This window comes from Haemaphysalis longicornis, unplaced genomic scaffold, assembly GCF_048455015.1.
Source record: "Haemaphysalis longicornis isolate Haplotype H1 unplaced genomic scaffold, Haemaphysalis longicornis Haplotype H1 scaffold_1, whole genome shotgun sequence".
NCBI lineage: Eukaryota > Metazoa > Arthropoda > Arachnida > Ixodida > Ixodidae > Haemaphysalis > Haemaphysalis longicornis.
The window spans coordinates 357,584,620-357,728,379 of record NW_027526203.1 but is presented as its reverse complement, the minus strand read 5'-3'; the positions used below and the strand labels follow the sequence as shown (position 1 = coordinate 357,728,379).

At 46.3% G+C, this 143,760-nt stretch overlaps 5 protein-coding genes across 5 annotated transcripts; 1 reads left to right on the top strand and 4 right to left on the bottom strand.

Annotated features, from left to right (window-relative positions):
* Positions 1 to 706: 706 nt before the first annotated feature.
* Positions 707 to 25,883, bottom strand: LOC144154973 (outer mitochondrial transmembrane helix translocase-like). Its single transcript, XM_077686132.1, has 9 exons — positions 25,683 to 25,883; positions 25,345 to 25,386; positions 19,542 to 19,719; positions 16,886 to 16,954; positions 16,045 to 16,133; positions 15,028 to 15,267; positions 7,516 to 7,566; positions 5,982 to 6,118; positions 707 to 3,769 (listed from the first exon to the last, which is right to left on the bottom strand). Exons 1-9 carry the CDS (start codon positions 25,866 to 25,868, stop codon positions 3,565 to 3,567), a joined length of 1,197 nt encoding a protein of 398 aa, XP_077542258.1. The 5' UTR covers positions 25,869 to 25,883; the 3' UTR covers positions 707 to 3,564.
* Positions 25,884 to 35,382: 9,499 nt separating this feature from the next.
* Positions 35,383 to 38,433, bottom strand: LOC144154972 (putative ATP-dependent RNA helicase DDX5). The gene is made up of 2 exons (XM_077686131.1): positions 37,301 to 38,433; positions 35,383 to 36,482 (listed from the first exon to the last, which is right to left on the bottom strand). The coding sequence occupies exons 1-2, from the start codon at positions 38,270 to 38,272 to the stop codon at positions 35,889 to 35,891; spliced, it is 1,566 nt and encodes a 521-aa protein (XP_077542257.1). The 5' UTR covers positions 38,273 to 38,433; the 3' UTR covers positions 35,383 to 35,888.
* Positions 38,434 to 38,658: 225 nt separating this feature from the next.
* Positions 38,659 to 41,892, top strand: Pcna (Proliferating cell nuclear antigen). The gene is made up of 6 exons (XM_077686130.1): positions 38,659 to 39,017; positions 39,100 to 39,197; positions 39,817 to 39,884; positions 40,591 to 40,735; positions 41,359 to 41,532; positions 41,798 to 41,892. Exons 1-6 carry the CDS (start codon positions 38,797 to 38,799, stop codon positions 41,875 to 41,877), a joined length of 786 nt encoding a protein of 261 aa, XP_077542256.1. The 5' UTR covers positions 38,659 to 38,796; the 3' UTR covers positions 41,878 to 41,892.
* Positions 41,893 to 45,243: 3,351 nt separating this feature from the next.
* On the bottom strand, positions 45,244 to 66,855 carry Cds (CDP-diacylglycerol synthase). The gene is made up of 11 exons (XM_077686129.1): positions 66,576 to 66,855; positions 65,981 to 66,114; positions 65,764 to 65,860; positions 64,373 to 64,549; positions 63,497 to 63,616; positions 63,325 to 63,407; positions 56,954 to 57,110; positions 55,985 to 56,137; positions 49,415 to 49,546; positions 48,191 to 48,294; positions 45,244 to 48,099 (listed from the first exon to the last, which is right to left on the bottom strand). Exons 1-11 carry the CDS (start codon positions 66,624 to 66,626, stop codon positions 47,982 to 47,984), a joined length of 1,326 nt encoding a protein of 441 aa, XP_077542255.1. The 5' UTR covers positions 66,627 to 66,855; the 3' UTR covers positions 45,244 to 47,981.
* A 15,231-nt stretch (positions 66,856 to 82,086) lies between these two features.
* LOC144170862 (uncharacterized) lies at positions 82,087 to 141,175 on the bottom strand. The gene is made up of 4 exons (XM_077700887.1): positions 141,051 to 141,175; positions 86,212 to 88,106; positions 82,920 to 83,267; positions 82,087 to 82,536 (listed from the first exon to the last, which is right to left on the bottom strand). The coding sequence occupies exons 1-4, from the start codon at positions 141,066 to 141,068 to the stop codon at positions 82,344 to 82,346; spliced, it is 2,454 nt and encodes an 817-aa protein (XP_077557013.1). The 5' UTR covers positions 141,069 to 141,175; the 3' UTR covers positions 82,087 to 82,343.
* Between the last annotated feature and the right edge of the window lie 2,585 nt (positions 141,176 to 143,760).

Sequence of the window (143,760 nt, the reverse complement as noted above, 5' to 3'; positions counted from 1 at the left end):
CACAATATTTCACGACATGATTGCTATCAATCGCAACTCAGTCAAATACAAGCCAGGTCGGAAAAAACACCGTGTGTTGACAGTGATCCTCCAGCAGTATCGTTACGCCATTAGCTAAGGCAGACGGTAACCTGGTTAACAAAAATACTATGCTTTTGCCGTGGGCGACAGCTCCAGTCAACATACTAACTCTTGTTTTATAAATCTGCTCTGCATACGTCACTGTCGACGTCACAAAACACGATGCGGCGGGAGAGTTGAAATTTCGGCTGAAACTGTTCAATTTCTCAGTGAATAAAGCATTGTTTGCTGCCAGACAAGCGCTGGGGGCACTATAAAATACAAAATATTTCTAATAAAACAAACTCGTATTTTGTCTTCATGGCCCCTTTAAAACTGTCTGATGCACATGGTTCTTCATCATGTGTAAAAACAATCTGGCCAAAGTAGATTTGCATCTGCACCATCTCGGTACCAAAATGATGTCCTACCACTGTCCTATCAGGGAATTCAAAAGAATGGTGAAGGAACTTTTGCTGGCCAAGGCATGCCCTAGAGTATGTGTGCACACTAGCTGTGAGATGGCACACGTCTTCGTAAGGGGAATGATCAATAACCTAGAAATGGCCATCAAACGTTCAGAGCAGGAATCAACTCAAGGGGACTACCAGAACATTGATGGAAGCAATGGTCGAACCCAGTCACATAGCCGACACTATTGGCATTGTTGCGAGATTACACGTCAAGACAAGTTGGCTCAAGCAGCCAGACATGGATAATTGATAACAGAAGTGGCTTTTGACAAAGTATCAGCATTGGTTACAAGATGGCATTTCCTTGCAAGGGGCTTGTCAAGCTAGAAATGGCCCTCACATCTTCTGAAGCTTCTGGCCATAACAACCAAAGAGGGATCAACTGAAGACCAAGTATGCACAAGTTCATTCAGCTTGAGCTTTACACACTCTGCACCTCCCAGTCTTTGCCTGCATGATAAAGGTTGCTTCAAAATTCACTCTACATAGTATTCGGCCTCCCTTGGCTTCTGTTCCCACCCATTCAGTAACCACACTGCTGCAGTTGTTGTCCACCTGTACACAATTCATGTAAAATACCCTGCCACTAAGCTGTCTTAATTTAAGCAAGAATACTTACCTAGTAAAAAGCATTCCCGTTTTTTGTCACAAAGACTAGGGTTGCACAAGCCAGCAGAATGTTTTCTTTCAAAAGAGACCCACGTACCTGTCAGAGACCCAGGTCTTTAAGCCTATTTCGATACATATTAACCTATGCACTCGAAATTTTTCGCCTGTGTTATACTGTCGATAACAAACACTCCGTCAGGTTTTGTCTGTAATATCAGTTTGAAGTTGTCTTACTTTGTATATATTTGTGTTGAGTAAGGACCAGAGAGGTCATTGCAAAATTGACATATGTAATTACTAATATTTTGGTCAAATGAAGTATGGAATATTTTGTAATGCTGCCAACAAGTGTTATATTCCCATAATTTTATTGCAGTCTCCAATCGATAAGCTTTTGAATGCACTAAGAACAAGACAAATCTTGCCATTACATGACAACATACTTTGGGCAACAGTTAGTCCTGTGACAAGAACGCTACCTTGAGAAAACAAGCAGTTTAGAAATGAGGTAAAAATACTCACTTAGAGGGATTTGGAGTGCAACAGCTCAGTAAATATTCATGGAAAGAACATAGTATTTTGCATGTATTTTGGTTAAAACTCGTAGATCACAAATAATAGTACATAATATTAATTTCTGATTTTTGTCCTTTTTTTTTCACTATAAAAACTAGGGTCTCCTCTCCTTTGTCTCCTGCAGTCCAAACGGTCAATAAAAAAAAAGGAAATTCAGAAAAGGGATCTGAACATCAACACGATAAACAAAAGCTGTGTGTAGCTACACTCAGCCCCCATAAAAAAAAAGCCAGTGGACAATGCTGCGGCACCAGTGGGGCAATGTACAGCATCCACATGTCAGCATCCAAGTAACAATCACACAAATTTAAAAAAGATTGCTGTAATGTTAATGCCAATTTTTACAAAACAGCAATGCACACATTGTAAGGAAGAAGACACAAACGAAAGAGCAACAACTCATTTTGCTGAGCCTGCATTTGAACTATTGCAATAAGAGGTTCTTAGGGAAGTAATTTGGACAAGTAATGAATTACTTAATGGTAATTATTTTATTGTTTATTGAACTGAACTTACTGTTACTGCTATCAGCTACTGCTTTTCAGTATCATGTGCGATACTTGTCATATGTTGGAGTGTTTTTAGATGAGCACAAAGTTGTTCCTAACCACACTCTGTCTGCATAAACTTGCCACTGTAATTTGTCAGCACCACATGAAGGACTTTGTATTGCAGTTATGTTTTTTTCCAAATGTGCACACGATACATAAAGCAAAATTTTAATCTCATGCTAAGTGTTCCTCACGGTAGCACAAAATATTCAGTCAAGACAAAACAACCCTCGCTTAAAAAATGTGGGCGCAAACCAGGCACTTTAAAATTCTGTACATTGTTACTTAGCTATGAGGAAACAAGACGCTCTAGTCACACTTGCGCTGCGGCACAGCTTCTGCGCAGCCTATACGCAAAGATGAGAAAGATTCGAAGGACAGAGACAGTGGTCATAGAAGAGGAAGTAGAAGAAGGAATATGCAAACTAAATACATAAGATTAATGAACTATATCTTTAGTCCTTTTATACACAGCCAAACTTGAACTTGCACTGTAATGCAAAAGCAGTACACAAATATGTTATAGTAGCTCTTTTTTTGCGGTACACCAAACATAACATTCTCCATCATTATATGACAGATATATATATATATATATATATATATACATATATATATATACTCAATGAAAGACGACATCACAAGCGTACACTGTCTGTACCATTATCCAGGTGAACACTATCACAAAAAGTAAACTCTGATTACTACGGTCTGAAGCAAACACACACAAGGTTGTACATGTTGCGAAACTTTCTAAATGGCCACTGTACCGTGTGCCACCCTATCAGCACGCCCTCCAGGTGTGTTCACCCCCGGCCAGACTGACACAACAGCTGCAACATTTCGCTATGCCTTGACTAAAGTTGTTCTATTATTCTTAGTTGATTATTTTAAATACAGAAAATGAAACAATACAGAAAAGAAGCATTCTCAATTTCCAGTGATTTCAAACCTGGTCGGTATAATTAGGCTGCCCCTCTTTGACAAAGCCCCCCTCTACACCAAGTGCCATTTGAAAGCACTCCTTCCCAAGCTAAGGCCAGATTTCAGTGCCAAGCATGCTCAACAAGCACATGAGCTCGTTTTCATTGCGAACAATGGCTCCCACAGAGTAGAAACATGCAACAGTTCAGTGCAAACTTGGCCTCGCAAATGCTGTGGAGATGACCTCAGGGAGTTCTCAATATTGCTAGCAACAACGGAGCCGTCAATGACGTACGACTTACTACCGCCAAAGACACGTGACGGTGAACACAAGAGTCCCCTTCCCACCAGCTGTACAGAAGGCACGAGGCCTAGTCTAACTCCAGCGGAATGTTGTGCCGCTGGTGGGCAAGCACTTTTGAGCTCTTCATCTTGGCCAAGGCATTGGTAAAGTCCTCCATGCATATGGGCCGCAGTGCATCATGGAAGCTTTCGTCGTCGTCCGAGCCTTCCTTCGCACCAGGCTGGCGTGCGTCGTGGAATGTCTCCTCATCGTCCGACAGTTCTCGGTGCCCCCTGTCGCATAGAAATCACAAAGGTGGGATGGTAAACGCAGCTTTTGTTTGCTGGTTAGACCACACGACTGGAAAGATCATCATTACCTGATAACTGTTTCAACACAGGCTTATCTTGCTTTACTTATCAGGAAAATTTGAGCTAATACCTATATGCAAGCCAAAAGTCTCAATTTAGAGACTGGGGAGGCATCTGAAGGACCTGTGCTACCTACGCCCTTTCCACTCCTTCCGGCCACACTCAGCCAAATATCACAAATCAATACAAACAAAAAAGAGTGTAATGGGTAAAATTTGTGCACCAAGGATCATCTTCCAAGCTGACCTGGACAGGCCACGCACCCCTTTCCACCACCTGTGCATTTCTGTGCCCACTGTATACAGTGGGCTCCATACGTCACGAGCTAACACAGTGAAGTACCTCGGAACAACCTTGGGCAATGAGTATATTTTAAATTAGAGGCTTATTTAATTAAGGACTTTCAAGAAATGAGTTACTCTAAAAAGAACAGAAGAGTAAAATGCACGTTGGTCCTTTCTTGGCCACAAAAATGTGGCGCTCAGGTGTCACCAGTCTATAGTTTCACTCGTTATTTCATGAAGAATGAGAAAAAAATTTGCACAAATGTTCTTTGTTAGTTACTAGATTGGAAACGAGAATAGCCTACTACTGCAATCGTAGGAAAAAACTATGATTTTAGCTTCACCTGCTCTCGAGAATGCCCAGTTTCTGACCCCACAGTTTTAACCAAACTACAAAAATAACCAAAAAAGAAAAAGATTAATTTCCCTTTACGCTATTCAGATAGCAGCCCTGGTGTCTTAAAATTCAACTTCTCTGCTTTTAAAAATACTAATATTACGTAGCTATAGACAAAACAACCTGGATAACGTGCATACACTACAATGCAGTTTCTCAATACATATACACTAGTTGTGAAACTCCCACAGGCCCCATGTATCAAAAACCAGTTGGCGGTTGGCACCGTGCGCTAGGAGCAAACCCAGGCAAGTTGACTAGCCTGCCATCTGTCGACAGTTGAAGTACTTACTACTCAAGTCCTTGCAGCTGCTGCCATCAGTCATAAAGGAAAAATTGCGAAAACATAATTACACACAACCTAATCTAATGCTCCAAATTAAAAAAATAAGCTGAAGTAAATGTTTAGAATAAAGTCAGTTTTTGACCCCTAGGTGCTGCGCGAATAACTTTCCCTTCACTTCAACGAAGCAGGGATGCTCACATGGCCCAGATTCTGAAGTGGAGTTGTGGAGTTTTGAAACTGGTGTGTACTGAAAAACTGACGGCAACGTATGTTAACGGCCCCTGTAAGTTATGACGGCCTTGTAAGTTAATTTAGGTCAAGAACAGTAACGTTAATCCAGTAGAAGGCGCTTCAACCCAAAGACCAAGAGCCTCCCGAATTTCTTCACTTAAACTGCATGCAATGCACCAGGTCTAATGCCTGTGCTATACGACAACTTTAAATTGACAACTGAACGCTCGCCCACAAGTTCGCCCTATGTATTTACAATAGGGCACTCAATAGACAATTGGTTCGAAGGCCTTCGGAAGGCCTTTGAAGTTGCCATGTAGCACAGGTATAACATGGCTAATGGACGTTTTCCCAATACCGGTCCTTTTAGCAGCCGCCACAGTGAACTAAAAAGCGGCAGTCGGGCACGCCTCCCTCCGTCCTCCTCCTGAAAAAAGTCTTGCTGTCAAAAAACTCACGCATGAAACGTTCTCGTCGCTCAATTCCTCCCGCACCCACCCGTCACCCGTACCTTTCACATTAATGCCGTGGAAACAGGTGCACATACCCAAGACTGATTTGCAGTGGGCGAAGTGCCTTTTCCTTTGTGCTTCTTTTCTCGCCTTTGCTGTTCCCTCCCTGGAAGCCATGTGCTTGCAACATGGTCAGCCTCAAACATGTTTGCCCCTTTCCTTTGTAAAAGCTTTTTTTGTGTGTGCACGTACTAACGCGCACAAGCTGTCGAACAAGAGGGAATAAAAATTTGAGAAAGCATAGCCGCTCCCTAAGCATCAAGCTGAGGATGTGCCGGTCTGTTTATATTTCCCGGGGCGACTGCCAAGAATGGTGGACCAGCAGTGCGCACATGCACAGGTCGCTACTGGAAAACACTCCACTCAGAATTATCCTAACACTTGCACAGCATGCAAAATGACACGTGGTGGTAGACACACTTACCCTGCAGGGCGCTTCTCATTTCGCAGCAGATCCCGGACCCGGTAGAGAGCAGCGTTGCGGCACAGCTCTCTCAAATCGCTGCCCGAAAACCCTTCAGTCACACGTGCAATCTGCCCAATGTTCACATCCTTGCTCACCTACAAAACAGAGAACACGTTCAAGCCAAGTTGGAGTTCGTTCCACATAGCAGGGTCCACATAAAATAAAAAACTGTGCAATTTGTTTCCTCCCTTTTTGTGGTCGTCTCAAATTGTGCAGTTTTTTACTTCACGTTGAAGATGCACCAACCTGCCCACTAACAGGTTCTTCTAAACACATAGCAGGGGCGGAAGTGGGCTTGAGCCTTCCAGAGCAGCCTAGCGAGCAGATATAATGTGGTTTTATAGCAGCTCTGGAGCATCAAAAGACGAGTATTGGAGCAGATCTCGAGTCAAACATAATTTATTTGCGATTTTTTATTTTTCGCAAAAAAAAAAAAAGATCTTTCTCCGCAATCGATCAATACTGAGCCGACCACTTTCCAATGAATTCCCATAATTAAAATATACCAGCTGAAACAGCAATAACTAAGCGAAAACTAGACAGAAGCTTCAACTAGACTTCAGACAAACGAAAAACAAATGTTCGTGATATTTCAACACATCACAGTTATAAGAAACAACCCAGAGAAGACCAGAGATAGGCAAAATGGTCCCTTGTGCACTTCGGCTGTGAAAAGTTTGACTTCATTCTACATCAAAAAAAAACTCGAAACAAATGGAAGAGAAAAACTAAGAAAGAAAGAAATTGGGTGAAAAAGAAATTATGAGGAAACCAGAAATAGCTTGACGCATTGCATAACTAAACCAGAGAAATTAAAAATAAATACTGACAGCGCAGCATGCTGTGCGGTGACACTGCATTTAGGGGCAAAGTTGGTCCATTGCCCGTACCCGAAGTCCACTCCCAAGTCCCGTAATACCGCGCCACCACTTTGAGACCAGGAAATTGTGACAAGTGACTAAGCAGGGAGTCCTTTGGAGCACGCCATGTAGTGAATGACAGCTGAACAAACGCGTCTCCACTGCTCCCTGCGCACTGGGACTAGCATTGCACATCATCTCACAGCTGCCTCACCGCTTGGAAGCAGTTTCGGTGCAATATTGCCTTCTGGAGCAGGATGGGACAGGAAAAGTGAATTGGTGCAGCGTGGCGCAATGGGCCACCTCCACCCCTGACATAGATGTACCACAGTGGGATGCTTTAGCAATGCAAAGATCAGAAAGTAGTGCTGGAAGATATACTCAGCCCTATAATGTTAGCATGAGGTGTGACTGTCTTCAGTCGACATCCCATCATTTTTCATAACGGAATGTTATATAAACGAGGTGCCAAGAAGAAATATGTAAAAATGACCCCCCCCCCCCCCAACCTTTTCTTGCTGCTAGAAACCGATTCCTGACAGTGTCCGCGACAGAACTGCTGGGCAGAATATCGATATATTATTTTAACTTGTGGCAGCGCTAAATTTTCAACCGACTTTCAAGCAACTTACCCCTTCTGTCTCCAGGACCAGTTTAATAATCCCAGCTCGCTGCTGCTGGTTCTGGAAAAAAAAAAAAAAAAACATGAAAAAATAATCAGCCTTAATGCTTTAACACATTAGCTATTCACCAATAGAACTGTACATTCAACTAAGGTCAGACAAATGACTTTTATTCGGTGGAGTTCCCCCCACTCTTTGGCTTCTGAAGGCCAAGAGCTGTATACTACCTGAGCCAATGCCTGGCTTGACAAAGTAGCCGCAGCCTGGAAGAATCGCTAAGTAATATTGCAACATCAATATCCACATTTTAAATGCCACAATATTAAAATATAAGGCAATATGACCAAGACTTACTAAATCTAAAAGCAGTTCCTTGCACATCATTTGGTCTGTTTATGATAACATGGCTGTCATACTACTTGACTGAATGCTAATGCATGTCCGTTACAGAAGGAATTGTGCACCTATAAGCCCTCAAAACAAGATGCTTATGGTTTACAGCAAAGACGCTATGCTGCATCAGCCTTGCAAACATTATTTTGCACCGGAAATGGACACCACCAATCTGAAGGACAGGGTGTCTAGCAAATTGCCTAATTCAATTTCCCTGGCTTTTCCATGACAATTTTAAATGAAATTGCCTGACCTATACAACAGGCGCCATTCTGTGGAAATGGTCCGTGCAGCACATAAAAAGCGTAGGAAAACACATTCTATCATTGGGAAAAACACATTTGTTGCAAGTGCCCTAACTCTCAAAATGCACTTTGATTAACTCCAGTTTGTTTGTTCAGTTTGAGGTTTGCTTGCCTTCAGTTACGGCTTCAGAGTTTATTTCATCTTGCGGGATAGAAGCTTCAAGTTGCGCTTCAGCGAGCACCTTTTGCTTTTTTTTATTGTCCTGGCTCGACATGCAACGTGAACCGCACGGTGCGTTTTTGCACGCGATTCAGGCGCGTTGGCGTTGCTCGTGCAATTTTTTGACGCCTGCGTCGACGATTCGCGCACGCGGCAGCGAATTCTGCCTCGCTCAGAAAATGACGCGCGTCGCGCGCGGCAGTGGGAGGAGCCTGACGACTTGCGCTAATGGGGAGCCGTGCACCTCATGGCGGCAGTTTCGAAGCTCTCGAGACAGCCGGCTGGCTGCGCCAGAGATGTTTAGGCTTACCACCCCGGCAGGTATTGCATGGGCGCTTTCACTAGTGGCGCGGATGATGTTTTATAGTACCATTTTTCGCCCACATTATAGGCTCCTTAACCTTACAAGCAAATTCGTGCGTGTCTTGTGCGGCATTCTAGAGAGCACTTAGAAGCGGTCGCTCGAACCAACGCCGCCTGTATAAACATTGCCTAACGCGTGAGTGAAAAATGGCCAAACAGCCACTCTCCTGTTGCTCTCTCCTACCCTTCCCCACTCCGTAGCTTTCCAGCGTGCTTTCGTGTCCGCCAGACAGCGCCGCTTCTCGGAAACTATGCATAATAGTGGAAAGTTTGTTTAGCGTTCCCAAGGCGGCGCTCCTACGCCTTCTTATTTTTCACCATGCCTGTCTGTCTTGGTCTGTCACTGATAAAACTTCCTTTGTCACGAAGCAAAATCCCTTGCGCTGCCGCAGGCTGATGCCGGCTTTGCGCGCTTATCTACTCGGATCACAGGCCCTGAAATTTTCTGAGTGGGGCATCCCACCTCTATCCACTCCGCATTTAGGTATTGTTTTGACCCCGCTGTTCGCACTCTGCATCGGTACGCACTTCTAAAATTGAGGACTGTACTGTAGAAGCGCCCGGACAGCGTGGCGGGATCCCAGCTGCTTATCCTTTTGTTTCCTATAATTTTCTGAGGTTTACAAGCACGTGATATTATTGGAAAGTAATCGTAGAAGTGAGCACTTGAACAAAAAACGTGCACAAAATTTTTTCTTCTATAAATACTCCAGAAAGAAAAATATCAGTAAAATAATGGCTGCCCCATCCGAAAATATCGTTTTTCTGTTAGCTATATGTCTACCCGACAATCAGTACGTTCTTACACTATTTCAGTACGCCTCCGTCTTTATCTTTGGAAAAATGCAGCAAGTATGAAGTGAGCGACACATTGAATGAGATACCCAGTGCGCCACAGAGCTAACGCCCCATCGCGGCTAAGATGTAAGCGAAACGGCCCTTGAAGCCCGACAGGCAAGCTGACAGACACACGTCGTAGAAGTGGGTGCAGCGTTCGCGACTCGCGAGCAGTGACGTAAGATGAGATGTCCGCCGGCACGCGCCACATAGCGGATCAGTGCCTGAACTAAGCGTCCCGACCCTTCCCATTGAAAAGCGCGCGACGCGTCAGGCAATGTTAATACAGGCGGCATTGCTCGAACTCCCGTCACCACTTCGCGATCGAAGCCGCCGCCATGTTGCCGCCGCCGGCAGCACCACGCGCAGCGTACAGGTAGAGTGTACTAGAACGAGTTGAGTGGGACGAACGGAGCGCTCCACCTGAAGCGGCGGCTGTAGATTGAATAGAGGGCGCAGCGGGCGAAGTGGATTCTTGCCGACTGCGCTCGCCAAGGCGCGCGGCATCGCGCGGGCCACGCTTTTACGCGTTTCGCCCAATTTTTATGTTAACAGGAACGCCAAAGCGACAGCAGGTTAGAAAAAAAGAACACGTTAGAATAAATTAAAAGGAACTTTTAGAGGCTTTGCGGCAGAAGCGTGCCCTGTTTTTTTTTTCAACGAAGTACTTCCAACGCAAAAAATAGAACGACAGACGAACGGAGGTGATAGGGACAAGCGTTGGAGTACCAGTTTCCACTACTTTTTTTCCGTGTTCACCCTTAACTCTCTCGACGTAAAATGCAATAAATAGAAAAAACATGGGCAGTGCTACATGAACTTTTGCTACATCTGTTTAATGACACTGGGGCATTTCATTGCAGCGCCAATGAAGCAATTGCTTCATTGGCGCTGCAATGAAAATGTAAAATGTAAAATGAAAATATGAATGAATGTAAATGAATATCATTTATGTAAATGTAAATCATTTATGTGAATGTAAATGAATATCATGAATGAATTAATGAATATCAATGTAAAATGAAAATATGGCCAGATTCCTCGATTTAAATCGAGGAATCTGGCCATATTTTCATTTTACACAAGCTTTCCAGCATGTTCTTTACGAAATAATGATTTTTAGAACGTTTCGGTCTTAACCCAATTCGATAAAAGCATATATGTTGCTGAAGTGTGCATGCCAGTTATTCAGACGGGAATGCCGCATCATGATGCAGCATCATGCACTGCTGGGCCCGGGCTGGCCCGAAAACGGTTTATCGGCGGGCCTGGACTTAATGCCACAGGCCTGGGACGAGCTCGGGCTTGAATTTGTGGGCCTGGCTATTAATATTTCCGATGTGAATTGTAGAAAAAAGCATTAGAAGGGATGTTATGAGTTTATTTCAACGCTCCTCTTGACGTTGTTCTATGCACTGTTCCAAAAACGTGTTTTGTAGGTCTGATAGTTCCTGTTCATGTACTGCATCAACATTTTACATGTTGGGACATAACATACCGAAGGTACGATTACAAGGGAATGCATGTAGCACGGAAGGGATTAATTTGGACAACCTGGAACTCGATCTATGTCTACTGTGCATGGTTTTTACATGCCGCACCCAATGAAATGCGGCAGCCGTGGCCGCGAATCGAACTCGCGGGCTAGGGAAACAAAACCGCTGAGCAACCACTACAGACAAAACATTTCAATGCACTTACTCGTGGAATAAAACGTGGCGCCAAAAATTTCACCATACCAACGTGTGTCCGAGACAACCATAATGTTACGGTGCCAAGAATCTGGTCATCAAATGTGATGGTGTCAGATCTGATTTAATTACGAATACTAGCTATCATTACCCCGATGTGACACGAACTGAAGACAGTGGAAGAAAAAGTACATGTGTGCGCTATTTAACTCCGGATTTTCACCTTCAATCCATGACGTGCACTGTACAGACTAGATGCTCTGTCTGGTTGCCGCTGCGAAGACACTCAACCAACTGTAATAAATTTTATTCAGCGTCTAAGGCCGGGCTTGGTCACGCCCATGCGGGCCATTCTTAGGCCCAAAAATAAATTACCAGCCGCGGGCCTGGGATTAAGACGACGGGCCGGGGCTGGGCTCACTTATGAATGCCCGGAATAAGTGTTATGGCCCCGGGTCGGGCTCAGACCGGGCCTTAAAAACAGGCCCGTGCAGGGGTGCCATTTCTATTAAGCATATTGCGTTCTTCGATTTGACTGTACGGCCGTGAACAATGCGCAGCTTTTTGCATACTCCTCGAAATTTTGACTACATGCATACTCCTCGAAAATTTGACTACATGATCTCCCCGAACACCGCGAATAGACGCGCTATTTTACAGATATACTGCAAATATGCCATTCAGACCAACCCTGGTATTTTATTAGAGCAATTAACGCTCTTATATTCACGGGCTTTGAGTAAATATAAAGCCCCTGCAGTGTACCATAATTAATTATAGTTGTGGTTGCAGATAAAACGAATTATTGTGAGGACTGCTTTGGCGGAATTAAAGGTCGAAAGCACGAGATTGCTAGCAAATGTCGAAAATGTCAAGATTCGATAAACACAAGCCCTTTTCCCCCAAACATTGGCACTAGAACGAGACCAACAATTTTGATCATCAACAGCGGTATCCCGCGATACAGAAGAACCACGTCGCGTCAGCAGAACAAGCACCAGCTGGTCAAAATGTTTGTTCATGACAATTTGATGCTATGCCACTTGGAAACTATTGCAATCTGTCATGACCCCTGCGAGGGGCGCATCCTCGCTTAATACTTCTACGTCGGGCGTCATCCAAGGCACACCACGGGTGATTCTCACTTCTTTACCATCGATAACGTGCGTGCAGTCACGCTGTATGTAGCAGTACTCGAAGTGCAGCTCACACACCACGCAGTTTTGTTTCTTAGGTTGATCCGCGAGCTTCATGTCTCGGAACGCAAATGTGTGATAGGACATCCCAGCATCCCAGAGGCATCCCAGAGCACAAAAGTGGCGAGGGCTATAGGCATGCCGAGGACGGTGAAATTAAACACTAAAGGCTCGTCACTCTACAACACTTAACAGAGAAAGATAAACAGCAGAAGCGGTTCCGCAAAGTTCTGAAACATATGACTGAAAACGACTGCGGGACCTCCGTTCTGCGGTCGCCCTGTGCCGCCGCTCACAGTTCGCACCGGCACAACCCAATCCACTGCGACCGCAGTGCCGCCCCGCCAACTTTCCACAAACTGCGCTTCGCAGCGAAGCAGGCGCGGAGCCGGCAGCTCGTCCCACTCAACTCTTTTAGTACACTCTTAGTACGGGTAGTGTGGGCGGTTCTGCGGCAGCGTCAGCGCGCCTGTGACGTGCGCGCCGCGTTTTCGCTAGCAGAAAACGCCCCATGCGGTTCACGCTAAACCATGTCATGTTCCTTTTTGATTATGCAACTCTGGCTCCTGATGTCACAAGAAAGAAGTTCTTGCAAGATTAGCTCCCAAAAAGCGCTGCCGTTTAAAATTCGCCGAAAAAAAAAAGCGCCTTGTGCGTGCGATTTGTGCACCACAATATCGCCCTCTGCGCAAGTGCACCCAGCAACCTAAGCCAGCTGCGAGCTGCATGAACCGCACGGCGAGTTTCTGCCCGCGATTCGTGCGCGGTATTTTCACGGCCGCGTCGACGATTTCGTGCCTGCGGTGGCTCCTTTCCTGCACAAGCAAGTGCGTTTGTGCCTTAAGTAGCATTTTAAAAAGCAGTTAAAAGCGGTTAAAAGCGGTCGTTCGAGCTACCGCACTACTCCGTGGCCGGTGCTACCGCCATGTTGCCGGCGCCTGCCGCTCGGCACGCACCGTGCAGGTGGTTTCCGCGGCGGCGTCAGCGCGCCTCAGGCGTGCACGGCGCGTTTTCGCTTGCAAAAAAAAACCAGAAAAGTTTCATGCGGTTCACGCTTTCGTCGCGTGCGAACATGTTGCGTTTGGTAAATTCTCGGCCTTTAACACTGGTTTACCCTATTCTAAAACTGTGTGAGCAGGCCCCGAAGTGGTTTTCCCTGACTGGTACTACTTGATTGAAAAATTCCCTGACAATTTCCTGACTTTTCCCTGTGGGTCCAAATTCCCTGACTTTTCCCGGTTTTCCCGGTCACTAGACACCCTGGAAGGAGCACCTTCTCAGTTTGCATATTGCAAGACACTGAAGGGCCTAGTACAAAACCAAAGATCAAAGATAGCCAGAGTGCCCTTCAACGAGCACTGACACAAGCCTGTTTGCCAGGCTCACAGATTCCTTAATTTTTATATGCCCCCTGGTTCTTAAAGTTTTCAAATGCAGACACACAGCAAGCAATGCCAAGTCAGCATGCAGGCCAATGACTGCCTACCGAGATGCTTGCCCGCTATGCTTCCAGCATTTTCTGATGCTACCTAAAAAAACCCTGCATAGAGACAGTGGACAAAGCCTGCGTTGATTATGGCTCCATGACAGCCAAATCTGATTTCCAGGTTCCAGACGTAATAGGCAAGCAGCCTGCAAACTGTTAAGCTCAGATAGGCAATTTTACAGTGAAAGAACAATTGGATTTAAGTATTTTTTTTAATCCTGAGCACCTACGCTTCTTAGATAAATAGTCCACACTATAGGATAGCTAAGATGCCATGCTTATGCCACATCACCAAGAGAGGCAGGTGCTGAAAAATTCTCGGCACTGACTCACTCTATTTTTTGCTTCTACTTTTTCAGAGTGAAACCAAGGTTTACTCATGTGGATAAGGCTAGGAATGTTAAAAAACAAAACAGGAACAGCCAAGATTTTTAACAAAGATTTTTTAGGTGCACATCAGATATCTTTGAGATGCAAATGAAAAACCTATTCACACAAGGTGCGTCATGAAAACCTAGCCTGATGATAACAATGACTGCAAGCGGTCAAAGCTGGCTTCCTTCTGCATCATTTTGTGGGCTCAGTTGAATGGGCTGCACTTAAAGGGACCATGAAACACATTTCTTTAATTCAAAAGATTGCCACGTCAGAATAACAACCATGCCAATGTTAACGCAAATTTCAAGCAATCAAGATAGACGAACAGAAAACAGACAAAAATCTAGCGACGGCTCACTAGCCACTTCCTTGCACTGCCCCTTCAACCGTCGCAAGAAATAGACACTTTGTGCGAGTGGAGGCCACTGACAATAAAAATGATTGCGCAATTTTTGTGGTCCCTCTTGTTCTGTTTGATCCAACTACCAAATCAAAGCACCACAAATTGATAACTGTTCTCAACACCTCCTCAATGTCGTCCTTGCTGACCGAGAGTAGCGGGAAACTCAAAGCTTCTTAGTAGTTGTGCCTTTTTCTTTTCCACAACACCCTTCAGGGTCAGAATGGAGTCTGGAGTCAAGTGAGATATCCAAGGCCCAATTCTCTCTAATAAAACCAGGACATGTGCCATCTCCATGATGACAAGACTCACAGGCAGGCCCACGTGAAACATGGCGGGCATGCGGCGCAGGATGGCCTTGTCCACGTCGTGCGGCCGGTTGGTGGCCCCCATGACGACCACCTGGCAGTCGGGGTCCGTGATGAGGCCGTCCCAGAGGCACATGAACTGTGCCTTCATCATGGCCGTCGCCTCGTGGTCCTGGCTGTCCCGGGAACGCAAGAACGAGTCAATCTCATCGATGAAGATGATGCACGGCTGGATCTTGACCGCCTGCAAGCAGCCGGGTGGAGGGGCCGGGCAAACGCGTCAGTGCCCACCTTCATAAGCAATGCTTCACATAAACGATGCAGTGACCCCCCAACAAGTACAGCAAAGGGCTGGCATTTTCCCAGCAACACTGTGTGTAAGGAAAAACAAATGGTCAATGTGTCACATGTGTTAGAGCAGCAAGAACCACGCTCATTCCTGCGTTAGTTGGTGTGTTTAACGTGCTTCGTTGTATATAAACATTTTTTCTGGCTAGGCCACAGTGTGTGCGAGTGTGAAAGCCACACTAGAGGCCACCCGCTACAAAGGGAACAGCCCCATCCATCAATCCAAATGCTGTGCACCAAGCATGCTAAAAATCTTGAAAATGAATAAGGGAGGGAGGGAGGGAGGGAGAGGGAGAGAGAGAGAGAGAGAGAGAGAGAGAGAGAGAGAGAGAGAGAGAGAGAGAGAGAGAGAGAGAGAGAGAGAGAGAGAGAGAGAGAGAGAGAGAGAGAGAGAGAGAGAGAGAGAGAGAGAGAGAGAGAGAGAGAGAGAGTAGCAGTGAAAACTTTTTTTCTACATTTGTGTAAACTTCTGTCAAGTGTCGCGGCTTCTTTAATGCCTGCTTGCACTTTTCATGCTTTGCTTCACCTTCGCTACCTCCACCTTCTTTTGGCCTCACTCTGATCTTTGGCCTTTAGGGTAACAATAATAGGCGAAATGATAACGGGCTCATGGAATAAACTCCGTGAACACAATACAGGAAGCTTCATAGGAGTAGGCAGCAGGCTAACTCACCAGCGTAAAGACGGCACTGGCAAGCTTCTGCGATTCTCCATACCACTTGTCAGTCAGTGCTGCAACTTCCAGGTTAATGAAGCGAGCACCTGCAAGGCAAGGGTTGCAACTGTCACGAGCGAGTAACAAATTCCCACACAAGCAGCACCACCAACAAAACCAGCCTGAGAAGTTATATTTCCGCAATCCCGCTTGAGCCCCGGACTTATCTTAGGCCAGTAGTGAAAGCCCACAGCTCTTCATGTCATATTTCAGCCTGCCAGGACGCATGTACACCCTTTGTGCAAATTTTCTACGCCAATCCTAAGCCTTCTTCACCACAAAGAATTCAAAGAATAAGCTTCGCCTTTAAATGTGACAAAAATATTTTATGACAGTAAGAAAGAAAGGTGTTTTCTCTAGCTTTCTGGCATAAAGCGTTAACAGCCTTGCTCAGGACGTAAGCTTGTACATTAAATTTTTTGCGGCCTGCGCGTTTCCGGCTTGGCCTAGAAAATTTTGACAAAGACTGTACATACACTACTTGGGATGAGCTGATAAAAGCCAAGCTTCCATGCATTCATGTAAACCGTAGCAACTTACCATGCAGTTTCATCTAATGCATGCATCTGCACTATGTGGTACATGTAGCTTCAGCTTGCTACAAATCAAGGACAGGTTCAGCCAAACAGTATGTAGCAACTTCTGTTCATCCTTACTACCCACTGAACAACGTGTTCCCAAAGCCAATAAGCTGTGCTGGTTAAGGTGCTATTTTGTTACATCCTACCCAGCAGCACTTCGGCGAGAATCCACTGTAATAACTTTCTTGATAGAACAAGTAAAAAAAATAATTACCTACCAGCTTCTCGTGCCGTTGCCTTGGCAATCATTGTTTTTCCACAGCCAGGTGGACCATGAAGAAGTACTCCTGTAGGTACGAGAAAACGTTAGTTCAACACTTGCTGCAGAAAAAGGCAACACATGAATCCAAAAACTCTAGCATCATGAACAAAGCCGGTTTTAAAGTTGCAGCAGTAAACGAAAAACATTTCAATAACAAATTGGTGCCTCCAAATGTGAAGGTGCTAGTAAACATTACTTATCAAGCATAGCAAAAGAAAGACCACAAAAGCTTGCAAAAAAAGAAAAAAGGAGTTGCATGAGTGCCAAGCACTAATGGCCCTTCTAGGGAGCTAGTTCATGGCCTATAGTGCAGTCCTTTAAGACTAAAACGCCCCTATCATGTCTACAGTCGCTTTTTTAAGTAGCATCAACCTTTGAAGTGACACGGTCGCCTAGTTCCGCTTCTGCCTGCAGATAATTGCAGGCATTTCTCATAATGCAACCACCCCTTTTTTCTGCCCCCACCCCAATCGGCACTGCTGACATTTCTATATTTGTCTGTAAGTCTGCCGAGATGCCACACACGTGAGCTGCCCTTTGCAGCTAGAGTAGATATGGTAACATGAACTTTCACTTCTGCATAGTTGTGCACTTTTCTGCCGTCCGTACCATTATTTCATTATCCTACCTTCATTAGTAATTATCAACACTGAACAATACGCCTCGAGCTCGGCCTGTAGGGGCGCCACTGAAATCCCCCTAGCGGCCCGTTTCGAAAGCAGGCGCCGGAGTCGGCGTCCCGCTCCCCAGTGCCGCCGCTGCTTTTGCGGCACGTTCACGACTGAGATTTACCATTTGTGCACGTTTGAAATTCATGTTTGTGTGGAGCAGTCACTCTGTTCGCAAATGGGGTGTGTTTACGAGAGTGTAAATGTTTCCGACGCGATCTTAGTGTGGTATTTTCGGTCTTTATAGCGCCAGGTGTGTGTCACAGGCCAGCGTCGCGGAACCGGCGTATGATGGAGCCGATTGTAGTTACACTGACCTGAATTTACTAGCCGTGTCTCCGTAACCACCGGTTCCTCGGATGTTCATGCTATGGCTATACACTACGATGTAAATCGGTTTTGTGCGCTTACATAATCAGCGGAGCACTCATACCTGCTAGCACACCAGTTACGTTTACCGATATTATACCTCAGATATTGATCATCACCATTTACAAGCCAGTCTGTTTTAATTTTGGGAATATTCAACAAAAGTACGATGGACAATGCATAATTATGCTCGGGATCAGCACACGACAGAGTCGTCTTGTCGTGAGGCGCGCGCCCGCAGACCTTCATTTGCTACATATATCCTCTGCGAGCAGCGCGGAGACGGGCTTACAATATAATCCGCGTCCGCGACTAAATGCTTCTTCGAAATATCGTCATATGGCACAGGGAGCCTGCAGAATAAACCAGAAACTGAAATCAGAGGGCCTTATCACATACCACACACATTTCATAGCTTGTTGAACAGCCTACCCTGTATACTTCCAAAAATGCGTCCGCCGTACGATCAGCTCTTCGTTGAAGTAGAAAAACAACAGGCAAGTGAACGCGAGATTTATGTGTGGGATTACTAAAACGTTCAGTGCTTGATGCCGCTCCGCATTTGTACAAAGCGTCCCCCTCCCCCCCCCACCGATTTCACGCGAAATAGCAGTGCATTTCGCGTATAGTTGGTCTAGTGAAACCTACCTGGCTTAAGTTTAGACGAACGTCTTTAGCATGCCAGAAGCTGCACTGTTTTTTTTTTTCATTTCCGTTAGAGCTATTATGTTTCTAAATTCCGCATTGGCACAGCATTTATTTTTCTGTGGTTTCATTTCCTTGGTTCTTGCTATATGGCGTGTGTGGGCACATATTTAACGACGCACAGGCTTGGACTATACTTTACATTTTCGCATGGTTTATATTCTTATAAAAGGCATAAGTTATTGTCCGGGATTGGGTAATCACATCCCCGAAACATATTTTTCTGCGGCGTATATATGCGAAACGAAGCCGCATTCGTTGTCCACGCTGCAAAATAAAGCCAACCTCTCATTGCACCAGTATCAGGTCTAAACAAGGCGTCAGTAGAATTCATTTGTGCCTGATGTTTTGGAGGTGACATGGGTGATATGTTGCTGCCGTCGCCGACGCCCGGAAGAGCGGCGACGAAGCGCGCAGAACCGCGTCCCCGGGTAGCTCTTGCAGGCGATCGCGTACTCTACGAAGACGCAGCTGCAAACGTACTCTTTGCCTATAGTCGTCACCATAAGTTTTTTTAGGGCGCGGAAAGGCGAAAAGATGCGAAATTGAACCAAAACACTGCACGAGCCCCTATCAGTCACGCAGCGCAAATCCCGTCAACGCCGCGGAGAAGCGGCGGCAGGCGGCACAGCGATCGCGAAGCTCGAGGCGTATAGTCTTCCTTTTTAAGCTTACCCCCAGGCAGGTCATATTGATGCCCTCATCAAAGGCCAACTGCACTCAAATTTCACTTCGGCCATGCTTATTTTGAACATACAGTACGTACCACCAAACCAACTGCGGCATGACTGGGAGCCCCGTGAAATGCCTTGTTTATCAGTTTTTGACCCAGAACGTGATGATACAAAAAGGTGGGAAGCCAGCACACACCCTTTGGTGGCTGGATTAGCTGTGAGCCGGTAAACAGGTGCCGCTTCTGAATGGGGAGGATGACCGTCTCCCGCAGCTCCTGTGTGATCTCCTCCAGGCCAGCAATGCTGTCCCAGGATACATTGATGTCTCGGGGGTCAATCAGCTGGGCTGCTATCGACAGCTCATACTCCGTCAACTGAAATTGCAGGTATATATATATATATACAAAAAAAAAAAAAAATTGGCACAACTCTAATTGGTGTCGGGGCACCCCAACCACCACCAGCAGTAGCATGTAAAATAGGAGAATGAAGAAAAGTTTTCATGCAACTTCTCTGAAAAGACACAAAACAACACAAAGGACCAATACTTGGCCCTATGCAGGGTCAACAAAGGCTGGATAACTTTTCCTTTCAACCTTTGTGTGTGTCAACTTTTTCTTTGTGTGTGTGTGTGTGTGTGTGTTAAGCAAAAGCTGCTTACCAATGCCCGACAAGCTCCCCCAATTCCGTCCCGTCATTTACTATTTGTGACGTCACAGGTTGTAGAGTGGAAAAATGTACATGGTGGTAATACTTTCAAACTTTTGGCATTTTCTGCATTATTAGGCAACTGCTGCTGCAGATTTATTTGCATTGTCTGCAATGTAATCTACCGATACATACAGATCAACTTGTTTTCATCATTTAGGTTACCCTTCTGCACCGCCGCGGTGGCTCAGTGGCTAAGGCGTTGCGCTGCTGAGCACGAGGACGCGGGTTCGATTCCCGGACACGGCGGCCGCTTTTCTGATGGCGGCGAAAGGCAAAAACACCCTAGTGTGCGAGATTTCGGTGACCGTTAAAGATCCTCAGGTGGTCAAAATTAATCCGGAGCCCTCCACTACGACGCGCCTCATCGGCTGCATTGCGTCGGCGCATTAAACCCTACAATCAATCAATCAACCATACCACGGGCATACGTCAAAAAAAAAAAAAAAAAAAAAAAAAAAAAAAAAAAAACAAGCATTGGACTGCGTGCCAGGCAGCCTGCAGCTAGTGAAACTGATTATCAAAGAGGTCCACAGTTTTACCGCAAACCTGATTCAAGGCTTCAAGTCTTATACAAAATATACCAGAATCATGCAATTTTGTCACCATTTTATGCCATAATTTACACATAACTAAAATGACAGTGCGCCAAACTCAGGAAAAATATGGTGCCACTTGGCCACGACACACTTTTGCCAATAAAACCTACAAAATGATGAAAAACATAATTTCACCCTTTATAAGACCCGAGAGGGTACATTATTGGCTCTTGAAAAGGGCACTTCACTGGACAACATAACCAAATCAGTAATCACTGCCCTGCCTTTTACTTGGAAAAGCAAAATGCAATCCCAGCCTTCTCCCCACTGTAGCTATCATAAAAAAATCAAACTGGACACATGAATTTTCCCTGACATGGAGTAATCCCAGCATTCTCTGCACTATGGCTATCACAAAAAAATGAAACTGGACACATGAATTTTACATAACATGGAGCAGTCCTAAGATGAGCTTGTAATACCAATTGGGCAACAGTTTTTTAGTTCACTTCCATCCCCAACAGAATGCCTGTTTCTAAGCATGGAACAGCAATAGAAAATCTGAGCACCGACACCATTACTCTTTCCCGAATCTGTCGTCGTACTTTGCACTTTTTGTACCCCATATTGCTCTATGACGTTATCACGTTATCACCTCCCTTTCATCGTAAGGTATTTTTTATGGGCATCCAATAGCACTGTGCTCTATTCAGCCAGATTACAAAGTATTTTATACTGCTTTACCAAACGTAGCTTCCTGTTGAATCCTTACTGCTGTGGTATTATTAGCTTCATTGTTAAAAACCATGAACCCTGATTTCTGCAGGCTAAAATTTAGGCCCAGATATGTCGCTTCTTCACCACAGATGTCGGTCAGTTTTCTTAAGCCGTCTAGCCACACCATGTTATCCGCAAACATCAGTCGCAAAATCCGATGCTCCACCAGCTTTCCACTGCTTTGGTAATGCAAGTCAAAGCCAATTTTACTCTCTTCGAAGCCCCTGTCGTCTTTCAATGTGAGGCGTGGACAGCTATGGCAAAGATAAGGAACATATCCCTGTTTGAACCTTTCTAAATGTAGGTATTCAGACTGTACCTCCGCACCCATCCACACATGTAATTTGCGCCTTACCTTCAATCGTTGCCTTGAGCAGCTGTACAAACTCTTGCTCCACAATATGCCATAGCAATTCTCTACGCTGTCATTAGAAACACTACCTATGGTGGTCTGCTCTGGAATGCTTAGGATTAACTTTAGCACCCCTACTGAGGAGCACTGTTCCTTCCCAGCCACTTCTTTGGCATCTGTCTCCTGTAAGTGGTAGCTGTGGGAGCAGGCCACTATCTATAAGTACAACCAAAACAAAATAAACATTTCTGTGACTTGAGCCTCCCTTGTAGGAATACCTGGCCAACATACTTATCATTTAGATGTTGGTCACTGTAGCAGGTATTGACATAGGGGGCATCAAAGAAAGCAACTACCTGGCATATGAACCAATTTCAGACTTTTTTTGTTTTTGCTACAGGACTCAAAATTTGCTTGATGCTAACCAATACTGTGGTGCAGTTTCCGTTTCCATGCAAAAACTTTGACAACACTTTTGCAGTGCCCTGCGCATAGTCAGAAAATGGAAGAAAATTGCAGCCGCCGGAAACGGCAGGTGATTTTACCTGCCGTTTCCGGCGGCTGCAATAAAATACATTTCTCGTTTCATTGCCACAGTAAAATACATTTTTTTTTTCTTTTTAAGTGCACACCTTCCAGTTCATTTCCAGGATAGTTAATGGTGGGCATATAACTCGCAAAAAAAGAAAAAAATGTACGTGTGTACAGTGTTCGATCTCGTGGAATCAGCCTGTGCGTTTGCACCATCAGGTGCAGTGGTTTACTCTTTTTTCATTTTGTTGTAGCAAAAGCATACTCCTGTGACAACATGTGTTGCTTTGCACCACCATCTAAAACCTCCAATTTCTTCTATACCTTAGTGGAATGCCAGTTTCCAAACAATTTCTCATTAATACTTCAAACCAAGAAGCGCACGCACAAAACACATACCAGAAAAAATTTCCACAGAAAGATTGAGACACAAGTAGGATGAACAGCCAAGAAGACTTCGAAAGTATTGCAGGCTTTCCTCTTTAAGTGCGTAAGTGGACTTAAATGCCCAGAGGAATTTTTGCGCACAATACACCTTCGCGAATAGTGGCACAAAATTTGAAGCTTGATCAGCTAGGAATGAACTAATTAGTTAGGTGCATTCATAACTTCAAAGCTATACAAAATAGCTATGAACTCATTTCTGTTTTTACTTTGTCATAGTCAACTGAGCGTGTGCACCAAGTTTGGTTAGATTCAGTGCATAAATCGCTCATTGCCGTCTTAATTGCGGTGGCTGAAACCAGAAGGGAGAAAGCTTTATTTAGTGACACTGTTGTGAAGAGGTCAGCTCATGAGAAGTACAGATAGAGTTGATGTAACAAAAAGAAAAAAAAAAAAGAAAGAAAGTGGGGAAGGAGGGGAGGAAACTCTGCATTCAAGTAGAGCCATGTATCACAAAAAATGTTCACAATTTGAGAGAGCTGTTCACTTCAAAATGCTTGCACTTTCAGAAAGCCCCACACATATAACTGTACTACTGGTGGTTGATACCACACCGACTTGCAATATGAAATTAAAGAAATAAACAATCCCACGCTGAAAGTGCACTTTACATGATTGAGCTAATGTATGCTTCGAATCCCCTAACAACCCGCCAACTTTTTGCGACACAGCCGAACTGCTTTCTTCTGATATGCTTACAGTGTGTGGCATATACCCGCCCTAAAAGGTTGTCAAAGCCTCAACATAAATTCTGTACAGTTCACTGCACAAACGAGGCTAGGTTGAAACGAGAAAGGAACATGACGAGTGTTCGTCTTGTTGCATTCTTGTTTCCACAGCTCATTGGTTCAGTAAAATGAAATCACGAGGCAACCAGGCCACACGACAGCTTCACTCTGACATAGCTTTTGCAATTAAAATTCAGGGGCAAAGAAGCCTAGCACACAAAAAATGGACGCTGCAGTGGCTCACACCTACCGCTCTGGTGGTGCCCAGACACTGGTTTTGGCCAGTTCCAAATGAGCACTAACAAGTCTAACAAGAAAATGGGATCTCCATTTTCAAGCTTGCAATGTAAAAAAAGAACTGTAACTTCACAATGATCAATAGCTTCTTCTGATATCTGCACAAGACGTGTTAGCTCTACTACCTATAGTCCATGCATAAGTGTTCCCACACTTTCAAACTTTGGGGGTTTAGCATGCCACAGCTACACCAGGGCGATGAGGTACACCATAGTGGAAGGCTCCGGATTAATTTTGACCACCTGGGGATCTTTAACGTGCGCTGAAACCTCCACACATGGGCGTTTTTGCTTTTCGCCTCCATCAGAGAAGCAGCCACTGCGCCCGAGATTGAACCCGTGCCCTTGGGTTCAACAGCACGCGTTAGCCACTGAGCCACCGCGGCGGGTTAAGTGTTCCCACACTTACGCAAGCTAATTGGCCTTAGCAACAGCTTGGCCGCAAACATTACAAAGCACCCCTAAAAATGATCAGGAAGATGGGCACCAGTGAGGCAGGCAATGACGTGCACAGCAAGAAAAGGAATGCGTGGGGCAAGTTCAAGAACAGCTAGGCTTACCTTCAAAGTTCGCCATCACCATTGTCTCATCAACCAGATGACAACCGGTGTGCTTCACTGAGTTTTTCCTCCACAAGAGAACTAGCCATTGGCCTACTCATTTTTTTTTTTTTTTTTGAGATGTATATTTCATTGAGAATTTCACTGATTAGGTCTATTTATATCCCTTCTTGAGTTAGCTGCATTTGAGCGTGCAGCATTTGTTTGCACGATTCCGTATTGTTAGTGTTTATGTGTTCGCAATCATTTTAGTTTCGATTTCTTTTTCATGAAGCAAAACTTGTGCATTCACTAACATTTTGCAACCCCTTTTTGCTGGCCACCTTATTACCGATGCTCTTGCGTTTTCCCCCTTCAATTCAGCACAAAATCTGTTGTTTTGTTTTTCACAACTGCCCCTCTGCCTGGACTCTATAAACCATCCCTCCAACTTTTACGTATGTGCCAGCACAAAGGGGTGCCTATGCCTCAAAGCTCTACGAACATAACCGTGCCATGGTCATATGTACAATAACGATGCTGCCAATCTTGAATTGCTGCTTTCACTTAGATGGCTGCGAGATTGTTAATTTGGCAGCCGAATCAAGTGCTTTCGGCAAACCACCAATTGTTAGTGAAAATAAACATAAATACTACCAACATCTTGTACGCAACCACAGAATGTTCATTCTAAGTTCATTCCGCCCCACACATTCCTCGGGATGTCAACTCAAAATTTACTAGAACAGTGGTCGGACCTTCAAATGCACCCGCACCTGCACTCGTAGTTTCTGTAACGATTGGCCTTTCTCATGCGCAAAAGTTCTGGTTACCACTACCGGGAAGGAGTCGAGACTAAAAGCCAGCGCGAGTTCTTTGGGAGGAGGCCATCCAGTTACCGACTTGCATGGCTGTTTCACAAGACTACATGCCAAAAGCACACAGCGCCATGTTCTTTTTTTTTTTTTCCTAAGCAGTAATTACATCATGAAATGCAATATTTCGTCGTGTCGTATAAGTGGGTATCCTAAAGTACGAATTACACATTTCCAGGGCACGTCAGTTCTGGTTCGAAGAACACTTACGTTCACGTTCTGTATGCCGATCTTTTTTAGTATCCTATCTGCCTGAAAGAAAACATGGAAAAAAGTCAAGATAAAGGGTAATCAGCAATTAAAATCTGTTTTTCCTCAAGGCTCAACTACAAGGGCGCGACCTTAGAAAACGAATAGAAAGGTTTGAATGAACAGTACAAAACTTCGAATGAATCCTATTAGACGGTGCCTAGAACACACACTACTTCTATATTTGGAAACTCGTGACACACTTTCCTTAGAGTACAGCAACCTTACTCCTCGCTAAACGCTCTTCCTCTACTACACCAAGGATTGCATGACATCATGCGATGCAACTTTTTTCTTACCCTTTTCTTGGACTCAATCTTCTGTTTGCGGGTTGGGTCTATAGCATTGACCATCCATTTTATGCCAAAGTACGTTAGTGCACCGAAAAGAGACAAACGGAAAACTAGTCCCGTAATTTCACCGCGCGTGAGAGGCATCCGTATGCTTTCGCTCGCCATCTTCGGAAAAGACATGGCCTGGCTCATGGGTTGACTGCAGTCGACTGGCGCATGAGAGCGACAACGGAGTGAAACTCACTTAAAAAATATAGCACTTTTACTATATTGTAGTTTTCATAATGTTAACCAACTTTTTACAAACTTAAAAATTATTTAAATAAAGTTGATTAAAATTGAGCAGCGCGTAGCGCCCCACTTGGCGCTACAACCATAGAGAAATAAAAAATTCTTTCTCTATGCTACAACTATCTACAACTACACAACTACAGCCATAGACTACGGCGTGCGTCTGGTGCTAGGGCCGATTGTTCGGATGAGGCTGACTATTTTTTTAAGTGCGAATGCACTTCTTAAGCGAGCCTGAAGCGTCCGCCGCCGTCCGCATTCCGCCGCCGTCCGCATAGCAACAGCTGCGGGTGCGCGCGCTCCTCGTCTTCCTTGGCAACGGGGGGAGATGGGCGCGCGCTGCCTGGCCGCTGACATGGCACATACCCACGTGGGGGATTGGCCAGGAATCTCCTCGTCTTCCTTGGCAACGGGGGGAGATGCGCGCGCGCTGCCAGGCCGCTGACATGGCACATACCCACATGGGGGATTGGCCAAAGGAGGAAATTTCAAAGCTGAGATCCGCTCTAGCAATCAAGTACAACGACAACACAAATAGGTGTCTGTGCATGGCACATACCCACGTGGGGGATTGGCCAGGAATCGGGCGTGAGAATGGCTAATGCACCCGCTTAAAGGAGTACTGACACGAAATTTCAAAGCTGAGATCCGCTCTAGCAATCAAGTACAACGACAACACAAATAGGTGTCTGTGAATAAATGCATCTTTCTTTCTTTGTAGTTGTGTGTGTGTGTGTGATCTCTCTTTCACGAACATTACAGTTGTGTGCCTGTGTGTAATCTCTCGACTACTCATTAAGATCACGATATCCACCGTAATCGCGCAATCAACAACCGTGCATTCGCACTTACACACTCTCCCCCTCGGGGAAGTGCGAGGGAATTTTTTTCTTTGTACCATACCATAACCTCCATGTACCGTACTGACGTTCCTTTTCCACATTCCAGCTCGCTGTAGGCTGTACCATTCCTAGCTCAGTGCCACCAAGAAATGGCAGGCCCTTCCCAGCCGCGGGTATTCAAGCGATTCAAGCAGGGGTGGACCTACCCCCGCCAGATGAGAGCTGGGATGCTGACCACGAAAACTCAGAAAACCGGTGGCAGTCAACAAGAGCTCTGGTTCACCATCACAGCAGCCATACCATGCGGAGCTCGCAAAGCCTCCGCAACCTACAACAATGATCCACTACCTCCTGGCACAGAGAAGAAGTAGTAGTTAGTAACGTGATGTAACAATTTAGATCGAGAACAGTCTCTTCCAGGCTTTAACTGATTACTATCAATGCATCGCACAACAAGTAGTGTACGAATCTCTCAACTCGTCAAAACTTGCTTTCGTCACCCTAGCTTGTGTGCACACCGAACAGTGGGTCTAGTGGTATTAACCAAGATGCCCCTTTTTTACCCAAACTCTGGAGAGATAGCCCCCAGGTAACCTATTCAGTGATACTATGTTGACCTAGAAGCAAGAGAACCTTGTAGTTGATGGCACCGATATACATCGCAATCCCATCAGGAAACAAACTGACAAGCTGCTGCTGGCATCCATCCAACAGTTTTCGGTGTGTTGTCAAAGTAGACAATTTTAAAGCAAACATGACTAAAACAAAGTAGATAAAGCTTTACTATAAAGAAAAACATCTTACCCAGGCCTTGTTTTTTTCATATGATAATATGCCCTTTGGCATAAATTAACATAATTCTACAGATACAGGCTGGCTCTCATCTTGTGGGGGAAGGCAAGAACGGAGACGTGGTGGGGTCTCCTGAGCCATCGCTGGAGATGTAGACCTGTCTTCCAGGATGTAGGCCTATGCCTCGAAGGTGTCAAGTTACCACTTCTTTAGTGATTGGCACGTTCATGATTTGCTCAAGACTTTTAAGCACAAAAAAATTTGGACAAAGGACGTGAAGGACAGGTCCAAATTCATTTGCGCTTAATTTAAAACGGTTCTTCGTCCGAATTTTTCCCCGCTAAAAGTCTTGATCATGGAGTACCAGCTAGCTGATACTTACACGTTGTTAGGTGATTTGCGTCAGCTTATTTGTCAGCAATGTAGTTGCTGAAACGCCATGGTGGCCATGCTTGAGTCACCGTAGGAGAGAGGGCCACTCCAGAACAAAGTCTACGCAAGAAGACCTCCTCCCAGTGAGCAAGTCTTGTGGGCAGGCCTCCTTGCACTGTGTTCTACACCGTGGAAAGAGGGAATGTGGGGTGTGACGCAGACCTTCCTTTTGTTGGAGAAATTCCACTGCACCACAGTGCAGAGGGGTAACTCTAACAGTGGCCCCCTAACAGTTTAACCCCATTTTTTACCTCACTTTTTTGGTGCCCACTTGAACCACAGTAAACTTTCTATTTTCTTTACTATGCCTAGAGATACCTGGGACACAAAGTTTCATACACGCATGTTAGTATGAAACTCTATAGCGTGCAAATCCCAGGATAATGCTAAAGCCAAGTACAGAGTCTCTTGGATACTTTGTAATCTCTATAGTGCCAGGGCCTTTGGCACTATCAAGGGTATTAAGAGGATGAAATTAAGGTATCTCAAACAGCCAACTGAACCCAAATCCCATTTCCACAGGGGTAAAGATTGGGGATACTGCTATCAGGGGCCAAATTTACAAAGACATTTTGAAGCATTGCGAGGAACGCTGCCTTTTGAGGTAGCATATCCTAAATCGATACCAAAATTGTGTGAATTAATCTTTAGGTCTTTTGGCATGTGGGAACATTGCCTCGGGAGCAGTGGTGTTTCTGGGCATTTGTGAAGAAGTCTTTGCACATAGAACAACTATAAATCACTTCGCAAAAAGTGCACGTTCTTCACGTCATAGTAGTTCAATTGGCAATTCATAACTGCCCTAAGCTGAATTTTTACTTTGTTATCATTTTTTTTTTGTCATTTAAAATGGTGTATGCCTAGATCCACAGCAGAATTTGTCCCTACGTGCACACATCACGACACTTTGTTACCGCTACCATCATACTGGTAAAATAAAAACCCTCACTACCACCATGGTCATCAAATTCAAATAATGTTGTTTTTGCGCTGAAGCTACACCTGGGCTATATAATGCAAATAGCGCAAAGACGACGGACTTAGAAAAGGTGGGAGGAACCTGGGCGATGAGGCACGCTATAGTGGAGGGCTCCGGATTAATTTTGACCACCTGGGGATCTTTAACACGCGCTAAAATCTCGAATGATCATAATCATCCTCTTAGACATCTTTACATAATTGTTGCTAACTTGGTTCATGACTAGTAAAAATAAAGCACCACTAACAGACAAAAAGAAGGAGAATGACATTGGAAAACGTAGCACCATATATGTTGTTCGATGTTTCTTTTTTGTTGCCTCCTTTGCTGTTGCCACTGGGTTGAGTTCATGAAGGAATGAAACAGTTGGGCTTGGAGGAAAGGCCTTCCTCAACCAAGGCAGCCCAGGCAGTGTAGTGTAGTACTGCCACCTCTACGTGTACAAGATGCCCGCACAGTCGACCAGAGTGATAATGAGTACAGCTGACAGATTATTTTCCCAATTGATTACTCTACATGCACGCACACACACAAGTTTGCAAAGCATGTGCTTGAGAATATGTCATGTTGTGTCTTGATTTCTTGGTCATTTCTTATTGTTATTCTACGCACACCTATTACTCCCTGGTCCTGCCTTCCTTCTAGGATGTTAGCACCGGCCTCGTGGAGTTCTCTTAACAGCAGAGCTGTTTAGGCCGAGCACTATCCGTCCGTCGCACCAAAAAACCTCAAAGCCTCAAGAAAAAAATGTGGTTAGAAAGGACCCGGGAATCGAACCCGGGACCTTTACACCACGCCGATGTTACTTTGTCTAGTTTCGGTTCTATTATTGCGCTCCTAATGATAGGCCTGGGAAACACTCCTACTCTCATTTTTTTCTCTCTCCGCTTCTCCCCGTCACGACTGGTGGCGCGCATGCGTGAAAACGATCACCGCTGCTGCCGCTGCTACGTGGCGAGGTTGATGCGAGTCTCATGTAGTGGGAGATTTCTCGTGTGTGCTCTCTCATACATTATGTTGCTTAAAAAGGGACACCAAGAACACCTGGACGAATCGTAACAATAAGTCTTTTTGAGTGCTGTTAGCGAAAGGCGAGAACCTCATTCACATGCCGTGAAGCTAAGCTGAAGGACAGGACTTCTGTCGTGCGTGTGCTGTGCTTGATGACAGACGACCTTGTCCGAGTTGTAATGCGCATTAATGTTTCTTGTCGCCTGTCGCGTTTGCCCACGTAACACGAATAAAGTGTTGAAGTGATAAGTGCCGGCTGCGCGCTGGTAGCAGCAGAGCTGGCACGATGGAGGCGCCAGAGCGGCGGTTGGCGGGCAGGAATCGGGGGGTGACAGAATCAAACCAGCATGAGAGGGCGAGTGCCACCTTTTCCCCACGTAAGCTGCGCCTCCTCACAATGTTGCCATGACAATTATAACGCCTTCAAGGCCAAGATGGTGGCGGCGTTGCTATGACAATAACAACGCAATACCGCATTTATTCTAATATAAGGCGAGGTTTTTTTCCAAAATCCGTAGTCTTAAAGTCATACCTTGCCTTATAATCGAAGCTCAGAAATATACTTTTTTTTCTTTTTTGACTCTCAACTGCACCCTGGCCTTATAATCGAATAAATATGGTAATGTTTCCCAAGGCTCACCAGGGGAGAGTATGGCGCTAGTTGTGTAATTAGCCCAGACGCTGGATTGAAGGCTATGAGGCCGCCTCCTGTTTACATTTTGAAACCAGCAGCCTAAGCACTGGCCACCCCATAAGACCAAGGGGCACGGGGTTAGCAGCAGCAGGGAACAATAACATGTGCAGAAAGAAAAAAAGGTTGTGTTGGCATGCAGTGCGCAACACCTACAAAAAAAGAAGGCCACATAGCATTTTGCAAGTATTAGAGCCAAATGGGTTAATTTTGAAGCGGAAAAAAATAAACCTAAAAACAAATTTATGCACCCACAGCATAGCCGGGTCTCCGACGAAGAAAGAGGGGCTGCCAGCTCTGTTGTTTCTCCAGCCTTGCACCACTAGTGCAAGCTGCATCAATTTTTGTAGCGTGAGCTACAGTGGCCACGGTTGAGCAGCTTCGCGTGGCTCCTGGAGAGCCATGCCGCGCATGCGCGAGGAGCAGTGACGTCGCACGGTGCACAGAATGTTGCTCACTGCCTGGCGTCTCTCAATCACCCCACCCGCCCAGTGTCTTCGCCAACCGCCGTTCCGCACGTGGCAGCCCGGTCCACTTGATGATCATGCGAGGGGTGGCCGGGTGTGGAAGCGATGGCTCGTGCGTCACAGCAACACCGGCATGCGCCTGTGGAACCAGCTTAGCTCTGGGGCGATAGGTGACGCTGCGCCGGAGCCGCTTGATAAATGTACACGTGTCACATAATGCGTATACCGTGCGTGTGTCATTGAAGCAGCAGTAAGCATGATAATCAAGCTAATCCTAGACAACCTGGAAAGCTAATAACCAGCTGAACCTTAGTTCACGCTACGTATATCCTGGCATAGCCGAGCCAAGCCACTGCTAATTTTTCTGAAATGTCACCAAGAATGGTGCCTAGTGCGTGATGTGAAATTAGCCCCAGCAAGGTTTGCGATTTCATTTCGTCAAAGCAGGTTCTCACTGTGGTTTTTCCGCATGACCTCTATGAAGAGATCGATCCCCAAAGGGTATCTTTTTGCCGTTGTAGTCTCTTCTGACAATGCTCTCAATGCACTTTGCAACGAGGAAGGAACAGTGACTGAATGGCAAGTAGAAATTTTTCATCACTTGAATGTACAACTAGGAATTTTTAAGTTGTTGGAAGCTAGTTCGACTACCTTTGCTCTTAAAATGGTAACGATGCAGCCTTTTCCTTACTCTTACAGTTAGTTTTTTTTACAGTCACAGTTAGTTTTTTAGGATACATATTTGGTTGCAGCTTCCTCTGGGGCTGCCCTGCTTCAGATAGAAACTGCTCCTTGTCCCCAACCCCTATGCTCTTCTTCCCGTAAAACATCACACAAGCAGAGAGAACTCAAAATAGGGGTTCAGTGCACCGAAGAAGCACTGGTCTATGAGAAGTAGTGTACGTAGTGGAGGGAAGGCAAAACAATTTTTTTTTTGACAACCTGGAATTGTTTCACCATGCCAAACATTTTTTTTTTTGCACCTTCATCAAGCAGCCAAAAGGAACTGGTTAGAGTTCTAGCTACTGATTCCATGCCTACAAAACAAAAAACAAACAAAAAAGCCCTCAAAAACATAGTTCATGTCAAAATGCCTATGTTATTTGAAGTTAAGGGGGGACGCGGCTTTCAACTTCAAAAAAATGACCAAAACATCGTTTTTTTGAAACCCACATATTCGGCTTCTATGTTTCCTATTCTGTGCGCCTGCAAAGTTTTTACGCTGAAAAGCGTCGCAAAGTGGCATAAAAAAATACTTTTGTCAGGCGCGGTGACAAACTATCAGCGCAAAAGGGCGAAAAAACGGCAATTTTCAGAGCGCTCTATCTCCGCAACGGTGCCACCGGGCGCGGCCATTTTGATATGGTTAGATCGGCCGAGCGATCGTCTTTCCGGTTCCGCTCGTCTCTTGTATCTTCGTTCATTCACAAACGCACAAACGGCAGAAAAGAAACGACGCACAAACGAAACTAGAAATAGATGCTGAAGCGTTATTGGTCCTCCGGTCGGGGCGCAGAACAACGACCCTCCTGATTGGATGTCGCGGGCGCAACGCAAGATGGCGGCCGCCTGAGCTGCGTAGCGAGCGGATGGAGTTCATTTTCGCCGCTTCGCTCGGCCGAGTTTCTGTTCAATCTGTGGTATTCAACACGCACGTTATCGCGATGGGAATGCCAGAGGTAACGAGCCAGATTACGGGAAGTTGTGTGGCTCGAAAGGCGGAGGTCATCGAACGCTTCGTGGTGCGCGTGACTCTACCGTCGCCAGACCTTGGAGGGTGACGCGGTGTGCGTGCTTGCGGTAGCGGTTCGTGAAGTGAACTTTTCGTCGGATTTGTGATGTTTACACGCTTAGTTATTGCTGTGTTTTGACTGTGGGCTCGCTAGCCTTGAGAAAGAAACGGTCGACGCGTCAAACGCTGCGGCGCGCACGGCATAGCCGACGCGCATTGGAGCATCACATGACTGGGCAACCGGTTACGATTGAACGCCAGTAGTTGTAATTAATGCCTGCGACGTTAGATTTAATCTTAAAAGCGACCTGACCAGCCATATCAGGGATAATCAAAGTACGATATGTCGCGGTAAGCGTGCGCTGCGATGCGCGCGAGCCATATCGCCTTTCTTGCGCTACGTTTTTTTTCCTGTGCACTTGTAATTTTCATGCAAACAGGTTTGAGTTAGTAATACAGGAATAAAAATATGCTCTCTGCGTTAAAAATGTACGTTACTGTGGCAGCATTTAACAGTGATTTTTTTAGGGAAATGATTGATACCATTGCTTAGGGCATACTGGCTGTGCTGCGAGAAATATTGGATGCCTTGAATGTCAAAAGTAGTAAAAAAATATGCTCTTGCATTGAAGTTGGGAGTTATGGAGAATACTCTACCAAGCTTCAAAGTAGCTCATTTTCATCCTTGTGGTATGCAAACTTTTGGCAATGAACACCTGCACGTATGAGTACTAAGTTGCTGTGCCAGGCAAGATAAAACATAAAAAAAGCCAAAAATGTTCAAATTTAAGTAAAAAAAATGCTTAACTTGTTGCCATGGTGACAACACTGCAAAAGGAGGTTGTCCACTGCGATACAGCCAACCAGCTAACCTACTTTGCATTGAAAGCCCATTGAAACCCATCTTCCCCTCCGTTTGGTTTGCAAAGGGGGTATGTACTCTTCACGGAGGAGCTGAAAATGATGTTTTCTGGAAAGAGAAAGGCTGTAAAAAGCACTCCAATTTCAAGGCAAGGCCTTCCAGAAGCCCTATGTTCAAAAGGACATGAAAGGCTGCAACCGTGGCGACTTTTGATAAGTGAAACCTATGTTGCAACTTCGGAAGCCGTTTTCTCAAAACAGTTTTTTTTGCCACCTATGTCGCTTGTACCAGGGATTTCTTCATGACCACTGGGTCTATTTTGATTCCGTTTCTTGCATTACATTCCTTGATGAACAGTTCAGGTCGTGACACTTTTGGATTTCCAGATTTGTTTTTTGTGACTTTTTTATTCAAATAGTCGTTCACAGTCGACATGCCTGTTGCACATTAACCTCTAAAAAAATGAAAACTAAAAAATATTGTTTTGTAAAAAAAAAATTCTAAAACTGTCACGACCTCGCCCATTCATTTGGGAATGCAAAGCACTTCGAACAAGTTTTCTATCGTGTTTTATAAGTCGCTCAAGCTCGGTACAAGCGGAACAGAAAGAAAATTTAATAAATAAAAAAGTTATCAAAATATTATCTTCAAATTTTTATGGTGTTATCACAGAAGCATTTCCAGTTGCTGTGCCAATTTTCATCAAAATCCACTCATAAATAAAAAAGTTGATTTTGAAAGCCACGTCCCCCCTTAAACAAAACTTTTTAAGTATGTTGTTACTGGTTTTTTACAACCAGCAGCTACATTTTTATGAAAGCAGAATGGGAAGTGCCTGGTAAGTCAGGTAGCTGACTGCAGAACACACCAGAGTCATTGGCAGCAGCACAGCTGCCAGCAACTGTTTTATTTTATGCATGTATTTTCGAATGGGTCAGTAAAAATGTTTGCAAAGACTGTACATTTGAAAAGAAAAAAGGTAGCTCTTTGTAATTTTATAAAGTAGGGGTGTGGGCCAGTTTGTCTGCCATCTTTAATAGATAACAAAAATGGAAGACCCACTGGCCCAAACAATCACCTTCTTTTCTATGTACAGATCACCAGACTCCTTTCAAAATGTGCTGCTGAAGGCACCAATCTGATGTGAAAATCAATTGTTATATTGTGGCCCCAGAATAAATCTTTGAACACCCTGCTGAAATTCTTCACCACGCGACAATGCTGGTCAAACGAACATCGCTGAAATGGGACACCAAAGTGAGATGGGACGAGGCATTAATCTCACTTTTGCATCCCATCCTTGTTCTCTTCATTTAACAAAAAGACAGAGTGATGTTTCAGCTCACCAGTAGCAGAATCTGTCGGCCTCATCTGTACTACTAGCACACTGTGCTGCATATCTATAGGCTGCACAGGTGACCGAACACGGTTCAGGGCCCTGCCTGCCATGTCAGCACAGTGAGTTTTGGGATTAGGCAGGAGCAAAAGTAAAGTACCAGACTGGTTCTGATTACAGCAGTCAGCACTGAACGGTTCAAACTGGTTTTAACACTTTTCACCTTAGTGTCGGAACTATGGTGTAAGAAATCCCCCCCCCCCCCCCCCCCTTTCCTAAGAACTGTGGCAACACCAGCCAGTTTGCTTTGATTGTATGGGCAATACAACAACATGCTGTAACATAGGAATGCAAATGTTTTAATTTGTGCCTAACACGGTAGGCCACTACCAGAAGTCAGATGCCTGGAAACCAACTGTGGAGAGCTTGAAGGCATACAGGGCACACATCTACCCGGCTATTTTTTGACAAGCATTTGTGCAGTTGTAACAAATATGAGTTTTGCTCACCACATGAGGAAATTTTATAAGGAAAACTAACTTGGCAGAACCTTAAACAATGACATGAAGGAGCCTTATAACTTACAGAGAAGTAAAGAATGTCAGAATGTCATTTTACATCTTGGTACGGTTGGAGGCCATCAACAATAACCAAGAAGCCAATGCATCAGACCCTGCTCGTTAAAGTGACATATATGCTTGCTACTAAGTTTTAACAAAATCCCTACGCTAACCTATCTACACCATGCTAGACTCGGTGGCGCTCTACAATGGCACGTCACCCCCAACCCCGCGTCTCAGCCAGCTCGTAATCTTCGTGGTGCCGCCGGGGCCGCTTCCAGGTTTGCTGCTTTGCCCGCTTGGCACGCCTCTGCACGTCCTGTCTTGTAACGTGCAAGTTGACCAGCTGCTGCAATTCCTGCGGCACTTCCTGGCCAGCCTCCTGCAGCACCGCGATCAGCTGCTTGCTCTGAGCAGCATTGTCCGGTGTGAAGAACGTGATGGCAGTGCCTTCGCGGTCACTGCGACCCGTGCGGCCGATGCGATGCACATAGCTCTCCGAGGTGTCCGGGTAGTCGTAGTTGACGACGTACTTGATGTCGCTGACATCGAGGCCCCGTGCTGCTACGTCGGTAGCCACTAGAATGGGTGTGGCACCACTACGAAAGCGGTCCAGGGCAATGTCCCGCTTGCTCTGCGACAGGTCGCCGTGCGTGGCCACAGCCCGGAACCCCTGCTTCTGGAGCGTCTGTAGAAGGTGTACCACGCGGGTCTTTCGGGCAGCAAAGATCAGGGTGCGCTGGTCGCTGTCCGCCATGATGTCCCGCAGAATGCCCAGCAACTTGCGCTCCTTCTCAAACTCGTCGCAGATCTGCAAGCAGGCACGAGAGCATCCTTAAACATCTTGAAGGCTGAACCAGGTGCTATCTACAAATGCCCCACAACATGCCACACTGCCATGCCGAAACAACCACGCTGAAGAGCTAGTTGGTGGTAATGCATCAACGAAACTTGACAGCACATAGGCAATGATATAGAAGGGAACAGCACCTTTCATGCAAAAGCTTTCTCTCTCTGACTAGAATCGTTTGTGCAAAGTAAGTGCTGGTGCCCCTTCCTTTCATGTCAGTGTATGTAACTTACACTTAAGTTTCACTGATGGATCAGTGTGTAATCTGCAATAAAACGTCTGAAAGTGAATACGATTCTAACCAGTGCAAGGCGGCATCACAAATTTCTGGCATACAGAAGGCACTTTTCATGGTTTGAAAAATGTTTTTAAGCAGTGGATATTTGGGCCAGATTCAGAAATAAAAAGCAGCAATGATGCAGAAAAACAGCAAGCCTTTCATCAAAGAGTGAACCTGCCACGATGGCTTAGTGGCAGTGGCATTGTGCTGCGGTGGAGGACAAGGTCACAGGTTTGATTCCCAGTCACAGAGGTAGTTTTTTCTCTAATCATGAAGTTTTAACAACCACGCATGCAAAACCACTGCAATTTGAGATGCCAGAGCATGCGGGCCATGTCAAAAAGAGCCTTAACAAGCTAGCAAGCTTTAAGTGGAGTCCTAATGCTGTCTTACGCAAGTGCAAGGTAAGCATAAACCTCGTTTGCTTCAAGAATTCCAATAAAATAAGTGCCTCAAAAAAAAGAAAAATGGCCGTAACCCGGCTCGGTACGCCACTCACATGGATGACCTGCTTGATGTTGTGGTTGGCGCAGAGGTCTGTCGAGCCAACGGTGACCTGCGTGTGGTCGGGAAGGAGAAAGTCGCTGGCTAGCGAGCGCACCTCGTTGGGCCATGTGGCGCTCCACATGACCGTCTGCCGGTCCGGCCGGATCTGCTCGATGATCTTGCGAATCTGCGGCTCGAAGCCCATGTCCAGCATGCGGTCCGCTTCGTCGAGAACCAGAAAGGTGCAGCGCCTTAGGTTTACGGCGCCGGTTTCAAGTATGTCCAGTAGGCGACCTGGCGTCGCCACGCACATGTGCACACCCCTCCGGAGCCGCTCGATCTGCGGGCCCTTGGAAACGCCACCGTACACAGGGGTGCCGCTCAAACCGAACGCCCCTTCGCACCACTCATACGCCACTTGCGAGATTTGCTGCACGAGCTCGCGAGTAGGCGCTAGCACCACAGATATTGGACCCTCACCGGCACCGCGAGGCCTCGGCTGATGTGACATGTGAATTGCCGACGGGAGCACGTAGGCCAGAGTTTTACCGGAACCCGTCTGCGCGATTCCAACCAGATCGCGGCCGCTCATCACGATCGGCCACGCTTGCGCCTGTATGGGCGACGGCTGTGTAAAGTTCTTGCGTTCGAACAGGGCGCTGCATTCTGGAGGAAAGTTGCACTCACTCAGCGTCAGCACAGGTTTCGGGACTTGGTCCTGGCCGTGACCCTGCACGGTGATGCCGTGTTCCGCGCGAAACGCATTAACATCATCTTCGTTTCGCGACGCTGTGGTTTCACTCTCGACATAAAAGTTCTTCTCGAAGGGCTCCAATTTAAGGTTTTCAAATCGCGGGGCAACCAGCGTTCGTCCAAGAGTGTTACCTGCTCGCCAAGAGGCATCGCGCTCCCGGGGCCATGCGTTGTACGACGTCTTTCCTCTCGAAGCGAATGGGATGCATTGCCGCACCAGTTTACTGAACATTGTGCTGAGTTTTGGTCTTCACAGTAAGCGTTACAACCCTAATATCATTACGACCTAAAAAAGATTGCAATTCAACAAAATCAACGCAGATTCCGAGTAACTTCAATGAACTATGTTCGCCATGTGCTGCTACGGCTTGGATGTGGATGGGACTGGCTTTCGTTGCGATTCAATGAGCCCAACGTTCACTGATCCAACTGATTCAACTGTTTAAAACAGAAAATATAAATATACTATTTAGCTGGCATGGTAAAAGTTTTTGTAGATGTTTTATTAGTTTTTATTGCGAATGACTTTTCAAAATGTTTCTTTTTTTATTATTTTTGCAGGACTGTGCAGCGACCAATGAGCTTGCAGGGATTTGGCGCGCTCAGACCTCAGACTTGCCTTTCCCGCCAGTCTTGCCCACACCGCCGGACCGCTGCTTCGAGCGCACGCAAAGTTCGGAGGCTCCGGAACTGCCCGAACCTGGTCAGGACGGTGTTACCCATTTAGTTTGAATTTGTTGCAGACTACTTAGCACAATGTTTGAGGCTCGGCTTGTCCACGGCGCTCTGCTCAAGAAGGTCCTCGAAGCCGTCAAAGATTTGATCAACGAGGCGACATGGGACTGCTCGGCAACGGGCATCAGTCTTCAGGCCATGGACAACTGTCACGTCAGTTTGGTCTCGCTTAGCTTGCGGAGTGATGGCTTCGACAAATTTCGATGCGATCGCAACCTCTCCATGGGCATGAACTTAGCAAGGTATGATAGCCCGCCTTTCCGGCGACTTCTATTTGAGAGTGCCCCTTACCGACCCCTGAATCCTTTGTCTCCATATTTGCAGTGTGACCAAGATTCTCCGATGTGCTGCAAACGACGACATCATCACAATTAAAGCGCAGGACGATGCGGACTCTGTAACGTTCGTCTTCGAGGCGCCAAGTGAGCATCTTATTATTAACCGTTTTTGGTGACCGCTCTCTTAACCGGCGCGTGCAAAAGCGCGCCAAAAGAGCGTGCCGCCTTGTTCAGTTGGGGATTCGCGCTTATCGGCCCGTATTGGGCGTAGCTTTCAATTTTGATGTTGCTGTGAACTTTTTGGTTCCACTAAATGTTTAAACTACGTATTTTCTTCCCCTGCTGCAAGAAAATACTGGCCAGCTTGTGGATGGGACTCTCGTACTCGCAAACCTTGTTAAACTCTGCGTTTGTTGGGCGCTACCAGTCGTGGTTTTTATGGAATTAGCGTTTTAAAGTTTACGCACGCAAGTAAATTTGGTGTTTCCCCTTGTGTACACCATTCTCGCCTGACCGCGTAATTCAGTTGCCACTGAGCCGATTTAACTTGTCAGTCATTTGGGAATGCAACATCGCATATTTTTTAGGGGCATTATATTCATTCGGTAATGAACTTCATGTCATCTTCACAGCGCAAAAAAAAGGAAGGCGGGAAAGGTGAACCTTAACGATCCCGGTTTTCCATGTTACCACAGCTCATGTCGTAGTAGCTTGAGCTAGGTGTCTTGGTGCTTGTAAATGCAGCCAGCTATATCTTTTACAGATCAAGAAAAGGTGTCCGATTATGAAATGAAGCTCATGAACATTGATACCGAACACTTGGGCATTCCGGTAAGTTATCTGGCAATGCGTGGAGTACCGTAGCGTGCTTGTAATGTCTTGACGGATAGGGAACAAGTCAATAAACGGCAGCATGCAGAGGCCCTACGTACTTTTAAATTTCCGTTTGCTCTGCGCTCATGGCTATGCATCCTTCTGTCTTTCACATTGCTGTTCTTAATTGGGCAGAGTTGCACAGGGTTCATGCGGGTTCTTTGAAACCCATGCATTTCAAAAACTTTTTCAAGACCTTGAGAGTGCTGGAATTTTTACAGGCTGTTGAAAAAATTTGAATGTTATATATTCCCCATTAATCATTCAACCTGAGGCTGCGTGAGGACTGAGTATTGCTTGGCTGATCTTCGTTAGCAAATGAAAGTTTGAAATTTGTAACACTAAAAGTGTCTATTGTGTAACTCTAACACAGAGTTCTGATAAATTGTCGAAGAAGTAAATGTCGCTTGAGCCATTGTTTGAACAAGGGAGGAAAATTCCTCGTTGAAACATTGGCTGCAACAACTTTGGCATTATTTTTATATATATATACATTTCCCATCATTGCAAGCCTCCATGTTCCCCCGAACATCAGTCTTGTTTAGATTTCCAACAGACAATGTGGTCCTTGAAAATGCACACACACCATTGAAACTTCTTGAGAACCCTTGGAGTAGTACCTAGGTTCTTGTGCTCCACAAGCTGCATTTTGTTTATTTTGCAGGAGACTGACTACAGCGTTGTTGTCAAAATGCCTTCTGGAGAGTTCCAGCGCATCTGTCGTGATCTCAGCCAGATTGGGGACTCTGTCCAGATTACTTGTGCTAAGGATGGCGTTCGGTTTTCTGTCAGCGGTGACCTGGGAACAGGTAACTGTTAGACAAATTTACCTCGTGCTGTGATATTTGTAGGGATATGTCATGTAGGCATAAGAGAGGGCCTGCTCTCTTCTGGCTACTTGGATAAAGGCATCATGCAGACAAGTTTTGTTTGTTCAAGACTGCATTATTTTTTATAATGTTGTCAACTTTAACGCAAACTTCCAACAACTATGCCAGATATTAAGGGCAATGGATAAAGCAGTGGCAACTCACCAGCCACTGTCCTTAGACATTACAGAATCTTGTTTGTACAATTGGTGGCTGCTGACCAAAGCCATTGAAGAGCAAACATGACTGATTGTGGTGGAGCTTCAGGTACTGTTTGATAGTATCATTGAATGGCATTGTACTTTTTTTTTTTCAACTCCACCAAGGTTGTATTTCGTCTTTGTGGCCCCTTCAAGAGCTTACATTTGTTGTGAGCAACTTTTTAGCACTTGCACCTTTGAGCAGAATTTGATCTCGTGCCTTTGGCATGCTTTTCATTACAGTGGGATTTCACTGTTTATTGCAAAGCAAGAAAGTGATTGTCGCGCGTTTCCATGTGTCAGACCCTTGGAGGCCGCTGCCCAAGGGTCGAGCGCTGAGGTTTGCTCTTTGCCATGATTCAGGCAATGTGAAGCTGTCGCAGACTGCCAATGTGGACAAGGAGGAAGAGGCGGTGATCATTGAAATGCAGGAGGCTGTCTCTCTCACCTTTGCACTGCGCTACCTCAACTCTTTCACAAAGGCTACGCCTCTGTCGGCGCAAGTGCAGCTGTCCATGTCAGCCGACGTGCCTTTGGGTGAGCTGCTGCTTGGCGCTTGTGTTTTTCTTTCTTTTTTTTTTTTTTTTTAAAGATTTACACAGGCTGTTTTGATCTGCAAACATGTTATGTAGTAGCCTAGAGTAGCATGCTGAACTTATTGATGATAACTACCTAAGGGTACATCACTGCACACTGTGAGGTGCATTTTTTCATTGCTGTCAAGTGCCTATGCTGTACGCAGTGGGATATTGCAGCGTGTAGGCTTTTCACGTTGGTATTAAGTCCCCTTTTCTGCTTGCAGTGGTGGAGTATAAAATTGAAGACATGGGCTACGTCCGCTACTACCTGGCACCAAAGATTGAAGACTCCGAGGAGAACTGAGCATTCTCTCTTTTTTTTTTTTTTTTTTTTTTCTTCGTGTTCCTCCCAGCACCTATTTTAAACACAATTTCCCAACGAGGAGACCTTTCTCTGGGATTCACAATTGTAATGTAAGCTTTTTCCGGATGTAATAAAGTTGCACTCAGTGCGTGTACAGTTTTCAAAATTGCACTCTATCTGCACATGCTTGCGGGTGCACCACTTTGAGATCACACTACTTGTACTGGACTGTGGCACATTGCATCCACTTTCATCCATGCTGTAGTTAGTATATGCATAAGGCACTTTGCCTGTATATGGTTCTACTTGTGGCATCCATCATTTTGTGTGGGCACATTTGAGATGGCCAACTGGAACTTCTGGAATGCAACTCAAAATCAACATTAGTAGTCCTATACATTTCTTTCACGATCAGTTGGTGCCTAGCCCCTACAAAATGGCTGCTTCCCTTCTGGTACAGTTGCTAGGGTTACTTTTGCTTGCCCATTAGGGACATGTCATGAGGCAATTTTGTCAAATGCAGTGTGCTTGCAAGTTGGGAATTTTTTAGTGTGCCTAAATACTAAATCTTGCCTTCTGTGGTTTGTAGAAATGAAATGGACCTTGTAACTGATAAAGAGCTGCAGTGTACCGTTTGGTAGTATCACTTGATACGTCTGCATAAAAGGAAATACTCCATTTTGGAATAGCGGGGTGGTGGGATTATGACGCAAGTAGATGTGTCTGCTTTTTTTGGACTAGTCTGGTCTGTCTGTCCCTTGAATCAGCCGCCTGACCAAAAAGTAGAGGAATTCTTGAATGAGATTTATGTAGGCAAAATGTTGCTGAACTACCAAATCTCGTGGCAGTGCTCATACTTGTCAACACTGCTGAGTAAAAACAAAGGCATATTTGCTTTGTTCTTTTAATTGAAAATAGGTGGCTGCTTGAATTTGTGATAGCATATAAAAACATGCCTTAAAAGATGTTCTGACCCAGGAACAAAAAGTGCTCATGTACAACACTAGCCTGGCAGTGGAATGTGGCAAAATTGAATTGACTTGAGCAAACCTCCACCGTGTTTGTTGCGGAGGAGAGTGAAAGGTAAGCGAGAAAGCGAAGACTGGCATTTATCTGCCAAAGGTGGCAGACTACTATTGTCTTTTGAAGACATTTGCAGCAAAGTGAGCAGATATGCAGCCAATTTTTTGTTTCTGCTCTTTGTACTAGCTCGAAAAAGCCCAGCCAAGTGTTGTGCATTGTCAATAGTTTCATGCTAGTACATTAATATAAAACTGGTGACAGCTTCGATGTCCTACAGCCGCTTTTCCCTCGCAGTTACTGCTGAGATGCCCACAGAGAAATAAAACACAGTAACGTTACAAAAGAACGCCCACCCAAAGTACGCAGATGTTATTAACCCTTTCGGCCCTGATCACATAAAAGTTTCTCTCGCACATAGAGAACAAAACCAAAACTGATAGTTTTTTGGGGTAAGCTAGTGAGAAACTCAATGTTTTTGGGGAATTGTCCTTCAATGATGCCTATTGCGATATATATCAGTTTCATTTTATTGGAGCTACTCACTACAAAAAAAAAAGTGACGGTGAAGTTGAAATTATGACAGGCTGAAAAAAATGGCGGTCTCAGTCTTATTCCCAAGCTTGTAAATCTAGAAATACGTGCACTACGAAGCTGATTTTTATTTGTAGGTTTATGTAGTCACAACGGTTAGGAAAATGCAAAAGTTATGTCATTGCTATACATAAAATTTTTAATTGCCAGATGTCCTAATTAATTCCCTCATTAATAACTTATTACTTTTACTTCCAGCTTTATTTTTCATTTGTGGGCTTATGGGACCCTAAAATATAGGAAAACACTGTTTTGCTTGAAATAAAAAAATCGGGGCTGAAAGGGAAAATACGGGATGAGCGAAGTTTCAGGCAACAAAACGTTGGTTTCAGGTAAGGTGTGAAAAACCACAAAAAGGTGGCCGCACCACCAACCAAAACTGCGGAGATAACAAAAATACGAAATAGGTGAACTTTCGAGTCAAGTGCAAAAAGGACAAACATGTAACTGCACCAACACACGAATAGAGCATTCGCACTTATTTTGTTCATTAATCGGCGCGAAAGCCATCAATTTTAGGGGGTGGGCGATCTTTGGGGTCTTATTTCACACCTCAAGGGGGGTGGGCGATGTTTCGGGGGAGGGCGTTCTCTTGGAACTTAACGGTAAGTCAATTGTATGTTTTTTCTCTACAGGACACCATTACCTGATCCCCTTCCACACCAAATCAATGAGTGAAGGTAGGTATTTCGGAAACCAGAGATTTAGTACAAAAACCTATTTTCCTGGGTTTGGATAAATTCCTATGCGCAGTAGAACTATAGAACCAGTACACTTCATGGTAGTGTAATGTTTAATGTTTGTCTGCGTGGTTGGCGATGGCATGTCAGCTAGACTGCGCCAGCGGCAATGGCTACCCCTGTACACTGCAACGCGGCTGGCGCAGCATAGCCATGCATTGCTATGCGTAGCCTGATCGTAGCAAGCGCACCCTCCGACTGGCGCAAGCACGAGATTTTGCAACTAATGTCACACAAGCGTGCGCGCGTACGTTACGTCGGTGTATAAATGTGCTTTTAGAACTACGTGTTGTGGTTGCGAGGGTGGGTGTGGGCAACAGCGCATTTGGGGGGAAAAAAAGGGGGCGTGGGGAGATGTCTACATTCTGGTATTCCCCTTAGGGACATTTGCACATTTCCGAATGTGGTTCAACTATAGAAATACGTTATTCAGATGCATTCAAGAACAGCTGTATTGAACTGCAATCATGCAAGAAAATCGTGGGCCAAAAAATTTTTTTTTCCTGGCGAAATGTAATCCTTGCCACATTAAAGTGATGCAACTCTTACTCTTACTCCTTTTTTTAAGTAACTGCAGCATGAAGCTGCAAGGATGTCACGCCTGTTCACGACACAATAATAAACGGGCTGATTCGCTCCGAGCTGTGACAGTGTAGGTTATGCAAGCAGAACACTGCAGTCAATTGTTGCTTCAGAGAACACGTTTTCGTGTTCCTGAGTTTTCTTGCTCTACAGTCCATTTTACCAGTCTGAGGCATGTCTTGCTGCTTGAAAATTCTCTTCCAGACTGCTACAAGACCAATTTTTGTTGCTCCAAACTGACTCGGGGCCACCGTTCAATCCAGTACCACAAAGGCCATCAGTGCATTCAGTAACTTCTTTCCAGTCAAGCTTTTATTACTCTGCAGGTATCGTTACTGGTTTTGTTGCAATGCAGCTAGCCTTTATTGCAACCAATCTTTTGCCCCCTGTAACCTTGAAGCAGTTGAAATGTCATGTAGGGGACCACATGAAGTTGGGTTGATCTGTTTATTGCACTCTTTGATCCTCAGCAGTGCAGGAATACTTCACAACCAAGACAAAGGTTCTGTCAACGCTAAGGAACAGTGCATCAACAACATGGCAACAAGAACGGTTGTGATAGACACATGAAAACACCCAACATTTCATGTGCACCTCCAGCTGCCTGGAACAGCAACACGAACTCCTGAAATATAGGGATATACAGAACAAGCACCACATTGCACTAGTATACGGGCATTTATACAATGTCCCAAGTAACTTAAAAACTTGGAGTCGTGGATGAAAGCATGATATTTGGTTGGTAATGCTTGGTGCAACCAAGCAGTATTTGAACTTTTTGATCAATGCAAATTACTTGGCTTTACGGACAAGTGGCACCTGAGAAGCTTTATAAACTTGTGCAACATTGAAATCAACACCCAATGCAGGCAGAGCTTAAGTTGAAAAAGTGCCAGAGCAGGTGCTACCAGTTCTGTATACTTACCAATTGCACATCCCTAGGTGCCTAGCCTCACTCTGAAATGACCCCTTTAAAGTTTCCAGGCTTTCTTTTGTAGCATGAAGATGCAGAGTCAGGTGTTTTATTTTACAATCACATTGTTCTGAACAACAATGCCCTGCTTTCTTCAGTCGCTGCAATTCACCTCAATACTACTCGGGGCCCAAATGCCATCAAATACAATGCTTCCATTCACAGGTCATTCTGTACAACAGTCCACGTCGTGTGGTGCATCTGTGCGTGTATGTATGCATCGTGCAGCGCTGGAACGCCACCCCAGCAGGCTCCCTCATCTTGTCAAGGGTAGTGAACCCTGGATGAACCTGGCCTCTGTTTTGCTGGCAGCGCTCCATTTGGCCTTTGGGATAATGATACATTCAAAAACACGCAACCACAGGTGGCTTTAACAATGGAAGTGTTCAACGTTTTTGGTATACTTCTCTGCACGCGAGCAAACTAAAGATATCAAAAACGTTGTCTATCCTGTTTATGGTACTACTTGGTCACGCCAACAAGAAACTCGACCATTTCACACACACATCCAGTGAACTCGAGCACGAATGATTTCGTGTTTAGCCATAAATTTAAATTAACCGACATGGCAGTCGATGCAGACAGTCAGGTAGCTATCACACCAATCAGAACACGTGACTGACTGAGAAAGACAAGTATTAGTAGTACACCAGCAATACACTGTCACATTTTCAGAGTATAGCAGACAAAATGGAACCTTGCACTGACTGAGAGTAAACTTTTTGCTTAATTTTAGCAGTCTATGTTTTAAATTACTGCCTCCAGGATTAAATTACTATGCCAGGGTGTACCGACATGCAAATGGAGCAGGAATGCACTCCTCAGGTCATCAGCAAGTGCAGTAAGTAGTGCACAAACGTTGATTTTGCTGCTGTTACAACAGCTCACGCAAGGGTGCAATTTCTTTCAGTCCTTGGTTGCCAATATGCACTGTGCTGGTAACTAGGAATGTGCACCACCGCAGCAGCTAACCAGCTGAAAAAACAAGCATTTGAGTTCACCTCCACCTACTTCCAGGCGTGCCTACAGCAAAGAAAGCAACATGGAATGCAGCAAACATGAACCCTTGGCACATTTAGCAAAACAAAAACAAATATTGGCTCTGGGAAGAAACATGCAGTAGCATGCCCTTCTCAGAGCTTGTGTACCTTTGTTGAAGTAGCCAACACCCAAATACACAGATGTCTCAAAATAGCCACAGATCACATAATCAGACAACACAAACAAACCCCTGCAAGTTTCGGCAACTCCACTTGTACATTTATTTTTAATGTCGCATTTTTTTATCACAAAGCTGTCTTTCTTGAGTTTGTGCACTGCAACCAGAGCAAACACTTCCAGACATCAAAATGACAAATGTTGGTGATTAATATTTAACCACAATTACATGGCTCAGAAGCCAGTGAAAATGTCTGATGCATTTTTAAACTGTGTAATATTAATTACAGCCACATAAATAAAAAAAATTGTTGCAAGATTTGAGAAATTAATTATCCAGCCATGTGCAAAATGCAACACGAACCCTCATAACGCCTGCTGCAGTAAGTGCGACTGCACGCCACAATGTCATTGTCAATGCAAGACATCCCCGTCTCTGACCGACTGTCTGTAAAAACACTTGCAAAATTCCGAGTGTGATGTAATCTCAAGGTTTGCAGCAAAACTAAACAGCTAAAACAAGAACACAACACAATTCGACAAGGTACAGCAGCTTGATACATGTGCAGCACATACTGGCACAATATGAATAGGTAAGTGCACATAAAGAAATAACCGGAATGCGTGATGCCCAGCCTCAAGCGACACCAATCAAGCTAACCAGCCGGGTAGCATTTGTGCCAACATGCATGGCAGACCATGCTCACACGGGAATGGTTTGCCTAGAACGCATGGTGCCAAAAAACAGTTGCAACAAAACAATTAAAACGGGAAAGCTTTTAAATGCCTGACCGGACTAAAATCAGTTTTTTTTTTTTGGTCCATGATTTCTTTTGCAACTTGGCCGGCGTACAGTCCTCGCACACTGTTGAGTGTTTGCGACTTTTTCCCCAATCCCCAATACAAGAATACGCTGTAAAGCTCTAGTAAAGATGGGAAAAGGGGACAATGAACCTTAAGTATACATAACAAGGTAATGAAGTGACTAGGAGTGGGTGGGGAGGTTGGCGACTGTGGCCGCCAGCAGCACGCTCCCTTTAGGAGGGGAGCAGGCCACGTGCTAGAAGCGCGTCTCGCAGGCTGCTGAATATTTGCAGCTGTGCCTCGGGCTTCATCAGGTAGATCTGCTGCAGTATCTTCTGCTGATTGGGAGCCCTGCAACATGCCAAAAACACTGTCAGAGCCCCCACCCAGGCTTGCCTGCCTTCCAGCACGTGTACTGCCAGGGCACAAACTGCCAGCATACCTGATAAAACTATGGTAGTACACATTGACGAAGGACGCCATCAAGATTTGGCAGTCAAAACGATCCATGATGCCTCCATGGCCAGGAATGATGTCTCCGAAGTCCTTCACAGGAATACAGAATTCAGGTTAACCCACTAAGAGGTGCTTAATGCGTGACACAAGGCAATGGCAACACACTGCGCGGACACAAGAAAGCCATATCAGGCTGCACAGTGCAATGGGAACAAGAGCTGCATTCTAAGGCAGCGCAGAGCCTAAACATATTAATGGGCCAACAGCTGTTCTAGCCCATTGGTCAAATACTTTGCTATTGCACGTTCACTTCAACTCAAATGTAAGCATTTGAAAGTACTGAATTGTTCCGCACTGCAAGAACTTTCTGCTGGGGGTGGCTTGCTGAGAACTGAGAACCAGCCAATGGCGGCCGAGAACTGAGCCCGCAACGTCGTGCCGAGTAGTGCAATGCCTCAGTCATTCAGCCATTGTGGCAGGTGTATGCACAATAATTTCAAGGGGATGTTCAGACTATAGGTAATACAATTATGCACTTGTACAAGGAAGTAGCTGTGATATGCCCAGCATGTGAGTGGCTGCACTTGGCAGCAATACATATGATGTTTGCACAGATGTTCAGTGAGCTACACGATTGATATTCTGGATGGGGGTAAGGGCAAAGAACGATGACTGGTCTGATGCAGTAAACGTCACCGAATTAAGCACCTGTTTTCTTGACTGTAAGTGCTGCTTGGGAAGTAAATACAGTATGGTACTTGCACGGCACAGTTGAAACTCATACTTGCAATCTAGTTTTAATACCAGATTAGAAATTGTAAGCCTACATGTTTAAAAGTAAACTCGGGAGAAGTCACTAAGAACCAGTCGGGCTTGTTGGTTCATGTGAATTGTTTACAGCGCAGACACACGACGGACGAAGAACGTTACACCACAACAGGTTGTTGAAAGTCAGCGCTTTTTGTGTAACCTTCTTTGTTCTTTGAGTGTCTGCGCTGTAAACATTTGAGAATTAGTCAGTTCTCACAATACTTGACCGGGGAACACGGTAGGCAATAACACTGATATTAAAGCTATTTGAATCGAAATTATTGTACTCCAATCACTATTTACTTCAAATTAAGTTGGAACCTAGCAAATCAGTGAAGCCATAGAGCAAAGTATATCCTCTGCTATCTACACAAAGTGCCTGGTTCACAGTTGGCCATACCTTGATCTTGAATGCCCTTTTGAAGCCACTGGCGAAGAATCCCCCAAAGGGTCCGATAAAAGAGCTGAACAGTGAGAAGCTCAGTGAATGAAGCACGAAGGGATACAAGGTGATAGTAGTCTTCAGGTGCAGCTGGAAAAAATAAAAATTCAATAGTGTCAAGCAAGGGTGCTCGTGTTCCATTTGCACAGTACTGAACACCTCCCACTTTCCAAAAAAAAAAAAGCAGCTCCTTTGGAATGCTTAACTACTAGAGCAATCTAACTATAATGATGTCACAGCTGAATCTTACAAAACCACACCTGTCAACTGTACTTGTAGGACCACAAACATAGTAAAATTGAAGAAGTGTCAATGCTCAAAATCTGTCCGTCTCCATTAAACAGCAGCCACTGACATTCAATTCTACTTGAAATGACAGCAATATTTCTGCAAAACATACTGGTAATTTACTTTGTGCAGTTATAGAACGAAACAGCCATAAAACTGCAAGTGTGCAGTTGGCGGCTGATTTTTTAAACGTTCTTAACTATACCAATGTTTTCACGGGACTGCTGCTTTCTCCCTAGTGTCAGTGAACATTGGTAAATAAAATTATATGCAACAAAAATGCACTGTTCAACTCTGTTCTTTGTTGCTTCTTCGAAAGTGTAGGAATAATGTGCCACTCATAGGCTGCCAATCTTAAAGGAGTACTGACGCCAAATTTTTGCTCTTTGGTTTTTATGCTGTAAACAATACCTCTTCAACCAATTAATCAAACCTGAGGAAAAAGCGGTCAGCAGCCAGCACAAAATAATTACACCGCATTCTCCTCAACCAGTTTCAGTTTCAGTCGCCGCCAGCACAGGTGGACGTCCTGAGCCATGCTGGAAAGCATTACATCACAATGTTGTGGCGTAGGTTGTAACTGCAGGTTGTGACTTCAATCAAAAACTTGTGACGTCACACGCATTTTATGCATCGTCTGCTGTGTCTCACATGGCCTGCATTGGTGGCAATCACGCCGGGAGACATTTGAAAAGCAATTTGTGTAATTAGACGTTATTTATAGGGTTTAATCTGTAATTGGGACCAATTGGCCTTCCATTGGTTTTTTAAAAACCCAGCATTAATTTTTTTTTCCACTTTGCCAAAGCTGTTTCCAGACCCCGCCGCAAAATGAAATCACTGACAACAGCAGTGCAGAAAAGCATTTCCAGTTCCGGAAAAAGCTACACAACGTCACCCAAAACCGGCTGGTTCCAAGGGCATGGAAAGCCGCTTTTGCCAGTGCTGGCAATCCGAGGTAGCTCATGGCCAGGCCAATTAAAATTAATTTTTGGAATGCTACCGGCTATGCCTTGTAATCACCTAATGCAAGGCAGCCTTCATGGACAGGTGGCTCGGCTAACTGCTGCCGGCTACCCGCTACAATTGCAGACTTTAGTAGCTGAGAATGTTCTAAAACAGGTGAAGGATGAACGACACAGGCAAGATGCTCCAAAAGAGAGAGATAATAGAAAAATCACTACTATCCCATACATTCACACGCTTTCGCATAATCTGAAGAAGATTGGAAAACGCGCTAACGTCAATGTCCTATTTTCTGCTCCTAAGAAGCTATCCAAGCTTTGTTACAAAGTTAATGAAGGCCTTGTCAAGCCTGTTACGTGTAGCACCAGACATCGCACGCCGTTCGTGGCCTGCTCGGATGGTGTTGTTTATTCGATACCGCTGAACAAGTGCAAGAAAAAGTACATCGGACAGGCAGGAAGATGTGTCAATGAGAGATCGCGCGAGCATCGCAATAACATGGAAAAGGGAGATAACGGACATTTGGGCGCACACTGTAAAGATTGTGGTTGTTATCCTGACCTCAGAAAATGTTCCATAATTTATAAAGGTAACAATCAAATGACACGGGAGATCGTTGAAGCGTACGAGATATATTCTAACAAAGACATGTGCGTCAGCTACCCTTCGGTGTTGTTAACAAAAAAATTGTCTTTTTATCTGGTGACAGCACGTGAACTGCAGTGACGGCTTGGAATTTCTGTGTTTCTTTCATCTTCCCTCATTCTCTCATTTGCTGCAACAGAATTCTGTATTTAAGTAATTTTGTGCAATAAACATCTGTTGTTAGTCTGCGCTGTGTGCTGTCTGCGCTGTGTGCTGTCTACGCCTCGTCCTCGTCCCTTTGCGCTGTTCCGAGAATGCATAAAACAGCCAGGAACCCGGTACCGCTGTTCAAAACAAACCATAGGAAATGCAAAAGTATCGAAGCTGTAAATTGTGCTACGGACAAAAAAAAGAGTGCAGCAAAAAGAAAAAAAAAGAAAACTTTTTTGCGATGCATGTGTGGCCAACCTATGTTTCTCAAGTTCAAGGAACTGCTTTCCCCAGTGGCACGAAACCCACTAGGGCTAACTTTTTTTGTAAGTCAAGAAAGTTTACAGTTAGGCGTTTTAAATTTACAGGAGTTTTGCACTGCTAGTATGTGTACAACAAGTACATCTTCAATTTTTTGTGTTTTTTCTGTGTGGTGCAAACGCTGACATTTTCGCTTATTTTTTTGTGTTTGCCAGAAAATTTTTCTTTCCACATATTCATCATGCTTGAAACAATTACCATTGCAAAGGACATTAACCCTTTTACACTTCAATACCATACTACATGCTACATATTTTTTGCGACCAGGAGAAAATTATTTGCTAGTCTTCCCAAAATCCCTTTCTTGTGAGCAGGAAAGTGTTAAGGGCACATGGCACTGCGCAGCATTCGTAAGCCATCCAAAGTGTGATACAGGGGGATTAAATCACTCGATTACACAGAGCGGTGAAACCTGCTCTGTCTGATGGTCTAAAGTGACACGAAGCAACACAATAAGGGTCCCAAGCTATGCAAAGAGGCATGATGACGTTTAAAGCAACTGGACACAGTGTGGGCTTTGTGGTGTTACATTAGGGGAGTTCGATAAGACAGAGCGGCTCCAATCTATCGCTGAATGCTTCCTACAAGACTGTGTAGGGGTCCATTTTTTCTCATCTACATTTAATGAATGCACCTGTAATTTGTTCAAGAATTTCCAAAATTCTTGCTTCCAATTGCTTGCACACGGGTGCCGTGTGATTAAAAACCCTCCCTCACTTACACTGGGCCGCTATAGTGCATGGTATTATCACCTCCGACACTTCTTACTCGGCTGACACCAGTGTCCGACCTTCAAATGGAGGCAGCAAGCTTATCACAAAGATTTAACTCCACATATAAAAAAGCTTTAGCTAAACAAATATGGTAATAGATTTATAAATAAAAAGCTTGAAGTCACAGTAAGGGTCTTTCTTGTTCTGACGTGTTTACTCTAATTAAATTTTTTAACATAACAGTGTTCTTACGGGCTGTTATCATGACTGCATTGTAAAATCTAGCTTGAGAGAGAGGTTTTATTGGTGAGGATGATACGTCTGCACAGGCAATAACAAGACAGAAACAAGTGCAAAAAAGGCAAGGTGCAATGCCGATATTGCGGTGGCAAGATGAGTGGGCCAAGACTTACCCTGCAAAACGCACCCCTAGATATACATAGAGATCCTGAAGTAAAGGGGGACTATTATATGCGCTATTACGGTACATCTTAATACTACGGTACATGTTGATGTTGGGAAGAAGCAAACAGTTCATTCAGGGTATCAAAAATCACTGCTTATCATGGTGCAAAATCTGCAAAAGCATGCACTGAAGCAGAATGTGCTGCCCCATTAGTCAAGTCGTCCATACGTGTGTGAGCATGTTCTTTTGCTTACTTCCACAAAAGTTATTTTCTTCAACTACCGTATAAACCGGTATATAGGTCGAGTTTTTTTCCAAAAAAATCCGCACAAAAGTCACCCCTCGTCTTATATAGCAGTCATTGGGAGAATGTAAATTTTTGTCTGGCAACAATGTGCAAGTGTAGTCCGTCGCCATCACCCTTTACGTCGGACTGGTCTCTCGCACTATCAGGCCTTTATTTGCATTTCGCTTTTTTCTAGTTTTTCGTCTTTTACTCGTCTTGTGTGTGTGCATGCGTGAATTTCTGTACGTGTCTGCTCTGGGATGAGTAGCGGAAGTCGACGCCAGTTCACCGCTGCATTTAAGCTGAAGGCGATTGAGTCGCCGAGCAGAATGGGAATATGGCGGCGCAACGCCAGTTTGGCGTTTCGGAGAAAAGTGTGCGGTACTGGCGCAGCCAGAAAGCTAAGCTGCGCGCATGCAACCCCCAGGAACAGATCGTTCCGTGGACGTCAAGCGGTGCACCCCGAGCTGGAGAACAAAGTGGCGGACTTCGTTCGTGAACTTCGCCCACGATTGCTGCCGGTTACAGCGGAGGCCATCTGCGGACTGGCTCCGCGAACTGTACAATGAGTGGATAGCCGGCGACAATGAAAAGACATCTACGGGCTGGCTACGAAGACCATCTCTCGCGACCGTGTCAAACTGGGTGTCCTCTCGGCAGTCGCTGCCCAACGACATGGTTGCACGAGCATTTAGGAAGTGCTCCATCAGCAACGCGCTCGACGGCACTGAAGAAGACAGTGAGAAGCAGTCATCCTGGGACGACTCTGACAGCTCGGACGAGTGACTTCGGCAGGCATAGCGAGTGGCAGTGACGGACGAGCGTCGAAAATAAATATAGACATTGTGTGTGCACTTCTGTGCCGAATTATTTTTTTTGTCAACTTTTCCCACCTAAAGGTAGGGGGTCGACCTATATTCCCGTTTATACGGCAATACCTGTGCTACACAGCTGTTTTGAAGGCCTTCAAAATTCACTGTCTATCGAATGGTGCATTGTCTATATACAGGGGGCACTCGTGAGTAAGTAGTCAACTCTCAATTGGGAAGTTTGCGTGTAGCAGAGGAATAAAATTTATTATTCCCGGAGCCAGTCTCTGATTTTTCCAGACTCACCAGATTCACTGAATATTACCGGCTCTCCCCGTCTGTAGACACCACATTTTTCTTTTTTCAATACACTTCTTATTAAACCCTTGGCAGCAAGGCTCACAAGAAAACAGATGTGGAGGAGCTGGCTCCACTGAAGAGTGAGTGTTTTGTAGTGCCTTGGCGAACTTTGTAAAGGATCTGTGGACTGCCATTCAGTAAAGCTGCCATAAAGGTTTTCTAAAAGACGTAAAGACATTAAACCTCATTCTCAGAACACCGTGCATGTCCTGCGTGTATTATGAAATAAAGTGTTCATTTCTATGAACTAGTGCCATAGAAAGGTGCTTACTAAGATTTTTGAAATGTCACACATCATGCACTCTTAAAAAGCCAAACATGTCAGTGTGCAAAAAAAAAAGACTCTACAGACCTGCCCACACATTTACAACTGCACAGTGTCCACATGGCAGCGCATCTCACATGCGTTAACATCTGCTCACAGCTTATGTAGCTCGCATCACTCTGGCCCAGGCTATCTAACCGAGGTTGTGAGAGATGTGTAGCAAAGGCTTGACAGACGCCGATTTGGCTTGGCCCCACATATTAACCCGACTTCCACACTTTCACCATTACCATATTTTCCGGCGTATAACTACCCTCTGGACGGAAAATTGGTTGTATAAATGGCACATTTGTATAAGACACACAACCATAAGTGCTCAATTCTAACTTGTACTTTCTTCTGTTTTCTCAAACACATCTGAAAATCGCATGCACACTAGAAGAAACAAGTATCAGCTGAAGCTTTGCTAGTGATTTTTTATCATTATCGACATAGCAGGGCAACCACAGTAGTACATTTGCTCGAGCAAAGCCTCAAAAATAGCACAGCAGACTGGACAATGCCCACACCCAAACAAACATGCGCCTGAAGTTTAAAGTCCCTTCTGCATGGTATTCCACACTACTGCAACGCCAACACAGACAAATAAAAAAAGGTGCACGGGAAGCAATTCTCTTTGCAGTGGGTACGGGCGTGTTGTCTGTGAAGCACAAAGATGACATGCGGACTGTGTGAGGGGCTCCATAGTGCCTATCGGGTGCTTTATGTGCTCATCAAATATTTTTAAAATTATTTGATGAAGGCTTCCCTGCTTTGTCCAAGGCTTTATTTAGTGACACTGCTTTACCTTGATAGAAGAAAAGTGATAAGCTGTGAGGCACCACACAGTTCTTGGTGTTGTTATAACTGTCTTTATGGCCCACTTAATTGCTGTAAATATGGCAGCGGTTTTCATCAAGTGCCCATGTCTGTACATGAAAAATTCCTCTTTAAATTCACATACAAGTCATGTAAGACACCGACAAAATTTTTGAGAAAAAGAGAAAAAGCCACAACTTACACACTGAAAAAGAAAAAGAGAACGGAACGGTAAAATGCAGGAGTATGTGTGGGGGCTGGGCCACGGAGCACTGATCACTACTGTCAAAACTGTGAGCAGCTTCCTCTCACGTCCATGACAAATACTTCCCCAACTCAAGGAAACACTGGCAGTGAATTCTGGTACTTACCTTGTAACCGGGTACAGAGTAACCGGTGGGAGAAGCAAACAAAAGGCATAACAATGGATAAAGATAGAACCATAATAATAGTCAACCAACCAGATTGCATACGGCCGCAATCCATCCAGGAAATCCGTACTCTGTTGGTTGGAACAGCGGGGATGGCTCGCAGTCCATAGACATGCGCTCCAACTCTTCAGAGTACTCGATAGGGCAGACGAAGTATTTGAACTGGCACAGGTACTGCGAAATCTGTGACGCACAACACACAGGGCCATGTCAGGGAAGGCAGCAGAACATGCACAAGAAACAAACAAACCTAAGTTGATAGATGATACAACTGTAGCAGCACAGTTATCCAATTGTTAAGCCATCGTTTATGTACGAATTATTCACTGACCACAGCACGGGGTCCCAAAAAGCAGGAACAGTCAAAGAAAATAAATTTGGTTTCTCAAGTTGCACTGCTAAGCTGTTCATTCCTTAACATGTGATTTTATATTCGCAGCGTAACCACCATTTTATGAAGAATTTTATCTTGTTTTTGCATCCCATGTCACCCCATGCTGCAATTCTAAGAAGAAAAATTAATGCAATAATAGTTGGAGTTGAAAAAAATATGAATGCCAAAATCAAAATACCTGCAACAAACTGCAGGCGGGAAAGACTGATCCTGCTGCCAGTGCAGCTTGCTTTCTTATCTCCCCCACTGGCAACGAAACGTTAATAGACACTTGATAAAAGATGCACGAAGGCCCATTTCAATGCTCATATCTGGATATTCCTGACTTTACTGACATGGAGGTGACACGATGCAAATGGAATGGCTTGCTATGAGGCAGTCGCCTTCGAAAATCTCATCAAGCCTTTTTACAACAGGAAAGACTTGCCGGGAAGCTAGGCAACTTTCCTAAAACCCTGTCATGCTTTTATGCAACACCCCTGTGGGCAAAAAGACACCACATAAATGTTCCCCCTAGCACACAATGTTCCCCCCAGCACCCAATATACACGTTCAAACCCACCGCTCATCAATTTCCCTCGTCATTTGCTTAGGGGCCTACTCACGCAAGCACCAAAGATGACAGTCGCAATGCCTCCTCCAATGAAGCCCTCCCAGGTCTTTTTTGGCGACAGCTTGATCAGTGGAGTCCGACCAAAGAAGAAGCCAAACATGTAGGCCATGACGTCATTGCAGACAATCATCGACACCGGAGCTATAAACCTGTAAAAGCCACACAGAAAGCTACCTTGAATGAACTGCAGCAGATGTCACATTAAGTGGAGAGAGCAAAAAATAGTTTTACACAAATGTAATTTACAGGTGAGCTAAGCTACAAAGCTAGAACAGTGGACATCAAACAAGAGCCTGTCAGTAAGGGACACCTAATGGGTGTCGCAGGTGGTGGGGAGTGCCATGGTGGATATACCTACAGGGGCTGACATATTCCCACAACATCTTTCCATGCCCAAGAGCCACACATATGCTAGTTTTGTCTTTGGGGAGGGAGGGCTTTTGCACAGAGCCTTAAAGCAGCGCAAGGAATCCGAGATAATACTGTACAGAAAAACAAGTTGCACCATCCATCCAGTCCACCCATATTAACAGTTACAGTCCACTCATTAACTATACACTGCCCATAACAACGAATGACGCCAGAACTTTCCACCTCCCCGTATGCTGCATGGTGAAATAAACAGCAACAATTATGACAATTCAACCTGACAGTATCAACCAACTTAAATATACTATACAAAGGTAAATAAGAAAGATGTTGCACCATCATTGGGGGCTTATGTGCACAATGCATGTTTTCATTTATGAAGAAGGCCTTGTCTTTGAGCACTCATTTTTTGTGTGTATCTTGCATCTTTCCACCATTAGGAAACAAAAAAAGCTCTTTTCCCAATGGCTACACTAGACTGACAAAAGAATCCACCTTGCTGCCCTTCTTTCCTGTGGCCAGCTCACTTACACAGTCTGCCTGTCTTTTCAGCACCTTCCAGACAAGGAGAAAGCGGTCGTGCGGGTGCTTTCTAGCAAAGCACCTGCACTACACCACTGCAGGCAGATGAACCACATCGTTTAGGCTCTTGTCAATCACTGAGGTTAAAATTGCCACCACTGAATGATTAAACTGCCATTTACTTTCCAAGGAAGCAAAGATGGGAAGGTTAGATTATCTGACAGCCAATCTAGATAGCATTAGCCTTTCCTGTGCACTGCTTAGTTTGATGGAGCCTGACAGTAATGTTTAAGGTTTGCTAAATGCTCGGTAAAAAGCTAGCAAGTACATCAAAAATACCCCCCCCCCCCCCCCCCCCCCTCCACACACACACCTTTTTTTTGCCAAACCCAGCTGCAACACTTACAAGTTTATGGGAATTCGGCGTCCGCTGCCATTGCACGATCGCTCGGTTGATACAGTCGCGCAGCGACTTCCCCCCCTCTTCCCTAAGGGCCAACTCACCTGTGCGGCACTGCATTAGGCCAAGCCAAACCTTTCACATTCCTGCCGAGGTGTAGGCGCCAGCCGCTCCGCCCTGGTCCGTGGTTAACCTCACCTCATTGGCCCATTTTGAACGGGACCTGAACATCCTCTCGCCGGGATGCTCAACGCGCCCTACGCGGGGATCGGATCAGGAGACGATCTTTAGGATGCCTAAGGTATGCGACACTTTTTCTACTGTCCGGCTGCACATCTGTTGCGCCAGTGACAGCTCGCAAGCTCTTCTGGCTGCCGGCCTGTGCCTTGGGTTGCTCCTTTTGTCCTGAGGCTTACAATAGGCCGTACCTAACACTTGACGATCACGCTGTGTGGTATGCGCCTGTGAGCGAATGGACTGCGTTTCCCTCGCTGCTGCGAGCCAATCTGGCCAGCGCGGCGATGTGCGCGCACAATGGTGCGCTGTGCCCCTGATTTTGCCCTGACCAAAGAGACCACTGGTTCTGCACAGCGACAACGCACACACTTGCACGGTGCACCTTACTGCCCCTTTTACCTAAAGAAACTACGTACCTGTAACCAATGCAAACGGGAGGTTGGCGTAGAATAAACATCTTCCCTCCGTACCCTGGGCATGTTCTTTTGTCGCCCCTCCTCCACCTGCCCAAAAGAGGCTGTGCTGAGTTGGTGCGGCGTGGCGTTTCAGTCTCGTGAGCGTGCTCAACTAGCTCGAACGCACGGTGGTTCCTCGCAGTTTGTATGATTGCATGCCTCATGTAATGCATTGGTTATGCATATTGTGAGGTAGAGACCACAAAACTCCCATGCATTACAAAGTATAGCATGCACGAACACTACGAGGAACCACCATGGGTTCGAGCTAGTTGAGCACACTCAACATAACTGAAATGCCGCCACGCCAACTAAACATCGCCTCCATTGGGCATGTGGAGTAGGGGCGACAAAGTGAATATGCCCAGGGTACGGAGAGAAGACGTTTAATGCACGCCAACCTCCCGATTACACTTCATACTTGCCCTTTAGGGGATAGGGGCGATAAGGCGCAACGCGCAAGTGTGTGAGTCATCGCCGTGCTGGCTCACAGCAGCGAGGGAGGTGTGGTTCGTTTGCCCACAGAGGTGTACCGCACGGTGTGATCGCCAAATGCTAGGTATGGCCTACTGTAAGTGTCAGGACAAAAGGAGCAACCTAAGGCACATGCCGGCAGCCGGAAGAGCTTGCGGGCTTTCGCCGGCGCAACAGATGTGCTGCCGGACAGTAGAGAAAGCGTCACATACTTTAGGCGACCTGGAGAGCGTCTGCCAATCCAATCCCCGTGCAGGGCACGCATCGCACGTCCAGGCAAGAGGGGGTTTGGGTTCAGTTCAAAATGGGCCAATGAGGTGAGGTTAACCACAAACCCGGGCGGAGCAGCAGTCGTGCTGACAGTGCTTTATCGCGCAACAGCAGCTGGCGCCTACACCTCAGTAGGAATTTGAAAGCTTTGGCTTGGCCCAACACAGTGGCGCATGGGCAAGCTGGCCCTTAGGGAAAAGGGGGAAATCGCCACGTGACTTCCCCCATGGCAGCGGATGCTGGGACTCCCACAAGTTTTAACAATGACCCTTTGTTGAAATTTTAATGTTGTTATCAATTGGTTAGAACAACATCTTTCAGCAAGGCCAACTTCTTGTGTTGATGACAGGGTATGACAAAAAAAAATAATAAAAACACGGAGGGTGAGGGGCAAGAGGGGTCTTTGCAGACCCCTCTTAAGAAGCGCTGGTCTAAAGGAAAAAAAGCATTAGATGATAAACATTTCGTAAAGTTAATCTTTAACAACACCAACGTGTGTTCCATGTCCCACACTGGTAGGATAGCTGCAAAATTACACTTATTGATCCTGACAAGTCTGATTACAAAAGGCCGTGAGCTTCGACATTTGAGAGTTCAAGTATTCAACTTTTAATAAGATTCAGTCAATAATCCAGGTCAGGTACAGAAGAATATCCACTGAACAGTATTAAGTGCTCAAATTTATAACATTCATCAGTGGTGCATTACTATTACAAATGTGAGCAAGAAGTTGTTTACACTATGAAACAGTCAAATTGCTGTGTGCATACAAATATGAAGCCGGAAGGGGATTCATGGTAAAAAAAAAAGTGTCACATTGTCTGTAATAGCTGGTTTTCTTCCGTCTCTTGCGAACTTCACTTACTGCAGAATGCAACTAAAACGTCAGTACTAAGCATGTGCAAACAGTGATCTTTGCCTTCGAAATGAATACGAAGCAAATAACGATTTGCTTCGAATAATTTCAAAATAAATTCACACAGTTGTGTAAAAAAGTACCCGGCGGCAGTTATGATCCCTGCAATGAAAACTCTATTGGCCATTTATTTTCATTGCAACCCGCTCAATATTTGATGAACTTCATTGATAAATGCAAAGCCATACTAATGCTGAATTCGAATGGCAGATCAGGAGCGGTCGCTGAGCTCCGCCACAGAGCTCGCTGTTCCCTCGAACAGCAGGTACTCTAAAACTTCCTTTGGAACGCACGCGTTCCCGCCGGAGCAAATGCCGAAGAATGACGGGACCAGAAATTTCCCAGTAGCCTTTGCATTGGGCCCTTCCAAAAATGACTGCTTCCCTGCAAGCATTTTCTTCTTGTAGGGTCTCAGCTAAAGTCCTTTAATTGGCTTTTTTGCTGAAAAAGAGACTTTTGTAGCCTCGACGGCATCCAATGGCGCCCGTGATGAAAAGTTTCGTCAGCCTTGTCATAGGCAGGCGAAAAAAAAAAAATGCCGAAGGCACGTTTATATGCCATGTCCACCCAGTCACAGTTGAAACTGGGCTCCTCGCCACTTGATTCTAAGTTTCAGATGTCGCACTCGCTAGCAAGCATGAACACGACACGGCGTGCAGCATCTATTTCCCCGTTGTGACTGCGGCCGTTGCGCGTATTTTCCAAAGCGGGCGCCATGGCAATTCAAAAAGGGGAGTAGAGCGGAAGCAGACGGCGACGACGTCATGAGAGAAGACAAGGCCCCCTGCAAGTTCCGGCCGATTCCACCGATTTCGGGGGAGCAACTTTTCTTGCTCCACGGAGCGATCTCGACTGCGACAGTGTTCTCGATCTGCCATTGGAACTTGTTCGCTCCAGATGGAAGAAAAAAGTTGCTCCGAAAGTGCTCCGGATATTCCATTGGAATTCAACATAAAACCCCAGTTTGGTGCTCGAGAATCGCTTTGCCTTTGATGAACAGAGCAGCATTATCCAACAACTGATGCATAGCACCACCACTGCTGTGTTCAAAGAGCCGCCACTACAGACCTGCCAACAACACGCAACTACACGCAAATGCACCAAGCCTGAGCACTGGAGAGAAAGTTCAGAGTGCCTGTTGCTATGTAGCATGCCAAACGAGATAGTTTTTCTATAGTGGTTCCATGACTTGCAAGCCAAAACCATTTTCCCTCCCTCCCTCTCACCCCTTCAAACTGCAACTGTTTTGTGCCATTCTTCATCACTAGGCATGGGTGTTGCGTGTATCACGATTAAGCATGCCACTCATTTGTCACGTGCCGTAGTGGGGAGGCCTTTCATTGCTGCTGAGAAAGCAGTGAGGTCCCCCCCCTCCTTCCCCTACAGGTGGTCTTTTCCATTATCAGTCCCAGACCGTCCCACGGACTGCCCAGAACGTGATCCCGTGCTGGATTTTCTAATGTATTCCTACGGAGCCTCCAGTCCGAGCGCAGTCTTGGTCTGCCCTACGGACTATCCAGGACGAGTAAATCGAGGATGCCCATTACTGAACAATGCGAACTGACACATTTTGTGACCACTTTTCAACTGTCCTTTTTGATGGCTACACAAAACACTGCTGTGCAGACACCAGCTTGCAAAGCTACCGAGGGAAAATGACCATTGCATACTCCCCATCACCGCGCTATGGCAAGTGCAGCTACTGTGCATCAAGCTGTTTACCGGTTACATGTTTATGTGTGACTTCTCATCCAAGCAATTTGCTCTTCTGACTACTTTCACCTGCACATATTTTTACGCTGTCCTTTAAGCATTTGGTTCTCTTCTGTAACTTCACTGTCATGCAGTGCGCCGAAGCAACAGGGGTGTGCACGCCTTGCATTAAAGCTAACTTTTTGCATCCTTACCAAGGCTTAACCAAAAAAGAAACGTGGAAGGGGGCTACTGAAATTTCTTCATGGCCCTTTTGGTATTCACTACCCACACCTAAGAATCACAGCTACAGAAACCTCAGAAGTACCAAAAATACAAGCAATGATATCAACCAACCATGTTCCTGACAGAAGCAAATAAATCGTTATGACCCACTAGTTACAGCACACATTACGCTTTTTAGATTACAACAGCTCTGTAAGTAATCCCCATGTGCCTCAGATCTATGAAACCTCAATGAGGTCAAATCTCAACAAACGGCATTGTATGCCATCAGAACAGCTGAACTTATTCACAGCCCCCCCAGCCCAATCATGAATGACTCCTTCAAAGAAAACAAGTGTTGATTACATGATCTATACCAGGGCACTGAACATGCCTCATTAAGCTCTCAACAAAGTGTCAAATGCTCTGCAGCAAAGCCAACTTTGTTAGTCACTACCACTGTTTGACAGGAATGACGGACACGGTGGCTAGCAAGGCTTTCACTCTGCAATAAGGGCGTTGCATGACCTTGAACACCTTCACGTGCAACAAAATGTAAGAGTTTGATGCCAAAAATGCATAAGGCGTTCCAAACAGGTGCACGGGTGCAGTGGCACCATGTGTGTGCCATTCTCATCCTGGTTACTTTGGATATTCTTTTGAATATTCTGTGTCACGGCTCTGCACATATTAATATATAAAGCCTAACCAAGTGACTGGCTTCTCACTTCTGCAGAAGTCTGCACAGTCAGAAGTCACCCGTACTTTTTCAATTTTCCAAATTATGCCAGACAGATACTCACCAAATCAGGCCTTCAAACATGTTCTGTATGAGAAGGTACGACTGGGTCACGATGAGGACAAGTGTCACGTGTGTCCAAGCAAACTTTGGGGAGAAAAAGAGACACGAGAATCCTCAAGCCACTGCAGCCATGGTACACGCTAAATCTCGCCACTGCAAATGTCAGTACTCACCAGTGAGAATTGACGCATATAGTATTTCTTTACAAGGCTCAGGACGAACCAGATAAAGCCCAACAGGTAGAGGCAAAAGGAAATGAACCGGTGGTAGCGTACAAGTGGCTTCAACGAGTCCTACAAGAAGGTCAGTCAAAATGTTACACATCAAATATCAAAATTACACACCATTTGGCACTCATTAGGCCAGATTTTGAAAGACCTTAAAACACCTTATTTATGACACACAACTATTATTTGAGAATTTCTATCACTGTCAATAAACATTATTTGCAAGTTGCTAGAAACAAAGTATTTGGCAAGAAAACAAGAAAAAAGTGTAGAGGCCAGTCTCACTTTTTTCTTATATGTAGCAGTATGTGCTTCACAACTACTAGATGTCATACCGCACTAGCTAGGAGCTGTGCCAACATCTGCGCTAGCTCCTTGATCAAATTTATAATTGCTGTGATTTAAAACAACACAATGATATCATGGCAAAACTAGACATTTACTGGTTTGTTTCTATCATTAACGTGCTGAATATTAACTGCAGAGCAACTGACAGGAATATCTAGGTACAGATTCCACGCAATTTTCTCTATCTCTCGCTCGTCCTCCCTCCCTCCCTCCAATGATTCCAAAGACGTCCTTATTTGACAGAATTACATACATTGTTTTTCAATCAGCAGCTTTCATGGCTAGTGGTATAGCACTTCTCAAGTGCTTGTGACTGCTTGAACACCATAGAATATTTCGCACCTGTCGGTATTGGCATTTAAAGCAAAAGTGACCCTCAAGGTTGTCTTTGGCCCAAACAATGTTATACCACATCATGTGTTACACTTCAAGAGTGCAATCCCAACTACGAAAGCTGCACAACCAGCCACGTACCGTTCGGCTGATGAGGACGCCGAAGTAGTCCACCAGACTTTCTCCATACAGAAAGTAGTTTGTTGTCAGGAGGAAATACCAGGACAGAGACCGAAACCACGGAAGCCCGTGAACGCGGTAGACAGCATAGCCAATGGCAATAATCTCCTGGAAGCACTTCACTTGGATCAATAGGGTCTGCGGAAAATAAGACACACCTTCAGTCGGACACAAAACTTGCAGCAAGCAGGCTATTTAGCTAAACTGGTCGCACGTCTTGCAACTATGCTAGAAATTTAGCGAAGCTGCGAGATGTGCGTTGTCGGCTACACTACTATGGGAATATTGTAATAATACTAAGGCAATAGGTGGCACTCCACTGCACACACACAGACAATAATTTCCTCTGCACGCAACAAATGCCCATTCACAGTCACAAGGCTGTGACTAATGTGTACAACATAAAGCTGTTTAATTAAAACTAGCTTCTGACACGAGAACCATTTGTAAGTGGTGATATGTGATTATAACTGCAGAAAAGTTTCAAATTACCATGGCTAATAAAATGGCTCAGGTCATTCTTTTTTTTTTTCAGCTTTTACCTATGCCAGTTTCCAACTGAAGTGATGACAATAGGTTATTTTATATGACGGCGTCACACAACTGATTATTTGTCTGTGGTGCTGGAAGGTGGTAAAATGCTCACAAGTAGCCAAGCATTTATTTTTGTGATCTTCCTGAAAGATCTGATATTACTTTATAGAGGTGCACATCCAAATTATGAAGAACAACCTAAATATGCACTGAGCTTCAACATCATGGCACACGAGTGCAGAACTTTTGAACATGCTTAGCGCAGAAAATGCTTTACCTTTGTGGCATTGCAAGCTTTTAAATACCAAAAAAAAAAGAACAAGCTGATCTGAACAATACTACTGTAAGATTTACAAAGCTGAGATGAGCCACACATCAGTAAGTGCAAACCTGAACACACATATTTCAAGATTGTTTCTGTATAAAATATTTATATGACTTATTTATAATAATGCAGTGTGGAACTGAATATCACTGACAAAACTGCACATACCAAAAGATACCAAATTGATGCCTTCATATTCATATTTTCCTGTTCACATTATACTTTTTACTGGCACTACAGGACTAAAATTGGGGGGGGGGGGGGGGGGGGTAGGAATCAATTCATTTCTACAAAAAACTGAACGCAAACAGTAAGGATACCATGGTAATTTCACTAGAGCAAAGTCAAGAATGTTTAATTGCTAAAATGAACTACTGTTTAACTTAACACAAACGTAAACAAAGGCAGGCCCTGGCAGCTGTGCAGGACCTAGGGCCGGGTAATTTGGTCTGTGCAGAAACTAAGCAGCAAATATACAAGACGGTGGTCTTACTAGAATCATTAGAGCCAGAGGTCCCATCCAAATGACAAATGCAAATACAGACACCATGACCAGGGTGAAGATTCCTCGGACAACCCAGTTTTTCCATCTAGGCAACAATGAAAAAAACCACTGTCAGCTGTGGTCAACAAAGTCACAAAGGTAGAAACATTAGGGCATAAACACACCTGCAATGGCGTATTTGAAAGCGTTATTTGAGAGCACGAACCTTTTCGAGAGGCCGCTCAAGTAATTGTCCAAAACAGGTGTTGTTTCGTCGGTTGCTTGAGGCAGGTCTCTCGTCAGATTGTCCACTTGGTTCTCCTCTGGCAGTTTTTCGTCATCCGAGTCGACCGCATGTTCCTGCCGAGGCGGTATCAGTACAGGTCACTTGCCACAGAACGCAACGTCAGCTTTTGCTAATAGCCAGGCGAGCTGCACAGGCACTTGCACTGTTTATTGAGTCGAGATGGCTGCCGACTCGTCCCCGCTGGGGCATCCTGAGTTAGGGTTGTCTAAGCACTGCTCGCGCGATCAAAAGACTGGGCGACAGATTCAAAAAGTGCGCGGATCATTTCATGAGAAACTCAAACTGCTTTGACGAGTCGCTCTTTCTAGTGCGAAATATATCAGCACAAAGCGCAGATGTTTCGAGGAAACAGCCGTGCAGCGAGCTTTAAGGAAGCTGACAACATTCACGCAGTAGCAGGGAAGAAAAAAAGGTGCACACAAAAGAAAGCAAGCGAGAACGCGAACTCAGCGACCGAATGCTCAATGGCCGAAGGATCGCGCTCAGGGAGCCCAGACGCATAGACAACGCTCACCTTCTGATCTTTCTGCTCAGAATCCGTAGTTCTCTTCCTGAGCTCGGACATGGCTGGCTGCGTACGCGACACTTGCTTCGTTGTAGCCTGTTGCTACACGCTGCTCAAACCCTCAGAATTAAACTTCCCTGGGACCTGCGAAGGCAACACGCAGCGTACCGAGCCACCGCCGCCGTAGCTCACTGTTTGTTTGCATCGATCCGTTTTACCGCAATGATTCCACAGCCGGGGCCAGGGTGCCAGGACGCATGCTCAGCTCTCGAGCAGCTGAGGCTGGGAGAAAACGTAGTTCCGGTAAATGTCGCCAGTTGCAGCGATTGCTGCCTGCGCCTGCGTCACTTTCTCTGTTTACGTTGTTTTTGGCGCTATATTCAAACCTGTAAATGGTCTTGACTGCGTAAAAGTCATGCGATAAAAACGCAGCAGCAATATCTCGTTGTTCTAAACTCTCGTGGGTTAGTTTCTTGGGCACAAGTTGGCAAGGAACTCACTGCCGAGTGTTCCAACGGTATTTTAAACAGTCTAAAACGCTCTGTTGTTACAAAACTGGTCGCTGGTTCGCGCTCAAATTTGACACAGAGATCGTGTCTTACGGCCTAATTTGACTAAAATCCCTATCTGACTACTCTACAAAACCGATTAAAATCAGTTTTCGCGTACTGGAAAAGGTAACAAGTTACATGAGCTTATATTCCAGCAGTGGACACATTACGTGCGGCACGGGTATTAGGTAAAGTCCCTTTTGAAGGGACTTTAGTATTAGGAAAGTAGGGGCAATGACGATGATCACCACCACAGAGTACCTCGAAATTAACACTGTCAATCCTACGTTCAGGGGCGGATCCAGGATTGTACTGAAAGGGGGGTCATCTTCTATCAGTGATTATTATTATTATTATTATTATTATTATTATTATTATTATTATTATTATTATTATTATTATTATTATTATTATTATTATTATTATTATTATTATTATTATTATTAGAAGGAAGAGGAGTAGCCTTTTTATTCACCGAAATTTTGGAAAAGCAAAAATACAAGAAACAACCAATCATCAATTAGACTTTTTCTACGACCTGAGGGGTCATCTTGGGAGTATAAACTCAAAAATTAAAGGCGGGGTCAGGACATCCTGACCTGCCAGTGCCTACATTGCGTGTCATGCCGCCCCTCCTCCCGACCCCACCTCTCCCCCAAAATGTCAGCGTGTATCCGTTTCCGCAGTCGTCGCCGGATAGGCTTTTTTACAAGTCCGCGTACAGCAAAGAGAAGAAAAAGAAGGAAAGACGATCTGGCAGGGTTTTCCAACATGTGAATAGAATACTGGTTTATATTCTATTGTGAAACAGACAGGTAAGGACTGTGCCATATTTAATACTATATACACTATACCATAAAATACAATCATTCGAAATATCGAAGAATAAAATTAAATTTGTGTTTCACGCACCGACACCGTAGTAGATGGCTATAGATTAATTTGGACCAGCTAAAAATCTTTAATGTATGCCTAATCTTTTTTTCGCCGACATCCGAAAAATTATCGCCGCAGCGAGACTTTCTTTTTTTTTTTTTTTTTACATGCCCTATGCACATGTGTACAATGTGCGGAACGAGGACGCGCAAACGCGCTCCCAATGGGAGTCTGAGATGGGCATAGGTCGGCGTACTCACTCGTGAGTACACTCATTTGTACTCATTTGTACTCAAACTCACGAGTGAGTACGATGATGAGTGATCACACACCCAGAAAAAAACAGTGAGTATGATGACGAGTGAGTACAGGGGTAAGTCCACTACTCATGAGTAAAGTACTCATGAGTACACTACTCATGAGTATGAGTACTCATGAGTACAGTATTCATGAGTATGAGTACTCATGAGTTTGAGTACTAATGAATATCAGTACTCATGAGTACACATGTAGTACTCATGAGTACACAGCACTCGTGAGTACACAGCACTCATGAGTACAATACTCGTGATTACTGTTTTTGCGAGTGCTTGCACTCTTGAGTATATGCACTCCTGAGTACAGTAGTGCAAACAGTAGTGCAAACAAGAAAACTGACGACAAAAGCTGCCACCCGAAGACACACAGAAAAACGCAGTTTACGGCCACGGCTGCACCGACAACCCCCGAGCTCCCCTGAGCCCGACCCGGCCTGAGAACAAGAGGAGACGCCAGACGCAACGCGAGTGCTTACGTTCCGTTTCGCTTTGTCACATGTACTTGCCTTCGCGCAGTAAGTCGCTCAACGACAGTGCACCGCGTCAGACGTTTTCTTCCTCTGTCCTGATTTATATGTAACCTGTGTTTTTTTAATCAATTAAACAATTTATTTTTTCTACTTAGTCTTTCATTCGAGCTACGACCTAGCTAACAGTGCAGATTAGTTGATTATTCGTGAGTAATACAAATTGAGTACTCATGAGTACAGATTGAGTACTCATGAGTGCAGAATGAGTAGTACTCATGAGTGCAGAATGAGTAGTACTCATGAGTGAAAAATGAGTAGTACTCATGAGTAGTACTCACGAGCAGTAGTACTCATTGAGTACTCATGAGTACAGATTGAGTACTCATGAGTACAGAGTGAGTACTCATGAGTACAGATTGAGTACGAATACTCGTGAGGACAAATGAGTTTGAGTACAAGTGAGTACGATTACAAATGAGTATTTGATGAGTGAGTACGAGTGATTTTGTGAACGGACGAAGTTTTTGAGTCTGAGTTTGATTGAGTAGAGCGTGAATGAAAAAAATTGTGATTGAGTTTGAGTGAGTTCTTTCTGTTTTGCCGACCTATGGAGATGGGTAAGTATACAAACTGCAGAGCAGAGAGACACGTCGCTGATTCTCAGAGAGGAGCGGGATCCCTGTCCTTCTCAACAGGGATTACTGCGTGCGTCATCTACTCCAGCTCATGATACGTCAGTAAGCCACCTTAACGTCACTGAAGAGCGTATGGCGGAGGAGTGGTGCGTGCGTATGCATTAGAGTTGTTTTACACGCATTCCACCAAAGCACCCTTGCTAAAAGAAACGTGCTATGGCTAACATAGCGAATGGGTTGTAAAATAATGGCTACCAGGGAAAGGTGTAATACTAATGGCTTCGACACATAGTGCACTACGTGTCGAATCCATCGGTATTACACGCGCGTGGGCAGTCTTCCCACGGGCGTCTAGGAGGGAGTGGCTAGAGTTGTGAACGCCTCCCACATTTTCTCAGGGGAAAATTTTACATTCTCTGAAGTGAAAATCATTGGCTTCATTATTCGTACCTAAAGCAAAGAACTGCCTCCGATACCGAGAAATACGTGCGCCCTAGCATCCGTAGTTAAGACGCTTTCGAGCATTTATCTTAGTTTATTTTCCAATATTTTGAATGTTCTGGCATTTCATAACATTATCAGTGTTGCAATGTAACCCTGAATAGAACGCTGCACTGTCTCATCCTCATCATCATCGTGGTCGTCGTCGTCGTCCCTCCATCTACAGTTCATTTCAGAAGCTGCGTGCAGCACTGTGGATGCTACATTGTTGTCAACAGTCCGCCCACTGAGGGCGCCTAACTCACCTATAAGGAAAGGGACGCCTGGGCCTTGCGGTTCCACCTGCTCAGATGGGAGACGGAAATGTCCTTTCAGGGCCCCGTGGCGTGCTGAGTGAGCGGACTGTTGGCAACAATGTAGCCTCCGCAGTACTGCAGTGCTATAGTTGATGGCCTTCCCCTTCTCCTAGACCTGTCTCTCGGTAGCCACTCCGTTATCCTGGTGGTCCACCCGTTGCCCCTTCTTCACACTACATGATCAGCCCGAGCCCATTTCTCTGTCTATGATATCTATGATATCTTCTACTCGAGTTTTATCCCTCATCCAGGAGGCTCATTTCCTGTCCCTGAGGGATACCCCTATCCTTCGTTCCATGGTCATTGGGCCGACCAAGTTTGCTTTCCAGTAGTTAATTTAGTATAAAGCACCAAGTTTTCGCTCCATATACGTCAGTGTAGACATGCTGAGTTGCAGCCTAACAACGGCAATCACACAGTCAGCAGCAGCTGTGGGAGAAGCATCCTGTCAGAAGAAAACTTGCCAACTACCGCTGAAAACGAATGAACTTATTGCGAAACGTAAGAGCATGAAACTGGCGAGTACGGTGCACCAAATTGAATTAGCCGAGCTGTCAAAATTGATTAACAGAAGTAAAACTAACTACATTTGTGCGTGTACAACATGCCAACGATCGAGGAAGCTCTGGAGAGCGGAGGAACCCTATAAGCAACTAAGAATAAGCCAACTATTGGGAGAGACAGGTTGTACGCCCTCAGAGACGAACAGGGTTACTTTACGCACAACATGGACGGGGTAATAAAAGTAGCGAAACTATTCTACACCAGACTTTACGCCGGTGACATTAGACCAGAGGGAACTACTGAGCCTATAAGCGTAGCTAGCGAGGTCACACTAGTAACTAAAGAGGAAATAGAAAAGGCCCTCAAGGGTACGAAGAGAGCTAAGGCTGCAGGTGACGGCGGCATAACCGCGGCGACGAACCGGGGAGGGGGGAGACATTGTACTACAAAAGCTCAAAAGGACGTAGAATGGGGCTAGTTGGTGATGCTTCATACTGAGTTGCGCTAAGTATACAGACGCTCGTCCCAGTCCTGTTAGCGTCCTATTCGTCTGCATACTTAGCGCAATTCAGTATGAAACTACAAAAGCTGCACTATTTGCAATTGACAAAAAAAAAAAATGCCGCACTTTTCAATTCACCCGAAAATTAGGGTATACATGAAAACTTCCAGGTTGGAAACATACCTGCGCTCAATTTCACAAGCCGAATAAACACACGGTAATTCCGTCGCAGTCTTCTGAACTCACGTCTCGGCTGAGTAGCCACCAGGACGACGCCGAGGCCCGCGTCGCGGTGGGTAAAAACGTCGTTCTGCCGGCTTAAATGAAGTTTGTTCAATCCAATACAATCTGTACTAACGAGCAACAAGTTGCATTCTTCAAGTGGCAGAAGGAGGCGCCGCTAATCAATTGAGCGCCGCTCGGCGTGAGCAGCATGGGAAATCCACACCCTTTTGGGTTACCTTTTGCTTAGCAAGGCTTGAGCTTAGCAAAGCTTGGGCTATATAGTAGCTGTACATTTATGAGCTAAATAAATCTCAACTTTGCAAGCTGTGCTAAGTTAGAAATGTTTAGGAAAGCGGGAAAATAGAGTGGTACGGGCAGTCGTCGCCAATGTGTCCTTTCGGTGGAGCAAGAATATTTCAGCCTAAAAAGAATGCAGGAATTAACAGCGCTCACCCACACAGTTTGCATTCACACGAGGCAAGGAGAAATAAGCATCTTTACTTGAGCAGGTAAAAGGTGCTAGAGTCGTTACCCGTGTATACACGTTGGCCTCCTCTGTCCAGCGTTCGCTTTAGCTGCCGTTTTCGCCCCCAGGGCGGGATCTGCTGCAGGGCTGGAGCGAGCCAGCCAGCCCTCCCACTGCTCAGGTGTTTACTTGCGGATGGGAGAGGAGGAAAGTGCCGGTGCAGGCCCACACCATGGGGTAGAATGTAATTTACTTTTTTGATTATTCATCAGAAATGGCACTCTCCTCACTTAGGATCTCGCCGGCGATAGGATTGCAAGACGGCAAGCACACGCACTTCTGTGGGGCTATAGCTGCTTCTGACGATCGTATTACGTGCTCGTTCTCTCTCTTTTCTTCTTTTTTTATTTTTGCGTGCGCGCGTTTATTTTTGGGAATACGCCAGCATGATATATTTTACAACCCAATTGTGCCAATGTGCCTCGGCATCGCGTTCGGTCATTCCCTCGAGGCCACCGAAATTGCACGCACTGTGTTTTCGTCCAGGAGACGGAGATGGAGGAGGAGCGGCGAGGAGCTGAGACAAACATGCGCTGTGCGTTTTTATAAGAAAAAAAAAAAAAAACGTTTGATTGCCAGATTTTATCGGATTGTCTTTCTACTATTTCGCATATGCCTGATCTGCGGTCACCGGTCTTCTATAATGAGAACTGTGTGTATCAGGGACTCGAACACGACGTAAGATATTCGTCAAGTGCGGACATGAGAGTGAAGCAATCAGCTGATGCCGGGAAGAAGCGAGCCCCTTTGTTACACGGCAGCGCGGACGGGCACAGTCGGCGGATGTCTAAAAATAGTACGGGTGCAGGAAGGACATGCGTGGTCATACCGAGTGTGAATTCCGAACATTTTGCAGGAACAGTTCACGAGAAGAAGAAAATAATAATAAAGCGTTGTATAACTCTCCCGTATCAACTTTCCCATCTTCAAAAATGGTGAGCAGCCATAGGAAGTTATATAGAAAACGTCGTGGGAATCGGGCACCGTGCACGCGCGCGTTTCTCATGGCCACGCGCGTGCTTTTGTGTTTATTTCCTGGCTACCCCAGCGAAAACAACTTCAGCAGCTTCGTGATGTGGAGTCTGGAAACAAGGAAAGATAAGAGGCTTTGGTGCTGCTTGAGAGCGTGTGCTGGCGCCTGAGCGAGAGAGAGAGAGAGAGATAGAGGGGAAGGGGAAGGGGGTGAACGGGGAGGAAGAGAGCAACACAGAGAGAACATTCGCAAATCGTTGGTTGGTTCCGCTTGCATTTTTTCTCATTCGTGCCTCCTTAGTAAAAAGTTGCGCGTACCAAGCAGAGATGCACGGCTAAACGAAGGAGGAAGACATTGTGTTCGCGCTTGCCGGGACGTAGAGTGAGATTTCAATTCTGATAAGTGCGGCATTCCTGCTGAGCCTCTTCGTCGGGCTTTAACCAGGAAACCTCCCGGAAAAGCGCAATCAACTTTGCTTTCACTTGGAGATCTTATATGAGCGAGGAACCGCTACAGCACTGAAGGTCTATATCTATTGAAGCGTGCCGCGGCGGTGACCGTGCTCAGCTCCTTACGCGGCACTCATTGCACGTTTTGTTCATTGATTCTACTACTAAATTAGGCATTGTCGTGCACATTGACGTAATTTAGGACCCACCAGGAGGCCTTAATGTTGGTTGTTTTAGGCTCTCTGACTTTAGTGCTTCGATATGTTTTTTGCCTAGCGTGGTACTTTTTCTTTATGGTTCAGGGAGGAGGAAGAGGAGTAGAGGAAGTGGAAATGAGAAGGTGAAGGATTTGTTGGGAATGAGCAGAAGTAGAAGTAGGGGACGCGGATTGAGTAGGGGTAAAGTGAGTAAGGATAATTTTAGAGCGAGAGGGGAGAAAAAAGGGCCCGTGAGGTGAGGGATAGTGGAAGTGGAAAGGGGGGGCTGAGGGGGGAATGGGAAGGATTTGGGAAAGAAGGGCGTGGAAAGGGAGAAAAAATATGAACAGTGAGAAGTGGGGAAGGAGGGAGAGATGGGAATTGTGAGGTAAAGCGTGAAGAGTAAGGGGCAAGAAGAGGTGGATGGATAAGAGAGGCCTGATGTGGCAGGGGCGGCAGAAACGCTATCGTGTTTCGACGTCGCTTGCAGTGAAGAAAGATGGTACGCGGCCAGTTTTTCTTGTTATCTTTCTTCCTTTTTACAGGGAAGCTGTTTATGTCTAATTCCCCCCAGCTCTCGCGCCCGTGTGGAACGTAAACTCGGGGACTTGTGTTCGGGGTATGCAAAAATTTATACAAAAAAGCACACAAAGGTCTTTGGGCTTCCATATTTTTATGTCTGATATTAATTCTCAGAAATATGTCTTCCCAGTAATGCATTTGTGTGTAAAGGTGAAGCCAACTTTAAGAAGATCGACGTGAGCTTGGTTTTTGTAAGCTGGCTTTCCCACATTGTACGTTGCGCAGTGAAGCATGACCATCTGCGGTGGGAGTGTGGTTACAGCCCTATGCATAATGCTCCCCTCCATCGCTGCCGCCTCTTTCCTGAGTCGTGTATATATACTGCTCGCCACGTCCGGCGTCTATCTACCCCATGCCATTTTTATGCGTGAATTTGGGGGCATGGGGAGTTCACGCGCAGCTAGGTTTCATGCGCTGGCCGTTGACATACCCGTTGGGCTGGGGGAACATTTCAACGTGGACGTCTCATGGCCTCATTACACCTGACTGCTGTCCCCCGCTACCGAGTGGCTTGGGTTGTGTGTTACACAGGAAATTAGACGCCCCCGGCGTGGGAGGGAAACGGACAGCCGCATGTTTGTCCCCTAGAGTAAAACTGTGGCCCTTCCAAGTTTCATTCAGCTCATTAGCCAAATTACAAAACATTTATTTTGTTTCGGGCACCCCTTGCACTGCGCCCAGTTTCGCTGGTCATCCTCCTTCACAGAGTGGAAGGGCCTTGATTTTTCCGAACTCCTTTCCTTAATTTCCCCGAAAATAAAAGCAAAACAACAGATCAAACTTACTTCCCGGGCGCATGATTTATATAGCTCAAAAGTAAATGAAAATTTCGAAATAAGATTTAAAACGTACTCGAAATACGCTTTTAATGTTATAGTTATGTTCACAGCTAGGTGTTTAAATATTCAAATATTATTGCACCTAATGTCGGTCAATTTCGCAAGTGAAGATACTTCTAAGTAATTTTAATTCTTAGCTCAGGGAACATGCTTGAAGAGCTATTGGAGGGGGTTTATACAGCAGTTCACTCTCTGGATAAAAATTGTTTACTGGGCCTGTATTTTAGATATATAGAGTCCCTGCGTTTTAGGGGCTCATGTTGGAGATGCGCGTCAAGCTCTGCCGTCAAACAGTGTGACTTTTTCCACAGCTCATATCAAGATCGTAACCTCCAGCTGCGTAGGGCATGCGTTTGATGACGCATACCTCGAACCCAGCTGCACAATGCGACGCTTCCCATGCAATGAAACGTGCGAAGGCACAGACTGCAGCTGAGAATTGAGCTGAGGTCGAAACATTTTGTTACTGTGCTACCTTTTACGGTCTCTAAGAAGCATTCACAGATGACATGCAGATGGCATGGAGGCGCCCAGCATTCATCCGTCTGCTCTTTCTCGTCCCTTGCGCTCTTTTTGCGCTAGCAACCACGTCGGAGTTTAGTACACACCATCTAGCCCAACTGTCATCCTTAAAGGTGTCGCCTCGTGTGTTTCTTTTCATGGCCGTTGCGCACTTTCCTGAACTTATGCGCACTTCTTTACGGGCAGAGTATGCGCGTGCTCCCAACGCTACGAATTGAAAGATTACACCCACAAACGACGGAAAACGTAACCGGATCAGAGCGATTTCGAGATAACGCCTGTTTCAAGTACTGTGTGAAGTAACTGTAGAAATGTTAATATGGATAGTAACATCTATAAATAATGGCAAACGCTTCGGCCAACCAAATCACGTGAAGCACCGTACTTTACGCCTGAAGATGAAATAAGCCATTCGTTCCGTTTTGAAGTAAAGAATTTGCCCTGTACCCCACCCGTTCTGTCTCGCGTCTAAATTCTTTAGATCGCACGCAGCACTCCGAGGTGGAAGGAGGAAAAGAACAAGAAGGATTTCCCTGACCCAGCTTCTTCACACTTGGCAATCTGGCAACCGATAAGCATTTATGCGTCGATAACAGCGCCCTGCCACCATCAGGAGGTGCGATACGCACTGTTGTCTACTGCCCTTGGGGAGACACATTTAGGGATGCAGCGAGCAGCGCAGACAAGCTTTCGTGGTCGCCTTCACGACGACCGGCTGAAGGAGTGCCGCACTTGTCGAAGGCTCGAGAGGCAGCGAAGCCGCAAGTCCGGATGCACGGCCGCCGACAGGGAGAACAGTGCGGCCGAGCCTCGGCAAGTGGTGTGCCCGCTTTGTCAGGCGTCGCTGGCCGACTCGTACGCCCTGCTGATCCACGGTCGTCTGCACCAAGACATCAGGCCGTTCACGTGCAGTCGTTGCGCCCGGGAGTTTCCGTCCATCGCGGGTCTGCTGCTGCATCGGCACGAGCACTGCGGGGAGCCGTGGTATTCGTGCGTCCAATGCCACCGGCACTTTGCAGACATCGCCCTCTACGCCAGGCATGCCAGGCGGCACATCTGCGTCTGGAAGAGGGCTCGCCTGCAGCTGCTCACGCTTTACTTTTGGCGAAAGAGAGCGTAGCTGCTTCTACGAACCGATGGCTATTTTTTCCGACGACCAGGCGACAGTGAGACGCGACTCCCACCTTCAGATCGGACCTGCACCATACGTGCGGCGACCTCGGCGCATGGGCGCTATACAGTGCCTCCCGTGGGCGCGTTAATTTGAACCATCGCAGCCTTCACAGCGGGAACATTCCCCTACCATTTTAAAGACACGTGTAGGGCTGTGTGATGTGCCCATGAACAGTACCGCCGTCCCAGTTTGAATGGGGGAGTGTTGTGCAGAATGAAGGGTGCATTGTTGATAATCCTATTGTTTGTGATGTTGATGGAAAGAGCCGCAGCGTCGGCCAACTGACGACGAGGACGGGGCTTTTGGGGATGTCCGAACGAAACATGGTCTGCGCCAACTCCGAGTGGCGGGCTTGTCAATGACTGCCGCTTCGTATGTGGATATGCGTAGGCGCCAAATGCGTTTTGACGACGGTAGGCGTATGATCGGTATGTGTACGATCGCTTCGCATATTACTGCCAGATATTTTTTGCTTCAACTCCGTCAGCTGTGATTTAACGAAATGCGACTTTTCCTTTTGGTATTTAATATTGTTGTCGTGGCAGCTGCTAGCCGCTTTAATGAACTGACAAGAACGACTGCGTTGGTTGACCCCTTTGAAAAATAAAGTCATGATCAAAATGAATTCATTGCCACTCATTTCTCCAAACTATATATGTGCTGTCGTGAATCCCAAGTGGAGGCATAAGCAAGGCAAGTGAGTACTCGCATGATGGCATTAAGCACGCGATTGCGGCGCACACCCTTACGTTTAAAAGTTCACGCTATATGTATACGCTACTAATTCCCGAGTCTTCTGTGTTTCGATATTTGGCAATAAGCTTTCTGCGCGGTTTGCCCACCCTTTTTTTGTGTGTGCTTTCATTGAATTGTTGTTTTGAGTAAAAGGTGAGCGCTCGCGAAATTATTTTAAGTCCGACAAAGCTGGTCAGCTTAATGGCTTTACCACAGTAATTCAATACTGACTTTACTTTCAGCGGCCCGCGTTTCACAGAGAGCTTTGAATAAAGTGCGCTCTCGCGATGAATTCGTGCGCGCATGCCACAGCAACTCAAATTTTAATAGTGTGCAGCCGGCGAATTTTTTAAATATCACGGTAGCATCGACCGGCAGGTGTGGCAGCGCCTTATCACGCTAAGAAGCGGCGAAATGAGCGAGATATAGACCACGGAGCCAGATCCGTGGTATAGACAGTAAGCGCAGTTGCACTCGTCTGCTAGGCTGCTTCCGCATGCACGACAGTGACGACACAACCTCTTTCCGCTTGAAATCAGTCTGCTATATTCATCGCCGGGCGATGACAGCGATTTCACGTGTGCCTTGTGCACGGCAATGAAGATAGGCGGCTCATTACAAGAGGAAAGGGGTTGTGCACTTGCCGGAACACCCTAGCCGACGACGATTTCACTGGCCGCTTCGTTCGGTGCATGAGAACTGTGCGATTTATTCTCGCTCGTTTCGCCGCTGCCTACCGTGATAAGGCGGTGACCCAGCCGCCGGTCGACGCTCCCGCGATATTGTTTAAAAAATCACCGGCCGTACATCTCTGCGGTGACTAACAAGCCAGGGCGCGTGTTATCGCCTTAATGAGCGCGACCGTGTGCGAGCGTAGCCTACAGGACTGCTTTCAATAATGGCGAATCCCTGTAATTATTCCTTTCAGTTGCAGCAATAAGAGCATTTAATGGCCACTTTAAATAAGGTCGCAACAAACGCAAAGAAGGAACAAACAAGGAGGTCATTAAACTACCGTTGAGAAAAACTCCAAGTGACAGCGAAAATGTCGTATTATCAGAAATTCGTCTTAAGCGGACGTTTTTTGCATTGTGCACGTTACAAGAGAGCAAAAGTGTTGCTCGTCTTAACCATTAAATTCGTCTTGACCGAGTTCGTCTCAGCGAGAGTATACTGTATATCTGCTACGGCGAGCAAATCATAGATTTTTTTTTTTTTTCAGAGCACTGCCATCTCCTGGCAGTGGCGCTATCGAACCCTTGGCCTATATTTTGACCATTTTCCGGTTCCGGAATATTTCGCCTACCACACGTGCGTGTCTGTATCGCTCCAGATATGCATACTGCGCATACGCGCGTGTTAATCACGGCTACTGCAAGTTGCGTTCCTCCATGGTTCCTCCTTTCTGGTGTGAAGCGTGACAAAATTGGCTGGGGCAGAGGCTAAACGAAAAAAAGAAAAGGTGTATAGATTTCACTGTGCTTCCAGGCGTCAAAAGAAGAGCGAAATTGTCTCTTAGCCCCGCTGCAAAGATCTTGTAAGCACCGTGCGCACGTATGCATTTCATACGCACTCTCCCAATTAGTGGTGGCCGTGACGAGTGGTTACAAAACGATTGCGCTATCTCAAACTTAACTTCTCAAGAATATAGCTTCCCAGGCAAAACGCCGCTAAACACGTGATCTTACCGCACATTTCGGTGGCCGCACCAAGACAGCCCCTGTGAAAGTTTTAAATGACTTCGGCAAGCTTTCGACCTAGAAATAAGTACCAATCAACGAGCAATATTCAAGAATTTACGCACGCTGCAAGTGCACGGATTATCTGGCGAAAGGAAAACATTGCAACCGGCCATGGCTGCCAATCTATTCTTCAATGAGGAGATATTGTTGTGCAGAATATTGCGCAAACATCAAATTGGTAGGAGAGCCGCACTGACTTGATTTCCTCTGTGCTCATGAGTGCCGACACGCCCCTGGCGGAGCTCACAGAGCTGGAAGTACCGCTTGGAGAAAATACTTACGTGAACATCAATGCTGGAATAATAAATGGACCGTATGGCCTATAATATTAGTGCAATGTACTATGTCCAGGATCTCGGGTTATGCTCGAAAGTGGGATGTTCAGTGGAGCTGTATCACGTTTATTGTTAATCAAATTCAGGCTTGACAACAATTACTTCATGTTATTTACCGCAGAAGGCTTTAAAAAAAGCTTGTTAGAGTGTACGTGGCCGAAGAATTGGGGAGAAAAGGTATTTTTATTTTCACCGCACCTGGCTGAGAGACACGCTAGGAAAAAATGTCGCTCACACATATTAGCGAGAAGTGTGCACTTTTATTGGGGCCATTGAAATACGACACTGAGTAGTGATACACATCCTGCATGAAATCTCGAAAAGAACGCAAACAGTGGCAAAGCAGCGCATAGTACTCAAGCGTACCCGAGCATTCGCAAAATATTCCAATGACCTTGACGCTGTGAACGCGCTTAAAATGTGAACGGGAGGGAGGGAAAGACGAGACTGACCTGGGCAGGAGTGCAGCTACAGCTTAACATTTTGCCCCGTGCGAAACAAAATGTTAAAGCTTGAAATGAGGTAAGAGGTTCCACGCATTGAATGCATCTCAGCTACCAGAGAAAAACAGCGAATACAGGAGGCCGACCGAGAACATAGCATGGACGGAGCAAACTAATAAAGTCCTGCGTTCTTGATACTGATGACGCGGTTAAAAAGGTGGCACCGTAATCGCCAGGGTGGCAGTATTAAAACCTCATGTGCGGCACTAAAACTGTGTTTAGGGAAATGAATCAAAATCGCGATCGCTAAACTAAAACAGTGCAGAAAAACACGACGAATGAAGAGCGACGGGGACACAGCGCTGGTCCTCCTTGTCCGTCATACGTCCTGTTTCTTGCACTATTTCTTGCACTGTTTCCTTCCGTCAGAATGACCACTTAGTTGCACGTTTGTTCCTCGCGACCCTAGCCATACATGTATGGTCGCCTTAAAGGCACTCTGAAGGGAGTTTTAAACGTTACATAGTTATGTTAGCAGATTATTGTCTAGCATGCGTCCGCCATCTTCTCAGTATTTCTCGCCGATTTACATGCATCTTTTAAATGAGAAAAGCGCGTTTGAAAGATCCTCCCGCCCATTTGTTGACGTCGGCTATGACGACACACTGACAAGTCTGCAAAAGCATGTTTAACCGATACAACCTGGGAGGGAACAAACAAAAATTCGTTACTAACCATAACCTGGGCGAAAATCATTGTGAAGACTAAGATGTTCAGAAAACACTTCGCGAACCTGTGTGATATCACTGCTACAGTTGGTGCGGCGACTGCGAATGAGGTGCGGTCCCGTGTTTTTACTTCTGCCGCCGATTACAGATGAATTAAAGCTGTGCCGCTAAAAAGTCATATTATCAATTGCAAGGGTTAAACTTCAATATGCAGCCACAAATAAGGTTTCAACAGACTCACTTCGGTGTCCCTTTAATTAAAGGCCCAGGGAAAGATGAGGGCAGATATGAGTGGTGTTCTTGTCCGAAAGGTACAGTTTTAAATGTCCATGACGAGAGGAAAGGCTGGTGTGGCCATTTGCCGTCGAGGTGGCCTGAAAGAGGTGGTTACTCGAAGGGGTTGAAGGCGGCGTTACGAAACGAAGGAATGTTTTAGCTAGTGGACATTGTAACAAGACATATCGTAACAATATATTGTATTTACACGTCGTCGACGCAGTACGAGTGGTCGACAGGGGTCAGAGTAGTGAAAGGAATATACAAATTGGTCTCAGGCCGCCATGCAAGTCTATATTGCATTGTAGTTTAAAGAACGTTCAATTGTGTACAAACTGAACGTTAACGACTTTCCCTTTTATCGTTTTTTTTTCTCCTTTGTTCTCGCCTCTCTTCTGCCCTGTTCCATCTGTGGGGCCTTCCCTCCCTTCTTTTTCCCCCTCCCCACGCCGAGTTGCATGCCGGTGTTGAAATACCAGCCGGCATTTCTGTTTCCTGCCCTAAGAAAGAGCTTTCCATTTCTTTCCGCATAGTGTGATGCACGATACTTTGGTTTCGTATACGTTTGGTTCATTTCTCGGTGCGTGCTTCCTCAAGCTGTAAGAAAAGCCTAGTTTCCCACTGTGGGAAAAATCCGCACCCTGACGCAAAAGTAGCCAGACAGCCAGAATTTTTTTTTATTTCTCTCATTACAGAAACATTCAGAATGCACGAGCTTTACAGATTTCTGTACGACAGCCATTTTGGAACGGCCGCTACTATTTCTCGATCAATGGTCAGCTGCGTCTTTCAAGCTCGCTTTATATACCATCGCATGAGCGAGCCGGTGGTGGCTGAATACAACTATAGTAAAGTTGCATAGGGTTCCCAATCTAGGCGCGTTGGCCCCAATCGCAGCTCCTAATGGATGCATGGTTTCCGTTTATTTTATTTTGCAACTATTACAGCTGGAAGTACTGCCAACACGACCAGAGAATCCAGTTCAGAATTTGAGATGCACGTCCAAGGTAGATGCCAGCTTGCCCTTTCTTCATGCTAGCATGAATTCAGATGCCTCTGGCACGGCCTCTCAATGCACCTTGAATAAAATCTACTAACTAACCCCCCCCCCCCTTTCCCTTTTTAGTTTAAATCGTCCTTTTTTTTGCGCAAATCATCGCGCAAGTTCTGGCCGTTGGGCCACTGGAACGAACCACCTCGCGCGCAGGCTAAAGACCGATAGAGACCGAAGTGATAAAGCTTCGCTGCAAGACGACGATGCAGCGCATCACATCGCTCTTGCCGTCACACCCTGATCCGTGTTGAATGTTTAGGCAGCGTGCGCATCATCGGCGGAGAACCGGCGGGTCTTTGGGACGTTTTTTTGTCACCGCTGAGAGCTAAAGCCGGCCGGTGTCGCGGCGAGGCTGCTGCTTGTCCGCCTTTCCCAAGTAGCACGAGCAGGCGACCGGCAGGCGGAACGTGTCCATGTGTATGCCTTCCTGGCGCGTCCACACCACCAGCCGGTGCAGGTTGTACTTCTGCAGGCACCGAGACGATTGCACCAGGTTGCTGCAGCTCCCGCCAGGTTCCCTGCGTTACATGGTGCAGGAGGGCAAGAGAGAGAGAGAGAACAACTTTATTTTGTGCCTGGTGGGAAAAGGAAGAGGTTGGAGGGCAACATTTGTGGTCTTCCGTTTACAGACTAGGACTCGACGCAGAAAGTACGCGGGTAGACCGAAGAATTCTCCGCGCCGTAGAAATATGAGTGAAAAAATAACCTGAACAAGCCACCCTGAACGCTGCCGCTTTAACCGTTTAGCATCAAGGAAACGAGTGTGGCAGAGGGCGCATAACTACAGGATTTTGCGTTCCTTGAATTTATAATAAGTAAAAAATTATTCGGACCATAATTGAGCTCTTCTGGCATTGTCCTTGACAATAGCAAACGGAAGGCGGCGGAGCAGACAACTCACGTGCACTCTTCGGTGCGCACCATCTGCTGGAAGGCGCCACGTCCGTGAGGGCTGTGCATGTTGACGACGACCTTCCAGAAGCCGTCTACGGTACGTGCGCGGAGCGGACGAGCGTGCGTGACTCGGGACGAGCAGGCGAACAGGCTGCCGTCGTCCGAGGGCAGCGCGGCCACCGTGCCGTTCACCACACTGCCCGAGGCCTGCTCGCTGCTGTCGGTGCCGGACGCCTCTCGGCTCGTGCCGTCCACGAAAAGCGACGCGGCTGCCCTGCCGTCCCCGTCCGGTGTCTCCGGCAGCAGCCGCTGCATGGTGTTCTGCTCCAGGTCCACGGACAGGTGCAGTGCCGCCCTGGGAGTCAGAGTGTGCGCGCCCTCGAACTTCGAACGGGTGGCACGGAGCACATGGGTAACACTAGAAAATGCCTTACGCCGTCCGAGAAATACATTTTCAAAAAAAAAAGTAGCAGCATACGTCTCACTCCCTCACTCACTCACTCACTCACTCACTCACTCCCTCACTCCCTCACTCACTCACTCACTCACTCACTCACTCACTCACTCACTCACTCACTCACTCACTCACTCACTCACTCACTCACTCCCTCACTCACTCACTCACTCACTCACTCACTCACTCACTCACTCACTCACTCACTCAGACTTTGTTATCAATGTTTTGTTTCAGTGTTCCATGAATTCGATTTGGGACTCGTGCACCTTGCGATTGAATGTGAAATGAGAAAACAACGGTTACACAATGCCACAGTTTGAGGTGAGGGATAAGAATTGTTCAACCGAGGAAAAAAAAAAAGAGTTCAACTTCGAAGTGCAGCGAATGATTAAAAGGGGAATAGGGCTGGGACAACGCGGGAAGAAAGGACCATACACGGCGTCTTTCACGACATTTCCGTATCGCCTCCCTTGCATAAATGGTCGACCAGACGAAAATCTCAAGTGTATACAAAAAATTAAGGAAGCTCGCCCTAACGGGCAAGACTTGAAGGTAGCGAGGCTGTACGCAACCTTCACGACCATCCCGATGGTTTAAGTCCACGATTGCAGCCGATTTGACTCTTCGCTGCTGCCGCAACGACCTTTACTCCATCATTGTTGCTAAACGTGTGACCCCCCTTAATTTTTTGGGAAGTGATAATCAGCGGACATCACCTTGGAGAGGCGTACACTATGACCTGTCTTTCTCATTCCGAGCAATTGTTGCCACGATAACGGCGAACGCTGGAGTTTTTTTTTTTTTTTTTTTTGCTTGTCTTGGTTTTTTCGGTTTTCTTAACTGCTGGACGGTCGCGGTAATCCTGGCCAATCTCCTTAAGTGGGTATACTTGGCTTGACAAACGTGTGCAGGGGGCGTTGGGCGGTCGCCGCGAGCCCCGCGCTCACGTGCGAGCTCTCGGCAATTTCCTGGTATTTCTAACTGCGGACACGAAAAAATGCGATTTGCTGAAGAGCTTCGCTCTTAAAAACCCTGCAATTCCACCTGTACAAAATCTTTCAGTTTGAAGCAAGCTATAACAGTTAACATAAATCCCACGTTTAAAAATAACAAAGATATGCGATATACCATTTCAGACATGCAGGCGCGTCCCTGAAATGTACTTGGCACTGAAACAGAAGCAGTGGTGAAACTTTTTAAGCTTTAACCCCCTTGGATTTGATTTAACGGCATCGACACAAGAGAGCAAAAAAAGTTTGTTAGAAGGTAACATTCGTTTTCATCGATATTCGTTCAAGCGATACCTTCGTATTTCCAGGCAGACGCGGTGATGCGACCATATTGGGGGTCTCCTGGTGTTAAAACTTTTTGAAGGGAAAGAATGGGATGGTCTTGCCGGACTTACAGTACCGCCTTGACAAATGTTTCAATTAGACTCTTAGTGGCCGCGGCCTTCCCTTTCTACGCCGGGCCTTCGGCAAGGCCCGACTGATAAAGTTGAGCGAATACTGGAATTTTTGTGATATTACATTCAGACTTAAATATCATTGCGCAATCTATTATTTGCGTGTTCATAAGCCGTTTATAATTACAACTGACACATTCTGTGTAATCTAATGGGCGGAGAGGTTCAATTATTAGCGAAGGCGCTCAATACCGGCAAGACCAGCCTTCCAGCCAGAGGATGTCTCAACTGAGGTGTATATGGTGTTATCAGTTTGAAGGGATCCCTCCTCCCAGGCCGTCTTTGATCACAGGTGTATTCCCAATGCCTCACCATAAAGTCCTAAAGCTAAGGCCCATGTGGTACGGACCGTCAATACCTGACCGGTGCAGAGTGCTGCACTTTTAGCAGCCGTTATCGAAGTGTTAACGCAAGCTCTTAGCTACAGCGGTTTTGAAAGTACCCGTTTCGATTTCTTTTTCCACTCAGATGGGCAACGACCACAGTTTTCGCAATGTCGGGTTGGCGCACACTCCATCGTACTCCAATTAGCATGAGGGGATTTGTACAGGCCGCAACAAGCCTGTGATTTTGTATGCTTTATGCTGGTAGCGTAGCTTAAAAGAGTGAGGGCCCGTTCTTGCATTTTCAAGCAGTGGTTGGCTGCGCAAGGCGTGGCGGAGCTAGCGGTCGCTGGACGCGGCGGAAGCTGTCCCCGAGCCGGCCATCCGGAAGACCAACGGCGCTGCTCTGCAGCAGGATGCGTTCCAGCTGCGGAGGTTTGTGTGCCGCGATGCTGACGCAGCAGCGGTGCCCGTCATACGCCGGAGAGCGCGGCACAATGCATTCCATGCCTCTCGCGCGACACGCTCCTCGCGACGGGCGAAAGCGACGCTGTCGCTGTGTTGCACAACGCCTCTTCATTTCTTTCGCTTCGCGCGGTGGGCATTTCGAGCCCTAGTCCTTTTGGAACATAGGAATCTAGAAATACTCCTGATAAGAGTGACATGAATTCCCGCAAATGTAGTGTGTCATCCGAAATGTAAAAGCAAACATACATCGACGAATTATGGTGCCATACTGTTTTAGCTAATCACGATGTGCGAACTACACAATCTAATTGGATATTTTTCCCAGTGAAATAATCAGAAGAGGTCAACTGTAATCTTTTTTTCTTGGCATTCGCTGCTGCTAAGCAATTAAGATGCACCCACGACACATGGTAAAGTAAACCACGCTTGCCTTGAATACTTAATTACATGCACAATGGACACCAATGGCCTCCCGTTGTCCGGCAATATCTACTTCAACTTTACTTTCAGCGACGTGTTCCTGTTCTATGTGAAAAAAAGAAAATCGGGGACGCGTTGCAAGTGAGAGAACATGCCGCTGGCTCACCTCGGGTACTCGTCATCCTGGAGGCAGTAAACGGCCTCTTTGCTCCCGTTGGCGCAGCCGGGCAGAACATCCGGCCTGTACGTGTACATAACGTCGTGTGCAGCGGGCGAGTATGCGGTCTCGGCCTCTCGGCCCGCGACGTAGCCGGCCCTTTTCTGAGGGGCCTGCGGTGGAGCTGTATCCAGGCCGCCGGCGTACTCGCTCTGGTACAGCGGCCGGCGCACAACACCGCCGGCCGCCTGCCGGTCGGCGGCCTCCTTGGGTGACGGTGCGGGGTAGCCCATCATGTTTCTGCCCGGATACACCGCGTACACAGGCTGCACGGGCACGGCACGGCCGTCCCTTATTTCCACCAGTTGATTCGGCGTGAAGCTGTTAGCAAAGACCTCGTCTGGGCTCGCCACGAGCCTGTCATTGCTAGGGATCGGAACGAATCGAAAACCTCTGGGCACCGCACCGTTGGGGCTGTAGCCACCAGCCTGCAGGTTGGCCGCGTTGTTGGGGGAGAACCCGAACACGGGATTTAGATTTGGCACAGGCAAAAAGTTCTGGTAGATGAGGCCGGGATGCGCTCGTCCCTGCTGGATCGGACCCGTCAGGGCCGGCTGACCTGGCCTCGACGTCGGTAGTTGCTGAGGTGCTTGGTTCAAAGCCTGTAGTTGCTGCGGCTTGCGCTGAGGAACTTGAAGACCCCCTTGAAGGATGGGATAATTGGGTCGGAGGAGCCTGGGGTCCAAGTTGAACGCCTGGTCGTCTCCTTGCCGTTGAGGGTAGGCGCCGTTTGGTACCACGTTCGGGTAAAGCTGAGGCTGCACGTTGTTCGGGTACGGTCCCGCTTGTGGCTGGTACGCTACCCGGTACGCGCCGTTAGGCACTTGGAAAACGAGGGGACGCCCATCGACACCCAGAGGAGGCCCCTGCTGCCCAGCCAAACGTATTGCTTGCTGCGGGCCGTCAAGGGGGGGCCTTGGCTGGTTGGAGTAGCCGCCAACGTTGTCCGCGTAGCCTTGCCTTAGCACATTCTCCGGCACCCGAAGTCGAGGCTGGTTCAAGTTTTGGTTCTCAGCGCTGACAACGCCCCCTTGCGACTGTTCCGGCTGCTGTTGAGTTTGGTTCTGCGAGGGAACGTTGAAAGTTGGAATGTTGAGCGAGGGGATGCTCCCATTTGCAGCAGCGTTCCTGAAAGCTTGCGCCACAAAGTCAATGTCCCGTTGAGTGAAGAACCTCGGTATGCCCCCTGCGCCAAGAACGTCCAAGGGTATGGAACCTCCGAAGGCAGGCTGGGGAGGCTGGTAACCGTATCCGGGTCTCGGAAGTGGCCTTGGAAAGTTGGAAATGGGTAACAGTCCCGGCTGGCCGTCCACTTCGGTCGGGGGATTGTCGACGCCAACGGCTGTCGCCCCTGAATCCCGCTCGTTAACTCCCGGCTGCCCCTTGGGGAACCTCCTCACGACCACTACAGGGCTCTTCTTTCGATTTGTGAAGAACGTGTCGGGGTTGAAGGTCGGCTCTGTTGGTGCCGGCTGTGGAGCGTTGGCTGCGCTCTCCACCGGCGCCGGCCTCAGAACAGGCGGCGGAGGGAAAATGGTTGTCGTAGGTGCAGCATCATCTTTCGCCTCCAGCGGTGACTTCTTGTAGTCCGGGACAACGTTCTGGAAGCTCTCCGTGCTCGTCGCAGCCGCGCTGTCTTGCTTTGTCTTGAGCCGTCTGCTACCGAATAGAGGTTTTCTTCTAACAGTCAAAATGGTGTGGTTGAAAGTCCGGGTCCCGTTACGGTTGAACCCGAGGGGCCGGTGGAGCTTAAACGAAGAGCTGGGCCTTGTGGTGGTCGTGGTGGTCTCTTCTGCTGTACTCTGAAGCCCCAAGGTTGCCAGCACCAAGAAAAGGCAGTGTAGCTGGAACGGCAAAAAAAGTGCACTGGGGTTGTAAACCGAAACCTGAGTGCAGCAAATACGCGTAAAAAAGCGACCGGCCACTTCTACAAGATCAATGAATAAAAAAAATTCAGACGTAGCTGGATGCCCATTCTATAATAGGGCCAACAGAAAATTCAACGCTTTACATTTTTCGGGTACGTTGTCACATACATACACACCATTTCCTTAGAGACCCATCTAGAGAGTGGTACATGAAGGGTGAATTTACAGTTGAAAGGTTTTTTTGTCGCCACATATTTTTCTTGGAAGGATAAGAAGACAGTTTATCCGAAAATGTTGGTGGGCAGGGATGGCAACAACATCATGAGGAAGGCAATTGCAGTCCTTCTGTACGTGTAAAAAATAGCACTGCGAAAATGGCGGCTCGAATACGTGGACAGGCAACTTGAAATGGATGGTAGTGTGACGAGATATGCGTGGTGGGAAAATGAAGTAAGGATTGTAAGGATGAGGCATAATTTGCTAGAGTAAAAAAAAAGACAGACAAGAGCACTGGCGGGACAGGTGCTGTCCGTCCGTGTTCCTTTCTTGTGATCCCATTTTTTTTATTTTGCGCAAGAAAATCATGCCTCATGTAACAAGGAACCAAATAGCCCAAATTTAAGGAAGGCTGAACCAGCTGTGAAATAAATTACGAAATAAACAAAAGATAATAACGCAGTGGCGGGCAACCATATTTAAAAGAACACACTGATGGATATGACTTGCTCTTATGCGAATATTAAGGACGAATGCGTGGTTTCGGACCGCTTCGAGTGGTTTTCTAACATATATGCTTGGTACAGGCTTGAGACAGCAGATGCATACCCGACTTCAAGGGGAATAGTAAGATATTTGTAGGACAGCATTTTCCCGTTCCGTGGAGCGTGACGAAGGGGACCTTCAAGAAAATCGGAACATTTGTTAGTGAATACGACGTTCGTGAGAGGCACGCGACAGTTTAGAACATTATATGCGGTGACCCCGAGATACTTGTATGATTACCCTCGTTCGATGGCAAGGTTAGTAATTACATAAAAGAACAGAAAGGAATTGTGGCAATGGAGGTAGCAGAGTGCTTTATACGTTTGTTAAGATTAAGTCTCCTTAGCCAGCCGCACACCATTGTTGCACGCGGTTAAAGTTCACCTTGGATAGCGGCTTAATCAGTGGTGGAGGTGACGGATCAACAGTCACCAGCAAACATACAGGACGAGACATACGACGTTGCATACAGGAGGGGCTGACAAATGGAGCCTTGTGAGACCCCTATGTTCTTGGGAGGTGGTGAATAAATAAATAAATAAATAAATAAATAAATAAATAAATAAATAAATAAATAAATAAATAAATAAATAAATAAATAAATAAATAAATAAATAAATAAATAAATATCACCCCCCACATTTCTGTCGAACCCAATGGCTGCATCCATTGCCAGTATGATTGAAATGAGAGTGATATATATGATTTATATTGAAAACTGTCAAGTTTGAACAAAAAGCCGCGACGTTCGTTGTTTTCGCCTTCAAGTGTTCCAGGGCTAGCGCGAAACGTGTGATGCCAAGGAACTCACCGGGGACTGTTATGCAGTGCCAAAAAATGCTCACGCGAAACAAGTTCTGGACAAATGTCTATAGTTTCCAAACTGAAGTGTCGTTGAAGTGTTGTAACAAGAATGAGTAACTGGAGTTCTTGCTTCCACCTTGGCCGCAGCTCTTCATCTACAATGTATTCAAAATGCGAGGTACATGGGCATTTCTGAATATGCCGCGCTGTAATGTTTCAGCTGAAGCGAATAAATGCGAATATCGTCTGCGAACTAGTTGATATTCACCTTGTATGGCTGTAAAGCTCTCAATTATTTCGCGACTTGTTTTCTTACCATGGTATGATTCTGGCCCAAGTTGTAAAAAAAAACTATTTTCTTTATAACTTAGAAGAAAAGAAAAAGAGATGGGACGGAGAGAGAGAGAGAGAGTAAACTTTATTAATGAGAAAGAGCCAAGTGGTCGATTTCCTCAGTCCAGGACCCCGTTGGAGCGTCCAGCCGTCTCAGCCCAGTGAATCAGCCGAAGCTGTTCGGCGCTCGAGCTGGCCAGTTATCCTTCCCACTGCTCAACCGAGGGGTTACAAATCGCGGAAAGTGAGGGGTTGAGCTGGCACTCCCACACAATGTGGTATAGAGTGCAGGGCCCTTTGCAGAATCGACACTGCGGGTCGTATTGCGTAGGCCAGATAAAGTAGGATGGGGAAAGGTGTTCGTTTGCAGGAGACGCCAGTAGCGCTCCTCTTTCTTGCTGAGAGAGGGGTGCACATGTGCAGGGGGAAGCGTAAGCCGGGCTAGCCTGTAGTATTGCGTCACCTCCTGAAGTGATGTCAAGGGGATGGCTGTCTCTAGCCAACTCTCTCGCGGCGCTCGGCTGGTTAGACCTCGAGCAGTCTCGTGGGCAAAGACATTGCCACGGATGGAAGTGTGAGCCGGTGTCCAGACAACCGATACCCTTTTCTTTCGAGGGTTCTGGCTCAAGATCTTCATTGCGGTGTGTGAGATGCGGCCTTGGAGGTAGCTCCTACACGCTGACTGAAAATCCGTGATGATTACTTCCGCAGGTGTTTGCGTTATCGCCAGTGCTATAGCTACCTCTTCGGCCTGTAGCGTCGTTACTTTGGTGAGAGTGAGCCTCGTGACGTGGCTGTCTATCTTCGTTACGGTCGCCACCATGGCTCCTCGTCTTGCATAATCTGTGTCATCCGTGTAGTAAACGTTTTTGTTCGAGCCATATTTTTTCTCCAGGGCTCTAACCCGCGCCCCTCTCCGTCCCTCGTGGAACTGCGGGTGCATGTTTCTTGGCAAGGGGGCCACTGTGACGTTACGGCGTAGTTCACCAGGCCAGGACGAAATCACAAACAAAGCTTTGGCCAACCTCGATGAAGCCTCTATCGCATCCCTTACGCGCTACTACAATGGCTGCGGGGAGCGCGGAACTATACCACTCGAATGAAAATTCGCTAAGGTCCGACGACGTGAGCTCGAACACGTAGTGCACAACCGGTTGCAAAACGTCCTCGAAGACACGAAGCAATTGCCACCAACCATGTACGGGTTCCGACAGCATTTGCCGACGCAAGATGTATTGCTGCAACTGAAGGAGGACATCATAGATCGCGCCAACAGACACACACCTAAAGCCATCATAGCGCTTCATTTAAAAGGGGCATTTGACAACGTCACTCACGAGGTCATACTGACTAATCTCAATCAACTCGGATGTGGAACCCGCACGTACACTTACGTCAGGGACTTTCTCTCTGGACGCCAAGCCACCCTCAAGATTGGAGACTTTCAAGCAAAACCCATTCGCATCGGCGGACGCGGCACGCCCCAAGGAGTGGTCTTGTCTCCCCTCCTTTTCAATATTGCCCTCATCGGCCTGCCTGAACAACTGGCGTCAATCCCCGACTTACACCATGGTCTTTACGCCGACGATATCACGGTGTGGACCGGTGTGGGCTCGGTCGGGGAGATGCAGGAGTCAGCAGGACCGCATCCAAATGGCGGCTGATACGGTGAACAAGTATGCCAAGAATTGTGGACTCTCGTGCGCCCCAGAAAAATCGGTAGTGCGCCGTAAAGGCGGTAGGCGAGCCGATGCACCTTCAATGCACATCATGCTGGACGGTGCCACCATCACCCGGCTCCACAAATCAAAATTCTAGACATGATTTTTCAAGCAGACTGCGCAAACACCACGATGATAAGGAATTTGGAAAGCACGAGTAGACAGTTTGCTCACATGCTTCGTCAGAGATGGGACAAAGACATCTTCTCCTGCCTCCTCACCCGCACTTTGTCATCGCGCTACCCTCGACAGGTCTTCTGTGAAACTTTCGCCACATATAAAAATGCTATTAAGAAATTTTGCTAGAGCTTGTGACTCTTTGACATCAAACTCCTTACACTGCGCCTAAGTATATCTTCCCAACAGTACATATGTGTATTGCAGTGAAGCCAACTATAGAGGCGCTCGGTGTAAAGCGTTTTATAGGCCGTGGTTCATGGGGTTCATGGGGGTATTTAATAAACGACCTTAGGGCTTTCATATTTTCTTATAAAACCTCGTATATTGCTTTTGAAAAACTTGAGTGAGTGAAACACTTAATAAAGACGAGAGGCCATAAGGCCCTGCGGGGAAGTGAGGATGGGAAGGGGGAGGAGAAAGCGAAAGGTCACAATTCACACAATGCACACAGTTCTCTTCCCAGCAATGCATTTGTGAATAATAGGGAAGCCGATTTTACAGGGGCCCAGTATATAGCGCTTCCGGGGGATGTATAAGGCCTTGAGGAGGTATTCAATAAAAGGCCAGACTTCCTACTTGGATAATGTCTTCCCAGTAACGCATGTGTGCAGTAGTGAGGCCGACTTTAAAGGAATTCGGTATATAGCAGAGCGGCTTAAGCCTTTATTCGACAGCTCCCCCTCTTAAGTTCCGGATTTTTTTAAACCCCTGGAAGTAAAGCATCAACTTATGCCGCTCATGTGTCGTTCGTCCTCCTCATTAGGGTTACCTTTCAACTCCGCTCATTTTTCTTAATTTAAGCCACAATTTGCGCCACTTTATTTTGCTCTCTCCCTAATCCACGATGCGTCCCTTTTATCCTTAAGTGGGAATCCCTACGCCTTTCTTGGCCTGAATCTTTCTGCTGACCAATAAGTTTCCTTTCAAGGTGCTTCATAAAACGCCGTGCTTTTGGTGAGAACCATGGGGAGCGGTTTTTTTTTTTCTTCCACTTCACCCACGATCATTCATCATCGTCAGAGAAAGTTGGCTTTCTTGGAGGACGTATTGGCGTACAACGGCATGAGTGAGGACACTAAAGCTTCGCTTTCAAACGCAGTGAGGATCTTAATCGCAGCCACAGTTTAAAACACAGCGAGCACACTGACTTACCGCGTTTGTCCCTCGAAGTGTTGTTTACGTTCTCATGTCTAGCATGCCTGTGCGCGCAAAACGGATATAAATTGGAGTTTTTCTTGACGGGAAAGGAACTGAATAGCAGCCATTGAAGTGGTAAAGCATCCGCAGTACCCTCACTATTAGCTGTAAATAATCGACGGATCTCGCATCTCCGTCACAAGCGAGAACCATTTCCTTCAGAGCGGCACACCACTTCCGGCGTCCGTTTCATCCCAGCCCAACAATAGCTTCTAGCACTCAAAACGTCCGCCTTTGAAACGGACAACACTCACAATTGCGCCCCTGATGACAGGCCCTTGCGATATAACGTAGGAGTCTCTCTCTCTGTATTTTCGACTGCGTTGGCGGTAGTATTTCTCAGAAACCCGGTGAAGGTGCCTTCTGTGTGTGTAGTCTGCAGTGTGTGTGTAGTAGACAGGAGAACAGGGGGGCGATGAGGGGAGAGAAAGGGGAGGGAGGTGGGAGAGTGGGGGAGAGGAGGGGTTCAAGTGAGTTTAGTTGTCAACACAAATATGTCATACAAGTGTAATTGAACTGCCAGTGCAGACCCGACCACGTCAGTTGCAATAATCGCCCGTAATTTTTTTATTTGTTGCTCAACGACTATTTTATTTTCCCGCGTTGCGAAATTGTTTAGCTGTTCCGAGCAGGAAAAAAAAAAAATGCCCTGCAGTTTGACGGCGCAGCGGGATTTCAACGTTTCCCGTTTTTAATTTACTCCAAATAGCCCCGAATAGCAGGAATTCTTTTGTATCAATTCAGTTTTCCTATCATAAGCTGCAGCCATCAATTTATTATACGGAGACTCTCTGCTGATGCCGGTGATCGAGACAGCACGCAGCGAGCAGGTTACTGCTGCCACTGATGAAAGAGGATAGATAGCCGCGCTCATTCCGTTTGGGTATTTTGTTGCTGAAGGGCAATGCAATAAACGAAGCATGTAACACAATTAGCGGTCGCGTCTGGGCGTAGTAAGTATCTCCTTCAGCTGAGAGCTCAATTCGCGAAGCACGTGCTTAGCTATCTACCAGCGTTCTCACCGAGTGAATGACCGCATAACTTTGCCACCTCTGTCAGTCACACCCGACAAAAAGGAGATGTCACATTGCAGCTGTGCTAGTAGACTGAGCATCCCATCTGCAGCAAATGCCCCGACCGCACCTATTTTACAAGGCCGGACTTTCAAGAAAAAAAAAGGCACACCCAGGAGCATTTTCTTCTAGACGAATACTAAGGGCCGGTTGGCTGTCACTGCGCCCTCTTTACACCAGCAGTAAAGTCTCTCAAAAGAGAATAATGGCTGAGCAATACGAACCACGATTCCAAAAAAGAAAAAAAACAACTAATGGATTGTCGCGTGAGCGCATTCTGAAGGTTGGTTCCGGCCATCCTGCGCGTACATTTTTTTTTTCTTTTTCACAAAACATTTATTTCGCTTGCTAACCAGCTGGTTCCGCGGACGAAGAAACAAGACTAAAAAAAAAAAGAACGGGACAGGGCGTCAGTGATAGCTCATTTTGAAAATGCGGTAATTATTTATTTTCACGCCAGCACGTTTTCTTGCTCTCGTTTTAGCTTTTCGTCCCCATGTTCAGCTGACCCATCTGCACCATCGCCGGGTCCTTATGACGTCACAAGAACTTTCCGTGCTGATTGCATCCTATGAGTGCTAACGAGCCGTTAATGCACTGATAATTCGGTTTTATTTTTTTTCTTACGTCGTGTAGCGGGACATTTGGAAATGTTTAATTATTTCTTATCTTTTTGTCGCCCTAGAAATGTGATGTCTTTCACGGCTGTAGTTGATAGAGTAACCAAAAGTTACTTCTACGAAATTCAAATAAATTGACCAATGAATTCGTGCGTACAACATGGTAGTGATTGAGGAAACGCTGGAATTAGGAGGAAGCTTAAGAACAACTAAGAGGAAGCTAGCTATCGGCAAAGACAGAACGTACGCACCCAGGGACGAGCAAGGTAATATAACGCACAACATGGCGACGATAATCAAAGTAGCCGAACGATTCTAAACTGCAGGCTATACTTGAGCGACGTTAAATTATGGGAAACTACTAAGCTTAGCTTACGACGTCTCACAAGTAACTTAAGAGGAAGTAGGAAAGGCTCTCAAGGGTATGAAAACAGGAAAAGCTGCAGGTTCCGACGGCATACCGTGGATCTTTTGAAGGATGGAGGAGATTATGTACCGGAAAAACTGGCCGCACTATTTTCAGAATGCATACGGGCTGTAAAAGCCTGGAATAACGCCAACATATTTCTGATTCACAAGAACGGAAATACCGAAGACTTACGAACTATACAGACCCATCAGCCTACTCTCAGTTGTATTTTTTTTTTCTTTGTGGTTCCTCTCAAGCTTGTAGACGCGATAAAGCACATCAGACAGCCGTCCCCGACGTAGCCATGGTTTTTTTCCGGGGCTGTTTTCCAAAATTTCAGAAGCGAGCCAGGAGGAGGAATACACTTTTTAAGCCCGCTATCTCCTGCATAAGAGGCTGTGGCGGGAGGACAAATCCTTGGTTTTTCTTTTTTGGGGAAGGGGGGTGTCATTGACGCCAAGCTGCGCTCCCCTTTTTTTTCTACGCGAGTGCCAGCCGCCACCGAAATTGTCGTCCAACTCCTATATGTTTGTCGAATATCCTCCTCACTTGATATTGATATTGAAACGACAATCAATACTCCTGGATCGTCAAAAAAAATACTAACACTCACACAGCAACATGCTTATCCCTTTTTAAGAATTTTTTTGAAACCAACCTCTGAAATTTTGATATTCCGAATTTGTCGCTTTTTGAACGCGTAGAGTCGAAATTTGCACATAATTACTGAAATTTATAGGTGGATACCGGCGAAATTGAAGTCCTTACATACTAAATTTAGGGGGCAACGCAGAAGCGCAATCAATGGAAGCTGACACGGGTGTCATTAAGCCATCAGTTCCGTCAAGGAAGACCTAAAATGGAGTTCAATGGTGGTGCTTGACAGCTGGAGCTGGGCTACAAGGGGCGTCATAGCGGAGGTGTACGGGGCTAATTTAGGCCGCTTGGTATAGTTAACGTCGACACACGGGCGTGTTTTCTTTCCGCCTCCACCAGAAAAGCGACAGCCGCGTTCGGATGGAACGCGGCGGTCGCCTCGAGCTTCGCGATCGCTGCGCCGCCTGCCGCCGCTTCTCCGCGGCGTTGACGGGATTTGCACTGCGTGACTGATAGGGGCTAGTGCAGTGTTTTGGTTCTATTTCGCTTCTTTTCGCCTTTCCACGCCCTAAAAAAACTTGTTATGGTGACGACTATAGGCAAAGAGTGCGTTTAGGTCACTTAAAAAGCAGCTGCGTCTTCGTAGAGTACGCGATCGCCTGCAAGAGCTACCCGGGGACGCGGTTCTGCGCGCTTCGTCGCCGCTCTTCCGTGCGTCGGCGACGGCAGCAACATATCACCCATGTCACCTCCAAAACATCAGGCACGAATGAATTCTACTGACGCCTCGTTTAGACCTGATATTGGCACAATGAGAGGTTGGCTTCATTTTGCAGCGTGAACAACGAATGCGGCTTGGTTTCGCATATATACGCCGCAGAAAAATATGTTTCGGGGATGTGATTACCCAATCCCGGACAATAACTTATGCCTTTTATAAGAATATAAACAATGCGAAAATGTAAAGTATATTCCAGGCCTGTGCGTCGTTAAATATGTGCCCACACACGCCATGTAGCAAGAACCAAGGAAATGAAACCACAGAAAAATAAATGCGGAATTTAGAAACATAATACCTCTAACAGAAATGAAAAAAAAAACAGTGCAACTTCTGGCATGCTAAAGACGTTCGTCTAAACTTAAGCCAGGTAGGTTTCACTACACCAACTATACGCGAAATGCACTGCTATTTCGCGAGAAATCGGTGGGGAGAAGGGGGGGGGGGGGGAGGGGGACGCCGTGTACAAATGTGGAGCGGAATCAAGCCATGAACGTTTTAGTAATCCCACACATAGATCTCGCGTTCACTTTCCTTTTGTTTTTCTACTTCAACGAAGAGCTGATCGTACGGCGGACGCATTTTTGGAAGTATACAGGGTAGGCTGTTCAACAAGCGATGAAATGTGTCGTTGGAATAGTGAGGTATGCGATAAGGCCCTCTGATTTCAGTTTCTACTTTATTCTGCAGGCTCCCTGTGCCTTATGACGATATTTCGAAGAAGCATTTAGTCGCGGACGCGGATTATATACTAAGCCCGTCTCCGCGCTGCTCACCGAGGATATTAATAAAGTTTTTCACTCACTCATATGTAGCAGATGAATGTTTGCGGGCGCTCACCTCACGACAAGACGACTCTGTCGTGTGCTGATCCCCGAGAATAATTATGCATTGTCCATCGTACGTTTGTTGAATATTTCCGAAATTAACACAGACTGGCTTGTAAATGGTGGTGATCAATATCTGAGGTATAATATTGGCAAACGTAACTGGTGTGCTGTCAGGTATGAGGGCTCCGCTGATTATGTAAGCGCACAAAACCGATTTAAATCGTAGTGTATAGCCGTAGCATGAATATCTGAGGAACCGGTGGTTACGGAGACACGGCTAGTAAATTCAGGTCAGTGTAACTACAATCGGCTCCATCATACGCCGGTTCCGCGACGCTGGCCTGTGACACACACCTGGCGCTTATACAGACCGAAAATACCACACTAAGATCGCGTCGGAAACATTTACACTCTCGTAAACACACCCCATTTGCGAACAGAGTGACTGCTCCACACAAACATGAATTTCAAACGCCCACAGACGGTAAATCTCAGTCGTGAACGTGCCGCAAAAGCAGCGGCGGCACTGGGGAGCGGGGCGCGGACTCCCGCGCCTGCTTTCGAAACGGGCCGCTAGGGGGATTTCAGTGGCGCCCCTACAGGCCGCTCTCGAGGCGTATACCCCGACGCATCAGGCCAGCAGGACTTCTGGCGTCAAGCTTTCAGGCGGCCCTTTCTGTAGTGACTCTGGAGCTGCGACCACATTGACGTCGCCAGATCCCCTAGAAATTTTCTCTGGCCAGTTTTTCTCATTATGCATCACCTGCTGCTGATGCTTATTCGCGGGTGGGAGAGGAACCCCACGTGGGAGAGACACCCACAGCAACTTCAGGAGCGGGCACATTTGGCCAAACAGAGGTATCGACCGCCTTCTAAGAAGCCAGACTGAGCTCTGGCGCAAGCTGCTTGAGTGTGTGCGGCTGCATCAACGCCTCTTCCGCCGAGTCGGAGGAAAGGGCCCCGAGACACGTTGTTTCGCAAACTGCGGCGGCGCGCTCGGTAGCCTGTGCAAGAGCGCCTCGGTCGCGTGCGCACGCATTTGGCCACGCGGTCTTGCATAGCAGCCAACGGGGCCGAGTGTGCTTGCACGCAGCCTCTGGAATTTCCTACACCGGTATGAGACACAGACAGAGCCGAGCACGCGGCTAGGCGTTCTTGCTGGGAGGCGGTACGCACGCCACGACGCGTGCGCCGTCCTTGGCTAGGCTCCGTTTGACGCACTCTCGCGAGCTCCGGCCCACCCACCAGTAGAGCCGCGCTGTTCCAGTGCAGCTCGAAGTAAGTGGCACCAATACAGTGACGTCACTGGTGAGGAATTGCGCGGAGGCTGGCCCTTTGTTTATGGCCGCACCACTGGCGGCATGTGGAGCGTGACTGGTCACGTGTCACGCGCTGCCAGAGGGAGGGTACCGGACTTCAAGTGTTTCTGGTGTTGTGGGTTTTTGCGTTCCGAGTTTCTTGCGTAATGGGCGCTTGACGCAACCAGGATGTTTGAGTAGTTTTGGTGCTGGCCGAGCAACGCAGCCACGGCAGTGCATTTCCTTAGGTCAGATGTATACCTTGCAGCGAAGAACCCTAACAAACAGATTCCTGGAACGGATAACATAAAGCGCAAGCATCGGATAAGGTTAGAGCCCACACATATTGTCTTCTGTGAGTCATGGTATACGATGGCCTTGATAGTTATAAAAATCTAATGAAAAGTCTACTGTAATGGCCGGACGGATGGAACACGACAATAAAGATAACGAAGCAACCAGTGACTTCGTCGTCTGTCGTAAACTAACCCAACTTTGTCACGAAATACACGTCATCGCAAAAACAGTTATTTTAACCTACGCAAATTTTTCCTTGTGCCGAAAGGTCCGGTTCTCTGACTGTATTTGTATTCTCCGATAGTATTTACAGTGGTGTTTACTTACTAGTATTACTTTTTAGAATTTACGCGACGTTTCCACCATGAACATATATGTGTACGTATACTTTTTTGCCCGAAGAGTGCTTTTTTTTAACGTGTAAGCTATGGATTGGGCCCACTCGAAACAAGCTGCTGCTCCTAGCCTCTCTTTGGGTGTCACGACTGCCAGCAGCCACTTGCAGTACGGAATTACCCTATAATGTGAATTACAGCACAACCCTGAACTGAGGTTTATTCTGTAGCCTATTTATTCCAGACACAATAAAATGCATGGAGATTTCCCGTGAGCAGGCAAGGCGCACATGAGGCTGTTGCCGTTGTAGAAACATTTGCGCCACTCGTGTGGGCTGCATCACGCGCCATACCCTCCTTTTCTTTCCTATTTCATGTTCGCGCAGTATTTTATTGCGCCATTTTGCACAAGGCATCAAAATAATGAATATATACAGCATAAAAGTGAACAGAAAAAAAAAGCAGGTAAAAGAAGCGACGTGATGCGTGCAGCTTCATGAACTACAGAATACTGTAGAGGCAAGATCTGCAAGAGAGTCCGACAGTTGCTTGTATAGCGGACCATGCGTCCACCGTTGGATTCGGGGGGACGGCCTGTGCGATGTCCTGCAGCCTCTATGTGCCCGGTTCGAGCTGGTTGGAATCCTGTACATGTCCCCAGTAGTGGTCAAATGTCGCTTCCGTAGCAGGAGCAGGGATAAGCGCAAGTCAACCGGACGGACAGTTCCCGCGAATCCACGTCAACGCCATCGCGGCGGCGGCGCCTTCGGCCACGTGAACACATCGGCAACGCCCGCGGGACCGCTTTTGACGTGGACACGCTGACGTGTTTTCTTTTTAATTTCGCAGTGTCTAGAGTGCCGTCCGACGGAACTCTAGCTGATGGTTGCAGGCATGGCTAGAGTCTTCGAAAAACACTCTGCCCAGTGTTCGTGGCATGATCTTTCGCGTGCTCTTTTCTCCGCCAGTTCACGCCGAGTTCGTGAAACCGGTTGTCGCGGGTTCTAGCGCGTGCTAATGCGGTCCACTTTGGGAGAGATGTGAACGCCAGCGGACAAAACGATCCGGGCCTGCAAGTCATGGAGACATTTTAGCGGCAAGTTACGAAAAAATGTGAGGTGCAACAGCCGGGTCTCTGACGAAGGGAGGGGGCCGCTCTGCTGTTTCTCCAGCCTTGCACCACTAGTGAAAGCTGTGCCAATCTTTTTTAGAATCTTTACCAAGATGGAATCTCCCAGTGGGTTTCCTTAAAGCAAGGCCGTGGGCCACCGCACAAAACCAGGGGTTCGTCCAGCGGTATGAGAAAGTATACGGGAAGTTTCACTCACCTGGCCCCCTAGCATCGCGCCTATCACAAACGTGGATAAATTACTGAAGATTGTGGTGTTTATAAGAGCAAAATACTAAAATAGTTTCTTTACTCAGACTTTTTAAAATGACGCCAGTCAAGCGTGTTGCAGTGACACGCTGGGAAGTTGGTGGGCGGCAAGCAGGCACAGGAGGCGAAATGAAACCGCCTTTGTGAAGAACGGCGCGGGCTAAGCATCCCCTTTGTGGCGACAAAAAAAGGCTCCAGCACGCTGGGGCCGAAGGCTTCACATGGGAAGCCAAGCGAATGGCCGACCAGCGGTGCCGCTCTCGCAGAAGCCGTAACGGAAGAAAATCGTGTTACTGCCGCTGACAAGGCACGCAGGTAGGCAAAGAGCGAGAGTCGGCATGCACCGTTGCACCAATCTAGCTGCGACGGCCGCCAGCCACGCGTGCCGACATCCCTTTTTCCAGCAGAGACTGAGAATTGTACGCCAGTGTGCGCAGGGTAGAGAGGAAGGGGACAGATGACCAGCAAACTATCATAGGAACAACCGCACGCTGCCTGCAGGTTGAAGACAGGCGCATGAAATAAGCGGGCCAGGCCGAGCACTGCGACTCCGACCGCGAGGCAACGGCTGATGCATAACTGCGAGTGCGTTTGGTTTGACCTCGTTTGATCCATTTGGCCCCATTTGAGCGCAAATAACCTTGGAAGAGAAGACGCGGTTGCCGACTGCGTGCCTGCCTATATAAACGCTGACGGAGGCGCTTCTTGAGCAACCGGGCAAGCTTAAATTATCGCACCTTGGCCTCAACCGTTTTGCAAGGACCAGTTTTTTTACGATCCGGAGTCCCTCTTTCGAAGCCGCTTGAATCTTGGGAGGCCGTATGCTGCTGCAAAAACAATTCTGTCATAACAGTGAGTATGACGACCGAGTGCATATTGGCAAAAACAAGTGGCATGGTTCGTAGGAGTCAAGATTGTTTGGCGCATTAAGAACATTTGTGGCCGGGCACAAGCCCCAGCCCAGCATGTAATCAAAAATTCGGGTGGAATGGATGGTTACGAAAACAGGCCGAAAAAACCAGCGCGGGCAAGAGGCCAGCTAAATTAAAAGGCCGTGTCTAGAGTGCCGTCCGACGGTATTATAAGCACTCCACTATATCGACGTCCACCGGCGTTTTGTGGCAAAATTGCCGCGTCTGGCAGTACATCCCTCTAGATAACGTAAAGCTAGGCAACCTAACCTAAACATAACATAAGATAACCTAACGCACACAAAGAAATCACTTAAAACACCAAAACTAACCTAAGGTATAAAAATCACACTTCAAAAAAAAAAAAAAAAAAAAACCGCGGCAAAAGCCGGCCTCGAACCACCGACTTCGTGATCAAGAAACTAAGACGGGTTCTCCACACTACAACGACAGACTCTTCGGCCGGTGCTAGCCTAGTGTTAAATATTGGAATGTTGTCGGGCGGCACTCTAGCCATGCCTGCAACGATCAGCTAGAGTGCCGTCGGACGGCACTCTAGACACCGCGTTTCGAAAATGGAGTTGGACGATGCCGGACGCTCGTCACGAGGTGCACGGTCGCATGCGCTCGCTGTTTTTTTTTTTTTTTTTTTTCCTTCTTTTTGCGAGCCCCTCACGTGGCGCAAGCCCACACGCAAGCTTGGACGACGCCGGGAGCTCCTCACGGACGCACGCTCACGCGCGCTCGGTAATTTCTTGGTATTTTTTTTTTTTGTTGTTCACGGACGGCGCAACCAAGAGCTTAAACAGCGCTGCTGTTAAAAGCCGAGCGTGGGGCAAATCCTACGAGGTGAAGGAAAACTTCCCGTGTGGTTGATTTATCATGTAGTCTCACGTGATTTACAGCGCGGGACGTTTCTCGCGAGCTTTTCGCACGCGCAGCCAACCTCGTTAGGCGGTGCATAAGAAATCGACCCTGCCGGAAGTTTTCCGGCAGATCGTAGGATTTGTCCCCGGGTGTGGGTAGTGGTGATTTGGCGCTAAATTCAAATCAGCTGCGCAAGCAAGGTAAGCTGAGCGAATGGAAAGGGTTTAAATGGCGAGCGCGCGGCTTATATCTTCCGAGACTTCTTGTCGTCGCCTTCCTGTTGCGCCGGCACCAGTTATCAACTAGTCAATTGTGGCGTTTTACGTCTGTTTGATGAAGTTTTGCCACGATTCATAAATTTGTGCACCACTTACTTTGTGGGTGACTTTTGTTTGTTTGCGCGTACACACCAATCAATCAACAATACAGAGAATATTATTTTGATACCTTCGTTTTCTAAACGCACCAATCATTCAGAAAGAAAAAAAAAACTACTATAGGACTCCTAACAATTTCGTGCGAGGAGTTAATTCGAAAGCATTAATCATAGGGTGCTCCTGCTCTTTCCGCAGCTATGTAAGTTTGCTCCCATCCCACGTGCACGGCAGCCACAAATTGGAGGGCATTCGAACCCCATTCATCATCACCATTTTTAATCCTTCGCGTCTTCTCTTTCTTCTTTATTTAGCTGTGACTGCCTTGGCCAATCGTCCTTATTACGCTTACAAGTTTTAACATTTTGTATACCCGCAACGTCAAAACCAACGACGTGTCATACAGCGTCAGACTAACTGCACGTCAAGCTGCAGGTACCGGTTGACGACGTTGCACGTTAGGCTTAACACCAGGCATAAGCCATTGAATGTCCAGCGGCGGGCTCCTTAACTTAATGTTCTTTTTTTTTTTTTTTCTGACGCGCGCGATGTAGAACTCGTCCCACCACATGCGAGTTTAGCCGCTACAGAAAACCGAGACGTAAGCTTATAGGCCAGTGCACCCGTTCGGGTATGTGCCCTCCGTCGCAGCCATGAAAGGTTGAAGAGCCATTCCGCCCCCCTCAGTGGGCCATTTAATCCTTCCGCATTAGCATCATTCACGAACAACGTTCATGCACGTGCTGCTCGAATAAGGCGTGATCATTTCTAATTCAAGCCTGGTTGTGAGAAGTCATGGCATCCAGTACACAGACCGAATAAATGCCACGTGTAGTGTTTTCCTGCTTTTGGTTCCTATTTTCCACTCCAAGTGCCTCCCGTACGTATGAGATTTCAAACTGCAACTTTTAGGTTCACCTGCACACAAAAACGCTTACTCTGTAAGGCCGTACTGTGGTTCAGCTTCATGATGATGATTTCATCATAGGGTTTAACGCGACGACGCATCGCAGGCGACGAGGCGCGCTGTAGTGGAGGGCTCCGGATTAATCTTGACCACCTGACGAAAGCAGCATTTTTTCTCCGCTTTCTTTCTTTCTTTCTTTCCAAATTCTTTATCTGTTCCAATGACCTACCACAACCTCCTCTTTGCTTTCCGAGGTTTTCTTGACTGCCAACCCTTATTTCTGTGTTATTTTCAACGAGCCCCTCATTTCCTATTCTGATTCGCTACATGCATAGCGAGGGCCTCTGCTTTGGCAGTCTTGGTGCCATAGGGAGCTTAAGAGGGTTCAACGCTGGTTGACCACTCTCGACATGTCGTTGACACTCGAGTCACGGTGCGGGGATTATAAAGAAGGTCCCCTTCACCCCGAGAAGTCAAAGTGGCGCTGGCTACCACCCCCAAGCACAGGAAAAAAAAAATTACATTGACATAAATACCCCAGAAAGCGGGGGGGAAAATTGCCCCGCCGGTAGCGTAGTGGTTATCGCACCAGACCGGTATTCTGGAGGTCGTGGGTTCGGATCCCACCTGGTGGGCCCGCTTTCTTTCTTTCCTTCCAAATTCTTTATCTGTTCCAATGACCTACCACAACCACCTCTTTGCTTTCCGAGGTTTTCTTGACTGCCAACCCTATATATATATATATATATATATATATATATATATATATATATATATATATATATATATATATATATATATATATATATATATATATATATATATATATATATGCGGGGTTTGGGAAATCTGCTCTCGGAAATAAGTTGTAATGCGAATTTGATGAAACAAATTACCGCCTGCCAGGACGAAACTATAACTCCCGTAGTGTTAGTTACTCAAGAGTGTTCTAAGTCTCACTTCAAAACGATTGTTTCCTTTTTTAGAGTGAAAGCAGTATTACTACACTGCGCACAAACCTAAAGAACGCCTCGTAACAGCAATCTGACCTTCGACCTCAGCCAAGGCCAATCCAGCGCATCGTGTGGCTGCGCAATGAAAGCGTCTAATCGCTCGTTCGTCCCAAGGGAAGGTAACGGCGATCGGGATAGCCGGAAAATGTAAGGGTGCGTGCCATCAGAAAATAATCCAAGGAGGCACTCGATTCACCCAAGTTCACTGAACGTTCGCGCTTATACCGGCGGCTGCGCCCAGCAGCGTCTGTGTTTTTTCTTGTGGTGCAATTATGTGAGCGTTCGATGCGCGCTCTCGGCTCGAAAACCGAGCTACGGCTTCGCAAACAATTGGATTAACCGCGTTCAACCACGACAATTTTTTTATCCCTCTCAGGCTTGGTAACGGTGGCAAAGAAGCCTCCCGGGTGACCTTACCGGCAGCCCGCAATGCGGTGTCTCCTTCTCTTCCCGGGTGACCTGGCCAAAGCGCTTTAGGCCGACCCTCCCTTCATACCTTCTCAATATACCGTGTCGCGTCACAATTAGGCAGATCTTTCGCCTAATTCACGATTTCTAAAACTAATACGTTTAACGAGCTGGACGACCTTCTCGTGGAATCGCTAATCGGATTTTGATAGAGTCGAGCTTTACCTACACGATGACGGCCGTATGGTAGGGCGTTGTGCTACTGAGCACGAGGCAGCGGCTTCGACTGCTGGCCTCGGCGGCTGTTTACCTGGTGGAGGCTATAAACAGAAACGCCTGTGTACTGAGGTTTCATTGCCCGTTAAATACCCCCAGGTGGTCCAAGTTAATTCGTATTTTTTTCTACTGCACGCCTCATACACCAAGTGCAGTCTCGGTGCCTCAACGCCGACTTGCTCAATAAATACAACGTCGGCAGTGAATTCGTCGACAGGCACTTCGAAGAAATGTTCACTGGTGCTCACAGGCTGCCTTATTTTATCCTAAATATTAGAGCCCTTCTACTCTGCGAAAAAAATGACCCGCGAAGCTGGACGCAGTACACGAAATGCACCGAACAAAACACATTTGTTTGTAATTGGTGATCGAGCAAATAACACTTAACCAAATAAAACTTTGGAGGATTCGAGATTTATTGTAGGGGACAAACATAGAGCTGGCTGCTTCCCTCCCGCGTCGTAGGCATCTTACTGTCTGCGTAACCCACCAACACAATCCGCTTGACCACTGAGGACACAGGAAAGTTCGCATTTGGGCGTTGGACCGGCACACATGAGCTGCGCGTGCACGCCCCCCATCCCTTCCCTCCGCTCCCAACTCGCGCCTGATAAACTGGCAACCAGCCGCTATGTGCGCGTACTTAGAATCGAAAGGCACCGCCAAAATTGGCGCTCTGAAAGCCCTTCAAGCTGAACAAAAAAATATTGGCTCACGTCGACGTTGCTGTTCATCCGGGAGAGATTCCCAGCTACTCCGCGAGCAGGAAATTTCGGTGGAAATGTCAGAGACAGCGACGTTCTGTTGTTTTGGCACCCATTCGTACTTCTATTCCGGCAAACGCTTCTTAAATCTCCGCTGTTCTTTCCCCGAGCGAACGACACGTGTATGTCCAAAGGTAGTTAAAACCTAGAAGGACTCGTGCTTTAATCTTGTGGACAAACATATGGCTGTCCGTTAGAGCACTGCACGGGCCCGGGCCGGCACGGGCTCAACCGCGGGCCCGGGCTGGGCTCGCGAGCTCGAAGCCGTGGTCCTGGGCCGGGCTCGGGCTTGAATTCATAGGCCCGGCCGCTAGTATTTCCGACGTGAAGTGTAGAGAAGATCATTAAAATGAATACTCTGAGTTTATTTTTACGCGCTTCTTGTTAGTTGTACGCATTGTTTTAAAAACATGTTTTGCTAGGTCTGATAGTCATTATACTGTAATTTTAATTACATTTCATGTACTGTATTAAGATTTTATATCTGAGATACGATTACAAGAAATACCCTAAAGGAGAAGGAATTAATTCAGACAACCTGGAGCTGTACGCCTATGTCTATGTACACGCGTGTTTTAGATGTCGCACCAATCGAAATGCGGCTGCCGTGGCCCGGAATCAAACTCGTGTGTTAGAGAAACACCACCGCTTAAGAACCACTACAGGTAAAATATTTCAACGCGCCTACATACTCCTGGATTCAAATGCGGACCAAAAAAATTCAGCAATAACAACTTGTGGCCGAGACAACCACGTGAAGTTGCGAAAAGTCTGGCCATCAAAGGTGATGGTGTCTCTCGTGTAAGAATGCGAGCTATTATTACGCCGATGTGGTGTGAACTGCAGACGGCGTATGCTACACTACGCGCCCTTTTAAACCCTTCTTTTTTGCGTTCAGTTCATAACGTGCTTGTACAGACTATATGCTCCGTCTAATTGCCCGCTACGAAGACACTGAACCAAGCATAATAAACTAATTTTCTTCAGCGTCTAAGACCGAGCCTGGTCACACACACCCGGGCCCTCTCTAGGCTCAAAAATAAATGACCGGGCCTGGGCCGGGCCTGGGCTTGCGACTACGGGCTTGGGCCGGGCGCGCGTCAGGCTCACTTATGAATGCCCGGGCCCGGGCTAGGTGTTACGGGCCCGGGTCGGGCTCGGGCTTCACAAAGCGGGCTCGGGCCTTAGAATCAGGCCCGTGCAGTGCTCTACTGTCCGTTTCCGTCCCGCGTCGTAAGCATCTCACTGTATGTGTAACCCGCCAACCCAGACTCAAACCACTCGACCATTGAGGACAGCTGACAGGTCGCATTGAGCGGTGAAACTTCCCCGTTTAAAATTCCCGCCAGCACAACGCGGATGCCATCGGTAGCGGAATGAATATTGGCTGCGCATGCACGCCCCCCTGCTTCCACCCTATAAACCGGCAACCGGTGATGGGCGCGTGCTTAGGCGCGAAATTCACGGGCGAAAATGTCGCGCGGAAAGCCTTTCCTCCTGAAAAAGAATTATGGACTCACGTCCGCGTTCAAAACGGGCACGCTGCTCTGGTAACGCCTGATAAGGGAGTTGATACTGCCGTTGTCAACCGATTGCGCAGCTTGTGAAAGAGGCATCGGTGGTGGCGAGGGGAATGGCAGTTGTGAAACCGGTGTCGGCGGTGGCGAGGAGGAGCCCCGCAGCGGCGTCGAGTAAATATGCTTTACCGGAATGAAAACTGGTGGGGTTAGACATATACTGCTTCGCAGTAAAATAACGCGGTGTTTTATCTATCAAACCGTCATGCTGAGGCCCATGAAAGACCGCAGATTTGCTGTGCTTTCGGGTGCCATTCGGTGCATACACGCGATTTTGAAATGACGTGGTATGGGCATCGCTTCGAGCATTATATTTGTTGCATCGCACATTAGCTTTGTTGCGACTCCGTGTTTTCTTTCGGATTTTTTATGCTTACAGTACTCTGGAAGCAAGGAGGACATGCATTTCTGGCGCAAATGCCGGTTCATTTAAAAATAACGACCGGAGCTTTGCAGAATCCGGCACCTGGCGCCGCGCCGAGACGCAGTCACATTTGACAGTTGCTTAGACCGGCTTGGGACTTTCCAGGCACACCCGTTTATTGCGTGCATTCTTGTTTTGCCCGTCGCGTTTTCTCCCACGTCACTCAGGTAGGGCATGACGGCGATTTTTCTGCGCGCTGTTTCTTATATGCGGTACCATATTGCTTTATCTGTGGGAGTCCGCTCCGGTTTCTGGAAAAGGGATTCACGGGTATGCCCGCAAACGACACTTTACGGTACGAGCACTTCGCTTTCATCGCCGTGCAAACGTCACGCAAAAAATTCACATGTGCGCCAAAAAGATAACGGCAGAAATTGATATGCTCCTCCTGCATACGCATTGCGCCGGGCGTTATATCGCTTTCAGTGACCCCGCGGCTCGTCTTTTTTTCGACATTAAGAAGACGGTGGTGATAATTTTTATTTTCGGCGTCGCTAAACTGCACTTTTCCATTCCGCAGGCAGCTTTACTGCTGATATTGTGGGAAAAACCTAAGGTCATCCCGCCTCAAAATGAAGAAAAAAATGGCACTGATGATAAGACACCCTGAGAGATTCAGAAAGCCTTGGCTGTCGACAAGGGTATGTCAGCCCTGCAGCATGCGTTAGCAAGGCGGGCATTGCTCGGTCTAAACAATAAAAACCTAGCTTTGAAAGCTTCTAGCTGTTTAAACCGACCAGAACTTCGAGTCAATTATATTTGCCTTTAGGCATTTTCTATTTTTTTCTTTTTTTTATAAAACACCGTTACATTTGTCTCCATCGGGAGTCACAGCTATCGATCTCAGCTCTGGAACAAGCAAGCACCCCCCCCCCCCCCCCCCCCACTCTCGCTGTGCGCGTAATTACCTCTGGAATTTGCTACCAACGGTGCAATAAATTCATAGTATCACCCGCTTCCAGAGACCTCTTGCCAAACCGCTGAGGCCTCCGCTGCGCCATGCCATGTGCAATTCTTTTATCAGCTTGCAATAATAAGCAAACTGCAGAGAATAGCGCCCACTTAGCTGCTGTCATCAACTATTACCATCGGCAAAAATACAGAACATGCAGTGTTCGTTAGATGGCCAGTCCACTTTTTCACTGAGGGATGGCAATATTCGCTTTCTATCGACCTTGAAATTCGTAGCAGTTACAACGAAACACAAGTGATCTTTGGACAATGTTGAACATTTGTCAGAGGTCAATGTTTCCACTTTACTTCCTCTATCAGTATCGATGCATGTGACTATATCATAAAAGCTCGTAATTTCAAATTCCCCGGGAATGCAAGAAAGCTTGAATTAAAGGATTACAAACCGTCGAAAACTGAACAAAAGATCCTTGCTCACTGAACACAGATAAAATTAAGGCCAACTTTTAACGTTGAGCGAAAGTTTTAATGTCGAGAGTAATGTGTCAGCAACGCTGTTCCTCTAACATTATTTGCAGGTATACTTCCATGCACTGGACGAGACGATGTCATCCGCAAATACCATGTGGATCAAATATCCCCCCTTTACTCGTATTCTTGGTTTCTCGCAATCAATCTCCATAAATAACCCGTCTAGACAGGCCATAAATAACTTCGAAGAGATTATATGACACCTTGTCTGGCGCTTTCCATGATAGGAAACCTCTCATTTCTCTTATGAAGCATTCAGATTCAAGCTTTGGTGGTTTCACGCACCGAAGCTGCACCTGGGCTACGAAGCACACCGCAGTGGAGGGCTCCGGATTACTATCGACCACCTGGGGACCTTTGACGTGCGCTGAAATCTCGACACACGGGCAGCGATCTACGCTTCGCTCTACCCGCTCTGAGTACGAATAAAACTACTATCATCAGCATTAATTTCTTCTTAAATGCACTAGCGGCAACGTAAATGTATCTGACGCTTCTAAGTTTGGGAATGGGCTACATTGACATGAGCGCTTTTTGCAGCGCTCTGCGCATGGCACCGCGCGATCTGAGTAGGAATAAAACTGTGGAGACGGAGAATCATTAATTTCTTCTTTGGTTTCAATGACTATGGTTTCCACGCCAGCCTTAACGCTGAGATACCTCGATACGTATGCTTTGAAGAGAAAGGCACCTGCATACAAGATCTATTGCCGTGTGGCCGTGGAAACGTCGTGGAAGTTTATACTTCCTTTCTGCAACCGTGAGCTTTGTGCCTTCGCTTTTGGTGAGCCACACAGTTACAGCATGGGGGCCATGAGAGCCGAAGTGGAACTCCCACGTTTGTAGTTGTCGTTTTATCAAGAGCAAAAGTTATTCAACCACCCAACAGCCCAAGCTACAAACCATCCCTCCTCCCCTTCCCGTTTCACCACCTGCGTGGTAAAACGGGTTAAAAAATGCGGCACTGTTAAACAATGTGGCAGTGTTAACGTCAGCCTGTGTTTTTAAATGCTTAAGTATTTTTTATAGAGTACCTGAAAAAATTTTGTAAAGCCTTGAGAAGACACGAAAAACGTGCGATTAGTTGCCTCAAATAATGGTGCATCATCCTGAGTCCTCCAGCACAGACACATTTCTGAAACGCTGGAAGCAGTTAGTATTTGGAGATAGGTGCATGGAAGTTCAAAATCAAACAGCCAAATCATCCAGCTTTTCGTCTGACGCTTACGATGGTTGAACGCGAAGCTTTCTTCGTGCGAAATCGAATGGGTAATGGTCACAGTCAAAGACGCTGCGATCAAAAGACCAAACTGCGTGCTGGTCAAATTCAAAGCTCAACTAGTCAAAGTTTAAATCCAGAAGTTAATCAAGGAAACCCACACGAGGAAGCTTTGCTATAAAACATCATCGTCGTTAGACAGAGGAGTGCGTGCTTTTTCAAGCGCAGGTTGCAGCTTGTGAACTGCCCGCAGCATTCAGTTGTGAAACTGAGTACAGGTTTTCGGCACCCTCCTGTCTCGCGTCCTTCAGCCAAGCAGGAATTTGTCTTTGAAAAACCATTAATCAGCTGGCCAGAAACCACTGCCATTCTTGTAAGGCAATGCTTTTCTACGACAAGCAATAGCGTTCTATTATCATGCGTTATTTATTCTGTAAACGATTCCCGATGACTGTAGTAAGGGCATTTCTGTGAAATTAAACACGTTTTTGCCGTAGTTAGTGAAGTTACGGAAGCGTCGTTGATCACAATTTCTGTTTTGATGTAAATCTTAAAGGGCACTCCCAACTTCGTCTTTCGCTTGTGCACGACGCCGTTTCGTCATAAACTGCCAAAGACCAGCGCCGCAGCATTCCTGGATCGGTTGTACGCACCGACTTTGTGGGAGCATTTAGCTGCAATATACTCCTCGATACGCCAAACTGCATGCAAGCATGAAAACATTTCGAGAAGGAACGGACTTTCAGTTCCAGCTTGACTTCCAGCTTGGCGCATTGAGTGCCGTCTGCTATTTGTAATTACTGAGTATGGGCGCAATGGGAGCAAATAACACACATGGCATGCCTCGTAAAGGTCGCCTCCACGCTCTAGATTTACTGATCTGAAAAAAAGTCCTTGTGGTTATCTACGCTTTGCAAGCCGCACCGCAGCAGAACGACAGAAAGTCATGCACGACTACGCTGCGTTGACCGCCACCGGCATTCCACTGACGAGTGGTTCGCCACGGGCGGCGCTGTTCGCTGAAGCGACTACAAATGAAGCGGTACAATGGGATATGGGCTGGTCGTCTTTCGAGGCGAGGGAGGCGCAGAGCAAGATAAAGTTTGAGGAGCGACTTCGTGACATGGAGGACAAAAAATGGGCCGTGAGGGTGTTTAAGTACCTGTATTTGAGGAGCGTGGACACGCGGTGGAGACGGAGGACCAGACAGCTGAGCAAGCTCACCAAGCGGTACGGAAAGTCGGTAGGGGAAAGCGGGATTTACACAACAGTTAAAAAGCAGGTAAAGGCAGCATAGACGACGAAGTGGGCACATAGAATGGAAGCGAAAAAAACCCTGGAGACCTATAGGGCAGAGAAAAAGGAAATTAACCCAGGCAGCACAGGACTGTTCGGCCTAAAACAGGCCGGTGTACTTTGGCCGGTGATTTTCTGTCCGGCCGTTTTCCGGCAGCCATGTTCGGCCCATGTCCAAATGTGGGCCTTTTGGCCGTATACGGCCGTACTCCGATGGCTGTCCAACGGCCAGTGTCCGTCGGCCAGTCGACCGGCTTACAGTCATACGGCCAGATTCCAGCCGTAGGGCTCCGGCCATTCCAAAGCCACCCGTGTACGGCCGAAGTACGTCTGCCGGAGGACAGCCGAGATGCGGTCGTCGGACTCCAGCCGGACTACAGCTACCGGAAATACGGCCGTGCTACGGGCATTGGAGTTCAGCCACAGTACGTTAGCTGTACTGAGGCCGGTCACTGCATGTCGCGCAAGCAGATCACTCATTCGCGCAGTGCAGAAGCAGCACAAACCCAGCATTTTGGGTCCAATGCAGCCACATCAAAGTGAGTTCGCGCGCAAGCACCAGCCGTCAAGCTTTCAGCGCAGCTTTGCTTAATTACCAGCCTCAGTTGACAGCAAAATTCATTTATTAAACAGTGCTCACAAATTGTCGGTCCTTTAATTGCTGTGCCTCTTTTACTGCCGAACACAGAAAATATTCAGTTCTTTGTAGAGCTTGAATAGATGTATTGTCCAGATCCTGATATCCTCTGTGGGGCGGCTTACCTGTAATAAACGGGGAAACGGGGGGGGGGGGGGGGGGGGGGCGGCGGAGGGCGCATACTTTAGTGGGTTGAATTTCAGAGAGATAAATTGCGCTGCTTTTAGCCAATTTCTTTTAGGGCAATATTCCGGAACACTTTCAAGCTATGACTACATAAACTATTTTTATAACAGTTGCTTGACCAATTTTGATGTATATAAAACCGGCGTGAATGCCTTTACGAAGCGTTTTGGTTCTCAACAAAACACTCAGGAGCATTTAATATAACTCCTTCACAAAAAAGTATGTCCAGTTTTTTGCCCATTTTTCTTGCAAAGACATTTTCTACTCGATCAACTTTTCTGATGATCTTGCGCAGGGCTGATCCTAAGAAGGAGCGAACAGGTACTTTCATTTTCAATCTATTTTAATGTTGTTTTCATGAGTGTAGGTCCACACCACTCAATAGTCCAAAAGAACTTAATTTTCTTCTAATGTCATACTACGTTCAAAAAATTCTAGACGCGTCGCGAATGACGCCATGCTTCAGGTGGCTGCAGTTGTATCCCTTTGTGTTCACGCAAGGAAAGGCGTAAAATTAGAGTTACATAATTTGTTTCAAACCAGTAACATAGCAATGGTAGCATGTATACAGGAAACCTTGCATACTGCAACGAATAGGGCAATAAATATTTTATTGGTCAAGGTTGAATGCGTAGGGTTCTCAACCCGTCGGAGGCAAACTTGCGCCTCTGGAAGTTTATTTATTTATTTATTTATTGTTTTTTATTTGTTTATTTATTTATTTATTTATTTTTATTCATTTATTTATTCATTGTTTTGTTTGTTTATTTATTTATTTATTTATTTATTTATTTATTTATTTGATACCTGCTTTCCTTTGCATGCATTACAGAAGGGAGATACATAACACTAAGCATTAAATATGAGACAAAATAACAAAATAATTCTACAAAGCGCGCTGAAAATCGTCAATATAAACAGTTAATGCAATCATACGTCGAAGATAATTACACTGCAGCATTGATGTAAAATAAAAGGAATCGCGCAAGGCGTCACCTTTAAAGAAAAGTTAATAATTTGCTTTAAGCTAGCGGTCCCACTTTGAGATATGTAGAATGGCGCTTGGACATACTTCTCCCCTTCTACAACAGTTAAACCTGTGGTTTCGTCTGTGATCTTTCACGTCCTGCCATTTCAGTTTACTTTTACTTTCTCTCATGCTAAGTTGAGCGTGCCAATTACCTAATACGAATTGCACTGACATATTCTGCATGTTTTCGAGCGTATCAACGAGCTCTTTGGTGTAGGGATCCACGAAAACACATGCGTACTCCAAGATTGAGCGCACATGAGTGAAATACGGTTGTTCTTTTCAGTTAGATGGAGGTTCACTGAAATTTCGTCTCAGAAAGCCAAAAACATATGCAGCCGTAACTTTTATGGTGTGAACCTGCCTATTTAACCTCTAACCACTCCCTAAATAAACTCCTAGGTATTTATATTCCTCGGCCGTTGTCACAGCAGCATAATTTACGGTATACGTATCCAATTGGAATGAAGGTTTTCTTGTAAAGGTGCCGTTAACACACTGTTTAACATCCAAATACTTTTCTGAATCAGCACACCAGGATGTTATTAAATGCGAATAAAGCTGCAGGTATACGGAATCACGTTCATTGGCTATAGTCCGGTTAACTACACAGTACTTTTGAACAAAGCTATAGGGCCAATAGTAATAACAATGCAAAAACCGATTCATTCAGTTCATAGAATGAAATGTACTACGCAGAAGGTGATATGCAACACCATCATTTGCTTTTCTGCAGTCCAAGAATATACAGTCAACCACTTTAAGCTTATCTATTGCAAGAGCCAAATCGTGCGTGAACTCAACAATCTGCGTTGAGCAAGAAAATCCTGACAAAATCCGTGTTTGCTAGGATGCTGGCGATTATGTTTACCCAAATGAGTCATGTCCCAAGAGTAGCTAAGCTCACCTTCAAACATCGGAACTAAATTAACAGCTAGGCTTCGTCAGTGACAAGGCTCTGTTGTTATCGCAAACTTAAAATAATTTTTTTCTAAATAGGCAGTCGTAAAATCCCCTGAAGTAACATAGTGCAGGGCATGAAGTTGATCCTACCAATGCACGAGCGAGTCTATTCTACGTTTATCACCAACAACATAGTGCAACATTGGTTGTCGCAGTTTAATTGTAAGCAGAATAACTTGCGCTTTTGCTCGCACTTGCCTTTCTTTGGTGGGGAGTCCTTGACATGGTAGCGGTTTAGCTCCTGCGTGGTTGCCGCTTGCTCGACGCCCTTGAAGGCCAGTTATTTTGGTGAACCATCTCCATCTCGGATCGGACATCTCTGGTGGATCGATGTCTCCAATGCTCTCCATTTCTTGAGCGGGCGAATAGCCTCGAGATGATGCGTCGACGAAGCCGGAGGCAGAAGCTTGGTAGCGGCGATGACTGGCGAGGCTTAGCTCACCCGTCGGTGTGGCACAGTCTTCTTGTGGCAATAAATGACATTTCGATGGCCTAAAAGGTTCCCTGCTAATGTCCAGTGAGTCCTTGTACCTTGCCCGTTCACCGAGAACACTCATTACTGTTTGACAAACGATGTTCGTTCATTTAAAACGTAGAAACACGGAGCGGATGAAAAACGCGTCCCCGTCGTTCGGCTCCCTAACGGCTCTTTGTTCCCCCAGAAAAAAAACCGGTCGGTCTCCTTCCAAACACGTCTGTGCATGAATTCTCGGCGCCCAGGCGCGAGCCGTTGTTCGGCTGGATGCCGTTTGCCGAAAAAAGGACGTATAACCAGATACCTTACGTAGGCCGGTCTCCTCTTGAACACCGGTTGCCAAATATTCTGTGGCCATTCGCTGGCCGTAATTCGGCCGAAGACAGCTAACCGAATGCAAAACGTATATTCTGGGGCCGTACGTCCGCCGGACGCGCGGTTCACCGTTGAAACAACGAATGCACGGCAGCCGCGCTCCGGCCGGTCTCCTTTCGAACACCAACTGCCGCAAGAATACGCATATTCTGTGGCCGGTCGCTTGCCGTGCTTCGGCCGATTACCGCTTCCCGAAGAAAAAACGGATGCCCTAAGGCCGTACTTCGGCCGTTCTCTTTCTCAACATCGGCAGCCGTAAGAGAACTGAATATCTGGCAGCCGGTTAGCTGCCGTTGTGCGTCCGGAAACGGGCGGACGGAAAAATGCCGAAGCGCTGGTTGCCGAATGTTGGCCGTTCAACGCATGATCAGTGGCTGCCAGAACCTGGATGCTGGCCGGACATGCCAGAAAGCGGCCATAGACGGGCCGGTCTTGGGGCACACTTTCTGTGCCGCCTGGGAAGAAGGAGGGATTCTATGGCAATACGAGAGGCAGTGCGTTGCTCTTCGAGGCACGGGCAGGGTGCCTGAGAACCCGGACATACACGGGTAGCTACAGGCAGCAGGATGAAACGTGTGCATGCTGCGGCAGTGATCGGGAAACTATAGACCATATTGTCAGGAGCTGCACAGAGATATGGCCACCGCGGGGTGAGGGGGAAACGACGCTGGCGGAGGCTTTGGGATTTGGGGCGAGGGGGAACCTCAACTTCAAGGCCATAGAGGTGACGAAGAGGTGACTGGAGTGGTGGTGGAGGAAAAGTAGGGCAGGGATGGGTACGCAGGCGGAGTAATCATGCGGGCGAGAATTTAGAACAGCGAGGGGAGAAAAAAGGGGGGTGGGGGCGATGATTTTAAAACAGAAAAGAGGGAGAGATGGGAGGGAGGAAGCAAATCTATAGGTTAGCTGGGAGTAGAGCAAGTAAACGTAATAAAACAGGCAAGTCGGTTGCTGTCAACCGACGCCCCGATTCAAAGAGAAAGCCACTAATCATCATCATCATCATCATCATCATCATCATCATCACGGTGGTGCCACACAACGGCAGCCCGGTCCCTATAGTATGCACAAAAATGCGTAATTGGTTAAATATGAAGACATTTAAATGATGGTGTAAATGTAGATCAGTGTAAGAAAAAAATTATAACAAATAAAACTAAAGTCGCCCGGTTTGGCTACTGATAGCCATATTTGGTATAAGGATACGAACCCATGAAATCAACCTTCAAGTACTGTTTTCGTACTGTTCAAGCAGACGAAAATGGCAGCTTGTTTTTTCCTGCAAAATATTCCTGCTGTGGTGCCGGCGAGTCCGAGCAGATGTCATCTTTCTTTATAAACTTCTTCGTGGTGATATTTTGTGTGGCGCCCTGGCTACGCTTGCTGATGCCAACGTTCCGAGCCCAATTTTCAAAACATGTCATCCTTTCAGAATGGATGCCTTTACAATATTATATTTGTATAGTTCTCTTCGCATAGCTGTATGCACTAGAATACCAATGATTACTCGTGTCAGATACGTCTCACTGCTATAAATTACTTGTGCGTGTGTGAATGAGTGGACGCTTGTAAGTGTGTGTGTTTGTGTGTTTATGTCAAATGTGTAGTCTTCTTTCTGCGCAACAATTTTTATCCTCTTATATTATTTCTTTGTCGATATGTACATCCTGTCTCGTGTATTTTTGTTTTTGTGTACTTGCGCCATCACAAAGGCCCCCCAGCTGTTCCTAGGCACGCGAATAAATGATTGATTTATTGATTAACAGTGTTTCCCCTTTGAATCGGGGGGATAAAATATGCCATTTCGCCTGCGTAAGTGCCCCTCGAGGCGAAACACCCGACGTTGTCAGCAACGGATGGCCCCAAAATTTCACTTGCGCGCGTGGAACACGCCTTTAGAAGCAATGGAGCCACGATGAGAAATAAAACAAAAAATAACACAAAACAAGAGCGAGCACCTAATGGCTCCACGGGCACGCGCGACTCATGGCTCCATAGGCCTTCTGGTGAAGCCGTCAATCTGCCTGGTGTTCGGTGCAGCCAAGAAGAGGGATACATCACTTTATTTGGATAAAAATTGCAGTACGAGCTTTATGTGGTTTCCACGAGCATGCGCGACTCATGGGGTCTTATAGCGCACCAAAAGAAACCACCAGTCTACATGATGGTCTACCAACTTGCGACGGCTAAGCGCTGCCAACCACACAAGTACTGCGACAGCACTGAAGCGCGGGAGGCCAACACTGCCAGCGCAAACCATAATACTAGGGCGTTCTGGCTGCAATAAAAGTCCCCCCCCCGCTCTCTCTCTCTCTCTCTCTCTCTCTCTCTCTCTCTCTCTCTCTCTCTCTCTCTCTCTCTCTCTCTCTCTCTCTCTCTCTCTCTCTCTCTCTCTCTCTCTCTCTCTCTCTCTCTCTCTCTCTCTCTCAAGTCACTTAGGCATACCTCATCAACCCCAGGAATTTTTCTTCAGTTTTTTAAAGTTCGACGCATATTTCGGTTTCGATTATGGTCTGTAGCTTACAATAGTTGCGACGGCCATCAATCGGACGCTTTTAGTGCTTTATGTCCACAAATACTCTTATCTCTTTTCGCTAATATCCACTGCCGACCTGTTAATGCTTCCCTTTAGTGTTTCAGGAATGCGGGCTTCCGTCCATTTCGAAGTGAATGGATAGTTTGGAATTTCATTACTATGAGTTCGATTGTTCCCGTATCTCTTCCCCAGCCTGCACATCCCTCATCCTCTGGCATTTACTTACGTAGGTCCTTGTCATCAAGCAGCCAGCTCGGTCCTATCTAATTCAGTGCCCTCACAGGATTGACTCAAAAAACAGGAACAAAAAAAACTGTAAAGGAACTCACGAAATTGCAAAGGTATGTCTAGTGCAGCTCTCTCACGCGATAAACTAAAAAAAGCAAAAGCGAAGGAAAGACTCTGTCTGGGTTGTCCTGTTCTTTCAACGCCACCAAGGAAACACTTAAGGTTGGCGATACAAAGAAGCGGTAGAAGAACGTTTACGCATTAGTAGACAATTGTAAATATCACTGTCGCTTCCTTTTCTTCAACACTTTTAAAATATTTTCTATTCCTTGAACAAGAGCTTAGCAACTGCATGGTTGTATACTGTACGGTTGTGGTAAAAAATGCTGTACAATTCTTGCGGTTATAGAGTGGGGCCAGAAGGCATGCCTGTCATCGATATACGTCACTTCACATTGGCGAGTAGGACATTGAAATCGTACGCGGCAAAAACGCTAGGGTTTTTTTCCCACAAAGATGTCTCGGAACATGCTCCTTATAAGCTCTATACTATTGCAAAATGTCGAAGGTGTCTATGGCTAGGATACAGAAGATCGTCTCCGGCAACAGAGCGATGTAGACAACAATTGCACGTGAGCGTAGCAACAATTTGCGGGGCCCACTCAAATACCCGGAATCGTAAAACTGCGCTACACCTTTACCGTATGGAAAAACTCATAAAAACAAAAAAAGTCGTAGTCCTTTATTATTTAATACAGTCAAACCCGTTTATAGCGAACTGCAATATGCACCACGATTAGTTCGATATAGCCGAACCCGCCTATAACGAGCTTGTTGTTACGAGTTCGCAATCCGCGGGAGCAAAAGTTTGTTGTATTCGAAATATTTCGTGTTTTACAGTGCCCCCAGCGCTTGCCCGGCAGCAAAGGATGCCGCATTCACTGAGAAATTAATCAATTTAGCTTAAAATTTTGATTCTCCCGCCAAATTGTGTGTTTTCGTGACTTCTGAAATGAAGTCATAACGGCGCGTATTCCAACGAACTTCCACTGTGTCATTCGGCTCTGCAACCTTGCTTGCCATCAGGCCTACAAGATGGCGTTATCATACTTATCCACGGACCGTTGTCCGCCGTTTCTTTGTTCTTGGCCGTATTTGCACCTGGTTTGTTTTTGTTACTGTAGAAAGTAACCGTTTCGTGACACATGGGGTATCCTCGACCAACAGGGTCCCGTAAGACAACGTCGCTTACGCCAATCGGCCAGTGTCGTGTAAAACAACTCCGAAGCGGCGGCCTGCTGTGCAGCTAAAACAAGCATAGTGCGCCCAGTACCAAGTACAGTGCGCATCGGTACTTTTATGTTTCTATGTTTCTATGTATCTTCGTAACTTTCATTGTTTACCCCGCCATTCTTACCTCTAAAATGAATATGCATGACATTTAAGCGCAAATAGCTCGTTTGGCAAGCTTATAAGCCCTGCCTAATTTGCGTTTGCTTTTGCCGGCATCAGCCAATCGCACAGCTGGGCATATGACATCATAGGTTCTGTTGCGTGGAATGAGCTGGTGGGTTGCATGGCCATTCCGTTTCTTTCTTTATATAGCTCATTTGAGCAAAGTTTACGTAAGAAGTGGTGTCAGCATGATTCTAACGAGGCAATCTTTCGAATGAACCAAACTTGTGTTTTGCCTGCATGGCCCCTTTGAAGAAACAGTTGTCAGATTGGTCTTAATAAGATGGCTTTCCCATATTCCCATATTGAGGGTTGCAGAGTGAAGCACGCCCATCTTCGGAGGGAGTTTGGTTACAGAAACAGCTGTAATTGTCGCTTTATCGAAACTATTCCGAAACAAATTATATGGCAATTAGCCGCTAAGACGAATCTAACATTACGCCGAGTTTCATTTACTTTTCAAAATTACGCAGTTTGCAGTGAAGTTGTAAATACTGTGCAATTCTCGTCTTCTGTCGATACATGACCTTGCACGGGAGGGAAGCGGACAGCCCCTTGTTTGTCCACTGGAATAAAACTCTAGTTAGTTAAAGTTTCGCTCAGGCAATTAACCAGGAAGTATGCTCAATCGCAAATTACAAACAAACGTGCTTTGCTTCGCGCCCCCCTTGTACTACAACCCATTCAAAGCATATTGTCACTCCCGTTGAGACTCGGCACCACAGCTTTGCTGGTCATCTTAGTTCACAGAGTGGAATGGCACTGTATTTTTGTGATAAGCGTCCAGCACAGTACAAGCGAGCAGGGGTTAATTGTCCTCGCATGTCTGTCCTCGCATGTCTGGACACCATTTACAACGTGGCTATGTGATAGGGAATATGTAAAAAAATGGTCGAAAAAATTCGACTGGTGGATCTCTTTTCAGCTCTTGGAGCTGTATTACCGCATGGTGTTCCAATAAATTGCAGAGCGCTGTCTGTGCATGGCTATGTTGTAGACAACAGTGTCTGAACGCCTGCAAATGTTTCGGGAGGGAGATGCGGAAAAGAAAGACCTCCCGCAGTTGGGCTGTGTGCATGTTGTTGTGACAGACGAGGCCATTGCCAAGATCTGTGCAGCCGTGCATATACACGGAGACCATTATTGGGGCTTGCGTTCACGCGCACGAGTCGTCTAAGTTGTTTGGAACTGTTCAAACAATTTTGAAGGAAGAACTGAAGTATCAGACAATGTGTTACCACTGGACACCATGGGTGCTGACCGACTACCATAAGGAAGAACGCATCGGTTGGAGTTTACACTTGCTGCGATTCGAGACAACGAACACATTTTTTCGCGGAGCCGCTTTCACAAGCAGTGGGACGTATGTCTGAATTCGTTCGGCTACTTTTATAAAAACTTGGGGTATCTCTTTACTTCCTTATGCCTTGCTTTATTTGGTTATTTTGCGCCTGCTGAAATACTTCTTTGTTCCTACCAATAAAGACGCACGAACGGGTTTCATTTGATCACGCCCGACATATGTATGTATGTATGTATGTATGTATGTATGTATGTATGTATGTATGTATGTATGTATGTATGTATGTATGTATGTATGTATGTATGTATGTATGTATGTATGTATGTATGTATGTATGTATGTATGTATGCATGTATGTATGCATGCATGTATGTGTGTGTGCATGTGCATATATGTATATGTGTGCATGTGGGTGTTTGTGGGCGTGTTCGAACCCTTCAGTGCGAGTCCGATTTCTTTTGTCCTTAAAAGTAATCCGAAATTTTAAAAAAGGGCGCTTGAATCCCTTATTTTTTATTTTCAAATACATAAAACTCCTATATGGACGTAAGTCTACATTGCGCATCATTTTCGCGCGTAAGAAGGGCTGGCTGATATGATGCAAGTTACCCTGGAATCGAATCAACGCAAGCGGCCGAGCTGTGTATTTAAGTGTTGCTGCGTGCATGGCAGCTCCTCGGGATAGGTACACTTCGTGGGACGGCACACAATGCCGCTCTTTATCAGCGCCCACCCACGAACTGCAGTCTCCGCTGCGGTCAACTCTTCCCATCCCCTGACGTGACCAGCGGTGCGAGAAGAATCGCAGATGAACCGAGAGCCGGCGACGCTTCCTTCGCTCCGCGGGGACGCGACTGGCGTGCTTCTGTTCCTCGGGAGGCCGCTGCCATGCCTGCGCCGCCAACGACACACCCAACGTGACTCTCGGAAGTGATCATCCCGCGTCTTCCCTTCCCTTCATTTTACGCCAAGAGGGAGTAACATCTCCGGTGTGCGCTAGGTTTTCGGCGATTGGACGTACAGAACAGAATATTCCCAAAATTATGTCTTTAACATCTTTGTTGCCGTAGAAGGAAGAACAGATACTTCAGCCTTCGATTATGCTAACCTGTCCCATGCTTTGTTCAGCTTTGAATCCTGACGCGCACCCAGCCAAATTGTTTATAGCAACACCTGCTGCGCAAGTATATAACTCCACCCGAGAACGGAGAACGGGTAACTTGCGGTTAATCAAGGCGAGAACGCAACAGGAAAACAGACACTGCGTCCTGCGGCACGCATGCAAGCACACGACTTCTATGGCGTGCTCGGTCAGTTGTTGCGCAAGACGCCGACGCGGGATTTTTGTGGCGCCTGCCGTTCTATTCTGCGAGGCTATCTATTGGACCAGCGAGCGTACCGTTCCCATGCTTCCCATTGTTCCGGGAGTTCAGTTCCGCGTCAGGGGAATTTTTTTTTTCGTGCGTTCCAAGTAACCCCGGAAGCCCCGCTTTGAAGGAACAATACATTCTTATTATTATCATATTCCTGAGAATGCGTCCTTGTTTTGCCTGACTTCGGGCAATTTTTTCCTGAAGCTGTAAAAAAAAAAATGCGTGAAAAGCTTAATGAATGCTATTTTAAACAAAAATTTTCCCCAGGCGCAATTATTTCAGTATGTTACTTTTCTTTACTTTCCCTGAACTTGTACTGGAAAAACGACAAATGAGAGTTCCACTTGCGGACGATGGTTGCGTGCGTATCAGCTACGTCTGGAATTTCCGAAACGCATTCCGCTGCTCCGCAATCCGCTGTAGCAGCTGTCTCCTACGCGCCCATATGGGTCGGCCCGGCATGTGCTAATCGATATGTGTAGAAACGGCTGACGACCAGGGTTTGCCAAGCAGCGCTTGCAGGAGTTCCGGTCCGGGAACGCACTGCACTGCCAGCTGTCATGCTAGCGCCATCTGCTGGATGCCTTACGACCGCGGGAAACTACGCAATCTTTGAGTCTGGCCGAACGTGAAGCGCAGGCGGACCTCATTAAGAGGTGCTCCTGACGACACGAGCTATATTAGGCAGTTCGAGCAAGAGAGTTCAAGGTATTTTAGCGTACTATTTCGTTATCACGTTATTAATTTTGTTCCTTATAATTTTACTCACTCACTCATATGCTTGGTATCATTCGGCTCAATAGCTTTGGGCGGCAGCTGCCAAAGCTAAAGAGAGGAAATTGTCTCCGCGTCGTCATTATGAAGTTATCAGTAGAATTACAAATCACCGACGACGCCAGATTAGAGCGAGTATTTTGCTGCATGGACTTCATACCGCGTTCTCTCACGCAAAAAAAAAAAAAAAAAAGCAAAAGGAAACAGCAAAAAATTTTTTTCTTTCGCGATATCAAAATTGACCCATGAAATCATGTCTCATTTATTGATCGAAATCTCAAATTTTGGCTGTTCAGATTCATCTTTCCGAGTCCGCGTTAACATCGATAACGTTTGCAGTGAGCATCACATCATTTTTTTAAGCTATCCGTCAAGCCCTCTTGCTATGACGCTCTATGCAGGCCGCTCCCACGCACCCACTCTATGACGCTACAAAATCTCTCTCCGTGATCTCTGCCCTATCTTTCTTATCAGCATTGGTTAAATGCCTTGGCCGCTTGACGTAAGGGCGGCATTTCCCGTGACTGACGCGCAAATCTATATCAACGGAAGGCAGAGCGATTAGTCGAGTGCAGACAAAGAGTAGGCTTTTATTAATTCTTACGGAAGAATAACAAAAACTTTATCGACTGTGAACGCGTGCTGACCTTGCAGTACGATATTTGTCGCTGGCGCACAATACGCACAGATTTCAGAGCGGGAGCTCCGCGAAACACGTAGTACAAAAAAGCAAAAATTCAGTAATGGAGCAAATCATTCGTTCATGTAAACCCACTAGTTGCAAAAGCCCAGTGACAACGTCCCACTTTCTTCGTATCGTTTCCACAAGCCTCGATTCCCGAAACACTTTACAAAACTCATCCCTGTTAGCAACTGTAGTAGTAGTAGTAGTAGTAAGTATTGTTGAATAAGGCGGACTTAGCCTTGCATAGCTGCCGGCAATTGCTCCGCCTAATCGTCCCCAATACCATATCAAATCTCTCAAAGTCATCACACCTCACTTAGTCCTAAAATAACAGACACGCAATGTCACCACACCTCACTTAGTCCTGTGGACTGCAAGAATCCGAGTAGGAGATGAGGCACATCTCTTCGCACAATCCAGTGGTCCCTAGGAAAAATAATGTCCTCCGATGTAGCATGGGGCACTCCTAACTTCTGGAGATCACGAAAAAAAGTTCGTCCGCTCAGGGTTGGTCTTGAACCAGTTCATAATGAAGTGATCAATGTCACCAGTCACACTGCACGAGGGGCACAAAGGGGATGAAACAATGTTGATTTTATGTAGTCAAGCTGGTGTACGGGCTGAGTCTGTTCTTACTCGGTGGAGCAGACAGGCTTCGGCTCTTTTCACGCCCTTCGTCACGACTGGTTGATGTACTGGTCGCCACAGCTGCTTAAAGTGCTCGCGAACGGTCTGTTTCTGTATGCGTTGGAAATCGCACCACGTTTGCACCGTCCTTGTAGAAGATAAGGCGTCCTTGGCTAAGCTGTCAGCATGTTCGTTTCCCGCTACACCGACGTGCGACGGGATCCACTGGAATTGCACAGTGAAGCCTTCATGCTTAAGCCGCTTTAGTAGAACTAGGGATCTCTGACAGGTCTTTTCAACAGGTATACCCCGCTGCAACAGGTGAAGGGCTGACTTTGAATCGCTGAATATTGTGACTTTTTGCCTTTCAAACGATGACAGTCGGCGCAACGCAGCTTCTATGGCAACACACTCACTCGCTGTAGATGAAACCAAAGGCGTCACCCTGGCAGCCCACGAAATAGTAATCTTAGCTTTGCTTATATACCCAGAAAGAATGTATTATTTTTTGCTACGTATTGCTGGCGCCATTAACTAGGGAATTGAGATGCTTTATTTTCTCTTCAATGAAAGACACAAATAATTTTCACCACCTTTTAAAAATATTTAGTTTTATTTTGATACTCAAAATCCACGCACAAACAATTGCGAATAAAAATAATTTGCCCTCTGCTGACCTGCTGATTCACTTGGCTACTTTTCGCTTACAATGAAAACACAGGTATTGTGGATCGGGCTCTGCCACAACTATTCTTTCTGTCACTGCGTTTATACATGCCTCATTCCTAACCAAGTGTTTAAATATTTGTGTCTCCCTGCAGGATCATGTCAAGATGCGGTACTGTACAGCTTTTACCGGCGACTTCTTCGACGATATCTACAGAGAATTAAGCGGTCATTATTATCAATAATATTATTGGCATTATTATTATTAATATTGTTGTTGTTCTCTGCACAATGTTGTTGACATTTGAAACTTTTTGGTCCGAAGGAAAACAATCGCAAGTGTTCAAGGAATGAAAAGGGGGCCGGTACAAATTTAATGCTTAATAGACATCCCACCAGTAACAACCGAAGAAGTAAGGAAGGCTTTGAAAGAAATGAAAGGGGGCAAAGCACCTGGGGAGGATCAGATAACAGCAGACCTCTTGAAGGATGGAGGAGAAATTGTACTTGAAAAACTGTCAAACCTGTACACGCAATGCCTAATTACCGTAAGCGTACCAGAATCTTGGAAGAACGCGAACATCATCCTAATCCATAAGAAAGGGGACATGAAAGACTTGAAAAATTACAGGCCGATCAGCTTACTGTCAGTCGTCTACAAGGTACTTACCAAGGTAATCGCCAACATAATTTCTGCCAGCTTAGATTTCAGTCAACCTAAAGAACAAGCAGGGTTCCATAAAGGTTATTCAACAATATACCATATTCACACGATCAATCAGGGGATAGAGAAGTGCGCTGAGTATTCTGAACTCCTATTTATAGCCTTCATAGATTATGAGAAAGCATTCGACTCGGTCGAAACCCTAGCAGTTATTCAGGCATTACGGAACCAGGGAGTAGATGAGCATTATGTAAAAATACTAGAGAATATCTCCAATGGGTCCACAGCTACCATCATCCTCCATAAGGAGAGCAGTAAAATACCTATAAGGAAGGGCGTCAGACAAGGAGACACAATCTCTCCAATGTTATTCACAGCATGTTTACAAGAAGTATTCAGAACGTTGGATTGGGAACAGGTGGGAGTAAGGGTTAATGGAGAATACCTCAGTAACCTCAGATTTGCTGATGACGTTGCCTTGCTAAGTAACTCGGGGGACGAATTGCAAAGCATGCTTTCCGCACTAGACGAACGGAGTAGAACCGTGGGCCTGAAAATTAATATGCAGAAAACTAAAGTAATGATCAATAACCTCGGGACAGCACAACAGTTTGGGATAGGGGGCGAGGTAGTAGAAGTGGTAAAAGAATATATCTACTTAGGCCAAGTTGTGACCCCGGATCCCGAACACGAGGCAGAGATAATTAGAAGGATCAAAAGTGGGTGGAGTGCATACGGCAGACATTCTCATATAATGAATAGCAGCCTACCATTGTCCCTGAAGAAGAAAGTGTATAACAGCTGCGTCTTACCGGTACTCACCTACGGGGCAGAAACGCGAAGGCTCCTTAAGAGGGTTCAACTTAAATTGAGAACGACTCAGAGGGCAATGGAGCGGAAAATGATAGGTGTAACATTAAGGGACAGGAAGAGAGCGGAGTGGGTCAGGGAACAAACGCGTGTTAAGGACATACTGGTGGAAATTAAGAAGAAGAAATGGACGTGGGCAGGGCATGTAATGCGAAGGCAAGATAACCGTTGGTCATTAAGGGTAACAGAGTGGATCCCTAGAGAAGGCAAACATAACAGGGGGCGGCAGAAAGTTAGATGGGCGGATGAGATCAAGCAGTTTGCAGGGACAAATTGTTCACAGTTGGCACAAAACCGGGTAAATTGGAGAATAATGGGAGAGGCCTTTGCCCTGCAGTGGGCGTAGATAGGCTGGTGATGATGATGATGATGACTGAAAGCTCACAAATAACGCCGCATAGTAAACAAACGCAGAAAGCAGCTGTCATTATGTAAATCTTTGTTTCATTGTACAGACGCTCAGCCACAGAACGAGACATTTTTTGAGACTGTGGGCTCAAAAATGGAAGATTGTGAAGGCCCAGGGAAGTCACCGAAGCAGCTCACTCTTCGTCACTACTACCGATACAAAAAACAGAGCGAATCGTCACTAAAATGCAGTTCCGGATATTGGCTTTGCTTCAACGAAGAGGGTGCAATGTTTGCAGAAGGAATTTGCTGTGCACAAAGCATTTCCCTGTTGTCAACCACAGAGCCACAGCGGGGATTTTAATACAGTCATTATCTATTTATGTGCCAGGATTACCGTAAATTGTCGCGGAGCCCTAGAGTTTATCTTTTCCCAGTTTTAGAGTTCTGCGTCATCCGCCACGGCCCTTTTTTCCCCACGAGAAAAAGCATGTAGTGTGTGCTTTAGAGCAGCTGTAAAGAGTTGTAAAGCTTTAGAGAGTTGTAAAGCTCGAACACACAACTTAATTTTATTTAATGGAAACTGCGGCAGCTTGTTGCGTTACTTTGCGTTCGGAATCGGGGGGAGAGGTGGGTGGGGGTCTGAAGTAGCGCACGAGGTGTACGAAATGTAACTGTGAGAGCATTGTCACTCTTTCTGTTTTACTAGCGAGTACACTCTCAGGGTACAGAAATACGTCGGTCATTCGAGGGGTCAGTCCCCGAGACAGTATGAATGGAGAAACGCGACGCACTGTCTACCGCGGTTATATTGTCTACCGCGGTAAAAAGCACTTTGGGGCAGAGTCCCTGCGCGCTGTACGCACTTGCCAACAAAGCGCCGTCTCTCCTCCCTTAGAGTAGAAAATACATATTGCACGTTACATACACGTATAGGGAAACGGGCGCATATGTATGCCTTTTGCTGAATCCCGCGGTAGTGTTGCAGTGCAGGCGTCTTCCATGCTACGCCTCGAGAGCGTTGCATGTAAGGATCATGCAATGGGACAGCGCTTGGGGGAAGGCTATACCTCCAATCTGCACGATAACCGTTTAGTCAGTACGAAGCGGTGCTTTGTAGATATCGCAGCTTCTGTGCATCAATGAAGCGTATCACAATTTCTGAACATACCGATTCTCAGCAACCAACCTCCATTATATTACCAGGTCCGAAATGCTGCGTGGTTTGGTCATAACATCGCCGGATACCACGGGAGGGTGTACTAGACATGCACAACCATACTAGGGGAGGCTCCCTTGGACACAAACAGCATTTCCTCACCAGACAAGGACTTGGCAACCCTGGTTGAATATATTCGCCAAGAACCTCCTAATGATTTTACAACCACACTATCGGCCTTCAGTCCCCCGCAGCTGCATTGCCCCTACCCAAGGCGGCGGGAAGGCAAGCAATACAGCAGAAGGTGCTAAGAATCTCTGGGTCTGGGTAGGCCGCCAATGGGATTTGTTTATTTCTACATTTAATGCTCGAACTCTTTCGAGCGAAGCTAGTACACCCGTTAGGAGGTATACTCGTAAAATATGCTGTTGGGCTAGTTGGAGAAAAAAAAAAAACGAGGAATGTCTCGTCGTTCTTCGTTTTTTCTGTCCTCGTTTGTAGCACTCGATTTTCTTTAAGGTATACTCGTGTCTAAGCAGTGCATTAGTCGCGAGCGTGTCGTTCAGGAGTTACTTGCGTCTAAGAAATGCTTTAGCCGCGGCGTGTCGTTCCACTCACCTGCCGCTACTCTTCAATTACTGGCTTGCTCAAATATTTGCGAAACAGTGAGGGCATAAGTTAAGCGGCTTTCGAGAAATCGGTACTCGCAAGTTAGGCTTTCGATGCTTCGAAAGCCTAATGCACGCTCCATTAATGCACTTTGTGTGCATTAATGGAGCGTGTCCCAACTTCTGAGCGTACCGATGCTCAGCAGCCGCCCTCCATCACATTACCAGGTCCGAAATGCTGCCTGGTCCGGTCATAAAGTCTCCGGATACCACAGGAGGCTGTACTAGATAGGTTCAACCATGCTAGGTGAGGCTCTCTGGGACGCAAAACAGCATTTCCTCACCATGCAACGATTATACACCTCCCAATGATTGTACAATCCCTATCTGCCTTCAGGCACTCGATATGAGTGGCTGGAGATCTTTGGGAGAGTCTTTCTTCCTGCAGTGGGCACGACAAAGATGGTGATGATGATGGTGGTGGTGGTGGTGATGGGCTGCATGCCAATTGGTTCCACGTCTACGTATGTCGCTTTGGTGGCGGGGATGCGACAGTAAACAGAAGATCGGACTTTTTTTCTACTCGGCGCGGATCTCGGAACGTGGGAACAGGCTAACAAAGAAGGGTAATCTTCGGCGCGGGATTTGGTTATAGACGTTCAATTCATGGACGGCATATAAGACGGATCGAAGTATGTTGAAGTACATAATAAAGAATACGCCGACCACCAGAGAAAATAAAACAATGACGTTTCGGCACCCCGAACGGGAGCCTTGTTCACACTAAAAGCAGAGACAGAAAGCTAAGAGTTTAAGTAGTATGAAGCACGTGACCTAAACACCTTGCGTAAGCGGGGGGAAGATTGCCGTCAGTGCGGTTCAGGGTGTTTTTGTTCGTCTGTATCATTATGGATTCAAGATACAGCCTAGAGGCGAAGTCCTTCTCGGTGGCGACAACACGTGCCTTGCCCCAGTCTATCTCATGGTGGTCGGCGTATTCTTTATTATGTACTTCAGTGTCATTCCCGACCAGACGGGCGTCCGTCGAAGCCTCGATTTCATCGAAGTATGTTGTTAATTGCTGAGCGTTTGTCAGTTTTTTTTTTCGATGGTTTGGTTTGTGTGTTCGTTTTGACTCGTGTTAAGAAAACGGCTTTGAGTTTCTGCATGAGAGACAATGTTGGGTGACGTGACTGTTTGTATACACACCTACGATGTGTTATTTTGTGTCCTATCAGCATCCTCATTTATTGAATAGCCATTCTCACTCTATGTTGTTACGCCCCATTGGGAGGCGTGGGTTTCGTACTAAAACTGATGTGTTTTTTTTTTTTAAAGCGAGGAAGAGATGGGGGACTCACTCGAGGGACACTTGCCGCCGATCTTTGGGGCCAGACGCCAGGAGACGTTTCACTCATCAGCTGTGTTCCGCTAAGTTCCCTTGTATATTTCTGTTTCGTTGTAGTAAGCTTGACATTTGACACCCTAGGACTTGAATGTAAGCGAATGTTATTCTGAGTAAAGTAAAGTCAACTTCGAACTCAAAAAGACCCCGAGTACTTCATCGCCAGAATCAGCATGATGCAGCAGCGGGATTGGACAAAACACGTCGCTGTACAATATGCTCAATAAGAGTGGATGAGGGACAAAATGGGCGACTAAACGATCCAAAAAGGCTTGACCGCGAGCTGAACTGCTGAATGTGAGAAATCGGAGATCAAAAGCTCCGACATCTCTCTCTCTAAAGTTTACACCGCCGTTGAGAGGAAAATAAGTATAATCTCATTTACGCATAAACAACCTTGGCCCGGTGTGTAGGTTATTGACCGCTAATTTACTCAATAAGTGGAGCGGACGAGAGAGAGAGAGAGAGAGAGAGAGAGAGAGAGAGAGAGAGAGAGAGAGAGAGAGAGAGAGAGAGAGAGAGAGAGAGAGAGAGAGAGAGAGAGAGAGAGAGAGAGAGAGAGAGAGAGAGAGAGAGAGAGAGAGAGAGAGAGAGAGAGAGATTTAATGAAAACTGAAGAGGTCAGTCCCACTAACGGTAGGGCTCGCTACTTCAGATTGGCGTGAATAAACTGATATTAAATAGAGAAAAAAAAGGGGGGAGGGAGTGGGCAGGAGCAATACATAGCGATATACATCGCGATATGGATGGTGATAAACACGGTTAATTTAAACACCGCTACACAAAACATGATTCAACTGGCCATATGGATTCCTGTGGAGATGTGCACATATTTCAAATATATATGTACACAGGGTTCACACTCACAGGACCTCGTCCAGTCCTGAGTGTGAAAGAAAAGTGGACAGAGTTTTTGTCGCCGCCTTATTATTATTGCGCCAAGGTCTTAGCCCTCACCGGCTAGTTCGGTCGACCAAATGCGAGTGCTTGCTAGTTGTGACGGCGGTGAAAGGGCACAGAAACAAATAAAAACAGGCAATATACTTATCTAAAAGCGCAAAAGACAAAAAGAAAGAAAATTGCAGAAACTTTCTTTCAATAGTGGCTCCTAAACAATGCTTCAGCCGCTTTGCTATCCACAGAGCACCTTTAAAATTGGCTTCACCGTTACGCACAAATGCGTTATTGGAAAGACGTTTCTTTAGGGGGTAATATAAGCGGTCTGATAGCAAATGATCAAGTCTCCACGGTCTTTTATTAAAAACCTTCCTGAGACCACTTGTATCCCTATGGAGCGCTACACAACCAGCCCCTTTAAAATTGCCTTGACGGCTGTACAAAAACGCATTCCTGAGTAGTCATTTTTACGGTGTCAATATGAGGATTCTGAGATCAAAATACTAAGGCCCTCCACAATACCGTATGTATCGTTATGAAGTGCTACACACAATGTCGCTTTAAAGTCGAACTCACAACTTTCCACAAATGCATTGCTGAAAAAAAATCCTTTTCAGCTGCTCTATACGAGGTTTAATACCTCATTATGACTGACTTCCCTAGCGCCTTTTATTGAATACTTCCATAAAACCCGACGTGTTGCTGTGGAGCAGTGCACACAGAGCTTCTTTAAAGTTCACTTCCCTATTACGCACATATTCACTGCTGAGGAAAGCATTTTTCGATGCCAATATAAGGATTTTTATATCAAAGTATGCAGGCCCTAGTATCTTTTATTAAATACTTCCGAAATACCCGCGTATCCCTACGAAGCGCTACACACAAAGCCCCTTTAAGGTAGGCTGCACAATTTTACGGTAGACATTGAGAAGAAGAATTATTTTCGGGGGAAATATACCCATACTTGTATGAAGGCCCCAGCGCCGTTTAATAATTATCATTTTCGTATACGACGAAAGGGTGACACATCAAGCGTTACAGACAGGCAAAGGGGTTTTCTCGTTGAGTTCCCATATAAATGGTCATGCATTTTAAGTAAGAGCCATAAACAAAATGAAAATGTAGTTTAAAGAACTTGGCTTATAAGGAACGACTGGCTAAAAATAAACCCAGCGGCAAAGCGAACGCATTTCCACCTGTAAACCGGCATGCAATGCTTCGTGGATAGAGCACGCGACACGCGAAGAAAAAGTTGAAGTTCACACTCGACCAATTTTAGAATTACGCGGCATTAAACCTGACTTTCAAAAATTGTGCTCACTGCCCCGTTGCGGAAAAAAAAAAAACCATTCTGCTCCTTCCTTCCGGCTACGCTAACAAGGTATAGAGCATTCTACGCTTCACTTGCAAAAACCTAGTTGCATCACCGCTAGTCCTTTTTTTATTTTGTTTTTTCGTCGCAACTGCGTGCTCGAGACGAAGTGCGTGCATAGAATGCCGACCTCGTTAAAACCACGCGTTATGCACAACAGTGCGTGCTTGACTGACTCCTTAATTACAAGCGGAGCAGTAAGAGCTTCCGCCTCCAAAGTTTTCCAGTGCGTAAAGTTTACCCGCAGACATTTAGACGGCTATATATAGATACAGTTCAGAAAAAGGGTTCCTGGCTGCTAGGGTAACTGTATCAATGTATAGTCTCAGTGAAAAACAAAATATATCCTGACGTTTCGGCCTGGAACCGGCCTGTCTCATCTTTGAGAAAAGCTGGTCTCCTGGCCGAAACGTCAAAATAAGTCTTGTTATGTTTTTAAGTGTGCACATATGCAGGTAGCAACATTTTTGGTATATTGGGCTTTCGCGCAACGAATTGCAATTTCTGCTTACAGCAACATTCCGAATGCGACACTCGTTATTTAGACCTTGGTGGATTCGGTATTACCACTTATGTCAATGAAATTTAGAAGTCCTGTCAGGATTATAAAATACGTAATTCAACGTCACTAAATTCGGTTTTGCGCTGAACTCGGCCACATCTTAGTAGGGCCACGTGTTCTCATTTAGTATATAGGAAGAGGAGGTTAGCAGCTGAAGAGAGAGAGAGAGAGAGAGAGAGAGAGGAAACATTTAATGAAAGCTGAAGAGGACAGCCTCACTAACGGTAGGGCTTGAAACTCCAGAAGGGGCTTTCGGCAGTGAGATGAAAGGGGGAGAAATAAAGAGAGAAAAAAAAATGGGGGGGGGGGGGGGGGGGAAGGGGAGGGGAGATGTACACAAAAATAAAATGCATCTGTTCAGAGGCCTGAAAAAGCGAAAGCAGAGCTGCGCAAGCACACCTACGGCAAATTATTCACACATGATTTGTTTCCTTGTTATTTCATTTTTTTACCGCAAAACATGTTTCTCGAACTCCTGAGAGTGGAGACGGATGGATATTCTTTCGTTGTTCAGCCATAAGCACAGCATGTTTACCCAACGACAAAGTGGGTTACGCAAATGGGCTCTTGTAGAAGGGGGATAATTGCGCACTCTGACAGAGAAAAACAAACAAAATGAGGAGATGATATCGCGGGGTTGTTGGCAGCCTTCCGTGCAAAGAGACAAAAAAAGTAGGGTCTTAGAAATGGAGTCCCACTTGGACTCAAGAGAAGAGCAAATCGGCCTTATTGCTGTGTTTTTACTTTTGTTGTGTTTGAGACAATGGGCCAACCGACCTGCTTGATAATAGCCTGTTCCAGCTGCGTTGCGCAATCACGTGCAGGAGCAGGAAATATAGTTTACGAAGCGGAATAAATTTATGCGCACCGCGTTCCTACTGCTGGCGCTTATATAACCACCGAGGCCCACTTAGTATAATCGCTAAAAAAGAGCTTTAGCCGGGGGAAAAAAAAGCACAAAACAATACACCGTGCGGAAATCTTCAGGTCTACGAACACTTTGTAGAGCTCTCTTCAGGCGTACAATCAGTTTTTTTTTAAAGAGGTTAAATATCCCTTCTCGTTATCGGTGGGAAGCAGGGCCAGCGCGTTCGAGGCCCTAATCTTATTGCAATTCAGGAGAGGTATTGTTTCTCGCAGCGCCACTTTTCCTAGCTTACGGACATTTTGTGCGGCTACGCCGAGGGCGTGAGGGTTGCTGGGCAAAACAGCGAATACTGGTAACTAAATAGTTGTCCGGGAATGCCAAACCATGCCGAGGCTTAGGGCGGGCTGCTCACTCGGCCGAACGGTTGGGTAGAAGTCATCGGACCGGATAAACAAGCGAGCTCTCCTTTCTCTACCTTATCGTCAATGGCTTTGCATGACTGGCGTCGTGAATCGCGGTCTGCAAGCTAATTAGCTCACAAAAGGGGGGAAGTCGGTCGCCGTTCAGTGAACAAACGCAAGAGACTAACAACCAGTGACGCCTCTGAAATGAAAGGCGACAGTCCTTATTAGAAAAAAGAGCACTTTTTTGTTTGCGTTAAGTGTTGTAAATGTAGCCTAATAAAAAAAATCGTGCTTTCTTTCCACATCTCAAGATGCCTCGCGGAAACGTTGTCACCTACTGGCAGCTCCAGACAAACGCATTTCCACATGGTAAATTTTTAAATTTGATACATCCGACATATTACACATACAATTGTAAATTCTGCCTAGAGCAATGCACCATCTATCACATGGTGCGGAAGCGCCGCCACACATCATTACTTGCTCCAAATCCCAACCCCTCATTTGAGAAAAGAGGACGGTCGGATGACCAGCTCAAACCTGGACCACCAACATCATTTGGTAGACCGGGCGAGACAGGCCGTCCATACTCATGGCCTCTAGGGCTTAGGAGATCTCTTACCTTGCACTCAACCTATCAATTTTGACTGCTCTATGAAACGTGTAATCCTCCTCCTCTACCTCCTCCTTCTCCTACTCCTCTTTTTTTAAGCCGAATTAACACTAAAATCTTACAATCTTCGGCGAATGTGCCTACGAGGGACCTTTTCCAACGAGCACACAAGAAATTCAACCAAGTTCCAAGGTCCAGCATTGGATTTATCTCAAGAAAGGTTCTCTCCGTTGGGGAGACTAGCAGGGCGTTTTTTAAGCGGACCTTGTTCATTGTTTGAGCGTACCTAACAGCAGCCGTTTGCCAGCAAGTGGTCAAATAATTAATCGGAATTATTTTAAAATATTTTAACAGCGGAGGTGGTTGCAGGGTTTATAATGAAGCAGCGACTGCAGTGGCATTTTAAACGTTCTGGTAACGTAAAGATGCCTTTACAATTGCTTGCAACGAAGAGGACAGCCACCGGCGTTGCCAACATAGTCCAATTCCATCATGAAAAAAAATATTAATCCGTCCAGGATTAATAGAGATTGTGCGGGTATCATTCACACCTTACAGGGTGGAATAGGCTTCGTTCTTGGCTGTATCCTGACGGGAAAGCGAGGTGTGCTTTTTTAAAGTGAAGAGCACTTTAGGGGCTCGCCGTGTCGTCATAGCTCGCTCGCTGGACCCAAGTTCCGTCGGCGTTCCGTCGTCGCTGCGTAAACCAGAGGCTTCGAAAGCCAAGCGGTTTATATAGACATAAGCATTCGAAACTCGCGAACCGCTGGCGCTTGTCATACATCCCCCCCTTGTTTAGCGCAAAGAAAACTGTAGGTACATTTGAGGGAAAATATACGTATTTAACTGGCAGCGCCCGCGTTCATTTAGTTAGGAACGCTCGTTGGGTTGGTTTTTACGATAGTAAGCGAAAAAAAAAAAAAGTGGCAGTGCAACGCCGGCACGTGCGGGAGGAAAAGCAAACACAAAAAGAACAGAACTCACGCTAGCGCAGTTTCGCGAGCACTGCGAAGGCGGAAAATTTGAATTGCATTGGGTGGTAGCAGAGAGCAGATAACGGCGCTACAGCCCATTATGGCGAATCACTGCTCTGCACTTCCGAGAGCTTTCACATTGAGTGTAACGGCTTTAATTTTTTACGAAAGCGATTCTTGTTTGTTTTAAAAGCGGAAGCGCGGTCAAATATTACGAACGAGGAGGAGGAGGAGGAGGAGGAGGAGGAGGAGGAGGAGGAGGAGGAGGAGGAGGAGGGGATGCCTTTAATGATGAAGAGAAGTCAGCCTGGCCGCGAGCATGGGAACGTGTCGACACAGCCGACAGCATGAAAACGTGCGAGGAAGATGGTGTGGACGAATCCTCATTTTAAAAGCCGTTCTCGCATGACAAGAAATGCGTATAAACTGTTCGAAATAAAAAGTTAGGCCATGAGATACAGACTCTAACCCGATAAAGGGGCATGTGTGTGTATTTTATCCCAGCTTCTTTTTTAAATTGTAAAAGGACCCTGCAATGCTTTTTCCGGCTTTTTAAATATCCCAAATACTTTCAGAATGCAGTCGACAAACCCACTCAGTACTTATAATGAGGGGTCACAAAGTACCAGAGCCAAAAATCGCTGTTCTATGCCCATCAGATAACTTAGAAGCTTACCAGCTTACTCAAAAAATGCCGCAAGCAGAGCTGACCTCTCCAGCCCACATTAAAGAGTTCTCCCTCTCTCTCTCTCTCCCTCTCTCTCTCCCTCTCTCTCTCCCTCTCTCTCTCTCTCCCTCTCTCTCTCTCTCTCTCTCTCTCTCTCTCTCTCTCTCCCTCTCTCTCTTACTCAAAAAGAATTTTCTCTCTTTCCGGTCTTGGCGTTCTTTGAGTGCTCAAATTACGTCACTACAGCTGTACAGCGCCTATTGGCCAGCTTTCGCTCTGTTGCTCCAATGAACCCATTCGAAAGCCACTTTAAGAAAAATGTCACAAAAGCAAAGCAGAAACGGAGGGCGCATCTGCTGCGACAAGCAAGTCCCGCCAGTCCCACTCCTGGCTGGCGGTAACTGCAGCTTTCCCAGTGCTTCCAGACTCGAAGGAATGAATGAAAGCATTTATCGGAAGTGTTGCAGAGTCTCTTTAACTGGCTGAAATGGGCAAGTTTTAAAGTAGTGTGACCTAATGAATGTGTACCAGAAGATTTCACTTCCGGTGGATGTGCCCATAATTTTCCCCGTCATTGTCCGCCATTATTTTTTTCATGTGAGGGCGGTAGATGGAGAACGCGGCGCCAACAATAAACCACGCAATAATTGCGGCCGCACTTACAAAAACTTTGTGCCTGCATTAAAATAAGGGATGTCGCCATTTTATTTGCGTGACCCCTAACGAGCCATTGATTCGTTCGCAATATGGAGTTGGTTTGTTAGTTCTGTAATCAATTCTATAGAGGATATTTCGGGCGAATGGTGATATTATTATTAAAACTCATACATGGAGTAAATGACCCTTTTTGAACAGCTCCTAATCAAACTCATCCTTTCACAAGAAAGATAAGCTTTGTTTTCTGCTAAATCATGGAGTCGTATATCAGCTTACGAGGCAAATGACGTTTTGCAACCAGCACTAATTGCATGCAAGTCTCATAGCTGGGATTTTTGTGGTACCTAGAACTACCTGGTGCTAGAAATCCCCATGACAATTATTAATAAACCAATATTCGTTTGCCAAAACATTTTAAACTGGTAGGCGTATGCACAAACGGAACGGAACACCGAAAACTGCGGCCATGGATCATTTTCTATAGCAATTTTCGCAAGCTTAGATTCCATAATTTGGCACAGCTTAGAAAAACCAAGGGAATGTATTCAGTATGCCTTTTTATCTCTCCTTAAGGTACAACGAAGAGCCGATGCTGCAACAGCTACAAACGCCTTTTGGAAGCCGAAATAGGAATCATGCCATGGATGTATACCGCCATATATAACCGACAAATTTTAACTAGTTTGTCAAGCAGGTATCTGGCCGTCGTGTACACAGTTTATGCGCGCAGCGTACCCAAACGAACATCACGTCGTAGTAATTTGAATTGCACTCTCAAAAAAAGTAAGAACTATATATACGAAATTCCAGCACGGAGAATGAATTGAACGAAGCTTCTCGTTAAAATGACTCTAGTACCTCTGTTTCAATACCAAGTTCTCATTTGTGGGCTTATGGCACCGTGCCATGCCCAAATGTGGCTTGTACGAATGCCTTGTTTTAGTGAAGTCATCCAGCTAGCGGATAATTTTCGATAATGTTTCCTTGCTTGTGTCAAAGTTCCAAGCGCCACTGTCAACTTCGAGACAAGCAACTTTTTAACCATCCAAGAACACTTCCCTTGCAAAGGCAAATGCGGGGAGATAGGGCTAAGAAAACCCAAATTGAGGCTTTACGTGCCGAGGCTGCACTTGGACTATAGGCATACCGTAGAGGACAGCAGAGGATTAATTTGGACCACCTGGGAACATTTAAAGGGGCCATGAAAACAAAATGCGAGTTCGGCTCCCTCGAAAGATTGCCTCGTTAGAATAACACTCACACTACTTGTAACGTAAAGTTCACTCTAATAAGCTATATAATCAGGTACACAGAAATAGGCATCCGACTCACCAGCCATTTTTCAGCACTGCACTAATAACGTATCATGGGCTGCTTCTTGCGATTGGCTAATGCCGACAAAATCCAACGCAAATTAAAGAGGGATTATAATCTTGCAGAACGAGCTATTTTAACCTGATTTCAGTGCATACTCCTTTCAAAGCAGTAACAATTCTGGGTAAACAATGGAAGCTACAAACGAACACGTAAACAGAAACTATTAACGCGGCACTATGCCGGCCGGCACTGCCTAACACAGCCGTCGGGCGCACTACAGGCTTATCTGACAAGACTCCGGCCAACCGGCATAAGTGACACTGCCGCTTACTTGGCAGTGTTTGTCGAATCACACGCAATGTCTCACACAGCAATGATTAACAACTCTAATAAAAACACGGCATGGGTACAAGTGCGCTCAGAAGCAAACCAAGGGCGACCAGCTGTCCTTGAGCGGTATCTGCGCCATTGCGAAAGGCAGACGGTAACCAGAGTAACCAAAGGGGCGTATTGCAGATAGTGGCAGCCTCACTCAACGTACTAACTTTCGTTTTAGCTGCCTGCCCAACATACGTCATTGATGACGTCACGAAACATACAATGCGGCGGGAGAATTCAAATTTTAGCTTAAATTGCTTAATTTCTCAGCGAATAAAGCATCGTCGCTGCCGGACAAGCACTGAGGGTACTATAAAATACAAAATCTTCTAAATAAAACAAACTCTCACTTTGTCTCCATGACTGCTTTGAAGTGTTCTAAAATTCTGACGCATGGGTGCTCTTGTTTTTCGCCTCTATCAGAAAAACAGTTTCCATGGCCGGGAAGTCACGGAAATCTGCGACTTCGTACTCAGTGTCCTTACCCACCGTGGCGGGTAAGGACATAGGGCTTTGCTTCGTCAAACGCAACGTCTCCCACCTCGGAAGGCTGGTTATACCTAAGAGCCATTCAGCCGTTACTGGCAGACTGTGACATGTAAAGGCAGAATAAGTCAATGCTGATCAAAATTAACATTAAAATCGCCCGCGAGAAGAAGAACCCCCCAAAAATTCTGAACTAGCACTCAATCCTCATGGTTCCCTTGCTGATTCATATTTACCCCGGTAAGGTGAGGCCAGGTCCGTGAAACTTCGGATGCTGCCTCATCTGGCTTGAAACGTGCGTCAATACCGCTATTAAAGCTTGACAGCTTGACGCAGACAAGGTCTTTGCCAATCACCAGACGAATTATTATTATTACTACTACTACTACTACTACTACTACTACTACTACTACTACTACTACTACTATTATTATTATTATACTATTACTTGGACGTGGCCCGTGAAGCGTGGAACTCAGGAAGGCATGCATGACTGAAGTACACGGGCGGCGAGCACGGAGATTGGAACGCCTTTAAAATACGCAGTAGATTACGATGAAACTAATCTAGCCGCTCGACGGATATTACCTACCACATCCTACAGGATCCATTGCGAATGTGTAAGGCGATGTTCAGTGAAGCCATAGCTCAGTCGGTCCTCTTTCTCGGTTGAGATGATGCCGAACGGCTGCTTACCAGAAGTCGCAGAAGACAGCCACGCGTGGCGGATCCTTTACTGAATAGTTTGGAATAAGCCACGTGTCTTTATTATTTTCCGTAAATACCTCTTACAGTAAACGTCTATTCTCACCGCGTTTGCGTTCCTCTCTTAGTGTCGTTTTCATGCTTTGCGGTTCACGCCAAACAGAATTGGAGAAAAGATGCAGTAGCTCGCATAGCGTTCAGGGGACATGTTCCCTTCTAACTTCAACGGTATTTGAACGCGCTGAAATTAAGAGGAAGCGGAGCCCACCTGAGTTTCCACGGATCAGGGAAAGTTCCTCTTATAGGGCCTCGGGCGATAACGTATCGAAGCGTTTCACAGATGCTCCCCTCTCACTGAGAGGATAGCATCGAGAACGTGCGCGTGCGAGATCTTTCTTACTTGCAGAGGGGGGTTTATTTTAAAGAGCACGACGGCTGGCCCAGTGTCGTTCTCTTTAAAGCGGCGCTGGGGTACGCCACCGGTGGCACGCACGAACCACGGGCTCGCAAGCTTCCCACCCGGGGCACGTCGAGCTCCGCGAGGATGGTCGTGCGGACTCACCTTGCTCAGCGCTAGCATGGCTGCTGGGTGGTCGTAGGAACGTCGGGTGGAGGAGAGCAGGCCCGTACGCGGCCGGTGCGCGCACTGCGAGGTGGGCACGCGGGGCGGTGTGTGTCCGTGGTGGGCCAGGGTCGGCGCGGATCCGGCCACCCTCTCTCCGGCCACCGAGCCGCCCAGCGGCGAGAAGAGGGGGCGGGCCGCTGACCCCTTTAATCTGGCTGCCGCTCACTCGAATCGGGGCCCCATTGTGGCTGGCCCTCCTTCTTCTCAGACCCCGCCGCGCACACGCCTATCCAGCTGGGTGCTCAGCGCGGCGTGCAGAGTGGGATACGGGATGTCGAGGCTGATACCGCCCAGAAGGATCAGGCGCACACCACGGACACCCCCCAAATCGCGGCTAGAACTCTCAACATAATCAAACGCCTGGGCTGTCGCGCAGGAGCATTCGGCACACTAGCAGGCCCGGTGTAAAGACAGTTTACGGCGGATTATTTTCTTCAGCGAATTAGCAGCATAGAAAATAAAAACAGGGAAGCAGGCTCGTCCTTACCATCAGATATACTTGCCATTAGGCAGCCACTAAGGGCAAGTGAGAGTTATAAAGAAAGGTCACTCCAGCTGCGCTTGTGCAACCCATGAGCAGGCAGGATTGTTATGAAGGCACTACCTCCCGGCCTTTCGCGATGATTTCACGGGTACCTCAAGGCTCTACGCTCGGCCCTCTTCTCTTTAATATTTGTTAACGACAGCCAGATCGTTATTACGCAATCTTCGCTTTCTCAGTACGCCGATGACATGAAGCTTTTTTACGCGGTTTCTTCGCCTGACGATCCCGTCCTGCTGCAAAATGACATCATTGCAATTTCGGCCTAGTGCGACAGCAACCATTTAAAGCTGAATCCCTCCAAAACTATCGTGATATGTTGTACTCGCAAGACTTTCCCGCTCATTTTTACTTACTCTCTGCACGGCGAACCCGTAAAACGCACTGTTGTAGTGTACGATTTGGGTATAATGCTGGATGAAAAAAACTGCTTTTCAACTTGCATGTGAACGACCTGACCAACATGCATACGCTTAGCGTGACTGAGCAATCGTGCTTTGTCTCACTCTACCCCGCCCTAATTTTACCTAATCTCGACGTTACCAGTGCAATTTGGAATTGTTTAAGCCCTTCTTCGTCCCGTCGAAAGGATTCAGAAGCGCCTCACAAGAATCCTGTTTCGTCGTTACTCCCCACGGAGCCATTATGCACACGGCAAGCTTCTCAAGCTTCTGAATATGGTTGAGCATGTTTCAGGCGCTCCAGGCGCGACCTGATTTTTCTTTTCAACTGCACTAATTCAAAATTTGACTGCTACTGTCTTGTGAGCTCATTTTATCTGCGGGCTCCAAGCAGACCACTGCGCCCGATTGGCTGCTTTCAGGTAGATAGAATACTGAGCCTAACACCATCTAGCCGATGTCAACATTCGTTTAACAGCCTGTTTTTACCAATTGTTGACATTTTTTTTGTGATGACACTGTTTGATTTAGGCGCTCTTTGAAAATATATTTTTTCTGATTACGCATGTCGTGGCGTGGAGGCATCTGCACATTTCCCTCGGTTCTTGTGCATCTTATACCTAAAGGCCCACCTTGTTCATGATTGTCTATGTTAACTTATGCTCACGCTGCACACGACCTCCGATCTCTTGTTCAGAAATATTTTTATTGCCTTCTTTGTTCTCATTTCACTTTTGTACAACCCGCCGCGGTGGCTCAGTGGCTAAGGCGTTGCGTTGCTGAGCACAAGGTCGCGGGTTCGATTCCCGGCCGCGGCGGCCGCTTTTCTGATGGAGGCGAAAAGCAAAAACGCCCGCGTGTACGAGATTTCGGCGCACGTTAAAGATCCCCAGGTGGTCAGAATTAATCCGGAGCCCTCCACTACGGCGCGCCTCATCGCCTGCGTTGCATCGGCGCGTGAAACCCCACAATCAATCAATCAATCACTTTTGTACATATCTACACATTTGTTTTTACCCATTTCTGATTTACTACCCTTCCTTGTATCCTTGTATGTTGTCCGTTTGTATGCCTTATATTCCTCATGTATGCATCAGCCGACAAGGCCCAGTGCTGTTGGTGAGCACTTACGATAAATAAATAAATAAATATCCAAACGCAGCAAAGCCAGTGTACTCGAGGAATCGTTATTCAAAGCGTCAAGAAATGTAAGAGACGTGACTTACGCAGCGACTTACGCGAAGGGAAAAGTTACAGAAGTCATTTGCTACGACATTGTTCACCTTCATTTACAAAACTGATGAAAAGGAGAGTTACAATGTCTGTGCAAAGTTTTTACATTATCCTTCCTCTACCTCGATAGTAATGCTTTAAGGGCGAAATAAGGCCGTTTAAGCTGAACTTATCCCATGAATGTTTTCAATTAGCATATCCGGTTATGAACTGAAGGCGAACGACAAAACCACCGTCAGAGCATAAGTGGGACCAGACCCTGGAACCGAAGTAAATGCATCGGGAATGGGAGCTTGACAGTGGCGGACGTAGTGACGGGGATCGGATGGAAGTGAGCGAAGGCGAATGAAACAAGGTGTGCAGCTCGGTAGCTCCTGCTCGCAGACGGAAGAGCACATTGACGAATACACACTTCGAAAAAATTGCCGGTGATTAGCACTTTTTGTATCATTTCATTTCATTTTTCGTTTAT

What these genes read in the sequence shown, in the direction of transcription:
- LOC144154973 (XM_077686132.1), bottom strand. Translation starts at nt 25,868, where the DNA reads ATGAGCCAGGCCATGTCTTTTCCGAAGATGGCGAGCGAAAGCATACGG. An exon ending in AGATTGAGTCCAAGAAAAGG is followed by an intron (nt 25,387 to 25,682) that starts GTAAGAAAAAAG and finishes GTTTTCTTTCAG; the next exon opens with GCAGATAGGATACTAAAAAA. An exon ending in TGTTTCACGTGGGCCTGCCT is followed by an intron (nt 7,567 to 15,027) that starts GTGAGTCTTGTC and finishes TTTTTTTTCCAG; the next exon opens with AACCAGCAGCAGCGAGCTGG.
- LOC144154972 (XM_077686131.1), bottom strand. Translation starts at nt 38,272, where the DNA reads ATGTTCAGTAAACTGGTGCGGCAATGCATCCCATTCGCTTCGAGAGGA. An exon ending in ACATCAAGCAGGTCATCCAT is followed by an intron (nt 36,483 to 37,300) that starts GTGAGTGGCGTA and finishes GCCTGCTTGCAG; the next exon opens with ATCTGCGACGAGTTTGAGAA.
- Pcna (XM_077686130.1), top strand. Translation starts at nt 38,797, where the DNA reads ATGTTTGAGGCTCGGCTTGTCCACGGCGCTCTGCTCAAGAAGGTCCTC. An exon ending in ATGGGCATGAACTTAGCAAG is followed by an intron (nt 39,018 to 39,099) that starts GTATGATAGCCC and finishes CCATATTTGCAG; the next exon opens with TGTGACCAAGATTCTCCGAT. An exon ending in GTTCGTCTTCGAGGCGCCAA is followed by an intron (nt 39,198 to 39,816) that starts GTGAGCATCTTA and finishes TATCTTTTACAG; the next exon opens with ATCAAGAAAAGGTGTCCGAT.
- Cds (XM_077686129.1), bottom strand. Translation starts at nt 66,626, where the DNA reads ATGTCCGAGCTCAGGAAGAGAACTACGGATTCTGAGCAGAAAGATCAG. An exon ending in CTGAGCAGAAAGATCAGAAG is followed by an intron (nt 66,115 to 66,575) that starts GTGAGCGTTGTC and finishes CCGCCTCGGCAG; the next exon opens with GAACATGCGGTCGACTCGGA. An exon ending in CTCTGGCTCTAATGATTCTA is followed by an intron (nt 64,550 to 65,763) that starts GTAAGACCACCG and finishes TATTTTCCGCAG; the next exon opens with ACCCTATTGATCCAAGTGAA.
- LOC144170862 (XM_077700887.1), bottom strand. An exon ending in CAGGATGACGAGTACCCGAG is followed by an intron (nt 83,268 to 86,211) that starts GTGAGCCAGCGG and finishes TCTGACTCCCAG; the next exon opens with GGCGGCACTGCACCTGTCCG. An exon ending in GTGCGCACCGAAGAGTGCAC is followed by an intron (nt 82,537 to 82,919) that starts GTGAGTTGTCTG and finishes CATGTAACGCAG; the next exon opens with GGAACCTGGCGGGAGCTGCA.